At 43.5% G+C, this 132,868-nt stretch overlaps 2 protein-coding genes across 3 annotated transcripts; one reads left to right on the forward strand and one right to left on the reverse strand.

Moving 5' to 3' along the window:
• Nucleotides 1-14,287: 14,287 nt before the first annotated feature.
• Nucleotides 14,288-81,041, reverse strand: TUBGCP2 (tubulin gamma complex component 2). 2 transcript variants are annotated; one of them, XM_073596922.1, is made up of 18 exons: nt 80,745-81,041; nt 75,357-75,519; nt 71,850-71,978; nt 60,218-60,391; nt 58,284-58,443; nt 57,663-57,870; nt 56,086-56,285; nt 53,973-54,162; nt 52,621-52,766; nt 52,259-52,439; nt 51,646-51,826; nt 50,265-50,437; nt 49,983-50,111; nt 48,744-48,864; nt 35,658-35,801; nt 33,296-33,424; nt 32,816-32,979; nt 14,288-19,063 (listed from the first exon to the last, which is right to left on the reverse strand). In XM_073596922.1, the coding sequence occupies exons 2-18, from the start codon at nt 75,504-75,506 to the stop codon at nt 18,973-18,975; spliced, it is 2,670 nt and encodes an 889-aa protein (XP_073453023.1). In that variant the 5' UTR covers nt 75,507-75,519; nt 80,745-81,041; the 3' UTR covers nt 14,288-18,972. The 2 variants fall into 2 exon arrangements, with proteins under 2 accessions (XP_073453023.1, XP_073453022.1); XM_073596921.1 differs by having other exon boundaries at nt 75,357-75,516; nt 80,745-81,040.
• Nucleotides 81,042-81,490: 449 nt separating this feature from the next.
• Nucleotides 81,491-117,949, forward strand: ZNF511 (zinc finger protein 511). Its single transcript, XM_073596923.1, has 6 exons — nt 81,491-81,854; nt 83,846-83,919; nt 91,289-91,490; nt 97,263-97,387; nt 112,415-112,555; nt 117,624-117,949. Exons 1-6 carry the CDS (start codon nt 81,708-81,710, stop codon nt 117,691-117,693), a joined length of 759 nt encoding a protein of 252 aa, XP_073453024.1. The 5' UTR covers nt 81,491-81,707; the 3' UTR covers nt 117,694-117,949.
• The last annotated feature ends 14,919 nt before the right edge of the window (nt 117,950-132,868 follow it).

Here is a 132,868-nt window from a genome sequence, read left to right on the forward strand (position 1 = left end):
AACTTTATCCAACAATAAAGGTGTTTTCCTTTCTGTTTTAAATTCTGCTGTCTGCTGTCCCATGGTAGTGAGCCATATAAGTTTTGTTAGCCTTTTAAACGTATTGGCCATGGGAATATATTGTGCAGTGTGTTCGCATACAATCAATTGGAAGAATTCCCATTTCTGTTCTGAGTTCTCAGCAGCACCCCAATCTTATTTATTTCAACTTGAAAAAAAAGCTTTTTTAGATGGTTTTGGCTGTGACATCTAATTTTTTTTTTATCCAGCCATGATGATAGGCCTGATTTGTACAGTGGAAGTATTTGCAACAACAGATCTAAAAAATATGACAACCACGGCACTAGCTGGCTGGAGTTTGCATGTTCTCCATGTGTCTGCGTGGGCTTCCTCTTCCTTTCTCCCACAGTCCAAAGACATGCTGGTAGGTAAATTGGCCCTAGTATGTGTATGTATGAATGTGAGTTAAGGACCTTAGATTGTAAGCTCCTTGAGGGCAGTGACTGATGTGAATGTGTAACGTAATGTATATGTAAAAGGGCTGCGTAAATTGACGGTGCTATATAAGTACCTAAAATAAATAAATAATGAGATCAAAAGGCAGTTTCTGAAGTGCAGATAGAACCAGATTCAAATCTCATGGAGTCACAGGAGAACAAACACGAGGAGCTCTACAAAGGTCTTAATTAAAGAGTAAGAGGCCAATGGTCTCTGAAACAAGATAGAAAGGGCAGAAACCCTGCATTTGATAGAACTGAGAGCCAAATACTGGTGCAGACCTAGGCATTTTCCTACCCGCCACCCTTGTTTTTTTAATGTTTTTTTTGCCATTTATGTCCCATAGCCAAAAAAGAAAGTTAGAGCAAATCCATCCAAAGTGAGGGAATTGCTGGTTGCCCAACTAGTGATGTAGGGAAAGGCCTATTTTTTAATGTATACAGTGCCTTGAAAAAGTATTGACACCCCTTGAAATTTTCCGCATTTTTTTCATGTCACGTTATGCACTTGGGGGCTAAGAATACGCATATATCATACACAGTAGGGGGAGTACAACTGGGGGGATCTGTAATGGAGAAGGATCTGTGGGTTTTGGTAGATTATAAGCTTAATAATAGCATGCAATGCCAAGCTGCGGTTTACAAAGCGAGCAAAGTCCTTTCTTGTATTAAGAGAGGTATGAACTCCAGAGAGAGAGAGATATCATTTTTCCCCTGTACTAATCATTAGTGTAGCGCACTACTCCCTTGGGAGTTGCAAAGTTGTTCATTTTCCCACTGGCCATCCCAGACCCTCGGAGCTACCCTTACCTCTGACACTTCAGGTTCCATTTTGTGTAACAGCACAGACTCAATCCCCTTGACCCAGCTGTGGTGTGGTGTGCAGCTGACAACAAAGAATAACCCCCACAATGTATACAATAACAATGATATACCTTTGTTATTACCTGGGCATCCGATGCTCCTCCTGCTGAAAAAGGGACAGCACTCCACACCAATTGTACTTAACCAGGAACTTATTTGTACTTGTAATTGGTAGAAAATTGTAATTACAGTTTTTGCACTGTCACACAAACGTAAAGTAACAGTGAGGAAACAAAGGGATTCTTTATAACAAGTTGTACACAGAAAAAGGTAGTAACTGATCCCTGGAAGAGAGCCTCTGAGTTGGACAAAGGTCAGAGTGAAATCACCTTCACTCTGAGCACCTTTCCTCTCTGAGCCAGCTCTGATAACTATAACAGAATAAATGTTATGTTATAATGAACAACGCAATTCCTAGGGAGCTCCCCCTGCTTTGCAAAGCTGTTTCTCTGAAAGACAATAGAATGCAAGGCCCTGCAATAATAGAGGTAGTGCTTTTCTTTCATTGTCTTCTGTCTTCTGCTAGCTATGTGTAGGTTAAGCTGTAATCCAGTGGTTAACAAAACCCAGGTCAGAGCAAACTGAATGTAGAACTATTGCTGTGGTGCGGCAGCACTGCAACTGTCTCCAGTGCGAGTAACTTGGTATAACACAGTGTCAACATTGTAGTGAAGTGCAGGCTTGAGGCCTATATTAAATTCAGTCTTTATTTCTTTAAATCTCCTCCGTGGGACTACAGGTCCAAGCAGAACTGTGTTATAAATGCTGGTGTGTAAAAGTGCGTCAGTGAAACTTTGGGCAGCAGCCCTCTCACCCAATCAGGTCTGCAGAGTAGAACAGTTCTGCTCCGATGCACGCAGTCCTGTTTCTTTCCCGGCAAAAGCTGCTACGCCGCTCCACTCAGTGAGATGTTCCAAGGCCTTTAGGTGGTACTGACGGGCTTCTCTGGATCCTTCCCAGTTCTGCTTCACCGTCTGTCCAGCTCACTGAAGTGCAGCAGGATCGCTGATCGGGTCGCTCCGCAAAGGGTGTAGGCCGCGCTCCTCTGGATACCTCCACACAGATCCTCACAGGCAGGCCACGCGTCCAGAGAGCTAAGATGGCCGCGCAGGGGCCTTTTATAGCCTACCCAGCATGCAGTTCAGTGCATGAGTGTTGCTGGGTAAGAACACTCGGCATTTTGGGTAGGTCAATTCTTATGAGAAGTAAATAAACAATCACTTCCTGTACCATTCTTGAATAAAGAAAATAAAATGCAGTCCATTCTACAATTTGTCCACAAGATGGCGCCACATACTAACTTATAATACTGTTCAATGAATAACATGGCATTACATTAATAGGCAACAATTTGTGGGTGCTACATTAATAATACCTCATCTGGAATATGCAGTTCAGTTTTGAGCACCAGTTCTCAAAAAGAATAATCGGGGAACTGGAGAAAATGCAGAGAAGGGCAACCAAACTGATAAGAGGCATGGAGGAGCTCAGCTATGAGGAAAGGTAAGAGGAACTGAATTTATTCTCTCTTGAGAAGAGGAGATTAAGGGGGATATAAGTGTATCTGAAACCGCTGCGCTTAGGACAGAATATAAGGTATGCAACCCCCTAAAGAAGCTTCCTTAAGGAGACTCCGCAAAGTGTTTAAATTGTATAATGGGGTATGGCGCTCCCTTTAGGTTATAGGGTAGTAGAGTAGTAGGGGGGGATTTTATTGCGTGATTCCTTGTGACTAGTTATTTACTCCAACTGTACCCCTAATGGTGGTACAGAATACCATCAACCCTATAAAGTGCAAAAAACCTAATGTGCAGCAGTGCAATCTTCAATGAAGCAATTCATAACTCATACATGTGACCACATTAGAAAAAGTAAATAAATAAAGAAACTAAACATTTCCAATATTTATGAATCATACATGTGACCACCCTGAAAGCGGGGGGGGGGGGGGGGGTTATATGCTGAACCCCTAATTATATGATAGATCTTCACCAACAAGCCAGCATAAATATTAGTGACTTATTCACAAAAACCATACATACACTTTAAACCAAAATAAATTAATAAATAATATAACCAGTGATAATAGTCCTAAGTGTATTAGATCATTGATTTTCCCTTATATCACATGAACTTCCAAGTGCATTTTTACTCAGATTAGTGCAAGTGTGTGCAAAGCAATTAATAATAATAAATATTAAATAATTATAGTCCATATGGTAATCAAAATCTTCATCCAATGTTCAAAATAATTTCCAAAGGAACTGTGACTGAGGTGCTTTCAGATGATAATGGTGACTTATTGTGCTCCCCCTCACGGGTCCCCATTCACCGAATCCCGCAACCCCAAAAGGGGCAAACAGCATCGGATATCACGGCCACAAACTCCTCTCCACCGCGATCATCTGAAGTATCCAAATTGGTCTCCGCTCACCGTGTATTTAAGGTATATTCTCCATGGCTCCCTCCTTGCTGCAGTGCTTCTCTACCTGATTCCTTTCACATGTGTGGTTTGGTTGTGCTCACCTGCTGTAGCAAATTAAAACATGCTTTGCTGGGGTTTTTCGCCTTCCTCTGGATCAACTGTGGGTGGTGGATTGTGTATATGGGATTGTACGATTTATCTTTTTTCCTTTTTTTTATTGGTTGAACTAGATGGACTTGTGTCTTTTTTCAACCTGACTAGTTATGCAACTATGTTACAACCAAAAACGTAAATGTATTTGATTGGGATTTTATGTAATAGACCAACACAAAGTGGCACATAATTATGAAAATTGAGGAAAATTATAAATGGTTTTCAAATTTTTTTACAAAGAAATATCTAAAGAATGGGCGTGCTTTTGTATTCAGCCCCCTTTACTCTGATGCCCCTAACTAAAATCTAGTAGAACCAATTGCCTTCAGAAGTCACCTAATTAGTAAATAGTGTGTGTAATTTGCTCTCAGTATAAATACAGCTGTTCTGTGGAGCCCTCAGGGGTTTGTTAGAAAACCTTAGTGAACAAACAGCACCATGAAGGCCAAGGAACACACCAGACAGGTCAGGGATAAAGTTGTGGGAAAGTTTAAAGCAGGGTTAGGTTATAAAAAAATATCCCAAGCTTTGAACATCTCACAGAGCACTGTTCAATCCATCATCCAAAAATGGAAAGAGTATGGCACAACTGCAACCCTGCCAAGACATGGGCATCCACCTAAACTGAAAAGCAGAGCATTAATCAGAGAAGTAGCCAAGAGGCCCATGGTAACTCTGCAGGAGCTGCAGAGATCCACAGCTCAGGTGGGAGAATCTATCCACAGAACAACTATTTCACTCCACAAATCTGACCTTTATGGAAGAGTGACAAGAAGAAAGCCACTGTTGAAAGAAAGCCATAAGAGGTCCCGTTTACAGTTTGCGAGAAGCCATGTGGGGGACACAGCAAACATGTGGAAGAAGGTGCTCTGGTCAGATAAGACCAAAATTGACCTTTTTGGCCTAAAAGCAAAACGCTATGTGTGGTGGAAAACTAACACTACACATCACCCTGAACACACCATCCCCACTGTGAAACATGGTGGTGGCAGCATCATGATGGGGGGATGCTTTTCTTCAGCAAGGACAGGAAAATCTGTTAGAGTCTGCAAAAGACTTGAGACTGGGGCGAAGGTTCAGCTTCCAGCAGGACAACAACCCTAAACATACAGCCAGAGCTACAATGGAATGGTTTAGATCAAAGCAAATTCATCATGTGTTTGAAGGGCCCAGTAAAAGTCTAGACCTTAATAAAATTGAGTATCTGTTGCAAGACTTGAAAATTGCTGTTCACAGACGCTCTCCATCCAATCTGACAGAGCTTGAGCTATTTAGCAAAGAAGAATGGGCACACTCTCTAGATGTGCAAAGCTGGTACAGACATACCCAAAAAGACTTGCAGCTGTAACTGCAGCAAAAGGTGGTTCTACAAAGTATTGACTCGGGGGCTGAATACAAATGAACGCCACAATTTTCAGATATTTGTAAAAAATTTGAAATCAATTTCCTTTTTCTTCACAATTATGTGCCACTTTGTGTTGGTCGATCACATAAGATCCCAATAAAATACATTTACGTTTTTGGTTGCAACATGACAAAATGTGGAAAATTTCAAGGGGTATGAATACTTTTTCAGGGCACTGTATGTAACTCGCAAACCTATCCAACCTCACTGCAACTGTCTTCTGTCTCCCTCCACGGGACTGGACTGGAATGCAGGAGTGAGAGGGAGCCTCCAATTGGCTGCTGCCTGAGATATAACCCTGCCCACCCATGTCAAGCAGAGAGATAGGAGAGAGCCCACGCTATTAAGGAGAAGCAATAAGAATCCACGTATAGGTGAGGGGGGAAAACTGGCTGGCTGGAGTCTGTGAGTAGAACTCCAGAGTAGAGTATAGACAGGGGGCTGCATACCTCCCCAGACCACAGCCCAGGAAGAACGTGCTCACCAGGCTACTTTTAGATCTTCTCCCTGCATGCATTACTAGCCATGAACCTCCTAGTGCTTGCCAGAGGGGACCCAAATATTCATAACCCAAATTCGTTACTGCCTTCCATGACTGTTGCCCTAAGAGCCAGTGGCAGCAGCAGCCCTGAACCTAGAGTAGAGCCAAGTGAAAAGGCTATAGATTGGCCTGGGTATAACTACCAACAAGCAAACTGCAAACTAAATTTAATAGTTACCCCGCATGTGGTATGATATTCTCTGGAGAAAAAAAATCTGCTCTATACTGATGACTTCTTTTTGGTGTCGCATCTGGGAGGTTATTTTGTAATAGTGCGAACCTTTTGAAAGTGGTTATTCCCTCTCTGGGTGTACTATATAGTCTCCTATAACCTATGTTTTCTCTGTTTATTAATCCTCTAGATTTTCCTTTCTTCCAAAATATTATTATTAGATGTTACCCCCATTATTTTATGCTTATTGTTCAGTACCATATTCCAATCTCCATTATTCTCATCTCTCTCCATGAAGGATTCCTTAGAATCTGGAACTATTTTCACTTTATCCTCTTGCCATTTATAAATCTGTTGATTTTTTTAAATCCATTACATCCCTATATGGTACAGCCAGAGAGGGAGTGACTACTTTAATTAGGTTTGCACCACTGCAAAATATTAACCCCCCAGATATGACACCAAGGAAGGGTCATCAGAACAGAACAGATTTTTTCTCCAGGAAATATTAAGGGATATCACCCAGGAATTATGGATAGAGGGAATATGTACAAAACAGGGAGATAAGAGGAAAATGATGATCCACATGAGGTGGTTGGAGAGGCAGAGAATGGATGTAACACCCAGAAACAAAGTTTGGGGAGAAGGGTTGGGAAACAAGGAAACAGCGGAGGGAAGAAGAAAAACAGAGGGGTGCTAGGTCTAGGAACATTCAACCTCAGTCTGGAGAAATTGAGAATCTTGGACTTGGTTTTAAAGTTTGCACCTGATAAAAAATATAGAGGAATTCAAAGTTTTTATAGATGTACAGAAATTTGGGAAGAACTGAATAAAAAAAAAAAAAAAAATCTATATATTATGCATGAAAGGTGCGTTAAGAAATAACTCTATATTTAACTCCATATTACCAAGTAATGAGTTTCTTGAGTTATTCAAACAAATGGTAAAGAATGATATTAAAAATATGGAGTTAAAAAAAAAAAAATCATGAAAATCAAAAGAAATATGGGAAGCTATAAAGAAAACTGAGAATAGAAAAAAGGCCGTAATGTAAAAAATGTAGTAATTCGCCCAGCGAACAAAGGATTGGTTATATTGAAAAAGATGGATTATGCAGAGGAAATGAAGAGACTCTTGGGAATAAAAGGCACATGTAAGAAATTATTAAAGTATTAGGGGGAGCTGCTGCATAGAGAAGCTTTTAAACTTCATGCATAGAATGCATGAAGGTAAAAAACCTTGAGCCTTTGGAACCACTTTAAGTTAAGGGGTCATATACATTGCTCAAAAAAAATTAAAGAGGAAGTAAACTTCCTCTGCTAACATTTGCCTATAGGTAAGCCTATAGGTAGTGTAAATATCTCTTAAACATGTACCGTTTAGGAGATAATTACATTACATATATTTACATTACATGCAGCTAGTGACATCACTGGCACATGCGATCTGAAGGAACAGCCACGGGTGACGTCATCGCGGCTCCAGCCAATCACAGAGGCGTAACCTGCGAACCCGGAAGCAAGGCGGGTGTAAATGGAAGCTGCTGCAGTGCTGACTTTGCAGCCCTGGAACAACTATGTTTTAAATGTAAGTTTCACATAATGTGCTAGTATACAATGCATACTAGCACATTATGGCTTTATGCTGTTTATGACGTTATGCTGCCTGTAACATCATTCAGCATGATCGGTTTGGTGGTGGGTCAGTGATGGTCTGAGGAGGCTTATCCATGGAGGGACGCACAGACCTCTACAGGCTAGACAATGGCACTCTGACTGCCATTAGGTATCGGGATGAAATCCTTGGACCCATTGTAAGACCCTATGCTGGTGCAGTGGGTCCTGGGTTCCTCCTGGTGCACGCAAATGCCCGGCCTCATGTGGCAAGAGTATGCAGCCAGTTCCTGGAGGATGACAGAATTCATACCATTGAATAGCCCCCATGCTCGCCTGACCTAAAATCCAATAGAACACCTCTGGGACATTATGTTTCAGTCCATCTGACGCCACCGGTTTGCACCTCAGTCTGTTCAGGAGCTCAGTAATGCCCTGTTTCAGATCTGGGAGGAAATACCCCCAGGACATCATCCGCAGTCTCATTAGGAGCATGCCCCGACATTGTCAGGCATGCATACAAGCACTTGGGGGCCATACAAACTACTGCATACCATTTCGAGTTGCTGCAATGAAATTTCATGCAAAATGGACTAGCTTGCGGCATCATTTTTTCACTTAGATTTTCGGGGTGTCTTTGAATTCAGCCCTCTATAGGTTGATCATTTTCATTTCCATCAAACGATGTGGCATCCTTTCGTTTCTAACCCATTACCCAGTCCATATCAATATAGATATCCAGCATGATATTTTTCCCTGTTGAGATCAGATGTGTTTTCAAAATGTTCTTTTCATTTTATTTATCGGTGTATATCTGGTGAGTGAGAGCCACATTGGGGGAGCACAACTGTTCATCATTATTGGCAAAGGAATCAAACTTTGTTTTGGACTGCATTATATAAATCGGGACTTTTAGCACATATATTTATATGTTTGGAGGGCACTTTATGAGAAATTTGTACACAGTGGGTTGTAACAAAGAGAGGGAGGGGTTTTATAGTTTAGATATAATGTATTCATGGCTCGGTTTAAGTGAATGTACCCAATGGGAATTACACTGTGAATTAATGCACAGGGGCATATTTGTTATATTTTCTTTTAATGTGTGCGGGAGGTGTATCAAACAAGATTTTTTTTTTCACTTTCTAGTGTGGCATCACATTTATATTTATTCACTACATATCCAGGAGGATATATAGGTGTTCAGCAGCTGGCAGAATTGGGCAGCTATAGTGTGGGAGCATCAGTTTGAATATATCAAATATTATGTTTAATATACCCTTATTGATTGTTGTGCTCCCATCCTCATAAAGATGCATGGAGGAATTTAGGACCCCCTACAACAGCTTCAACAAGATTGATAGCAATTAAAAAGTCTCCTAACCATGTTTGAATACATGGTATAAGATACTTTATAGAGGGATCCATTATAAAGGAGGGCTTAAAATGTATTCGAACACAGTCTTTAAAAAGAGTGATGCACTGTTTTAATGCATGTATATTTAAATAAAAGTTTCTACTTTTACTGGATATTTCGGTGTAATACTGCGATACCTCAAAAGTCCATATATATTATATACATATATAGACACACACAGTATCTCTCAAAAGTGAGTACACCCCTCACATTTTTATAAATATTTTATTATATCTTTCATGTGACAGCACTGAAGAAATGACACTTTACTACAATGTAAAGTAGTGAGTGTACAGCTTGTATAGCAGTGTAAATTTGCTGTCCCCTCAAAATAACTCAACACACAGCCATTAATGTCTAAACCGCTGGCAACAAAAGCGAGTACACCCCTAGGTGAAAATGTCCAAATTGGGCCCAATCAGCCATTTTCCCTTCCCAGTGCCATGTGACTCGTTACAAGGCCTCAGGTGTGAATGAGGAGCAGGTGTGCTATAGTTTGGTGTTATCGCTCTCACTCTCTCATAATGGTCACTGGACGTTCAACATGGCACTTCATGGCAAAGAACTCTGAGGATCTGAAAAAAAAAAAAATAGGATTTTTTATAACAGCTTACCTGTAAAATCCTTTTCTTTCGATGGACATCACGGGACACAGAGCCACAGTAATAACTGATGGGTTCTGTAGGTACCTTTAGGTATTGGACACTGGTCACACCCTAAGCAGGAAGTTCAACCCCCTATATAATCCCTCCCCTTCCAGGGATACCTCAGTTTTGTAGCAAAGCAATATAAGTGTATTAGAAGAGGGGGGACCTCTGTGTCCCGTGATGTCCATCGAAAGAAAAGGATTTTACAGGTAAGCTGTTATAAAAAATCCTATTTTCTTTCTCGGACATCACGGGACACAGAGCCACAGTAATAACTGATGGGATGTCCCAAAGCAATGCCAACTGAGAGGGGGTGGGGGGGATCACAACCAAGTAGGGTGCAATCAGACCTGAGGACCCTGTACTGCTGTCTGCAGCACACTACGCCCAAAGGCAATATGCTCATGCCTTCTCAAATCCACCTGATAAAATCTGGTGAATGTATGGACTGAAGACCAGGTTGCAGCCTTGCAGATCTGAGCCATAGAGGCCTGGTGATGCACTGCCCAAGAAGCACTAATAACCCTTGTGGAATGTGCCTTGATCTGAAACGGAGGAATCTTCTGTTTTAAACCGTAAGCCTGAATAATCAATTGTCTAATCCATTCCACACGATTTCCCTTCTGCAGGTTTTCGGGTATGAGCCACCAATTGAGGCTCTGACACACCGCATGTGACAGGTGCATCGGAAAGTCTAATGCCTGAACCTTCTTGTTCCAGGCCGACAGAATACTGTGTTGCAGTAGTCTTGAATAGAACTGAGCATAGGGAACTGCTTCGAATGAAGACACCATCTTTCCCAGCAGCCTCATACAAAGGCGGACAGAAGGACCCTTCTTGGTCCTGACTGTCAGAATCAGCTCCCTTAAAGCAGTGATCTTTGCCTGAGGAAGAAATACCTTCTCCTGGCTTGTATCTATGATCAGACCCAAATACTCCAGTCTTCTTACTGGTTTTAGGAAAGATTTTTCTAGGTTGAGGATCCAACCTAGATGTTCCAGATACTTGGTCCGTGGTCCTCAAGTTCTCGTTCAAGGAAGCCACCGACCGGTTTATCAAGAGCAGGTCGTCTAGGAATGCTATGACAGTTATACCCTGAGCCCTTAATGTGGCCAGAGGAGGGGCCAAGACCTTTGTGAACACTCAAGGTGCAGTGGCTATCCCGAAAGGCAGAGCCACGAACTGGAAATGGCGCCCTCCTATCTCGAAGCGCAGAAACTTCTGATGAGCCGGAAAAATGGGCACATGTAGATATGCATCTCTGATGTCTATCGATGCCAAAAATTCTCCTCCCTGCAGGATGGAGACTACTGTCCGAATTTATTCCATGCGGAAGGACTGAATCCTTAGGAATCGATTCAGATCCCTTAAATCCAGAATGGGTCTGACATCCCCATTTGGTTTTTGGACCGTAAAAATGTTGAAATAGAAGCCCAATCCTTTATTCTTTGTGGGAACCGCCATAATGACCTCTTGCGACAAAAGTCGCTCTAACGCTAGAAGGAGCGACTGCTTCTTCTCTGGGTCTCTGGGAACACTTGATCTGAGGGAAATTCTTGGAATGCCAGCTTGTACCCTAAGGTTACCGTGGAGATTACCCATCTGTCCTGGAAGTCCTCCTGCCAGAGCTTTGAGAACTGTAGCAGTCTTCCCTCCCAATCGAGCGAGCGGGGGCGCCCCTTCGTGAAGAGGTCTTAGTGTCTTGTCTAGAAGACTTCTTCCCCCAGGACTTCTTTTGTTCCTGGGGTTGACTCTTGTTTCTTGCCCCAGATGGAGGAGGCCGTCGTGACTGCCTGGAGGCTGAAGCCCCTGGCGCTGGGGAAAGAGTCAGTTTGAAAGAGGGACGCTTACTCTTCTTCTTAACAGGTAAGAGAGTGCTTTTCCCACAAGAGATTCTCTTGATATAGTTATCCAAGTCTTCTCCAAACACCCTTGCACCACGAAAAGGAAACCCAGCCAAGAGCTTCTTACATGGTGCTTCGGCTGACCAATTTTTCAACCATAAGATTCTACGCATATGCACCAACCCAAGTGAAAGGCGAGAGGTTTGCATGATAGAATCTCTGATGGCGTCAAAAACATAACATAAGGCCGCTGGAAGGTTAGCAAAACCTCCGGGCCTGTTGTTCATGTAATACTTTGATGACCTGCTTAACATGGTCTCTTAAGTATTGACAGACTCCAATCGCTGCTACTGCAGGTTGGACCACTGATCCTGCTAAGGAAAAAACATCCTTTAATAAGGATTCCATCTTTTTATCCACAGGATCCCTGAGCATCTGAGCATTGTCTACAGGACAAGTCAGACTACTATTTATAGAGGAAATGGCCGCATCAATGGCCGGCATTCCCCACATCTTAATAAATTTTTCTTCCATAGGATAAAGTGTTGAAAACTTTTTCGGCGGAAGAAATCGCTTATCTGGGTGATCCCAACCACGGAGCTTTTCAAGCAAATTATGAACAGGAAAAGCATGTGCTGCTTGGGAAGGTTTCAGTGACCCCAAAGCAGAAGAGGATTCTTTAACAGCTTTAGGTACGGGCAACTTAAATGTGGAGCGGACCAATCCAGTAAGGATCTGCACTAAGACTTTCTCCTCTTGGGAAGTCGCAGAGGGTCCCTCTCCACCTGATTCCTCGGAAGAGGAATTATCTGTCCCATCCTGATCCTCTGAAAGGGATTCATCTCCTTTATCCCAGAGCTCCTCTGCTTGAGGGTCTTGGGAAACAGAGGAAGACCTAGTACATTTTCTTCCACTGAGTGAAGAGGTCCAGAGATTGTAATGATCATTACAAGTTATCCATCCAAACGTTTTATGAACATCTACTTGATTGTAAAGAGCCATCCACAAAGATGTTAACATATATTACCTTTATTTGAAAAAAATGCATCCAGAGGTTGTCTTTGGGAAATAGACGTATGAGTGCTGCCAGCATTGCTGCAGAGGTTGAAGGGGTGGGGGGTCAGTCTGTCAGTGCTCAGACCATACGCCGCACAATGCATCAAATTGGTCTGAATGGCTGTCGTCCCAGAAGGAAGCCTCTTCTAAAGATGATGCACAAGAAACACACAGTTTGCTGGAGACAAGCAGACTAAGAACATGGATTACTGGAAGCATATCCTGTGGTCTGATGAGACCAAGATAACATTTATTTGATTCAGATGGTGTCAAGCATGTGTGGCACAGCCAGGTGAGGAGTACAAAGACAAGTGCGTCTTGCCTATAGTCAAGCATGGTGGTGGGAGTTTCATGAGTGCTGCAGACACTGGGGAGCTACAGTTCATTGAGGGAACCATGAATGCCAACATGTACTGTGACATACTGAAACAGAGCATGATCCCCTCTCTTCAGAGACTGGGCCGCAGAGCAGTATTCCAAAATGATAACTTCCCCAAACACACCTCCAAGACGACCACTGCCTTGCTAAAAAAGCTGAGGGTAAAGGTGATGGACTGGTCAAGCATCTCCAGATCTAAACCCTATTGAGGATCCTCAAACAGAAGGTGGAGGAGCGCAAGGTCTCTAACATCCACCAGCTCCGTGATGTCATCACGGAGGAGTGGAAGAGGACTCCAGTGGCAAGCTGTGAAGCTCTGGTGAACTCCATGCTCAAGAGGGTTAAGGCAGTGCTGGAAAATAATGGTGGCCACGCAAAATATTGACACTTTGGGCCCAATTTGGACATTTGTACTTAGGGGTGTACTCACTTTTGTTGCAAGCGGTTTAGATATTAATGGCTGTGTTGGAGTTATTTTGAGGGGACAGCAAATTTACACTGTAATACAAACTGTAAAATCACTACTTTACATTGTAGTATCATTTTTTCAGTGTTGTCACATGAAAATATATAATAAAATATATACAAAAATGTGAGGGGGTGTAATCACTTCTGTGAGATACTATATATATATATTTACTGATCTCTTTATTTTGATTTTTTGTCCTGCCAATCACTGTCACGGAAACATAAGGATGAAAAAGGATGAAAAATCAAAACTAGGCTTCAAATAATATGTGAACCCTCACCTTGTAAAACAACCCATTCATTTTAAAGTAGAGATGAAAGACAAAACATTTGTTTATACATATACTGTAAAAACATTATAAACACCTGTTTTTCCCTTCATTACAGTATAAGTGATCACATACTCTGAGCTGCATAAGGAGCTCAGAGAGCTGGGGGAGAAGAAACAGCAGTACATTGATCTTCCCAGTGGAGTGCTGATGCACAACACTCCTGCACAGCCAAAGTATGATTACTGGAGGAGAGCACGCAGGGTTCTCAGCACAGCCAGAAAACAGATCACGCCTTGCTCTCCTGCCTCGTGTGGTCAGTTTTTAATAGGAAAGCAGAGGGATTGGCAGGAGCACCAGGTATTTCACACAAAGGTAGCATTGCCACGAGAACAGGATACTTTTTCATACAAATACATGGTACAGCAAGCACATATCAGGAATATGAAATGTTGGGTTTACTTATTTTTTAATTGTTTTTCATTGCCATGTTTGGATGTAGCTAAAATTATTTTCAACCAACTACTGACAGTAACATTAGTGAAAACGGCAGTTTATTTTATTTGATAGTTAATGTAAACACAGCTCAAACAGCAGTGCGACAATATAAAAATAGGTCAGATTCATTGCACATTACATGACTTATTTTAGTTAAGCTTTGCATAAAAGTATAAATTAGAAATATTGCCATCTCATACACAAACGGTGATAACCATAATAAATGTGTATAATGTAAAAGACACCAAACGGCAGGTAAAAAAAGATGGACAGGAATTATGTCTGTACTGCTTATAGCAAAGATATTGCCTGCTTGGGAAATGAAGCAATGTCCGAATCACTTTGCAGCAGTTTCTATGTCAGTGTCCAATAAAGTTTGAATCTTACTGTGGGCATACAGTGCAGGATTTCCACACTTATAGCAAAGATAGATTGTGCTTTCTGTCATTCGGAAAGGAATATGCTTCTAATGATTTTGAAGTGGATCATAGTGTATATATACATAGATCATCAGTATATTATTCGTTTTACCATTGACCCCAAATGGAGATCTAATGACCCCTGCCTCCTCTCAATTTATGTTGATTTCCATGATTTACAGTGCCTTGCAAAAGTATTCACCCCCTTGGCTATTTTGTTACATTACAGCCTATTTAGTTCAATGTTTTTTTTTTAAATCTGAATTATATGTGATGGATCAGAACACAAAATAGTCTAAGTTGGTGAAGTAAAATTAGAAAAATATATACATAAAAATATTTTTCAGTAATAAAAACAGATAATTGGCATGTGTGTATGTATTCACCCCCTTTGTTATGAAGCCCATAAAAAGCTCTGGTGCAACCAATTACCTTCAGAAGTCACATAATTAGTGAAATGATGTCCACCCAAAGAACACCATCCCCACAGAGAAACATGGTGGTGGCAGCATCATGCTGTGGGGATGTTTTTCAGCAGTCGGGACTGGGAAACTGGTCAGAGTTGAGGGAAAGATGGATGGTGCTAAATACAGGGATATTCTTGAGCAAAACCTGTACCACTATGTGTGTGATTTGAGGCTAGGACGGAGGTTCACCTTTCAGGTGGACAATGACCTCAACACACACTGCTAAAGCAACACTTGAGTGGTTTAAGGGGAAACATGTAAATGTGTTGGAATGGCCTAGTCAAAGCCCAGACCTAAATCCAATAGAAAATCTGTGGTCAGACTTAAAGATTGCTGTTAACAAGCGCAAACCATCCAACTTGAAGGAGCTGGGGCAGTTTTGCAAGGAGGAATGGGCAAAATTCCCAGTGGTAAGATGTGGCAAGCTCATAGAGACTTATCCAAAGCGACTTGGAGCTGTGATAGCCGCAAAAGGTGGCTCTAGAAAGTATTGACTTTAGGGGGGTGAATAGTTATGCACACCGACTTTTTCTGTTATTTTGTCCTATTTGTTGTTTGCTTCACAATTTAGAAAAAAAAGCATCTTAAAGTTGTGGGCATGTTCTGTAAATTAAATGATGCAAATCCTCAAACAATCCATTTAATTCCAGGTTGTGAGGCAACAAAACACAAAAAATCCAAGGGGGTGAATATTTTTGCAAGGCACTGTATATAAATTCCAGCATATCAAGATACTAAGGCCAAGTTGCTAAAAATATTGCTCTCTCTCATATTATGCACTGCAAAATCTTTAAAAAAAAAAAAATGCCTTTACAACCCTTTAGAGAGAATTACATAAAAGACTCTCAACCCCAGCTTCTCCTAGAGAATATATATTTCAGCTACAGTGCAGCTTGTTGGCTAAATGTGAAATTGCTCCTACTCCATCTACACTCAATAAGGCTTTCATTAGTGTTTTGTGGCCCAAAGATACAACAATGGCAATGACATATGGACAATCAAACAAGCTGCACTTTAACCCTTTCATGACTAAGCCTATTTTTGAAATTTGGTGTTTACAAGTTAAAATCCGTATTTTTTGCTAGAAAATTACTTAGAACCCCCAAACATTATATATATTTTTTTAGAAGAGAGTCTAGAGAATAAAATGGCGATTGTTGCAATATTTTTTATCACACGGTATTTGTGCAGCGGTGTTTTAAACGCAAATTTTTGGAAAAGTGACACTTTCATGAATTTTAAAAAATCCAAACAGTAAAGTTACCCCAATTTTTTTGTATAATGTGAAAGATGATGTTACGCCGAGTAAATAGATACCAAACATGTCACCCTTTATAATTGCACGCACTCGTGGAATGGCGACGAACTACGGTACCTATGAATTTCCATAGGCGATGCTTTAAAAATTTTTTACGGTTACCAGGTTTGAGCTACAGAGGAGGTCTAGGGCTAGAATTATTGCTCTCGCTCTGACGATCGCGGCGATACCTCACATGTGTGGTTTGAACACCGTTTACATATGCGGGCGCGACTTCCGTATGCGTTTTCTTCGCTGCGCGAGCTCGCGGGGACGGGGGCGCTTTAAAATTTTTTTTTATTTATTTATTTATTTTATTTATTTTTGTACTTTTATAAATTGTGTTTAAAATTTTTTTTTTTTTTTTTACTTTTATTGCTGTCACAAGCAATGTAAACATCCCTTGTGACAGTAATATGTGGTGACAGGTACTCTTTATGGAGGGATGGGGGGGTCTAAAAGATCCCCCATCCCTCCTTTACACTTCAAAGTATTCAGATCGCCGAAAACGGCGATTCTGAATACTGTGTACTTTTTTAAATTCGGCGCCATTGGCAGCCGAGTAAACGGGAAGTGACGTCATGACGTCGCTTCCGCGTTTACAATTAGGAGGCTGGAACGAAGCCGCTCACAGCTTCGTTCCAGCCCGCCCCCAGCCGCCGGAGATTCCCGAATGGACACCGGGCCTCCCGATCGCACGGGAGGCCCGGTAACAGCGGCGGGAGGGGGGGGATGTCCCCTCCCGCTCCTCCGGTATAACAACCGAGCGGCTTTTAGCCGCATCGGTTGTTATACTCGGGTAGCCGATCGCCCGCTGAAAACAACGGTACCGGGATGATGCCTGCAGCTGCGGGCATCATCCCGGTATAACCCCGGAAAGCCGAGGACGCATATGTGCGTTCGGTCGGCGGGAAGGGGTTTTAACAGAAATGTTTACAACACAATCACATAACCCACACTCCCAATCATGGATGAAAAAGTGTGGTGGAAGTAGCTTACTCCCATTGCTCCTTTTAACACTGCCCAAACTTGGATCTGTCCATTTTATGAAATAGAAAAAAAAATGGAAGGATGAGGAGGATCCAACAGTTCCTTAAAATTTGAATAAAGTGGACCTCTGCACATGTACATTCTTGATGATCCACAATATTCAGCAACAATATACATTATAAAAAAGAAACCTCTAATTTTTCTCATTACAAAGCAGTCCCTGAGGCTCCAGTCTAGTTAATTCCCAAGGCTGAGAAGATACCACCAGTCTGCAGCAGGCAGGGGGAAGCATTTCATCAGTCTTTTCAATCCCAGCAAACACACAGCAACATTACAATTTTGTAGAAAGTAAATAAAAGGCTTCAGTGGGTGGGGCCGATCTGTCAAATGTGTGTGAACACAGCCAAGAACTGCTCAGAGTACAAGGATTCATATGATTGTGTCCCAAAAAGTGAGAATCTCAGAGATCAGGAAGTACTGTAGATCCTCAATCTGGATAATGTTGATAACAAACATGGCACCTATCCTACTGGTCAGAAAACCTTATGAGGACATAGTAAGGGGAATCAATGTTATAACTGTGAGAGATAATAATAAATACCAGTAGGAGTTGTACATATATATATATATATATATATATATATATATATATATATATATACACACACACACACACACACATACACTTGCAAGTTATATGTATTTAAAATATATCCAATGCTAGGCCCAAGTACTCTTTGAAGTAGGTACCTCCTATAGTAGTAACTTTGCTGCTGTCTTTAAAGCTGAGCTCTGGGCACATTTTTTTCGCATGCAGTAGGGCTGTGCCTGCATTGCATGGGTTAACTGCTGTTTTTTTTCTAAGGGAGAGGTAAGCCGAGATATGCTTATCTAATACTCCAATCTTCCCAGCACAACACAAGTCTGGAACCCCTGCATTCCAGCGGTCTTGAATAATGCACTGTTCCTGATGTCATCATCCCCAAAGCAGGCTCCATAGATCAGGAACAGTCCACTGCTGGACCGTGGGGGAGTGCAGTTTTTCGGAGGATCGAAGGATGGAGAAAGCATAAGCTTTCTGCTCACCCCGAGAAAACCCAGCAGTTGACCCGTGCAGTGCAGGCACAGCCCCTGTATGGTAAAAAAATAATTTTGCCTGGAGCTCGTCTTTAAGGAATAATGATACATAAATGAGTTCTAACATGACGAAGCTGTGTCTTAGTAAAATAAAGGAACAGGATTCAAATTGGTTGTCAAACTGAGAAGTAATACTTGTAGAGATACCAATGGTGGCAAGATGTTCTGCAGTTTGGAAAAGACCCAGGCAGTTAAATTACATTTTTGATGATATAATCCTCAAAAGAACAGTCGATTGGACAAGAGGTTAGTTAGAAAACAATTATTTCATTTCAGCATTACCAAATAACTGTGACTGTACAGAAGTGAAAATCTATGAGTGATGGGTGTATGCAGGGAAGGAAGTTTCAGGATAGCTTCCAAAGGCTGGTCATGGTTTTGGGAAAGGCTGGGTCACTGTGTAGCCACAGACTGTCATATGGGTCCTGCCTGTGAAGGTGTTTTTTGGCTTCTCTCTGCAGATAGTCTCTTCAAACGTTCTGTATAGAAACCATTGAAATCCAACCTGTGAAACAAAGTGTTTATTAAAATATTGCTTATACCATATAGAATTCTCAGTAATGTATGTTCCTTTACCAACATGATATGGCAGAATTATAAAGATTTTGAGAAAAGATGTGAATGTGTAGGGTAAGTAGAAGGAACACAAATGTCACCACTTATTTTCCCAATTTTATAAGAAAATAAAAAGCATAAATTAGACTGTTCATACAGTGCCTTAAAAAAAGTATTTTATACCACTTGAAATGTTCCACATTTTGTCATGTTACAACCAAAAACGTAAATGTATTTTATTGGGATTTTATGTGTTAGACCAACACAAAGTGGCACATAATTGTGAAGTGGAAGGAAAATGATAATAGGATTTTTCTAACAGCTTACCTGTAAAATCCTTTTCTTGGAGTACATCATGGGAAACAGAGCCTTAAGTAATTACTTAATGGGTTATAAGACACCTTCAGGTGATGGACGCTGGTATACCCAATCCAGGATGTTCACTCCCTATATAACCCTTCCTCCTTCCAGGAGGACATCAGTTTTTGTAGCAAAGCAATATACTTAAATCCCAAAAAAGAGGGGAGGGACCTCTGTGTCCCATGATGTACTCCAAGAAAAGGATTTTACAGGTAAGCCGCTATAAAAATCCTATTTTCTATATCGTAATGAGACGTCCCATAGCAATGCTACTTGAGGGGAGGGAGACACAACCCGGAAGGTACCCCCAGACTTGAGGACCTATACTGCTGCCTGCAGCACACTGCACCCGAAGGCGATATCCTCATACCTCCTTACATCCACTTGATAAAATTTTGTGAATATATGCACTGAAGACCAAGTTGCAGCCTTACAGATCTAAACCATGGAGGCCTGATGACGCATTGCCTAAGAAGCACTAACTGCCCTGGTAGAGTGCGCCTTAACTTGAAAAGGGGGAATCTTATACCTTCAATTATAAGTTTTAATTATAACTTGCCGAATCCACTTAGTGAAAGTGGATATCGACGCTGCCTGTCCTTTCTTAGGACCCTCTGGCAGAATAAATAAGACATCAGTCTTACAAATCTGAGCAGTTGCCTTTAAATAGATCTTCACTGCTCTCACCACATCAAGACAATGTAGTGACTTTTCTTCCCTGGAACATGGTTTTGGAAAAAACGATGGCAGGACAATACCTTGGTTCAGGTGAAAACCTGAAACCACTTTTGGCAAAAGATCTGGATGAGGGCGTAACACCAATCTCTCCTCATGAAAAATCAAATATGGCTCTTTACAAGAAAGAGCAGCCAATTCCGAAACCCTCCTTGCTGAGGATATAGCAACCAAAAATACCAAATTCCTTGTCAGAAGGACTAAGGGAATATGTTGTATTGGTTCAAATGTCTGTTTTTTTTAACACAGACAAAACTAAGTTTAAGTCCCAAGGGTTCAAGGGAGGTTTGACGGGCGGAATAAGCCGCGTCACCACTTGTATAAAGCCCCGGACTAAAGAATGAGTAGCAAGTGGTCTTTGAAATAAGACTGATAAAGCTGAGACTTGGCCTTTAATAGTACTTAAGGCCAATTTCATTTCTACCCCTAATTGTAGAAAGGCAAGAATTCTGCCTATGATATATCTCCGAGGGTGCCAACCCTTGGATTCTCACCAGGAAACATAAGCCTTCCAGACTCTATAATATATAGTTCTGGAAGCTGGCTTCCTAGCATTAATCAGGGTAGAGATAACTGACCTGGAAAGCCCACGTTTCTTTAAAATGTGGGTTTCAATAGCCAAGCCGTTAAATTTAGAGACCGTAAGGAAGGATGGAATAATCCGTCCCTGAGATAGAAGATCTGGCCGTAGTGGGAGGGACCATGGGCCCTCCACTGCCATCTTTACGATTTCTGCTTACTATGACCTTCTAGGACATGCTGGTGCCACCAGAATTATCGGCTTTCTTTCCAGCTTGATCCTGCAAAGAAGTCGAGGCAGCAACTGAATAGGGGGGAATGCATAGATCAGTGAGAACTGATCCCATGGAGTCACTAACGCATCTGTTCCGCATGCAAATGGATCCCTTGTTCTGGCCACAAAGTTGACCAACTTTGTGTTGAACCTGGATGGTTCATGGATGGACCTAGAAGATCCACGTCCAGAGTCCCCCATCTTTGACAAACAACCCAAAATATGTCAGGGTGAAGAGACCATTCCCCTGGGAATAACTGCTGGTGACTCAAGAAGTCCGCCTGCCAATTCTCTACTCCCGGAATGAAGATTGCAGATAGGCATGGAACATTCCTTTCTGCCCAAGTTAGAATATGGTTCACCTCTTTCTGCGCTGAGAGACTTTTGGTGCCCCCTTGGTGATTGATATAGGCCACAGCCATTGCATTGAATCCAGACAGGACAATCGCGTAACCTGAAAGGTCCAGGCCTTTAGAGCCAGACGTACTGCCCGAATCTGTAGGATATGGATGGACAAGATTCTTTCGGTTCTTTACCACTGTCCTTGGACAGTTATCTTTTCTAGTACTGCTCCCTAGGCTGGCATTCGTCGTTACCACTTTCCAGATGACTGGTCTGAAGGATTTTCCTTTCAGCAGATTCTGGGTTAATAAACACCAAGTGAGGCTTTGGGCCACTCTTGGGGACAGCCACATTGGTAAGTCTAAAGCTTGAATTGATTTGTTTCAAGCAGACGGGATACTGTTTTGCAACAGTCTTGAATGGTACTGGGCATAGGGAACTGCTTCAAATGAAGCTACCATGGTTCCTAGCAGGCTCATGCAGAGGCGAATGGAGGAATTGCCATTTGACCTGACCCTCTGCACCAGCTCTCTTATGGAATTGATTTTTGCTTGAGACAAGAACACCCTTTCCTGGGCTGTGTCTATGATCAGACCCAAGTACTCCAGCCTTTTTAGCGGTATTAAGGAAGATTTCTCTAGGTTGAGAATCCAACTCAAACTTTTCAAATAGTTAGTTGTAGAGCGTACACTTTGCTCCAAACGAGTCACCGTTTGATCTATAAAAAAATAGATCGTCTAGGTACGCTACGATTGTTATGCCCTGTGCCCTTAACCTGGCTAGAGGTGGGGGCAGCACTTTGGTGAACACCCAAGGTGCTATGGCTAGCTCAATGGGCAGGGCTACAAATTGAAAATGCTGCTGTTCTAACTCGAACCGCAGAAACATTTGATGAGCAAGAAATATAGGGACATGCAGATATGCATCCCTGATGTCGATTGATGCCAGAAGTTCTCTTCCTAAAAGGATAGAAACTACCGACCTGATTGCCTCCATGCGAAAGGAGTGGATCTTCAGGAATTATTATTATTATTATACAGTATTTATATAGCGCCAACAGTTTACGTAGCGCTTTACAACTTAGGAATTGATTTAGCTTTTCTTAGATCTAGAATGGGTCTGACATCTCCATTTGGTTTTGGTACCATAAAAAGGTTTGAATAAAATCCCAGACCTTGCTCTCTTGTGGGTATCTGTATGATCATCCCTTGAGATATTAATCAGTCTAGTGCCTGAAACAGATTGTTTTTACTCTGGATCTTTGGGAACGCTCGACCTCAGGAAGCGAGATGGTGGAAAGTCCTGAAATTCCAGCTTGCACCCCAGAGTTACCGTGGAAATGACCCATCTGTCCTGAATTTCCTTTTTCAAGACTTTTGAAAATTGCAGAAGTCTTCCCCCCACCTTGGTGAGGGGGGTTGCCTCTTCATGATGAGGATTTAGGATTCTGTTTTGCAGATTTCCTACCCCAGGGCTTCTTTTGAGCCTGGGTTTGACGGCGATGGCCGTCACCACTGCCTAGAGGCGGAAGCCTCTGGCACAAGGGAAAGAGCCCGTTTAAATTAAGGGCGTTTATATTTTCTATTGACTGGTTAAAAAAGTACTTTTCCCAGCAGAAATTGTCTTGATATATTTATCCAAATCTTCTCCAAACAGTCGCTCACCATAAAAGGGGAACCCAGTTAGGAGGTTTTTACATGGTGTTTCAGCTGACCAATTTTTCTGCGCATATGTACAAGCATAAGCGTAAGGGGGGATGCCTGGTGAATAGAGTCTTTAATGGCATCTATGGCAAAACATAATGCCTTATGCAATTCAACCAAATCTCGAGCTTGTTGTGTAGGAAGCTCTCTAAGAGCCTGTTTAAATTGGTCCTTTAGGGATTGGTAGACGCCTATAGCGGCGACTGAGGGCTGAGTGATGGCAACTGCTATGGAAAAAAGCAGATCCTAGCAGGGATTCCAACTTCTTATCTGTTGGATCCTTAAACATCTGCTGTTCAAGTAAATGCATGTGCAGGAAACGCATGCAAAGATGAGAAGGTTTTAAAGAACCTAAGGAAGAAGCCAAGTTTTCATGAGACTCTATTGGAGGCAGCATGAAAGTGGAACGAACCATTTCTGTAAGAGTTTGTATCAGCAATTTTTCAGATTAACAAGCTGAAAAAGGTTAATCTACCGTTGTTTCGTCAGCAGAAGAATCATCGGTTTGTTTCTCTTCCTGATCGATTGAGGGTAAAACCTCATCGTGTGCCCACTGTTCCCCTTGCAAAGCAGGGGAGGGGGACCTAGTACACTTCCTATCCATTTGAATGGAGGATGCGATTAAAGCCGCTAATCTTTCTTCCAGATCCCGAAGGGAGGCGGAAAGGGCATCTTTAGTCACGTATACAGGTGCTGAGATGTGAGAGGCGGCTGCACCATCAATTTGCTCCAACGGCTCACCCTGGCTTGCTATAATTGGTAGTTCAGGCGAGGATGACAGCATGGAAATACAGCTGGAAATCCCAATGCCTGGGGCTGAAACATTTACTCTTTTGGCTTTTGTGGTGTCTTTTTTGGCAGGCATAGTCCCAAGTACAAAAAAACAGAGGCGCTATACACAAGGCACTAAAATCGCTGAAAATAGTCATGACTTTTTTAAAGCTGCTATACAGTTCAACCTAGTGCCCCCACCTGCCAAGGAAAAAGTAGATTTTAACAGGGATTCTAACTTTTTATCTGTTGGATCCTTAAGCATTTGTGCATTGTCTACAGGACAAGTTAGGCCTTTATTCACACTGGAAATCGCAGCGTCAACTGCTGGTACTTTTCATTTTTTGGAGAATTTTTCCTCCAGGGGATAGAGAATTGAAAATCTCTTAGGAGGGAGAAAATGTTTATCCGGGTGATCCCATTCAGCAAAAATAAGCTGTTCTAGTAATGCATGTGCAGGAAATGAATGCAAAGGCTGAGAAGGTTTTAACCACTTCCCGCCCAAGGGCATCATATGATGTCCTGGACTTTCAGTGGGAATATCTGAATGATGCCTGCAGCTACAGGCATCATTCAGATGTCCTTGTTTTCAGCCGGCGATTCTGTACACCATAAGAAAGATCATAGCTGCAATTCCGCCGCTTGATCGTTCCTACAGGCGACGGGAGGGGACATCCCCCCTCCCGCCGCCATCCGGTGCTTCTCCGGGCTCCCCCGTGCCATCGGGGAACCAGGGAAAGAATCGTCCAGCTCCGGATGATGACGATGGAGATTTCCGGTGGCCAGATGGTCACCAGTCATCTCTATGACCGTCAGAGGCCGGGCGCGACATTATGACTTCACGCCCGGGTTCCCAGGAGGAAACAAAGCCGCGATCGCAGCTGTCAGCATGAGATCGGTGAATTTTTTTTCTCATTCTCATGCTTTCCAGGCTGGAGGAGAGAGGTCTTATTGACTCCGCATCTCTCCATAAAGAGGACCTGTCATGAATGATTCCTATTACAAGGGATGTTTACATTCCTTGTAATAGTAATAAAAGTGATAAAAAAAAAATAAAGTAAAATAAAATAAAAACATTTTTAAAATGCCCCTGTCCCTGGTAGCTCACGCTCAGAAGCGAACAAACATGTTAGTCCCGCCCACATATGTAAACACCGTTCAAACTACACATGTGAGGTATCACCACGTGTGTTAGTGAGCGAGCAACAATTCTAGCTCTAGACCTCCTCTATAACTCTAAACATGTAACCTGTAAAAAGTTTTAAAGTGTCGCCTATGGAGATTTTTAAGTAGTGAAGTTTGGCGTCATTCCATGAGTGTGCGAAATTTTAAAGCGTGACATGTTAGGTATCTATTTAGTCGGCGTAACATCATCTTTCACATTATACAAAAAAATTGGGCTAACTTTACTGTTTTCTTGTTTGAAAAATTGTTGCGCAAATACCGTGCTAGATAAAAAGTTGCAATGACCGCCATTTTATTCCCTAGGGTGTCTGCTAAAAAAAATATATAATGTTTCGAGGTTCTGAGTAATTTTCTAGCAAAAAAATTATGATTTTTACATGTAGGAGAGGAGTGCCAGAATAGACCCGGTATTGAGGTGGTTAAGGAATCCAAGGAAGAAACCGAGCTTTCAGGAGACTCCATTAGAGGTAGCATGAAAGTAGAACGAACCATCTCCGTAAGAGATTGTATCAGCACTATCTCAGATTTGAGAGGCTGAAAAAGGCACATCTACCATTGTTTCCACCGCAGAGGAATCATCATTGGTTTGTTTTTCCTCCTGATCGCCTGAGGGTAACACCTCATCCTGTGCCCACTGTTCCCCCCCAAGTTCTGAAGTGGGGGAGGGGGATCTAGCACGCTTCCTATCCATTTGAATGGAGGATGCGATTAAAGCCGCTAATCTTCCTTCCAGACCCTGCAGGGTGGAGGAAAGGACATCTTCAGTCACGTATACAGGGGCTGAGATGTGAGAAGAATTTGCACCATCAATTTGTTCCAAAGGCAGACCCTGGCTTGCCATAACTGGTAATTCAGGCGAGGATGACAGCGTGGAAATGCGACTCGAGATCCTAGCGCCTGGGGCTGAAACCTTTAGTACCTTTTTGGTCTTTGTGGTGTCTTTTTCAGTAGGCACAGTCCTAAGTACAAAAACAGTGGCACTATACAATTGCACTTAATCGCTGAATATAGTCATGACATTAAAGCTGCTATAAAGTTCAGCCTAGTGCTGGGAAAAAAAGTGTCCTTCCTCTTTTTTCCCTAATAGAAGAATACATAGGTAGACTTTTCAGTTCCTAAGTTTCTTCCCTTACCTTATGCCCGCCGAGGATTTGCTGAATTAACAGACAATCCAACCTTCACCCATCACGCCGAGCTGCGTTTAACAAACCTTCAAGGACCGGGTCCCTAGATATCAGGGTTCCAACTCCCTTGGACCTGTAAAAGCACCCCACCAGGAAAGCTTTAGGTAATGTAGCAAGACCTAAGCCCTGGGTTCCTGGGGTCCAGCCCTGCAAAGAGAGGTGTTACAGGCAAAAACCTTGTGCTTCGGATACGAGGCCCCAGGTACCATCCACTTGGGCCTCATTGGCACTTTGGATGGATCTGGTCTATGGAGGCTATTTAAATCCAGCATGGATCCCTCCTGGAGCTCCTCAGAGCACATCTTTACTCGTGACCAACACCTTGGACACTGGCGAAAAAACGTAAGTAATTACTTAAGGCTCTGTGTCCCATGATGTACGATAAAGAAAAATGGTTTTCAAATTTTCTTTTACAAATAAAAATCTGAAAAGTGTGGCGTGCATTTGTATTCAGCCCCCTTTACTCTGATACCCCTAACTAAAATCTAGTGGAACCAACTGCCTTTAGAAGTCTCCTAATTAGTAAATGGAGTCCAATTGAGTGTAATTTAATCCCAGTATAATCCCAGTTCTGTGAAGCCCTCACATCATAAAGGCCAAGGAACACACCAGACAGGTCAGGGATAAAGTTGTGGAGAAGTTTAAAGCAAGGTTAGGTAAAAAAAAAAAATCCCAAGCTTTGAACATCTCACGGAGCACTGTTCAATCCACCATCCGAAAATGGAAAGCATATGGCACAACTGTAAACCTACCAAGACATGGCTGTTCACCTAAACTGACAGGTTGGGCAAGAGAGCATTAATCAGAGAAGCAGCCAAGAGGCCCATGGTAACTCTGGAGGATCTGCAGAGGTCCACAGCTCAGGTGGGAGAATCTGTCCACAAGACAACTATTAGTCCTACACTCCACAAATCTAGCCTTTATGGAAGAGTGGCAAGAAGAAAGCCATTGTTGTAGGAAAGCCATAAGAAGTCCCGTTTGCAGTTTGCGAGAAGCCATGCGGGGGACACAGCAAACATGTGGAAGAAGGTGCTCTAGTCAGATGAGACCAAAATTTAACTTTTTGGCCTAAAAGCAAAACGCTATGTGTGGGGGAAAACTAACACTGTATATCACCCTGAACACACCATCCCCACCGTAAAACATGGTGGTGGCAGCATCATGTTGTGGGGATTCTTTTCTTCAGCAGGGACAGGGAAACTGATCAGAGAGATGGGAAGATGGATAGAGCCAAATACAGGGCAATCTTAGAAGAAAACCTGTTAGAGTCTGCAAAAGGTTTTGACTTGGACTGGGGCGAAGGTTCACCTTCCAGCAGGATAATGACCCTAAACATACAGCCAGAGCTACAATGGAATGGTTTAGATCAAAGCATATTCATGTGTTAGAATACCCGGTCAAAGTCCAGACCTAAATCCAATTGAAAATCAGTGGCAAGACTTGAAAATTGCCATTCACGGACGCTCTCCATCCAATCTGACAGAACTTGAGCTATTTTGCAAGGAACAATGGGCAAAAATTTCACTCTCTAGATGTGAAAAGCTGGTAGAGACATAGCCAAAAAGACTTTAAGCTGTAATTGCAGCCAAAGGTGGTTCTACAAAGTATTGACTCAGAGGGGCTGAATACAAATGCACACCACACTTTTCAGATATTTATTTGAAAAAAAATTGAAAACCATTTATCGTTTTTCTTACACTTCGTGTTGGCCTATTACATAAGATCCCAATAAATTACATTTATGTTTTTGGTTGTAACATGACAAAATGTGGAAGATTTCAAGGGGTATAAATACTTTTTCAAGGCACAGTACAATATATCCTTAAGTCTCTTTATACCGATCTAATAAACAAGTCCCACAAAAACTTTTATGCCGAAGAACTCTACCTCTGTTTTGGCCAGGATGTGCAACTGATAAAACCCCCTGTCAATTTTTTTTATTGCTGCTTTTGTCCTTGATAGTTAAATTTGCTGTACTTTCTGGTCTTTGTAATCATTGCTTTTGGGACAAAAGGATGAGGTGAAAGTTCCAGAATTAGAAACAAGCAGAAAAAAATTCCTAACGAAGGTTCTATCACTTTCCTATTCTAATAAAATATTTGTCCATAAAAAAATGTTATCAAAGTTTTAGTAAAACAAAACAGCACAGAAATGAGCCAATGGGATAAACATTTGTAGATGATTAAGCTTGGTAGCCAACAAGGTTGAAACATTCGTCCATATACAAAGAACAAAAATAACATATAGTAAATCAAACATAAGTGACAAAGACCATAAAGTACGTATAATAAGTATAGTTAGGTCCATATATTTTTGGGCACAGGCACAATTTTAGATTTTTCAGGTATTTACCAAAACATAATCAAGCTATAGTTATAATTATATAATCCATTGGGCTATGGGCTGAATAATCCATTAAGATATGGGTTGAAAGTGCACACTCTCAGGTTTAATTTGAGGGTATGTACATTCAAATCGGAGGAAGGGTTTAGGAATTACAGTTCTTAAAAAAAGCCATCCCTCCTTTTTAAAGGAACGAAAAGTAATTGGACAATTGAATCAAAAGCTATTTCATGGCCAGGTGTCGGCTACTCCTTTGTTATTTCTTCATCAATTAAGCAGGTAAAAGGTCTGGAGTTGATACAAAGTTTGGAATCTATTGCTGTGAACCTACATCATTGCATTCAAAGGAGCTGTCCATGCAAGTGAAACAGGCCATTGTAAGGCTTCAAAAACTAAACAAATCCATCAGAGAGATAGCAGCAACATTAGGAGTGGCCAAATCAACAGTTTGCTACATTCTGAGGAAAGAAGAACGAACTAGTGAGCTCAGCAACATAAAAAGGCCTGCACGTCCACGGAAGAAAACAGTGGTGGATGATTGCAGGATCCTCTCTATGGCAAAGAAAAACCAATTAACAACATCCAGACAAGTGAAGAACACTCTCCAGGAGGTGGGCATATCATTGTCAAAGTCTACAATCAAGAGAAGACTTCACAAGAGCAAATATAGAGGGTTCAACCACAAGATGTAAACCATTCATAAGCCTGAAGAATAGAATAGCCAGATTAGACTTTGCCAAAAAACACCTAAAAAAGCCAGACCAGTTCTGGAAAAGCATTCTTTGGACGGATGAAACTAAGATTAATCTGTACCAGAATGACGGGAAGAAAAAAGGTGTGGAGAAGGCTTGGAACAGCTCATGATCCAAAGCACACAATGTCATCTGTAAAACATAGTGGAGGCAGTGTGATGGCATAGGCATGCATGGCTTCCAGTGGCACCGGGTTATTGGTGTTTATTTATGATGTGACAGAAGAAAGAAGCAACCGGATGAATTCCGCAGTGTTTAGAGATATACTGTCAGCCCAGATTCAGCCAAATGCAGCAAAGTTGATTGGACGGTGTTTCACAGTACAGATGGACAATGCTCCAAAACACACTGCAAAAGCAACCCAGCACTTTTTGAAGGAAAAGAAGTGGAATATTCTGCAATGGCCAAGTCAATCACCTGATCTCATCCCAATTGAGCATGCATTTCACTTGCTGAAGGAAAAACTAAAGGCAGAAAGACCCACAAATAAAGAACAACTGAAGACAGCTGCAGTTAGAGCCTAACAAAGCATCAGAAAGGAGGAAAACCAGTCTTTGCTAATGTTCATGGGGTTCCAGACGTCAGGCAGTCATTGCCAGTAAAGGATTCTCAACAAAATATTAAAAATTAACATTTTATTTATGATTATATTAATTTGTCCAATTACAGTTGAGCCCCTGAAAATGGGGGGACTGTGTATAAAAATGGTTGCATTTCCTAAAATTTGTACTTGATATTTATGTTCAACCCCTTAAATTAAAGCTGAAAGTCTGCACTTCAAATTCATTTGGACTGTTTTGTTTTAACTTTATTCTGGTGACACACAGAGCCAAAAGTATGAAAATTGTGCCTGTGTCCAAATATATATGTACCTCACAGTTTATCTAGTATCCCAAGGAACGGGGCCAGGACGGCAGGCATAAGGCCCCAGTCCAACTGTAGTAGTAAGATAGTGGAAATATCCCGAGTGGATATTGAAAAAAACACAAGAAAAAAATAAAGACTAGATGATTTAGTAAGGATATACCAAAGTGTTTTGAATCTCAAAATTGTCAGCGTCGAGCACTATTGTTTTTTACATGCACATAACATCATTTAGGGTGGCGACCCAAAGAGAAAGTGGAAGAGAAGCTGACCATTTCCAAAAAAGCGGTATAACTTGTCTAGCCAACAAAAGAAAAAAAAACTTAAAAGGCTTCTTTTCTGGGAAGCCAGGTAATATGGATAGTAAAGCTATTTCCAGGGAGGGTCGCATGGATTAGTCGTACATCTTATTATAGATGTCAATAATAGTCTGCCAAAAGGGACATATTTTGGAACACCCCCACCAGATGTGGATATATGTACCCCTCTAGCACATGCTAGAAGTAGAAGGGAAAGGCTTATGAAGTGTGACGGGGTCTCCATAGCAAGGTAATAAGATTTTGAAATTGTTTTCCTGAGCCTAGCAGGAAATGGAAGATTTATGTGTAAATAAGTAAGACGTTGCCAGTCTTTGGTGGAGATCTCATGTCCCAGGCCCGCAGACCAGGATTTAACAAAACCTTTTTTTAAATGTTTTTTTTTTATTATTACCATTTGAGAGATTTCTCTAGGAATCAAGAAAATTTCTGTTTCAATGACCACTGTATGGAGGACAGGAAGTTATAGAAGGTCCCATGAACGGGAACACAGACAGCAATAAAAACCCAACAGAAGGTCTACCTGCTTCCAACAATATCCAAAACAAAAAAGGTGTTGGCTGGGTAAATTGGCATAACATACAAATAATGCACAAGCCACTCCAATTTAAAACTCAACCCTGGGAATAACAAAAACTATCCATGCAGTGGGGCCCCACCGCACTGCATAGGTTAAATGCTCATCAATTCTAGGGGATGAGGAATAATGTCTTCCTCATCTTACCTTACTCTAGCAGGCTTTCTCCATCTGTGCAAACTGGCACACCAAAGCCTCTATAAGGCATTTTTAGCTGTGGTCACACAATCATTTTAAGTACAATGCAGAGCCAACAGAACTGTAAGTAAGGACAAGCTAGGGACCATTCACAAGTCACAGCAGAGAAGAGCACCATAGCGAGGAGTAAAGTAAATATTACACCTGATTTCTCATTCCCTAGAGTTAAAGGGGTTCCTTAATCTAGATAAAGCAAAATTAAAAAATTCACAAAATCCTACAAATCCTGTACATAGATACATGTGTAGGTATTCGTGTTCATAATGATTTTCCGTATTCCCGTACACTGTGCTGCCTAAGATACACGTCCAAGAGTTTTTTTTTAAACTATTAATACTTCCTGCTTACACCACCAACTGTGGAAGTGAATTCCATATCTTTACTGTAGCTGCTGACTTCATAAAAAGGACACTTGCTTACCTATCCAGGGATCCAGCACCATTCTCAACTGGGCTAGTTCTTCACTGGTCCTTGGGTCCCTCGCGCCGACATCTTTAGTGTGGAAAGCTGGCTGTGACAGCTTGCGGCTTCACAGTCGGCTTCCTACTGCGCATGTGTGAGCCATGCTACACATGGTGAATGGTCCTGCAGCCTTCTGGGACCTTTGATGTGTCTCAGAAAGCTGCGGATGAAGAGAAGGGAGGCCAAACTTCCACTCAGATCGCCTAGAACTGAGCAGAAGTGGGAGTGGGTACCTGTCAAAATTATGTACCCAAAGACCCCCCCCCCCCCCCAAAAAAAAAAAAAGCCAAATGTGGTAGAGCAGGGGGGTGGAGGACTTAAAGCAGAACTTACCCTTTTGGTTGAAGCTCCACTTTAAGAAACATTTAACCCAAGGAGTGTAGAAATTGGGCATAAATGTTATTAAAGCAAAAGCGGTGCTGATGGGGGCCACAGGAGAACTTGCTATAATGTTCCAGAATTGCAAAAAAAACACACAACATTGTCTTTGTTCACTTTAAAAATAACTTTCCATTTCAATTTACAGCCAACAATTATTTTGCAGACAGGATTTTGGCAGCCTTCCTCCAGTAATTAACTCATTGCCTCTACCAGCATTCTGCATAGGGATAGGTCAAATTATAGGCAGCCTGTTTTAAACAAAAGGCATTCCCACAAAAGTCCTCTGGTTTACTGCACTGGTAGTTTCATTTTTGGCAAAGTACCTAAAAAAATATCAATATCTCTCCCTCAATATCTACAGAAAATTATTTGATTAAAGTCTGCAATTACATTTGCTAAAAAGCCTGTCAATGGTTTTACAATGCCTGATCTGGGGGACTTTTCCCCCCAAAAATATAACTCTTAAGCGGGCCATACATGGATCAAAATTTCAATCCATGTATGGGCTAGCTGGTTGTACACAAGTCGATCTATCTAATAATTAGTGCCATCAGAACACAATAGTGTTGCAGGAGGGATTCCCCCATCAACACTGCCTGTGTTGATAGAGGTATCTAGCAATTTACTCTCCTTCCACCTGCGGTGGAAGGAAAGAAAATTATATAATCTATAGCCTGCCTTACATCAATAGCAAAAGCATTTTGTGAAACATTTCAACTGTGATAATTCTCTCACCTGTATATAATGTTGATCATGCTGTGCTCGCAGTCATTGGTACTGTACATGCTTAGTTTATCAAGGAGGTCCATGAGATGTGTGGAAAAGTTGCTGTCGAAATTGTTGATGGTGGATTCAAAACCAGTTGAAGAATGAAAAGCATCAACATGCTCTGCCAGAAACTGAAAAAGAAAGAAACCCCCTTTGTTCCTACTGCAGCACTGTCTGGGGTTTACCAACTCAGATATGTAATCAAGACTTTCCAAATGGACATGCAGGGACTGAAAAATGCATTGTGGGTATGAGAAAGGGGAACAATGCTATCTAATCTCCTTTAAATAATTGTGGGGGCTTTAAACAGTAGTTGTATACCACCAACAGGCATGTACTGACAGCTTATGCGGTCATCTACTGTACTTGCCACTGGGGGGAACTTGTGTTATTATTTTTGTTTAGCTATAGGATTGTGTCTAAACGTGCAGAAATTGCTGGCTTCACCTTAGATGTTAGTTTCTTCTTCACGGCTTCTTCTGTTTTCTCATTCTGTGTGGGTGGTCCCATCATGGTTCCACGTTCCAGTGTCAGACGCTCCATCTCTGTCTGCACCTGCATGCTCTGTGTAAATCGCTAAAAAAAAAAAATATATATATTTTTATATATATATATATATATATATATATATATATATATATATATATATATATATTCCCAATGAACAGTTGCTGTATTTGATAAAAGGATAACAAATATAATATAAGAATTGCACATACGTAGTATGAGGTGTGACAGTTTAAATTACTAGAATGCCCGCGGAGCAGCACTATGGTGGTGAGTCACACAGCCATTTACACTATTAACTCATACTCGCCTGGGTCGAAGACCAGTTGTCTCAGTCTTTACAGAGTAGCAGAAGAAAAAAAAAAACATGTGTGCACATTGCGCTGTTGGTGAAAAATGAGTGAAAGGAATGTGGAGCAGTGGATTAACAACAAATTTTGCCTGAAAATTGAGTTAAACTTTAGCTCTGTTACAACAGGTTTATGATGAACTTTCCATGAATAAATCACGTTTTTGATTGAGAGGGGATATGATTTCAATGTACAAATACCATACTGGTGACCTCACAATAGGGATAAAACTTTTCAGCGCAAGGGAATTTAAAAAGACATGCGGCCATTCACAAAAATTAGAATAGCAGCGGTTTAACCTTAAACTGCGTAGAGGGTTCTTTACTGTAAAAGCGGTAAAGATGTGGAATTCTTTTCCACATGCAGTGGTTTCAGCAGGGAGCATCAATAATTAAAAAAACTATTAGATGGGCACCTAAACGACCACAACATACAGGGATACAATGTACTATTTATTAACATAAAAACACACACAGGTTGGACTTGATGGACTTGTGTCTTTTTTCAACCTCACCAACTAGGTAACTATGTTTTCTCCAAAGTCTTGCTGGCTGTAAAATTAACAAAAGAGCCACACAGTCTCTCGTGTATCTCGGGGTCCAGTTCGACGCGGCCCGAAGCACTATCGCGGTCTCTTACATAAAGAGGCAGGGGGTGCGCACAGTCTGAGCCTTCTGCAAGAAATAGAGCCAATTATGTCATGGGCCCAGAGGAATCTTTCAATCGCTACCTGGATTGTGCAAGCCATCCATCAGGCACATAGGGCTAAGAGCTTGGTTCTCCCAGAGGTGATGACTGCGCATTTGACAAGAATGGTGTCAACGTCCTGAGTGGCTTCTCACCATGTGACTCTCAAAGTAATATGCAGGACAGCCTCTTGATCATCCATTCACACATTTAAGCCTCACATTTAAGCCTCACTATTGTGTTGAGCCTGCATCTTTATCTTCTGTTTTTTTTGGCCTGAAAATGTTTCAATTAAAACGTTCTTTTGTTTGTTCTTTTGCTCAGCACTCCCGCCCATGTTGTTTGTGTGGCTAGTTAGTTCCCAAAAGTATGTTGCCATAGAGTCTGTCAGGAAAATGGGAAATTTCCTATCAAATACTTACTTAATTTTCCTTTCCTGATGGACTCATGGCAGCAGGAGTTCCCTCGCAGTGTCACGAGTAGGTTGGTAATGGAACGCAGCATCTGGCTCAGCCTAAAGTTTATGGGAGTGGGGTCCTATGTGGTAGAAGTGAGGGCGGAGCTACCCAAACACATGCTGCCATGGAGTCCTTCAGGAAAGGAAAATTATGGTATTTGATATTTGATAGGCAATTTTCAGTTTTTCCAGGATGTCTTGAATGTCATTCAGATGGCAGAAGAAAATTAAAGCACTCCAGCAGTATCATGCATACACCAAGAACTGCCTGTATTTCAAATACATTCACAAGCATTCAATGCAGCTCCAATCTTCTATGCACATTTTAACGGGCAGTATCAAAGGTTGGCATCTTCCACTTTTATATTGGCCATTGAAACTGTTGACAGCCCAGCAGAAAAGCTTTGGAAAGGAGAGAGGGGCAGTCTGGCCTTCAACACTACCAGAACTGTTGCTGACCTGCCATATGAAGGTATATACTTCCTAACTGTATACAGAAAAACGGTGACATTTTTGTGAAAAAAAACCCCAAAGTGTTACATTTGTTTCGTATTCTTCTTCTACACGTTTCCTTTCCTTTTGTTTACAATCTAAAATCTTTAACATTACTAAGTCCTCTGGGCAGCTTCTCATTTCCCATACACCCTATTATACATGTTATGCTATAAAATTGTATGTACTTGCCAATAAAATATGAATTCTCCTTATTGTCTAACCTTAGTTTTAACATAGAGATGATAGGATTTTGTACAGTACAACAATAGAAATACCAAGGCCAATAATGAGCAAATGAATGTCTGGAATGTACCTGCATGCAGTTCGTAAACATGACGCACACAGACATAAGTTTTGAGAAGATTTTGAGTAATTCTGGGTTGGTAAGCATGCAGTCCTTCAGACAGTTATCAAGGAAGCTTGTGTGGTGGCTTAGGACATCATCTATATTAGAGGCCTGTTGGTTAGAAAAAAAATATATATAAGCAAAATACCTTTAAAGTGGTTCTAAAGGCAGAAGGTTTTTTTTTATTTTACCTGAATGCATTCTCTGCATTCAGGTAAAAAACCTTCTGCATCATGCAGCCCCCCACCGCACCCCTTATACTTACCTGAGCCCGATCTTGATCTATCAATGTACACGAGAGCAGCAGCTCTCTTTGCTCTTTCCTTCCTCATTGGCTCAGAGATAGCAGTGGGAGTCACTGGCCCGTGCTGCTGTCAATCACAGCCGGTGGTGGGGGGTGTGGCTGGCTCAGGAGTTAGCATGCAGGAGTGTCCCCATAGCAAGCAGAGTGCCCGCAGAAGAGGAGGATTGGGGCTGCTTTGTGCAAAACCATTGCAAAGAGCAGGCAAGTGTGACATGTTTGTTTTAATGTTAAAAAAAGCATTTATAATCACTTTCGAAAAAGTCTATACACCTTTGTGAAATGAATGTGCCTATTATTGTTTTAAAGCGCACGTATCTTTTAACATGGAGACAGAAAGTATGTATATACATTGTGCATTTTTTTATTTTACATTTAATTATTACAGGTGCTTAATGCGTACTGCGATAATAAAAATGAAAAGGCGCTAAATCCATATACAATAAAGATAGCGAACATATAAAATATAAAAATTATAATACGTAATAATAAAACTTCAAGCACATAAAAAAACCATCACTTATGAGTGATAAACATATACAAGATTCCTTATCTAATTGTTATTATATCTACAGTTTGCGGATCACACCGATATTCCGTAACCCATTGATATGACTGTATCTTGTATTTGATGTTAACGGAGCAAAATAAAGGAAATCTCTTATAATGCTACATTCTATATGTAATTGAGCAATTTAAAGCGGGGGTCCACCTATCTATCGTTTTTTTTTTTTTTTTCAGTTCATTCACAAACTTTTCTTCTCAGCATTACATACTCACATATTGTGTGTAATATGTCTGCCTGTGTCAGATTTCGTCGGAAAGAATAACTTATATTGAATTAATTAAAAACAGAACAGAAAATTTGGGACTTTAAATGAGGTTAGATAGGGGGCGTTCAACTCCCCTCCTCCATCCCGGTTCAATATATATACCAAAGAAAAAGGAGCAAAGGGCGGGACTTTAAATGAGGACACATGGGGGCAGGTACAAAAGTCAAGTATAAAACAGGTTTTATTATATTCAAAATTGTCATATATTCACATGATTTCAAATGTACATAGCTACTATTCTTACTCTATGTTTCATCAAAGTATACATTCCAACAAGGACTTATGATTACATTGCATGAACAGTTTAATAGCTAAAATCTTGAGTAGAGGATATATGACACATTAAAGTGTCAAATAGACAGGTTACAAAAAAGAAAACAATGAGTGGAAATGGAACGTTCATATATAATTGTTGGTGAGGTACGCCTATAGGTAGATGAAAGCTCTACGCGTTTCGGGGCTTAATCGCCACTCTTCAGGAGCAAAAACCAAGGGTAACCTGGGGGTATGGAAAACAGTCGTATTTAAAAGGGAGAAAAATGCTTTGGGAGAAAATAGTGGATAAATGTGGAGTGTATTCCCCACATAGTACACCTAACCCATCAAACTTACATGCATATACTTGCGCACAGGTAACGGGCCCCGCAAGTCAGGTCAGCCAATGATGTCACGCTCCGGAGCTGAGGGGGCCCCCTGGGGCAGCACACCACCAACCCAAGCACCACCCCAGATGGGTCACAGAGAGAAAGCCTGGTGATGATTGGTGAGATGAAGAAAAATATAGAATAGACGGGGCAGTGATCCCCAGAGAAATGGAGAGCCTGTGAAAAATAAGTGACATATATATTAAACTGATAGGCGACGTGTAAAATAAATGATAAGTGGAAACGAAGTGAAGGGAAGGGGAAAAGTGAAGGCAAAGGGAAAAGGAAAGGTGGAAACAAACAGAGAAGGGAGAGGCTGAGGTAGAAAGTGAGGGAGGAAAGAAGTACTGGGGGTGGCAAAGAGAGACCTTACCTGCGGCAAAGTGAGTGGGGATGAATTGCCAAGGTGCATGAAAGTGCCAGGGAGGAGGTGACCAGGAGAAAACCAGAGTGGGGGACCCGAGCCCGGGGGAGGTCCAGGAGGGACGCGCCGCCACAAAGGGGCCCCCAACGCCATGCTCCAACGGAAAATGGGGGCGAGGAAGGCGCGATGGCGGAGACGGCCAGACACACCAAGCCACTCCACCAGCAGCGTCCCAACGAGCCCCTCCGACCGCTGGAGATGGAAAGCTAACCGGCCGGCCTTAAACACGCCACGAGGACGCCAGGCCGCCAGCACTAGCGGCATGACGTCGACGCGCAGTGGGGGAAACCCCCCCCGCGTCACATCGAGGGGGCGGGGAAACCCCCAGTGCGCATCGCAGCTCCGGAACGTGAAACAAGGCACAACCAAACCAGACGACGGCCCGACTAAGTGACATATATAATAGGATTTTTTAAAACAGCTTACCTGTAAAATCCTTTTCTTTCGAAGGACATCACGGGACACAGAGCCACAGTAATTACTGATGGGTTATATAGGTATCACTGGTGATTGGACACTGGCACACCCTATCAGGAAGTTCAACCCCCTATATAATCCCTCCCCCTTGCAGGGATACCTCAGTTTTGTAGCCATGCAATATAGTGTATTAGAAGAGGGGCGGGACCTCTGTGTCCCGTGATGTCCTTCGAAAGAAAAGGATTTTACAGGTAAGCTGTTTTAAAAAATCCTATTTTCTCTTTCTCGAACATCACGGGACACAGAGCCACAGTAATTACTGATGGGATGTCCCAGAGCAATGCTACCTGAGGGGAGGGAACCACGACCAAGTAGGGTGCAATCAGACCTGAGGACCCTGTACCGCTGCCTGCAGCACACTACGCCCAAAGGCGATATCCTCATGCCTTCTCACATCCACCTGATAGAATCTGGTGAATGTATGAACTGAAGACCAGGTTGCGGCCTTGCAGATTTGAGCCATAGAGGCCCGGTGATGCACTGCCCAAGAAGCACCAATAGCCCTTGTGGAATGTGCCCTGATCTGAAACGGAGGAATCTTCTGTTTCAAACCGTAAGCTTGAATGATCAACTGTCGAATCCATTTAGAAATGGTAGCTTTTGACACTGCCTGTCCTCTATTGGGACCCTCTGGCAGCACAAACAAAACATCCGTCTTGCGGATCTGAGTAGTTGCCCCTAGATAGGCCTTAACTGCTCTTACTACATCCAACGAATGTAGAGATCTCTCTTCCGGAGAACAGGGATCTGGAAAAAAGGAAGGTAGAACAATGTCTTGGTTTAAATGAAAATCAGAAACCACCTTCGGTAAAAAACTAGGATGAGGGCGTAGTACCACTCTATCCTTGTGTATAATCAAATAAGGCTCCTTACAGGAAAGAGCTGCTAATTCTGATACTCTTCTAGCAGAAGAGATGGCCACCAGAAAAATTAATTTCCTTGTCAACAAGACCAAAGGAATCTGACTTTTTGGTTCAAAAGGCCGTTTCTGTAACACAGCCAGGACCAAATTCAAGTCCCAGGGGTTTAGGGGCGCTTTAACCGGAGGATTAAGACGCATCACCCCCTGCATAAAGTTTCGGACCAAAGAATGCAAAGCAAGTGGCCGCTGAAATAATACTGATAAAGCAGAGACCTGGCCCTTGATGGTACTCAAGGCCAGCTTCATCTCTAATCCCATCTGTAGAAAATCAAGGATTCTACCTATGACATATTTCCTGGGATGCTAACCTCTGGATTCACACCAGGTTATATAAGCCTTCCAGACTCTATGATAAATCATCCTGGAAGCTGGCTTCCTTGCATTAATCAAGGTAGATATGACAGGACCTGAGAGCCCACGACTCTTCAGAACGTGGGTCTCAATAGCCAAACCGTCAAATTTAGCGTTTGTAAGGCAGGATGGAACACTGGACCTTGAGATAACAGGTCTGGGCGTTCCGGTAGTGTCCCCGGGGAACCTACCGTCATCCTTACTATTTCTGCATACCAAGTCCTTCTGGGCCAAGCGGGGGCCACCAGAAGTACCGACTTCCTTTCCTGCCTGATCCTGCGAAGGAGTCGTGGTAGTAGCAGAATAGGCGGGAATGCGTAAATCAGTGAGAACCGATGCCACGGAATCACCAACGCATCCGTCCCGCATGCAAGAGGATCTTTTGTCCTTGCCACAAATCTGTCTATCTTTTTGTTGAATCGGGATGCAAAGAGATCTACATCTGGAACCCCCCATCTTTGGCATATGGCCCAAAAGACGTCGGGATGCAGAGGCCATTCCCCTGGAAGTAACTGCTGGCGACTTAGATAGTCCGCCTGCCAATTTTCTATTCCCGGGATGAAAACTGCCGATATGCATGGCACATGCATCTCTGCCCAGACTAAGATCTGGTTCACCTCTTTTTGAGCAGCTCGGCTCCGGGTGCCTCCCTGATGATTGACATAAGCCACTGCTGTGGCATTGTCGGACTGGATCCTGACCGGACAACCCTGTAGCCTGATAGTCCAGGCTTTTAGAGCTAGATGTATCACCCGGATCTCCAGAATGTTGATGGGTAAGGTCCTCTCTGTCTTGGACCATACCCCTTGGACCGCAGCCTGTTCCAGAACTGCTCCCCAACCTGACAGACTGGCATCTGTTATTACCACCGTCCAGGTAACCGGTAGAAAGGATTTCCCCTTCTGCAGGTTTTCGGGTATGAGCCACCAATTGAGGCTCTGACGCACCGCATGCGACAGGTGCATCGGAAAGTCTAATGCCTGAACCTTCTTGTTCCAGGTCGACAGAATACTGTGTTGCAGCATTCTTGAGTGAAACTGAGCATAGGGAACTGCTTCGAATGAAGACACCATCTTCCCTAGTAGCCTCATACAAAGGTGGACTGTGGGACTCTTCTTGGTCCTTACTGTCAGAATCAGCTCTCTCAAAGCAGTGATCTTTGCCTGGGGTAGAAATATTTTCTCCTGGCTTGTATCTATAATCAGACCTAAATACTCCAGTCTTCTTACTGGTTTTAGGAAAGACTTTTCTAAGTTGAGGATCCAACCCAGGTGTTCTAGATACCTGACCGTGGTCCTCAAGTTTCCATTCAAAGAGGCTACCGACCGGTCTATCAAGAGCAGGTCGTCTAGGTATGCTATGACAGCTATACCCTGAGCCCTTAATCTGGCCAGAGGAGGAGCCAAGATCTTTGTGAACACTCGAGGTGCAGTGGCTATCCCAAAAGGCAGAGCCATAAACTGGAAATGGCACCCTCCTACCTCGAAGCGCAGAAACTTCTGATGAGCAGGAAAAATGGGCACATGCAGATATGCATCTCTGATGTCTATTGATGCCAGAAATTCTCCTCCCTGCAGGATGGGAACTACTGTTCGAATTGATTCCATGCGGAAGGATTGAATCCTTAGGAATCGGTTCAGATCCCTTAAGTCCAAAATGGGCCTGACATCCCCATTTGGCTTTTGGACCGTAAAAAGCTTGGAATAGAAGCCCAATCCCTGGTCCTTTGCGGGAGCTATCATAATGACCTCCTGCGACAAAAGTCGCTCTAACGCTAGAAGGAGCGACTGCTTCTTCTCTGGGTCTCTGGGAACATTTGATCTGAGGAACTGAGGAGAAGGGAATTCCTGAAACTCCAGCTTGTACCCTAAGGTTACCGTGGAGACTACCCATCTGTCCTGGAAGTCCTCGTGCCAGAGCTCTGAGAACTGTCGCAGTCTTCCCCCCACTCGAGTGAGCGGGGGCGCCCCCTCATGCAGAGGTCTTAGTGTTTTGCCTAGTAGGCTTCTTTCCCCAGGACTTCTTTTGTCCCTGGGGTTGACTCTTGTCTCTGGACCCCGATGGAGGCGGCCGTCGAGACTGCCTGGAGGCTGAAGCCCCCGGCGCTGGGGAAAGAGTCCGTTTGAAAGAGGGACGCTTACTCTTCTTCTTGACAGGTAAGAGAGTGCTTTTCCCACAAGAGATTCTCTTGATATAGTTATCCAAGTCCTCTCCAAACAACCTTGCACCGCGAAATGGAAACCCAGCCAGTAGCTTCTTACATGGTGCTTCGGCTGACCAATTTTTCAACCATAGGATTCTACGTATATGCACCAACCCCAGTGAAAGACGGGAGGTTTGCACGATAGAATCTCTAATGGCGTCAACCACAAAGCATAAGGCCGCTGGAAGGTTCGCAAACCCCTGGGCCTGCTGTTCAGGTAATACTTTGATGACCTGCTTAACATGGTCTCTTAAGTATTGACAGACTCCAATCGCTGCTACTGCAGGTTGGGCCACTGATCCTGCTAAGGAGAAAACATCCTTCAATAGGGATTCCATCCTTTTATCTACAGGATCCCTGAGCATCTGAGCATTGTCTACAGGACAAGTCAGGCTATTATTTACGGAGGAAATGGCGGCATCAATAGCCGGTATTCCCCACATTTTAATAAACTTTTCTTCCATCGGATAAAGTGTTAAAAACTTTCTCGGCAGAAAAAAACGTTTGTCTGGGTGATCCCACTCAGAATAAATAAGCTTTTCAAGTAAAGTATGAACAGGAAAAGCATGTGCTGCTTGGAAAGGTTTCAGTGACCCCAAAGCAGAGGAGGATTCTTTAGCAGTTTCAGGTATGGGCAACTTAAATGTGGAGCGGACCAATCCAGTGAGGATCTGCACTAAGACTTTCTCCTTTTGGGAAGTCGCAGAGGGTCCCTCTCCACCTGAATCCTCCGAAGAGGAATCATCCATCCCATCCCGATCCTCTGAAAGGGATTCATCTCCTTTATCCCAGAGCTCCTCTGTCTGAGGGTCTTGGGGAACAGAGGAAAGCCTAGTGCGTTTTCTTCCACTGAGTGAAGACGTAATCACGGCCATTAATCTTTCCTCTAGACCATTAATGGTTGAGGAAAAAACCTCTTGTGTAATATATACAGGGGCTGAAGTGCCAGAAGCAGGGGTAGCCCCTGACCCCGATGGCTCTCCCTGGCTAGCCGTCCCTGGCCCATCTTTAGGGGGGGGAGGATGCTGCTGACAGGGGGCCCTCAGAACCTGAACGAGATACCCTAGTGTCTCTGGTTCCTGGGGTGCTTGAACCTCTTCTACCCATAGTGCAAAGCAACAAGGTGTGAGGTATACAAATGAACACTGCCCGCTGAGCGATGTAGTCTGGCTAAAAGCCTTGCTACCCAATGCTCAGTCTGGTGTTACTTCAGTAAATGCTGCCTAGGAGAATGCCTGTGTCCCACCTTACATGCGACCGTCAGCTCTGTGTCTCTCAGAAGGCTGAGTGCACCTGTACAGAGTGCCTTTAATAGCCTGCAGCTGGCCTGAGTGGGAGTCTAAACACTCTGTGCTGACATCCCGCCCCCTCCTCTACCGCCCCCCCCCCCCCCCCCCGAGTTTTGAAAAAAACGAGCGCTTCCCGCACTGCCGACTCTCCTGTCATGCTTCTGGAGAAAAGGCTGGGGATGGGGGGGGGGGGGGGAAGGAGGGAGACTGGTAACAAGATCTGCCTGAACGGCTATCTTCAGAGATGGTGGCCATTAGGCCGCAGAGCCTGGGTGGTATAACCACTTTCTAGACCCCTGTGGCCCCTCTCTAGCCTGGGGGGAACATTCAAACATGAGAAATCCCCCTTTCCACCTTACCTGCTTGCAGCCTGCTTTGAGATGCTGGGACATAATCAGCACTGAACACCTGAGACAGTCAGTCAGCATGTGTAGGTTTGTGCTCTTGGCAGCCCCCGGTGGTCACAATAGGCATAGCATGCATTTACCTTAAAGGAGAAAAGCCACTAGAACTCAAAAATTCTGTGGAATCTCCTCTTACCTTATCCAGCCGCAGGGTGCTGTTTACACAGACCCAATCTTCACCTCTCACGGTGGGCTCCGTTTGAAAAAACCGTCAGAGACTGGGGCCCCCATCAGTAGGGGGATCCAACAGTTCTGGGACCGTAAAGCACCTCGCCAGAAATTAGGAAGTTTAAAGCCATTTTCTGATCTGCGGGGTCCAGCTCTCTAAAAAGAGAAGCATTACGGGTAAAACCTCGGACACGAGGCCCGGGTACCATTCAATTCGGCCATGAAAAGACACTTTGAATGGATCCGGTTCGCCTGGCTTGCCCCAGTATAGGATCTTAGGATATTCCCTTTGGAGCTCAGCACAGGACATCTTTACACGTCCATCACCTAAGACACTGGCGTAAAAACTGAGGTATCCCTGCAAGGGGGAGGGATTATATAGGGGGTTGAACTTCCTGATAGGGTGTGCCAGTGTCCAATCACCAGTGATACCTATATAACCCATCAGTAATTACTGTGGCTCTGTGTCCCGTGATGTTCGAGAAAGAAAGAAATGATAAGTGGAAACGAAGTGAAGGGAAGGGGAAAAGTGAAGGCAAAGGGAAAAGGAAAGGTGGAAACAAACAGAGAAGGGAGAGGCTGAGGTAGAAAGTGAGGGAGGAAAGAAGTACTGGGGGTGGCAAAGAGAGACCTTACCTGCGGCAAAGTGAGTGGGGATGAATTGCCAAGGTGCATGAAAGTGCCAGGGAGGAGGTGACCAGGAGAAAACCAGAGTGGGGGACCCGAGCCCGGGGGAGGTCCAGGAGGGACGCGCCGCCACAAAGGGGCCCCCAACGTCATGCTCCAACGGAAAATGGGGGCGAAGAAGGCGCGATGGCAGAGACGGCCAGACACATCAAGCCACTCCACCAGCAGCGTCCCAACGAGCATGCATAGCTTGACCAAAGACAATGGGAAGATGCGGCATCGAATTATTAATTAGGGGATAAATTTGCAAAGGATCAACTGGATAAATGGGGGGCTGAGGGGAAAAAAATCAAAATAAAAATAAAATTAAAAAAAAAAAAAAAAAAAACATGATAATTATTGTTAGTGCCAACCGTGTGCCTCCATCCCTAATTGATTATGAATTAATTAAAAACAGAACAGAAAATTTGGGACTTTAAATGAGGTTAGATAGGGGGCGTTCAACTCCCCTCCTCCATCCCGGTTCAATATATATACCAAAGAAAAAGGAGCAAAGGGCGGGACTTTAAATGAGGACACACGGGGGCAGGTACAAAAGTCAAGTATAAAACAGGTTTTATTATATTCAAAATTGTCATATATTCACATGATTTCAAATGTACATAGCTACTATTCTTACTCTATGTTTCATCAAAGTATACATTCCAACAAGGACTTATGATTACATTGCATTAACAGTTTAATAGCTAAAATCTTGAGTAGAGGATATATGACACATTAAAGTGTCAAATAGACAGGTTACAAAAAAGAAAACAATGAGTGGAAATGGAACGTTCATATATAATTGTTGGTGAGGTACGCCTATAGGTAGATGAAAGCTCTACGCGTTTCGGGGCTTAATCGCCACTCTTCAGGAGCAAAAACCAAGGGTAACCTGGGGATATGGAAAACAGTCGTATTTAAAGGGAGAAAAATGCTTTGGGAGAAAATAGTGGATAAATGTGGAGTGTATTCCCCACATAGTACACCTAACCCATCAAACTTACATGCATATACTTGCGCACAGGTAACGGGCCCCGCAAGTCAGGTCAGCCAATGATGTCACGCTCCTTTGCCTTCACTTTTCCCCTTCCCTTCACTTCGTTTCCACTTATCATTTATTTTACACGTCGCCTATCAGTTTAATATATATGTCACTTATTTTTCACAGGCTCTCCATTTCTCTGGGGATCACTGCCCCGTCTATTCTATATTTTTCTTCATCTCACCAATCATCACCAGGCTTTCTCTCTGTGACCCATCTGGGGTGGTGCTTGGGTTGGTGGTGTGCTGCCCCAGGGGGCCCCCTCAGCTCCGGAGCGTGACATCATTGGCTGACCTGACTTGCGGGGCCCGTTACCTGTGCGCAAGTATATGCATGTAAGTTTGATGGGTTAGGTGTACTATGTGGGGAATACACTCCACATTTATCCACTATTTTCTCCCAAAGCATTTTTCTCCCTTTAAATACGACTGTTTTCCATATCCCCAGGTTACCCTTGGTTTTTGCTCCTGAAGAGTGGCGATTAAGCCCCGAAACGCGTAGAGCTTTCATCTACCTATAGGCGTACCTCACCAACAATTATATATGAACGTTCCATTTCCACTCATTGTTTTCTTTTTTGTAACCTGTCTATTTGACACTTTAATGTGTCATATATCCTCTACTCAAGATTTTAGCTATTAAACTGTTCATGCAATGTAATCATAAGTCCTTGTTGGAATGTATACTTTGATGAAACATAGAGTAAGAATAGTAGCTATGTACATTTGAAATCATGTGAATATATGACAATTTTGAATATAATAAAACCTGTTTTATACTTGACTTTTGTACCTGCCCCCGTGTGTCCTCATTTAAAGTCCCGCCCTTTGCTCCTTTTTCTTTGGTAAATAACTTATATTATTCACTGCAGGCAGTTTCCATCTTCATTGTGGGCATTTGAAGCCCACAAGCATTTATTTCCTGGATGTGGTGAATGCTGTGCTCCCAGCATTCACCGCTCATTTCTGCACATGCTCAGTGGCATCCTGGGAAGCCTGAGACTAGCTCCCAGGAGTCTGGGAGAGGCTAGAAACACGCCTACTCCCACAGGAGGAGAACCAGGAAGTGCAAAGAAGAATAGAAAAATAAAAGGTAATTACGGCGATTTAAATTTTTTTAAACGGCATGTCAGCATCTAGGCAAGGAAGAGAATACATACAGATATTGTTCAAAATTTGGGTGGAACCCCGCTTTAACAATAAATTATTACTCCACCTAGTGGTCATTTTAGAGTTCCAGTCAGAGTCAAAACTGACAGCACTTTGCACCCTCGCTTACTTACACAAACTTTAAAGGGTAACTCCACTTTCGTGGGGAAAAAAAATTGCAAATAAAGAAAAAATAATATAATGCATATATAATTGTGACACTCATCATATTGTAATTGAATGTTATTAAAAATGACCTTTCCTTTTCAATCTGCAGCTCTGTAATTTTCTGAGAATGCACTGCAATCATATGGCTTCATGGAGCTGTTCTGTACACAGAATGTGTACTGACCACTCCCCAGAAAAATCATTTCCTGCTTGTGTGATTGGCTCCCCAATTTTCCCAGAAATCTGCACTAAGATACAAGTCAGATTTCAGGCATCCCCTGCAACAAAAATGTCATTTTTGGAGAGATATTTTCAATAGGAACCTGTCTAAAAGGATGAAGGCCCAGCAGATTTCCTCATTAGAGCCCTGCAGCTGCACACCCAACAGTTAATTATGAAACCACTCCCATTAGACTCACTCAGAACAGAGGCACAGACAAACACACATGGATTTCTTTAGAATAACAAAAGGTAGGAATCTGCAACAAAGTTTGATATAATCCTTGCAATGTACATAGATCACCCAAATGTGAATGTTTTTTTTTCTCAACAAAAGTGGAGTTACACTTTAAGCACTTGCTTTATACAATTTTCAGTATGTTTTCAGCAAATTGCAAGCAGTGCTAATTCAGTCATTAACAAATTGGATTACTTAATTTTTTATAGATTTTAGAAGCAAACATAAGAAGAATTAAGAAAAAATCTTTCCAGTTTTATAAGTGATCATATTTGCAAATTTTAGTCTGCCATTTATCACAACAACAAGATTATGTATTTGGGACAACGCATGGTAAACATGCTGCATTAACAAAAAATAAAAAATAAAACAAAACAAAACAAAAAAAATGTTTACAAGATCAGTATAAAAAGTGCAAAGCACATGAGATTTTTAACTTGCACTGCACCATGCTGCAAAGTGCAATGTCTCCCCAAACGCGTCAGTTTTCTACTACAGTGACTTGACATCCCCAATGCTGGAATTGTGGATAATGGAATGTAAGTACAAAGAAACACACATATATATATATATATATATATATATATATATATATATATATATATATATTTTATTGTATTTTATTAATGCACTGCAGCAATGCTACATGACTCTTTATTCCAACTCATAGGGCATAAGGCAAATTTTCTTCTTGGGATAAGACTACATTGGGAAACCCCTGTATACAAAAACAGCGGTTCATAAGAGCTAGTGCCACCTGCAGCAGATCAATTTGTATATACAATACAGACTAACAAACATAAATGCCTATTTCTGCCAGGGAGTATTTAAATTGCAGCTTATAGAGACTTATCCAGACAAAGCTCAGCCACTTCTAGGTAGTTTCTAAGCATGCTGCTAGCCCCTACGCCTTACGCATTACTACCGTTTGCTCATCTCTATAATGCGCTCCATGACTGGCCAGTAGGAATGTGCAGTAGGCAGGAAGAATTGGGTAAGTTGCAGCACTATGAGAAAATGCTTAAGCTTTGCCTGTCAACCTGGTGTTTAGCTGTAAAATGACAGTATTGGAGACTGCTGCAGGCATGTGAAGACAACTCCAGCAACTATGAGAGACAGAGTGGGATCTTGGTTGTCAAACACTGACACTAGGTCTTGACAGCTACAAGCCTGTGTGTGTGCACAGCTGGGAATGACTTTAGGACATAAGGTAGGTCCTAAGTCCTTACAGAGTTAAATATATAATCAATACTCCCAAGCGAATGGGTGCTTTAAGGGCTTTAGAAAATGTTTAACGTATACCTTTCTCTTTAGACCTGGTTCACACAGATGCGATTTCAGTTGCAACTTAGGTTTCACTGAATTGCATGACAATGAAAACGTTGCTTCCAATGGTGCCTGTTCACATAACTGAGGCACAGCTATAATGCGATTTGCCCTTATATGCAAACCACATCCAAAACGCAACCAAAGTCGCATCAAAGTCGTACTACTTATTCGCACTGCAAATTGTGTCAAAATCACATTGTGGTGTAATCCTTACTGTTACTTACGGATTTGAGGTTTTTCTCAAGAATATGCCAAGTTGGCTCCATCACTTCAAACATCATATAATACTGGATATTCTGTACAAAATTTAACATCCTCTGGCGGAGTGTAAATGCCCCTGCAAACCTGGTAATAAAAAAAGATATAAAAAAGGAAACCTTAGTTTTTAAAATACTAAGAAAGGACTTGCCATTAAGTGATCTTTTCTTTGTCTGCATTTGTTAATAAAAGGAAAAGTGAGACAGAGACTGTGACCTGCACTTAATGGACTGTTTCTATAATCATATGAGGGGTCACAAGAGACACACACTGAGGAAAGACTGATTAAAGAAAAACATGTTCTTTTTTATGCTGTAAATGATCTTGCCAATAACACCAGTCAGTAAAAAGCAGATTTATACATAATGGAAATGAATCTGATCCATTGGATGATGAGGATCAATAACTTCTCCTTCAGTAATATCGTTCCTTCTCTTTATGAATATGTCAGTTGGTTTTTATATCAGTCTGATAAAGGAGTGGTTAAGACAGCTCTATACAAAATAGTACACCATTAATTTCTGCTAAATAAGTTATTTTATATTTGGATGCTTAAATTTGCACATGTGATGATTTTAGGGTACAGTGTCTTCTTTTTTCGAACTGTTACCCAACAGCACAAACCAACTGTCTGAAAGCAGAACTAACTGTGAAAGAAAATTTGCTAGCAGGTAGCTTTTTGGTAGAAGAGACTTTGGACTCAATTCACATTATCAATAACTTTTTCATTAGTCATGATAAAGTAAAACATAATTTTTCAGGTCAAATACTGTTTTTCGTTTGTTGCTATTGTCCGATTTTAATTTTTATTCAATACACAGACAAAAAAAAAAAAAAAAAAAAAAAAAACACAGGGGTACACATGGATTAAACTGAAAGTTGAAATTGTTGAAGAATACCCACCCATGCTAAAGATTTAAACCACAATGGTTTAAATCTTTAGCATTACATGTAACACAGTGCACAGAATAAGTTATAGTCACTGCTTTTAGATCTCCAACCTCAACTTACTATGTATTTATTTGAGACGGGTAGCATACAATTTTCACCTAAAACCAGTTCAGTGAACATTCAGCCATCTGGGAAATCATTTACTTTGCAAATATAATCTCTTCTTCTTTAGTAAATAAACCCCATGGTATTTTTTCTATGTAAATTTCCAACAGTATTTCTACTTTAACACTAATCTACAGTTATAGTCTTACCATTTAGCAGAATGCAGGGAAAACTGCTTAGCTGTCTTGTTGCTGATCCAAACATTGCACAACAGCCTCTCCACGTGTTTGCAGTAGAATAAATGGCGAAAAAGCATCTGGTAACGTGTCAGAGCCTTTCTGAAGATGAAAGAAATAAAAAGATACAAAACAGAGAATAAACTTTACAAGCATTTAATTTTGTTTCCATCATAGAAAAATGCAAGCGGGATATATAGAATGACGACATATTTTACTGCATTTTCTGGTTTGTGTAGTAAAGTTGTATCTTACCTGTTTATTATTAATGAAAGAGGCCACTTGACAATGTAATCAAAGGAAAAGGCCTCCAGCCCACTAAGTGCCAGCTCAGTGGGATCAGCATTAATCAAGGCTTTCTCTTGCCGGGTTTCAATTGCAAGGACACGAAGAAGCTGGGTGATCAGATCATGGGGCATCAGCTCAATCTAAAAACAGAAAGAAGCACATGCCATTCTTCACTTCTATTACAATTAAGTAGGAAGGATAAGTTATGTTACCAATACCCAAGAGGTTTTGAACAAGTATGTTAAAAGGTAAGACTTGTGCTTTGTCACTGGGCACGCCCTGGATAGACACACTTGGTTGTGTATTCTTGGTGAGGTGCTGATCTCTTCTCAGAGGTAAACACTTAAGTCTGCTGTAAATGAATAGAATTTCAGCTGGTTCAGCAGGGACTGGACGAATTTGGATGCATCTATGGCAGGCCGATTGATCTCTCAAACGACTTTTGTAGAACCAGCCTGTTTTTTTGCTTGATCAATGCTGATGGGTGTATTCTGACGGTATGGAGCTCTGCCCGCTGTCAAAATGCAATAGCTCCATTGGGAGGGATTCCTCCATCCACCTTGAATGTGTGGATGGGGGAATAGATCTATTTTTTTCATTCAATCAGAAAATTAATAATGTATGGCCTGCCTTAGCCTTGCAAAATTCTCCAAGCTATGCGAGTCATACATTGTTACATTGCTACACAACATCAGATAATTTGATTAATGGAACAATTTAATTTTGTGCATGTGTACCTATAGTCAACTTTAAAGTGTACTTGTTCTTTGTTCATTCAAGCAAAGCAACATGTTCACTTAAACACTACTCTGCACTCAACCACTTATATTCACTTTCTTTTCACCATTCTATTGCAGCTTTCACTCACTGGAGAAAGAAGAGGCCAGCACGAGTGTGAGAAAAGTACAGTATGGGTTCCCTAAAGCCCAATTCCAGTTAACATGTTTTTTGGATAGTGAGTGTAGGGGAGGGGTATTAGATTCTCTGTCAGGTTCCCTTCATCACTTGTGCTGGTGACGGTGGACACACAAAAAACACTTTTTTAGTAGAGTGGAGCACTGTTATAGCAAAGTTTATAACCTGAATGTATTTATTTGTTTGCCTTCCTGTGCGATCAGTCCCCAGCACTTGTTTCTTGTTGTGGTGTAAAAAGGAAATGTAGCTATCTCTAATGAGGTCATAAAGAGCAAAAACAGAACTTCCAATACTTTGCTACAAAAGAAAATGTGGGATGGAGTTGGGCTTTAAATATTTTAAAGTCATGTAGTGTGATAATAGCCCAAACTTCTGCCTTACTATTAACTGCCAGAACCTGATATGAAGCACTAAATGTGTTCTCTCTTGGTACCTTTAGGTCATCTTTGAAAGGGTCAGTGTTGGCAGTACTCATTCGTAAAGCCAGCTCCAATAGAGCCTCCAACCTGGTTGGTATTATATCTTCCACAGTTTTCCTTAACTCCTCCTCGGTCAGGTCCATGAAGTGCACAAAGAAGTCTCCTTGGTCCATGAGGAAGTAATGTTTAATGGACCTGAAAGGAAAAGAATGTAATGAATTAGAAATATATTATGGTATGGTCAGCTTCTCTGACTGAACTTCAACTGAACTGTCAACTATATTGCAACATGATTTTATATAGAAATTAGTCCAAAAAACATCTTGTAACTATCTCCTCTTTGTATAGGTTAAACTTTATTTTCACCATGTTAACATCATCATATTGAGATTAGTTATAGTCAGATTGCTAGTGATTCTTCATCCTTCTTGTTTGTGTTTATTAAATGGAGGAATATGGGTTTTTTTTTCTTAAAGAAACGAACCACAAATAGGTAGAAATTACTGGCAGAGGTAAAAACAGCTCAAAAGGTCCAGCATACCAATATAAAGTGCTAATAAAATACAAGATAAAGATGGAAATCTAAAAACTGATTTGAGTATGAATATTCTTCATATATTGTCCTACCGGAGATGTGCCACCAGCTCCTTCTCTTCCATTAAGAAGTCCAGCAGCACTTTGCTAGCATAGCTATAGGCCTTTTCAATCTGCTCCACATAGGCACGTTCTTTCAACGTGTACACAATCTCCTTGGCATCTGGGCACGTGACATCATGGCCACACTCTCTCACCACATTTAGGTATTTTCCTGGATGATAAAATCCGCAGAGAAAATATTACAATCTAAGAGTTGATTCAGAAAGCAATTTCTTAAGTGTGGGCAGAAAATGAAATCCAACAAATCACTGGCGGTGACAGGCAACAGTTTCACAATAAAGAATCAACAACATGCTTAGATTTAGCCACATTCCTGTATTTGTTCTTCTTACCCGTACTAAGAATCTTGTCTGCCACCTTCTGCAGGAAGGACGGGATCTGTTGTTGTACAATAGTATAGCGCTGATCCCAGTACTTGTCATTATAATCCTCCTGAATTTTCTCTTTCTGCAGCTCATGCTCCTCTACCATAAACTCACTGTGTCAAACACAAAGATTAGCAAAATATTGTGAATACAATATGACTGATTGCAGACATTTCTGGTTTTGTCTACAAACATTCATGAATATTAAAGAGTTAGTAAAGTCCAAAAAAAAAAAATTTGGGTCCCCAGGCTGTTCAAGTCATAATGTGCTAGTATGCACTGCAACAAACTTACCTTAAAACAAAGTCCTCCAGCGGCGTGCTGTCACTGCTTTCATCTTCACCCCATTTTCCGTCCAGGTTCGTGGGCTCCGACCGTTTTCATGGCCAGGCCACAATGACCTCACACCTTTGGTTGCAGCACAGCGCTCTCAATGGACGGCATACCCCAGCATGCCCTCCATTCAGAGCGCAGTACGCATGAGCTGGTGACGTCACCAGTATCTACAAATGTGAATATCTTATAAATGGTACAAATTTAGGAGATATTCACCATATCTACAGGTAAGCTTTATTATAGGCTTACCTGTAGGTACAAATCATAAAATGGACTTTACTACTGCTTTAAAACAGAAAGAAAAAAAAGAAAGGCCCTTTAGCCCTGCCAGATTATCTATAAGCAGAGCCCATCTCTTCAGTTGGCTGGAGGGAGATAGGTGACTAATACATTTTCAAGTGTATCTCTTGCCACTCAAAGCTAAAACACACTTCCTATACAGCATAACTAGTGTTTGGACAAGCTAAATTTGGATCACAATAGACACTGGGGAATTTTTACAAAGCAGTGAATCTGACACTGACCGAACATTCACTGCAGATAAATCTTCCTGGTTCATGTGAATGTTTGGTAAAAGTCACATTCCGTGTTTAATAAATATGCCCCACTGTGCTAATTGAGGATTGCTTATTAACAATCTTAACTTTGACCATATGAACAGTTTATGCCTACTTCTGCTAAGCCCTGCATGTTCTTACCCCAGTCTGCCATTGAACAGCTTCCTTAAATAAGTGACACTAATTCAGACACTTTGCTTATCATGGAGTAATAACTTTTATCACACCACCTATCTCAGTCTGTTAAATCTTCCTTCTTTGGCAGCTTGACGATCATAGCACAATAAAATGTTAGGTGGTTGATAAAAGTCACACAATTGCTTTGGGAATCACATATGCTAAAGAGTAAAATATGACCATGATCAAATTCTACACTATTATTTACAGTCTCATAAAAAATGTAAAAAATGTAAACATTTCTCTTACCTGTAAGGGTCATTGATAATTCCTCTATAAATCCACCTCTCCAAGATTTCAAAGTATGGAGTGCTGGCTGCCTTAGTCAAATACAGACATAGCTCCTGGGCCTGGCTATCGCCTGTATAACCAAAGGTTCTATCATGCAGCAAACTGAGTGTGGCACCACCTAGACACTCTCCTTTATCCAATGAAGTGGCTGGCAGAAAAAAGAAAACACATTCAAACAATAAAGGTGATATAAACTAACAGGGAGTTTATTAAGCAAGTAAACAACTGGTGCACTTTTTATTCAGCAAAGGATGTGCAGCAAGTTGAGCAGGTGACCCCAGCATCCAAAACAGTTATTTCTATGGTAGAGGAGCTACAGCCCACTACCACAGTTTTCAATAAAAACATCCTTGGTATTGTTAAGCAGCGCTTTAACCACTTAGGGTATTCTTTTACATTTAAACTCATTCCTTACTTGTCAAATATACAGCAAAGTCTGGTGGCAGCCACTTCAACAATGAACACCTGAAGCCACCGCTTGTTCCCTTTCTGGATTTTGTGCAGCTTGCTACCCAGCATGCACATCCAGGTCCCGCGCTTGCGCTGTAAGTGCACTGCACGGTGCACACTGTTGCTGATATGTTGCCATAGCAATGGCAGCTTTGGCAGAAGTTCCTGCCCTGTTATGGCAACTTAACAACAGGGAACTCCTCCTATAACCACATCATATCACAAGCTGAGGATGCCCAAAGACTCATGAAATTGGTGACGATGATCTACTAGGAGTCTACAGGGCCAAGAATGTGACATCAATCGCCTAGGTGGCTGCAAGCAGAGGTGGCGGTAAAATTGACAAAAAAAAGCGACTAATAAAAACAACATGCATGCAAATAAGGACTGGTCAGAGGCATGTTTTCTATTGAAGCAAGACTCATTTTGAGAAGCAGGGGGCGGTGGTTGAAAACCAACATGCAATCTCATAATACATTTGTCTCATAGTCAATGAGATTTTATTGCTGTACATCAAAACTGAAATACACCCCCCCCCCCCACAAGACTATTGTACTTTTATTAAAAATGAAAACTATACTCTAACTAACCTTTTTTTATATCATTTTCACTTTTTATTATTATTTAACTAGTTCAGCCACATTGGTTTATGATAAAATGTAAAGGGTTTATTGGTTATTTATTTTCGTTCAGATAGCACTCTAGGCTGACCATATAAATTCAAATCTATTGCAACATCCTGCACATGTCCATTTTCAATATGAAAATATTTCTCTTCCTAAACAGCTATTTGAGGAAAGGGCAGAAATCTGTGGCAGTTTTCAATATGGAAAACTGCCATATTCCCACTGTTAATTAGGTGCACACCAGTGCTAGTTTCTATTTCACTCTTAAATAGGAACTGATGCAGGTAGCTCAGAAAGACCTGAGACAGGTCTACCTGCTTAGTTAATGTGGTGCACGCAAGTTATGACAGTTGGTTCACTTATGAAGCTTGGTTAATTTCCTGGTATGAAACTTTTATTGGCCTATGGAAATAAAACACCCAAAGAATGGTGCAAAGAAAATCTTCTGCATCAGATGCAGATTTTTTTCCTGCATGTCTTATTCCCAACAGGTATGACTTTGTCATATGGAATGTGAGCTGTCAGTAGACAGATCACATCCCTCTCTGCCTGTGCAGTGATTACATTATACAAGCAGAGCCTGAGCATTTGTTAACCTCCTCCTCCTCCCTCGTGCTCTGAACTGAGCAGGAGGTGTGGAGGGGCAGACAGATCAGAGTATGCAGCTCCAGCTCTCCGTTCTTTGTGCTGCATTTGTCACAGCAGAACAGAGAATTTGAGCATTTTTGTTAATTAGGAGCAGGATCTGCTCCATTTTTATGTATGCTCGCTCAACTCTTTGCCAATTAAACCCAAAATGTACATAATGCCCATAAGCAAAGATAAAGTTAAAACAAGGAAGAGCTTTATTATGTCCAAATGGCATTTTCCGATGTGAACCCAACATATACTTTAAGGTGCTTACAAATACTTTAAGGTGCTTACAAGGACAAGGCAAGCTCTTATTTGTTTATGTAATGAGAGCTACAGAGGTTCTTACGATTGTAAGAACTTACCAAGAGACGCCAATACCTCCATTGTCCTGAGAGTAGGCTGGATATAAAACCACAGTTTTTGCAAGGAGAGCAGGCCCTGGCGTTGCAAGTGCTCCAGCTGAGTAATAAGTATCATGTATTCCTTCACTAGCGTCCGCATTGCAGCACTTAGAGCGTGGTTAACCTGACCATATTCAAAAGAAGTTTTTTCTTCAATAAATCTGTGGGAAGTAGCAGAGATGTGGACTGTAATAGCGGTGCAATAGCTACTAGCACATGCAGAGTCGACAAAAAAAAATTATAAATGTAGAATTCAGACATCAATAAGCCCAGCACAAGGCCTCATTCGCATAGATGCTGGGGTCCATGCACCATAAGTTAACCATTTGTTTATGCGGCTGGAGCTGCCAGGTGCTGTGTGCAGGCAGCCTATGTAAGTCTATGGGGAGGCAGAAGCTGTACAGACACAATCACTCGTCCTAATGTGACAGGCACGCGGGTGCCAGTGGGTGGCTCTGAACTCAGACAGTGTGCATACAACAGCTGCATCCCCATAGACTTATATGGTCGGCCTGCACACAGCACCTGACAGCTCCAGCTGCATAAACAAGTGGACAATTCACAGTGTATGGGCCTCAGCGCCCACATCAATGAGGCCCAATAGTGATCAGGAGCCTTTCTGAACATGTTTCTCTTTTCAATCTAATCATGTAATTATATGTCCATTATAACAAAGAAAGCCTAAAATATTAGGCACCAGTTGTCCTTTGTGTTGGCACATTAAATATTTGGCTCCAATGATTCATTCACCACAGAATAATTTATTAGCCAATTTCAGTGAATTACATTCATTAAGTGCAAGTTACACTTATCCTCTTCCGCCACCCTCCTATACCATTATTAAGAGTTTTTTTGTTTAGTTTTTTTTGGGAGTGGGTATGTACTCCTGACAGGTGTTTACCCTCCTCCTTCCCTGTCCGCAACCCCCTGGGACACGTCAAAGGGCCCAGAAGGCTGCAGCAGGACCAGTCTGAAATCGCAGAATGCCTCGTGCATACGCAGTGTGTAGCTGGCTGTGAAACAGATGGCTTTCCATAGTCAAGATGGTGCCAGAGACTCGAAGACCGGTGCCCGGGTGATGACAGCACTGGATACCTGGGCTGATGGGTGTCTGTTTATCAAAAGTAAGCAGCTACAGTATTTGTAGCTGCTGACCTTTAATATTTTTTACAAATGTAAAAAAAAATATTTTCTATACAGCAACATAATGTTTGAAGCTGAGCTCCAGGAAAACATTTAAATACACAGATAAAATACATATGGCAGCTCGTCTAGCAAAGGAGGGGACTGATCTTTCAGTTTCCCTTTCACTTACAGATCACCTCTTCGCTGCCACACTGGACAGTGAAATAAAAAGCAAGCACAGTCTCCACAGGAAAATTCAATATGGATATTTTTAACCTGATTTTAGAAGTATTACCATACCTTAATGTACTACTAGGCATGCAACTAACCTTTTCATTTTATCAATTCTAAGCAAAAAGCCTACATAATCCCAACTATTTTTTGCATTGGCTTGTATGAGAATGATTTCGTACCTGGTAACAGTGGAATAGCTGGCAGCTACTGGCAGAATTCTGTTCACCAATTCCCTTACAGACATGTCCAGGTTTGGATCTACTAAAAAAGAGCGTGTCTGACGTCCCACCAGTGGTTGTGCAGTAATATATCGCCCATCAACTCCAATCAGGATGTAAAGCAGGTCTTCTACGATAACTGCCTCTTGAGTGGGGAGGGGAAGTGTCCCTGTGCATTGAAAGATATTTTTTTTAGAGATATTGCTGAAGCCAAAGAGAACGGTAACTATTCTTTAACAAAACAAGCAAGCAGTGAGTTTGTGGGCTACGTCTGCAAGAGAGAAGACGATTTCTCAATTTCCACACTTCAGAAATAATCACAATCACTGGCAACAGGTTGTGAACCCAGAATAGAACACATTACACAAAATAATGTTTGGTGGACGAAGACATATTATACTCTACCTCTTTCACCTTCTATCAAGAGTTTCCATATTGGTTAGCAGGGTATTCCATATTGGTTTCAATAGAACTTCACGAGTAATGTCTGCTGAACTGCATTCTCCAAGTATGAGATGGAAGATATAGAAAAAAACTCTCAAGAGCAGCAAAAGTGCAATTATGAAACACATACAAACATACCTATTGGCACCGTGACATCTGTACTTATATTGGAGAGAGAAGGAAAGTCTCCTATCAGTGCTGGCCTCTCGTAAACCCAAGATGGGAACACAGGGATTGGCTGTCCCACATTCTTCTTGTTCAGCTTGTCTCTAAGATGTTTCCGTAGAACTTCCACTGGCTGATGAACAGACAAAAGGAGCAAAGACAAAAAGTTAAACACCACCATTTAAATTGGACAACATTTGTGGCATTGAACATTACTACAAAATATGAAATAGAGGTCGACCGATATGGGTTTTTCTCTGGGCGATGCTGATATTTAGAAATCGCGGTGGCCGATGGCCGATATGTGATGCCGATTTTTTTGGGCCGATATATTAGGCCGATTTTTTTTTTTTTCCCCCTTCATCTCATAAAATCTAACAGTTAGACCCCTTTCACACTGGGACGTTTTTTTTTAGGCGCTTTTGGGCTAAAAATAGAGCCTGTAAAGTGCCTGTAAAACGGCTCCCCTGCAGTCTCAGTGTGATATCCCGAGTGCTTGCACACTGAGGCGATGCGCTGGCAGGATGTTAAAAGAAAGTCCTGCAAGCGGCATCTTTGGAGCGGTGTATACCTCTCCTCCACCACTCCTGCCCATTGAAATGAATGCGCACCGCTGCCAAAGCGCCTGCAAAGCGTTTCGGCAGCAGCACTTCAGGAGTGCATTTAACCCCTTCCTCGGCCGCTAGCTGGGTTATAAGCGCCCCACTAGCAGCCGAATAGCGCCGCTAAAATGACGGTAAAGCGCAGCTAAAGCTAACAGCGTTTTACCGTCAACGCCTGCCCGCTCCAGTGTGTAAATAGCCTTAAGTAATAAGTGATACAGAAATTTTTTTACATTTAAACATTTATTGAACAAAACAAACCTCCAATCAGTTCACTTGTATGTATAATTTAGATAAAAAAAAAAAATAACTATATCTTAAATATTAAATACACAAAAACAGGTAATCAAAACTTTTGGACGAAAAAAAATGGGCTAACTTTACTGCTTATTTTTTTTTTTTTTTTTTTAATTAGTGTATTTTTTTAAAAAAAAATTGCGTTTGAAAGACCGCTGCGCAAATACCGTGTGACATAAAATATTGCAACAACCGCTATTTTATTCCCTAGGGTCTCTGCTTAAAAAAATATATATAATGTTTGGGGGTTCTAAGTGATTTTCTAGCAGAAAATACAGGATTTTTACTTGTAAGCAACAAATGTCAAAAAAGATTTAGGGCTCTTTCACACGGGGTGGATCAGTGATGATCCGCCCCGTGAACACCCGCTGGCTCAGCGGGGATCGCTCCGCCGATCCCCGCTGAGCAGAAAGATGACAGGTCCATCGCTGCACGCTGTGCAGCTACGGACCTGTCAGAGCGCCGCTCTCCCCTATGGGGGATCGGATGATGACGGACCGTAGTGTCCGTCGTCACCCGATCCGATCCGAAAACGGATGGAAAAGTAGGTTTTTCCTCCGTTACACTTTTCGGATCGGAGCGGCGTCGGATGTCAGCGGACATGTCACCGCTGACATCCGACGCTCCATAGGGATACATGTATGTCCGTTTTTCATCCGAAAACGGAAGGATGAAAAACGGACATACGGATCCCCCGTGTGAAAGAGCCCTAAGTCTTTAAATGGTTAAACTGAGAAATTCTAGACACGGAGTTCAGTCTATTGATAAAAGAACCCGAAGAGATACAAATGTATCTTCTTATCAGACTTGGCAGGCTGCCCAGAGGGGGAGAGAAGATAACTTCAGACAACTTGCAATTGACTTCTATTACAGAAGTCATTTGCAAGTCCCGCTGAAGTTATAATCGGCTTTTTTTATCAGCACAATCGGCCGATGCCGATTAAGTAAAAGAAGCCAAATATCGGCCGATATATCGGTCGACCTCTAATATGAAACACAATATTTCACCTGTGGGCCACTTGTGGTTGAAGCAGTTACATTCCCCAGTTGCCTCCGTAGTTCCTCCAACTCCTGCATGGAGATCTTGGATGTGCTGGGGGGGATAGGAACAGTGCTAGAACCTGCACTACTGGTTGTCAGCTCAGCTCTGTCTTTAGCATTCTGTTGCAGATACTGAAGTGTCTTTAAAAAAAACAATAATGAAGACAAGTGTTACTTTCTTGGAAATTAATAATGCACAAAGGCAGAATTTCTGCCACAGATACGTCACGCATCTGAGGCATCATGAAGCCTCTATTGGAATCCAGATATTATAAGAGGAGTTAACATTATTTTAACATACAACTTAAAAGGCTGAACAGTTTGTAAGCATCAATTACCACAAAGTAGTGCAGCAAATTACAAATATGGGGGTAGGTCTAGTGCTGTACTTAGTAGTGTGTCAAAAACCAGTACAGAACATCTCATTAGCAGCATAGGGCAAATGGGAAGGTTGAACCACCACCATTTAAAATAGACCACATATTGTGGCAAGTTTTGACATACAACAGAACATGTAAAAGTATCCACTCCAAATATTGTTCACACCAAACCATAACTCCAAAAAAGTGGTGAACAAATCCAGAGAAAAGTTAGTCATTCATAAATGAGACTCACGACACATAACTTTTTTTTGAAAGTCATCTCAATGAAATGTCCCACTCAGTGCAACCCTGGAGACAGTTCTTTTTTTAAGTGGTCTACCTTATGTTGGCAAGACATACCATGGGGAAAATGTATTATCTGATCCCCTGCAGATTTTATAAGTTGCTCACTTACAAAGAAATGAAAATGTCTATAACTTTTATCATAGGTGTATTTTACAGAATATCAACCAAAAAGCCAGAAAAAACTCATGATACAAATGTTATAAATTGAGTGGCAGTTCAGTAAGTAAAATAAGTATTTGATGCCCAAGCAAAACATGACTTAGTACTTGGTGGGGAAACCCTTGTTGGCAAGCACAGAGGTAAGACGTTTCTTGTAGTTGGTTACCAGGTTTGCACACATCTCAGGAGGGATTTTGGTCCACTATTCTTTACAGAGCTTCTCTAAATCCTTAAGGTTTCTTGGCTGTTTGGCAATTCGAAGTTTCGGCCCCCTCCATAGATTTTCTATAAGATTAGGGTCTGGAGACTGGCTAGACCACTCCATGACCTTAACCACTTCAATACAGGGCACTTACACACCTTCCTGCCCAGACGAATTTTCAGCTTTCAGCGCTCTCACATTTTGAATGACAATTGCGCGATCATGCGACGCTGTACCCAAACAAAAATGTTAATTCCCCCCCACAAATAGAGCTTTCTTTTGGTAGTATTTGATCACCGCTGGGGTTATTTTTGCACTAGAAATAAAAAACGAAAGAAAATTGTGAACAAAAAAAAAAAAAGTTTCTTTATAGTACATCATGGGACACAGAGCCTTAAGTAATTACTTAATGGGATAGGCCACCTTCAGGTGATGGACAATGGTTATACCCAATCCAGGAAGTGCACTCCCTATATAACCCCTCCTCCTTCAAGGAGCACACCAGTTTTTTCGCCAGTGTCTAAGGTGTTGGTCACGAATGAAGATGTGCTCTGAGGAGGTCCAGGAGGGATCCATGCTGGATTTAAATAGCCTCCATAGACCATATCCATTCAAAGTGCCACTGAGGCCTAAAAGGATGGTACCTGGGGCCTTGTATCCGAAGCACGAGGTTTTTGCCTGTAACGCCTCTCTTTGTAGGGCTGGACCCCAGGAATCCAGTGCTTTGGTCTTGCTACATTACCTAGCTTTCCTGGTGGGGCGATTTACAAGTCCAAGGGTGTTGGAACCCCGATATCTAGGGACCCGGTCCTTGAAAGTTTGCTAAACGCAGCCCGCTGTGATGGGTGAAGGTTGGATTGTCTGTTAATTCAGCAAATCCTGCGACGGGGATAAGGTAAGGGAAGAAACTTAGGTATTAAAAACACCTATGTATTCTTCCATTAGGGAAAAAATTTAGTCATGCCTTAATTCTCCACTAGAGGGAGTCTATGCACATACCTTACCCTGTTGTCTTCACTGTAAAGCTCAGTCTGTGTGTGGTCGCAGCAGCATGTGCAGGGAGATTTTTATCAAGGCAAAAGAAATCTGCAAAATGTTTTTTCTCCCCCTGAACCTCCCCTCGTATTGGGTCTGTGGACCTAAAAACGCCGCACACAAGCGCGGGAACATTTTAAAAATGAAAAAGGGGAAGAGAAATTCTCCAAAAAATGGAAAGCACCAGCAGTTGACGCTGCGATTTCCAGTGTGAATAAAGGCCTAACTTGTCCTGTAGACAATGCACAAATACTTAAGGATCCAACAGATAAAAAGTTGGAATCCCTGTTAAAATCTACTTTTTCCTTGGCAGGTGCCATTACTCAGCCTGCAGTTGCTGCAATAGGCGTCTGTCAATCACTAAAGGACCAACTTAAACAGGCCCTTAGAGAGACTACTGCACAACAAGCTCGGGAATTGGCTGAACTACCAAAAGCATTATGCTTTGCCATAGATTCTATCCACCAGGCGTCCTGCCTTACGCTTATGCTTGTGCATAAGCCTAGAATCCTGTGGTTAAAAAATTGGTCAGCTGAAGCACCATGTAAAAACCTCCTAACTGGGTTCCCTTTTCATGGGGAGCGACTATTTGGAGAAGACTTGGACAAATATATCCAAACAAATTCTAGTGGGAAAAGTACTCTTTTGCCAGTCAAAAGAAAGTATAAAACGCCCTTCATTTAAACAGGCTCTTTCCCCTGTGCCAGGGGCTTCCGCCTCCAGGCAGTGGCGACGGCCTCCGCCGTCAGACTCTAGAGACTCAAAAGAAGTCCTGGGGTCGGAAACCTGCAAAGCAGAATACTAAAGCCTCATCATGAAGAGGCAACCCCCCCTCACCAAGGTAGGGGGAAGACTTCTGCAGTTTTCAGAAGTCTGGAAAGAGGAAATTCAGGACAGATGGGTCATCTCCACTGTAACGCTGGGGTACAGGCTAGAATTTCGGGAATTTTCACCGTCTCGCTTCCTGAGGTCAAGTGTTCCCAAAGATCCAGAGAAAAGACAATCTCTGTTTCAGGCACTAGACCGATTAATATCTCAAGGGGTGATCATAGATCCCCACAAAAAAAGCAAGGTCTGGGGTTTTATTCAAATCTTTTTATGGTACCAAAACCAAATGGAGATGTCAGACCCATTCTAGATCTAAAAAATCTAAATCAGTTCCTGAAGATCCGCTCCTTTCACATGGAGACAATCAGGTCAGTAGGTTCTATCCTTCTAGGAGAACTTCTGGCATCGATCAACATCAGGGATGCATACCTGCATATCCCTATATTTCCCGCTCATAGCAAAAGTTTCTGCGGTTCAAGTTAGAACAGCCGCATTTTCAGTTTGTAGCCCTGCCCTTCGGGCTAGCCACAGCACCCCGGGTGTTCACAAAAGTGCTGGCTCCACCTCTAGCCAGGTTAAGGGCACAGGGCATAACAGTCGTAGCGTGCCTAGACGATCTATTACTAATAGATCAGTCGGTGGCTCGTTTGGAGCAAAGCGTACACACTACAACCAATTATCTGGAAAGTTTGGGTTGGATTTTCAACCTAAAGAATTCTTCCTTAATACCGCTAAAAAGGCTGGAGTACCTGGGTCTGATCATAGACACAGCCCAGGAAAAGGTATTCTTGCATCAGGCAAAAATCAACTCCATAAGGAGAGCTGGTGTGGATGGTCAGGTCAAAAGGCGATCCCCTCCATTCGCCTTTGCATTAAGGTTGCTAGGAACCATGGTGGCTTCATTCGAAGCAGTTCCCTATGCCCAGTTTCATTCAAGAATGTTGCAAAACAGTATCCTGTCTGCTTGGAACAAAACAATTCAAGCTTTAGACTTGCCAATGCGGCTGTCCCCAAGAGTGTCCCAAAGCCTCACTTGGTGGTTACTAACCCAGAATCTGTTGAAAGGAAAATCCTTCAGACCAGTCATCTGGAAAGTGGTAACGACGGATGCCAGCCTTTCAGGCTGGGGAGCAGTACTAGAAAAGACAACTGTCCAGGGACAGTGGTCAAGAATCGAAAGAACCTTGCCCATCAATATCCTAGAGATCCCGGCAGTGCATCTGGCTCTAAAGACCTAGACTTTCAGGTTACGTGATTGTCCTGTCAGGATCCAATCCGACAATGCCACAGCTGTGGCCCATATCAATCACCAAGGGGGCACCAAGAGTTTCTCAGCGCAGAGAGAGGTGAACCATATTCTAACTTGGGCAGAAAGGAATGTTCTGTGCCTATCGGCAGTCTTCATTCCGGGAGTAGAGAATTGGCAGATGGACTACTTGAGTCACCAGCAGTTATTCCCAGGGGAATGGTCTCTTCACCCCAACATATTTCGGGCTGTTTGCCAAAGATGGGGGACTCCGGACGTAGATCTTCTAGCGTCCAGGTTCAACATGAAGTTAGTCAACTTTGTGGCCAGAACAAGGGATCCATTCGCATGCAGAACGGATGCGTTGGTGACACCGTGGGATCAGTTCTCACTGATCTATGCATTCCCCTCTATTCAGTTGCTGTCTCGACTTCTTTGCAGGATCAAGCTGGAAAGAAAGCCGGTAATTCTGGTGGCACCAGCATGGCCCAGAAGGTCATGGTATGCAGAAATCGTAAAGATGGCAGTGGAGGGTCCACTACGGCCAGATCTGCTCTCTCAGGGACTGATATTCCATCCATCCTTAGTGTCTCTAATTTTAATGGCTTGACTATTGAAACCCACATTCTGAAGAAACGTGGGCTCTCCGGGTCAGTTATCTCTACCCTGATTAATGCAAGGAAGCCAGCTTCCAGAACTATATATTATAGGGTCTGGAGGGCTTATGTTTCCTGGTGTGAATCCAAGGGTTGGCACCCTCGGAGATATACCATAGGCAGAATTCTTGCCTTTTTACAATTAGGGGTAGAAATGAAATTGGCCTTGAGTACTATTAAAGGCCAAGTCTCAGCTTTATCGTACTTATTTCAAAGACCACTTGCTACACATTCTTTAGTCCGGGGTTTTTATGCAAGGGGTAACGCGGCTTAATCCGCCCGTCAAACCTTCCTTGAACCCTTGGGACTTGAACTTAGTTTTGTCTGTGTTTCAAAAACAGCCATTTGAACCAATACAACACATTCCCTTAGTCCTTCTGACAAGGAATTTGGTATTTTTGGTTGCTATATCCTCAGCAAGGAGGGTTTCGGAATTGGCTGCTCTTTCTTGTAAAGAGCCATATTTGATTTTTCATGAGGACAGAGTGGTGTTGCGCCCTCGTCCAGGTTTTTTTTACCAAAAGTGGTCTCAGGTTTCGACCTGAACCAAGATATTGTCCACCCATGATTTTTTCCAAAACCATGTTCCAGGGAAGAAAAGGTCACTACATTGTCTTGATGTGGTGAGAGCAGTGAAGATCTATTTAAAGGCAACTGCTCAGATTTGTAAGACTGATGTCTTATTTATTCTGCCAGAGGGTCCTAAGAAAGGACAGGCAGCTTCGAAATCCACTGTCGCTAAGTGGATTCGGCAAGTGATAATTCAAACTTATGATTTCAGGGGTAAGATTCCCGCTTTTCAAGTTAAGGCGCACTCTACCAGGGCAGTTAGTGCTTCTTGGGCAGTGCGTCATCAGGCCTCCATGGCTCAGATCTGTAAAGCCGCAACTTGGGTCTTCAGTGCATATATTCACAAAATTTTATCAGCTGGATGTAAGGAGGTATGAGGATATCGCCTTTGGGCGCAGTGTGCTGCAGGCAGCAGTATAGGTCCTCAAGTCTGGGGGTACCCTCAGGGTTGTGTCTCCCTCCCCTCAAGTAGCATTTCTATGGGGCGTCCCATTAAGTAATTACTTAACCCTTTCATGACTAAGCCTATTTTTGAAATTTGGTGTTTACAAGTTAAAATCCATATTTTTTGCTAGAAAATTACTTAGAACCCCCAAACATTATATATATTTTTTTAGCAGAGAATCTAGAGAATAAAATGGAGGTTGTTGCAATATTTTATATCACACGGTATTTGTGCAGCGGTGTTTTAAAACGCAAATTTTTGGAAAAGGGACACTTCTATGAATTTTAAAAAATCCAAACAGTAAAGTTACCCCAATTTTTTTGTATAATGTGAAAGATGATGTTACGCCGAGTAAATAGATACCAAACATGTCACGCTTTATAATTGCACGCACTCGTGGAATGGCGACAAACTATGGTAGCTATGAATTTCCATAGGCGACGCTTTACAGAGGAGGTCTAGTACTAGAATTATTGCTCTCACTCTGACGATCGCGGCGATACCTCACATGTGTGATTTGAACACCATTTACATATGCGAGACTTCCATATGCGTTTTCTTCGCTGCGCGAGCTCGCGGGGACGGGGGCGCTTTAAAAAATTTTTTTTATTTATTTTATTCATTTTTAGACTTATAAATTGTGTTTTAAAAAAAAAATTTTTTTTTAACTTTTATTGCTGTCAAAAGGAATGTAAACATCCCTTGTGACAGTAATAGGTGGTGACAGGTACTCTTTATGGAGGGATCGGGGGTCTAAAAGACCCCCGATCCCTCCTCTGCACTTCAAAGTATTCAGATCAGAAAACGGCGATTCTGAATACTGTGTATTTTTTTAAATTCGGCGCCATTGGCAGCCGAGTAAACGGGAAGTGACGTCATGACGTTGCTTCAGCGTTTACATTGAGAAGGCTGGAACGAAGCCGCCCACAGCTTCGTTCCAGCCCGCCCACAGCCGCCGGAGGCAGCCGATTGGACACCGGGCCTCCCGATCGCACGGGAGGCCTGGTAAGAGCGGCGGGAGGGGGCGGGATCTTTTAGCCGCATCGGTTGTTATATACGGGTAGCCGATCGCCCGCTCGAAACAATGGTACAGGGATGATGCCTGCAGCTGCGGGCATCATCCCGGTATAACCCCCGAAAGCCGAGTACGCACATATGCGTACGGTCGGCGGGAAGGGGTTAAGGCTCTGTGTCCCATGATGTACGATAAAGAAAATAGGATTTTTATAAGAGCTTACCTGTAAAATCCTTTTCTTGGAGTACATCATGGGACACAGAGGTCCCTTCCCTCTTTTTTGGGATTTAAGTATATTGCTTTGCTACAAAAACTGATGTGCTCCTGGAAGGAAAAGGGGAGGAGGGGTTATATAGGGAGTGAACTTCCTGAATTGGGTATAACCAGTGTCCATCACCTGAAGGTGGCCTATAACCCATTAAGTAATTACTTAAGGTTCTGTGTCCCATGATGTACTCCAAGCTGTAAGCTGTTATAAAAATCCTATTTTTCTCCTTTACTGATGGGCACCGATGAGGCTGCACTGACGAGCACCGATGAGGCAGTACTGTTTGGCACTGATGAGGTGGCACTTATATGCAGCATAGATGAAGCTACACATCTTGGTTTTGTGAAACGCGTTGACCTCACTCCGTCCGGAAGTCACGCCCGCTGTCATCCCCCGTTGGGGCTAGCCGGCTCACTCATCGAGGGAGCGTTCCGACCTGCTGTTCGGAACAACCGTGTAGGAGGAAATAGGTGCACCTAGATGGCTGGCCATCCACCCACTTGAGGAGTGCCCTCTAGAGTGCGGAGATCCCGCAGGAAGTGTCCGGTACCATGTGCAGTGGCAAGTGGTGCAGATCACAGCACAGGTGACATTACACTTCAGCAGTATCTGTGGACTCCCATACAGGACCCGGAAGTGGTAACGTACTTGACCACTTTTATTGCATGTCTCTGCTCATCATACAATATGCCAGCCACTGTCCCATTTACCGTACTAGTACTTACCTGGTCATATCCAGAGTACCATCTCGCTCATTGAAGCATCTTGTTATACACATCCTTGGACTTTTTGCTACTCCAGCTCCACCTCAATATATCCATGGCCACATATTCCCCATCTACATGTTGATTGGTGTCTGACATCAGGGCTCACACCAGCGCCCCACTCCACGGCTTCCAACTCTCTCTTCTGCCCTACCCCATTCTCTTTTCCCACTCATTCTTCACCTCGCCTCTTCCCCCCTTCTTCCCCTCCCCCCCATCAACCCTGGTTTGAGCCACCCCCCCGGGGGGATTGATGTCTGCTTTGCAACCTCACTCAGCATAGCTGAACACTCCTCATTGTAGTAGGTTGCGCAGACATCAATTTCCTAGACGTCCGGACGTTTTGTTTGTTTGTTAGTTTTTGATTATATGTTTTATGTCCCCCCTGTCTGTGCAGTTGTGTTGATCGGTTCCATGTTACCGATCAATTTTTATCAGGGCTATGTAACTATCGGTTTATGCTCTCTTATCTACATGTATTATATTTTTGTACCACAATAAACACTTGTTTGAATACATATACATTTAGTCAGATTGCCTTTCCTTTGAGCCCCACTTTCTCTTGGTCCCCCTTCTGTTTGGGACAATTGTTGTTTACCACTGATAAGCAGCACTGATAGGTGGAACCGATATACAGCACTGATGGCCACTGATAGGTGGCACTGATCAGAGGTGCTGGCAAGCATCACTGATGGCACAGAGTGCCATCTCTAATGGGCAATGATTGCCATCCCTGGTGGGCTTTAGTGGGCTTACCTGGTGGTCATGGGTGGGCATCCTGGGGGGGCTGAACTGATAATTAATAATCTGTCAGTGCGAGTAGAGGAAAAGCCGACGTCTTTTCCTGTGTACACTGTGATCAGCTGTGATTAGACACAGCTGATCACGTGGTAAAGAGCCTCCGCCAGAGGTTCCCATCCAAGATTTTACAATACATGGCCCTGTCCAATGGCCCCTCAATGCAGCAAAGTCGGCCTGTACCTTTAGCAGAGAAACAGCCCTAAAGCATAATGTTTCCACCTCCATGCTTGACTGTAGGGATGGTGTTCTTAGGGTCATAATCAGAATTTTTCTTCCTCCAAACAAGGCGAGTTGAGTTAAAGTGATTGTAAAGTTCCGTTTAAAAAATAAATAACAAACATGTTAAACTTACCTGCTCTGTGCAGTTAGTTTTGCATAGAGCGCCCCGGATCCTCCTCTTCTCGTGGGTCCCTCTTTGCTGCTCCTGGCCCCTCCCTCCTATTGAGTGCCCCCTCAGCCAGCAGCTTCCTATGGGGGCACTGGAGCAGAGTCACAGCTCCCTGTGTTCATTCAGACATGGAGCCCCGACACGGCCACGCCCCCTCTCTTCCCTGATTGGCTGACTGAATTTGATTGACAGCTGCGGGAGCCAAAGGCAACGCTGCTGTGTTTCAGCCAATCAGGAGGAGTGTTTCCAGACGGCTTAGACATTCGTGGACATCGCTGGAGAAAGAGGGCCTCAGGTAAATAATAGAATGCATTAAGATAAAAAAAAGCCTTCTGCCTTTACAACTCCTTTAATGCCAAAGAGCTCAATTTTGGTCTCATTTGACCACAGCACTTTTTCCCAATCCTTCTCTGAATCATTTAGATGTTCATTGCCAAACTTTAGACAGCCCTGTACATGTGCCTTCTTGAGGAAGGGGACCTTGCGGGCACTGCAGGATTTCAATCCATGGTGGCGTATTGTGTTACCAATAGTTTGTTTGGTAACTGTGGTCCCAACTGCCTTAGTAGATCATTCACAAGCTCCTCCTGTGCAGTTCTGGGCTGATCCCTCACTTTTCTCATGATCATCCTTACCCAATGAGGCGAACTCTTGCATGGAGCTTCAGAGCGAGGGCGATTGATGGTTATTTTGTTTTTTTTCCCATTTGAGAATAATCGCGCCAACAGTTGTCTCCTTCTCACTGGTGGTCTTGTAGCCCATTCCAGCCTTGTGCAGGTCTACAATCTTGTCCCTGATGTCCATTGACAACTCTTTGATCTTGCCCATTATGGTGAGGTTTGAAAGGAAGAAAGATTCTGTGGACAGGTGCCTTTTATACACATAACAAGTTGTCATTAGGAGCACCTTCTTAAATTGACAGGACTAATCTGTGTACCACATGAGCACATACTGCAGCCAGTCTGTGGGAGCCAGAATTATTGTTAGTTGGTAGGGGATCAAATACTTATTTTACTCACTGAACTGCAACCCAATTTATAACATTTGTATCATGTATTTGTTTTTCTGGATTTTTGGTTGATATTCTGTCTCCATCATTAAAATACACCTATGATAACAATTATAGCCCCTTAATTTCTTTGTAAGTGGGCAAACTTACAAAATCTGCATCGGATCAAATAATTATACTCCCCACTGTAAACCCTATGGGGTTGATTTACCAAAACTGGAGAGTACAAAATCTGGTGCAGCTCTGCATAGAAACCAATTGGCTTCCTGGGGTTTTTGTCAAACAAGCTGAAGTTAGAAGCTGATTAGCTACCATTCACAGCTGCACCAGAATGTGCACTCTCCAGTTTTACTAAACCAACTCTACTATTTGAAGTTGTGTCTGTTTTGTCTGTTACTTTATACACTGTGACTTTTGGCTTTTTTCTTGTTCTGCTGGAACTCTCGTCTAAATAAAGAATGTTTGAAAATAAAATTATTTGCACCATCTTTTCTCTGTGGTTGATATTATTGTGCAAATGTCCTCCTCTTCTCGTGTTTTGAAGTAGAAGCTAGACACCACTAAAGATTCACGGGAACTACGCACACATGGAAAGCAGAATGGTGTAAACAGCATTAAAATAATGAAAAAATGGTAGTGAACCGCGCACCCTATTAACCAATGCAACATAAACAATAAAGTACAAAGAGTGCAATAACATGAATGACCACTAAAGGTCCCCAGTGAATTGGTTATGCAAATATATAATACAATTACATGAATAAACTATAAAGTGCTAATACACAAAAGTGCATAAGGCTACTTTCACACTGAGGCGTTTTGCAGGAGCTAAAGGGCCAACAATACGCCTGTAAAACGCCCCCCTGCAGCCCCAGCGTGAAATCTCGAGTGCTTTCACACTGGAGCGGTGCACTTGCAGGACGTTAGAAAAAGTCCTGCAAGCAGCATCTTTCGGGCAGTGCGGGAGCAGTGTATACACCGCTCCTCCACCGCCCCTGCCATTGAAATCAATAGCCACCATTGCCGAAGCACCTGAAAAGCAATTTGCGGGTGCTTTTACCCCTTTATTCGGCTGGTAGCGGGGGGGTAAAAGTGCCCCGCTAGCGGACGAAAAGCGCTGCTAAAATTAGCTGCTCTTTACCGCTAATGCCCACCCCCCCCGCGTGAAAGTAGCCTAAGAATTGCTACCTAATGTTTCCAGTGGGTGACAAATATAAAGTGCAGTGTCCAAAAAACTTAATAAAGATGTTGTTAAAGTGAAAAGTCAAAACTTTCATCCAGTGGTTTCCAGTGGTGCATATGATCTCATAGATCCAACAATCAAGTCACTCAAAGTCTTCTCCTCCAACACCAGCACACACCCTACTCACCAGATTTACATGACCCCCATTACAGGAGTCATATACAGCAGATGGGTACAAGGTTACTCCCGATGCTCGTCTCATAGCTCAGCGGTGAAGCCTCCAACATCAAATCGAGTCAACAGTCACCAGACATCAATAAGGGAATGTAAAGAAGGAACAATAAAATAATGTCTTGGCTTACCTCCTTGTCTTCTGTGAGCTTGGAAAGTAGGTACACCAACGGGTCCAGATTACGGGCATTCTTGGACTTTAACTCTTCATATTTCTTAAGGAAGTCTTCTGGTGTTCTTGAAAACTCAGCTATTTTCACCTAAATATTATATGTTGTATTAATCCAAAATATAAAGAAGGATTTCAAAATGTTCTTACAAAAAAAAAGTTGAGTACTCCATGTAGTACTTTTTTATTTGCATTAATACATTTTCATAACCTTAAAGTGAATGTAAAGTCTTGTGTTTTTTTAGTTAAAAATAATAAACATGTTATACTTACCTGTTCTGTGCAGTGGTTTTGCACAGAGCAGCCCAGATCCTCCTCTCAGGACCCTCTTTGGTGCTCCTGGCCCCTCCCTCCTGTTGCGTCCCCCCACAGCAAGCAGCTTGCTATGGGGGCACCCGAGCCGAGCCATTGCTCCCTGTGTCCAATCAGATACTGAGCCGTGGTCTGGACCCACCCCTTTCTCACCTAATTGACTAACTGACTTTGATTGACAGCAGCAGGAGCCAATTGCGGGCGGAGTCCTGGGCAGCCAAGACACTCCTGCAACATCGCTGGATCCAGAGGGACCTCAGGTAAGTATTAGAGGGCTGAGGGGGTCTGCTGCACACAGAAGGCTTTTTATTTTCATACAGTGGTTCTCAACTCCTGTCCTCAGGACCCACTAACAGATTTTAAAGTGGTTGTAAACCCTCCTCCATAAATTTAGCCCATAGCAATCCTCACTACAAACTGTTAAAATCACGATATTTCACCTTACTGGCTCCGTTTGCTTGTAATCTGTATTGTTGTTTCTGCTGACGTCACCGGCGCATGCGTATCTTTAACGCGATTAATGGCACGCTCTCTGTGCAGTCACTCCATAATGATGTGTGCCGTATCCTTCATATCCGCTCGTGGCACCATGCTGAGATCCCACGATATTAGTCACAGTAAACATTTCCTGATACACCCCCTGTGACCTTACATGTCACAGGGGGTGTAAACATTGGGACATCACGGCATCCTATCAAAACAACGGCACACTGCAGTGGGACATGTTGTCACAGTGATCCCAAAACGAAAGTGAGGCTTGGCTAAGAACCCCAGTGAGCATGTGCGAGATTATATATCAGAATAGCAGGAAGGGCGGATGTAAATTGCTAGACGGACTCGGAAGACAGCAGTTAAAATGGAGATGCCTTTTCCCAGGAAGAAGAATTTTTAAAACCACTGCAAAATGGTAAGAGACACAAGATTGGGGGTTATTATTAATGTGGAATGTGTTAGAATACATTGCTATACTATCTTATTTAAAAAAACGGCTTCATAAGGAGAGAGTTTACTTCCTCTTTAAGTATTACCTTGGGGAGATGCAGACTAGAATACAGCAGCAAATGATATCACCTGTGATGTATTTCAGTTATCTTGCAAACCTGGCCTGTTAGTGGGTCCTGAGGACAGGAGTTGAGAACCACTGTTTTAATAAATAGAATGCAAGTTAAAAAATTCCCAGGTGGATCATAAAAAAGGGTGAAAAAGTTAGGATTTTAGCGCCTTGTCACACCACAAAAAAAACGTCTTTCAGATCTATTCCAGATGCATTTCTGCATGCATGTTTTTCTATACGTTTTTCATGCATTTCCAGATGCTTTTTTTTTTTCACTGTACTGGGGTCTGGTGCATTTTTGATGCTTTTTACCACTTTCCAGTACAGTTCTGTGCAGGAAAAAAGCATGTTGTACTTTTTTTTTCTGGAACTGAATCGCACTGCACTTGTGTGAACTATGCCATTGCAACCCATATAACCTACTTTTAATAAGTTTTTGATGCAGATGTAAAGCACTGCATGTGTTGGGATTGGGCTCTCAAACTACAATACTAAAGCATTTGTGCTTTTCTCAAGGGTCATATGATTACATTTGGTCAATTATTTACCCAATGAGTTTGGATTCCATATGATGCCCTAAAGTCCAGCATATTATCTATGGTATGGCATCCCCTACTTTTTTCTGTATTGTGACTCTTGCTATTAAAGTAAGAAACAATATAATCATTATCGATCTCCACACAGTAGGGTCCTAAAAGAGTTAATACCAAGCTTAATACTTTAAGGCACCCATTTTAAAAAGACTCTGTCAGGGGGAAAAATAGTTGAAGGCAAAAATTGCAATCAGGTATAGATGGCACCTACAGCATCCTCCAACACCCCCATCATGGCCAAATGTCAGGCCTCTTGACAGGCAAAGGTTGGAGGCCAAAAAATCCTGGGGGAAGGCGATATAAATTATTTAACCCTTTTGCAAGCTGGGACTTTTTCTTTTTTTTGCACACATGTTTAACCACTTCAAATGACCCCTTCCTGCCCAGGCCCACAGCTTTCATAGCTGTCAAACTTTGAATGACAATTGCGCGGTCATGCAATGCTGTACCCAAACAAAATTTTTATAATTTTTTTTTGAGACAGATAGCGCTTTCTTTTGGTGGTATTTAATCACCACTGAGTTTTATATTTTTTGCTGAACAGATTAAAAAAGTTTTGAAAAAAAAAAAGTTTTTCTTATGCCACGTACACTTTTCGACAACAAAGGTCCAACGGTCTTTCCGACGGACTTTCTAAGGAACGGACTTGCCTACACATGATCACATCAAAGTCCGATGGATTTGTACGTGATGACGTACGACCGGACTAAAATAAGGAAGTTCATAGCCAGTAGCCAATAGCTGCCCTAGTGTTGGTTTTTGTCCGTCGGACTAGCATACGAAACGGATTTTTCGACCGTTCTCAAGTCCGTCGGAAAGATTTGAAGCATGTTCCAAATCTAAAGTCCGTTAGATTTTCAACCGAAAAAAGTCAGCTGAAGGTCCGATGAAGCCCACACACGGTCAAATTGTCCGCCGGACTCGGTCCATCGGACCAGTCCAGTCGAAAAGTCCACTCGTGTGTACACGCCATTAGTTTCACTGATGTGCACTGATATGCAGCCTTTATGGGCACCGATAGATGGCACTGACGGGCATCGCTGATGGGGCTGCACTGATAATCAATGCACTGATTATCAATACAGACCACCCCCGTCAGGTGAGCCACTCCTCTACTCACGCACTGTCAGCATGAGTTGAGGAATGCTGATAACTGGAACTTCCTATTTACACTGATTGGACACAGCTGATCACGTGGTAAAGAGCCTATATCATAGGCTCTTTACCGTGATCGAAGATGCGGTGTGTCTGGGCGACACACTGCACCACCGATCGCCGCACATAAGCGGCTTGTTCTGAAGGACGCCATATGACTTCCAGTCAGAAACAATGGAACCCCCACCCCGGCCGTCATTCTGCTATAGGCCGGGTGGGAAGGTGTTAAAAATGTTTTGCCTTTAGCTATGTTTTAACGTGACTATTTTTTTCGTTTTTTGAAGAACTCTCTATATTTTTGGGAGGTGGTTTCCCCATGTTAAATCAATATGGCATGAACCCAGTATATGATTACCTTGGCACTGTGGGCAGACACGCTTGTGGTGACATATGGGGTGCGATTCTTCTGCAGAAGGTCAATGTAAAGCTCCGCTCCCTCAGTTCCATGGACACGGAGCAGGCTGATTAGCTCATTCACATCGTGATGTATTCGGAATTCACTCATTGTGAAACATCTGCTGGTTTAGCAATGAAAGCACATACTTTAGAACAGACAAGAATTATCATGATTCATCCACACAATATAGGAATAAAATACTCTGCTGTATTTTCATTAATTCTAAAATGATTAATTGTTTATTTTCCTGCTTTCCTATTTTTAGGTAAAGCTGAACTCAACTCCAGTTTATTGCACCTCTGTATTTATTGATGGTTCCCCAAATATATATTTAAATGCAAGCTATGTACAGTAAGTGCCTGAATCTGACCTGGTATCAGCTTCCTACAATTTTTATTTAGAAGTTTGCCTGGAATTCAGATTTTAAATTAAAAAAAAAGTGTAATAAGAATAATTCTGGAAAGGATCAGAGATATTCATCATAGAGACCTTCAGCTTCAGTCCAAAGTTGCTCATACTCTATACCAGGGATATGCAATTAGCGGACCTCCAGTTGTTGCAGAACTACAAGTCCCATGAGGCATAGCAAGACTCTTACAGCCAAAAGCATGACACCCAGAGGCAGAGGCATGATTGGTAGTTTTGCTGGAGTCCACTAATTGCATATCCTTGCTCTATACAATCTTATTGTACATATCTTCTTTAGATCTACCATCAATAATGTAGTGCAAGGGCCTGCCTGGATACTAATTGAATGGATTGTTTAGGTATGTCCTTCTATTACATAGTTTTGGTAAATCTAAAGAAGATTGTATAGTGTATGGCCGACCTTAGAAGGCAATGAATATAGCTCTGGAATTATACTGAACTGAACTGCTGTTGTGTAATTTTCTATTTTTAAGTAAGGAGTCTGAGCGTCCTACATAAGTCCAAAATACCCGCTAGTCCTTATGGTCAGATAACCAGCCCAGGCTCGGTAGAAGCACGCATAAAAATAAATAGAAAAAAAAGGGTGATTTCTTATGGTTAAGGAGAAAATGTACGACAAGTCAAACATCAAAACATCTGCAATGGCAACAGCATTTTGAAACTCCTTTTGTCATAACTGTCAATTCACACCAAGATAAGCCGACTTATTTTGAAAAAAGTAACAGTTATTTTTGGCATCCCATGAGATTTAACCCCTTCTGGCCAGCCCAACAAATATATTTGTTTATCTGGACTGTAAGGATTGGCAAAAACACGTGATTAAAATATGTATTTTATTATTCCATGAGAAGCAAAAGTAGAAGCACAAGAAGCAAACATGTTTTGGGGTCAAACAATCCCCCTTCATCAGGGCTAGAAAAAGACACCAAATTATTGTTTGCAGCCCTAATAAAGGGGGATTATTTGAACCCCGAAATTCTTGTGCTTCTCGTGGTTATCATTTGGCATTTGTGAATGAATAAAACATATATTTGGACTCCCCTTATGTGTGTTTGGCACTCATTCCACATAGATATACACATAGATGACTCCAGCCTGGACACCACCTTGATTGAGAAGACCTCTGTGGTGGACACCAAGGCTGTTTTAGGCTCTACTAGGGACTTTCAATTACCTACAAGATAACCTGTGTGTAGCACATCACACCATCACACCTCCCCTCAGCTGGACTTCACATCTAAACTCACAGGACACTTTCTTAGGTACACCTTGCTAGTACCAGGTTGGGCCCCTTTTGCCTTCAGAACTGCCTTAATTCTTCATGGTATCATTTCAACAAGGTGTTGGAAACATTCCTCAGATATTTTGGTCCATATTGACATGACACATCCACATTCATAATGCCAATCTCCTGTTCCTCCACATCCCATAGGGGCTCTATTGGATGAGATCTGGTGACTGTGGAGGACATTGGAGTACAGTGAACTCATTGTTATGTTCAAGAAACCAGTTTCAGATAATCTGAGCTTTGTGACGTGGTGCATTATCCTGCTGGAAGTAGCCATCAGAAGATGAGTACACTGTGGTCATAAAGGGATAGACATGGTCAGCATGACGTGGCATTTAAACAATGCTCAATTGGCACTAAAGGACCCAAAGTGTGCCAACAAAATATCCCCCACATACATCACCACCAGTCTGTACTGTTGATACAAGGCAGGATGGATCCATGCTTCTATATTGTTTACGCCAAATTCTGACCATATCATCTGAATGTCGCAGCTGAAATGAAGATTTGTCAGACCAGGCAACATATTTTCCAATCTTCTATTGTCCAAATTTGGTGAGCTTGTGCGAATTGTTGCCTTAGTTTCCTTTCCTTAGCTGACAGGAGTGGCACCCAGCGTGGTCTTCTGCTGCTGTAGCCCATCTGCTTCAAGGTGCGATGTGTTGTGCGTTCAGAGATGGTATTCTGCATACCTTGGTGGATATTTAAGTTACTGTTGCCTCTCTATCATCTCAAACCAGTCTGCCTAGTCTCCTCTGACATCAACAAGGCACTTCCATCCACACAACTGCTGTTCACTGAATATTATCTCTTTTTTTGGACCATTCCCAATCCCTAGAAATGGTTGTGTGTGAAAATCCCAGTAGAACATCAGTTTTTAAAAAACTCAGACCAGCCGTCTGGTACCAACAACCATGCCACGCTAAAAGTCACTTAAATCCCCTTTCTTCCCCATTCTGATGATCGGTTTGAACTTCAGCAAGTCGTCTTCACCATTTCTAGATGCCTAAATGCACTGAGTTGCTGCCATGTGATTGGCCAATTGGCAATTTGTGTTACCAAGCAATTCAATAAGTGTACCAAATAAAGAGGCCAGTGAGTGCGTGTGGAAATGTGGTGGTTGGCTTCAGTGAAGTGCTACCACATGTGTCTGTAAAGCCAGCTTTGCTGTTTTTTTGCTAGAGGTGTGCTCAATCACATGCCCCCAGAACTGGGACTGAGCTGTCATCGGAAGTTTCCCCATACCATTCACAATCAGTTGCTGAAAGAACATTCTCTTGATCACTTGATCAATGTGACCGCCACGAGGGAGGCACAGCAGTGATGTGGGACCCGTCCTACAGCCTCCTGGGACATGTGATATGTCCCAGGAAGCTGCAGCCCATGTGGATGTCATTCTTGCATAGGTGATCATTGAGGAAGTGCGAGTGGGTACCTGTCAAAAAACGATACCAGCTCCACAACAAAGAAATAACACTTCAAATGTATTAGAGGCAGGAGAAGGATGAGCGGTACTCTCACTTATAAGTAAAGGTCCACTTTAAAGCCCAACTCCGGGCACTGCTTGTTTTGTCTAGGGGTGAAGAGAAAACTTAAACTTACCCAACCCTTCATTCCACTGGAAAACAACACTCCCCCACAGTCCAGTGATGGACTGTTCCTGGTCTATGGAGCCTGCTCTGGGAGTGATCACATCAGGAATAGTCCACAATTCAAGACTTCTGGGGGGAGGGGGGGAGGGGGGGTGCCAGAGCGGTCTTGTGCTGAGAGGATCACAGGATTAGTAGATCTCCTCTCTCCTCTCCCCTAGACAAAATGAAGCAAGCAGTTACCCATGCAGTGTGGACACAGCCCCACCACTGCATGGGATAGGGAGAGGAGCTTTACATTTCCACCAGCAGGGAGAAGCTAAAAATGACAGTCACATGGCTGTAAATAAACACATTTCTCCTCGAGCCCCTTTCACACAGCTGTTTTCAGGCACATCTGAAGGGAAGCTCACGTTAGTCTATGGGCAGGGGGATTCTAGGTCGGGAAAAAAAAACAAAAAACGGAAAAGGTTTGAAAAGGTTTGCGTCCTTTTCAGTTTTTTGGACACTAATGTGATGGATCAGATGTAAACGGGTATACGTCCATTTCCATCCGCTTGCCTATAGACCTAATATGGGTTTGTTAACCACTTGCTTACTGGGCACTTAAACCCCCCTCCTGTCCAGACCAATTTTCAGCTTTCAGCGCTGATGCACTTTGAATGACAATTGCGCGGTCATGCCACACAGTACACAAATGAAATAATTATCATTTTTTCCCACAAATAGAGCTTTCTTTTGGTGGTATTTGATCACCTCTGCGGTTTTTAATTTTTGTTAAAAACAATTTAAAAAGACTGAATTAATTTTTTTTTTTTTAATATATATTTTGATATAAAATTTTGCAAACAGGTCATTTTTCTCCTTCATTGATGTACGCTGATGAGGCGGCACTGGTGGGCACTGATAGGTGGCAGTGATGGGCACTGATCAGTTACACTGATAGGCAGCACTGCTAGTGGCACTGATTGGCACCTCTGGTGGGCACTGATAGGTGGCACTGGCAGGAGGTACTGGTGGGCACAGATGAGGCATAATTGCCTCTTCCTCTTCAGGACCGATGTCCCTTGCAGATGAGCCAGTGATCGGCTTTTTTTCCTCCTCATGCTGTCAACGTGAGGAGAACAAAAAAACGATTACCGAGCTTTTGTTTACATCATGTGATCAGCTGTCATTGGCTGACAGCTGATCACATGGTAAGGGGTCGGGACCGGCCCCTTACTCGGATCTGTGATCACCCAAGTCTCAGTGACTCGGTGACCACAGCGCGCTCCCTACAGTGGGGCGTGTGCACAGAGGAGGCCGTCATATGACGGAAATTCAGGTCCGCGCTGTGGCCGTCATTTGGCTATAGCACGGACGCCAAGTGTTTAAAGTGGAACTAAACTGTTTCTGAGCACCACAAACTGAAAAACATTATTTTATTCATTTTTTTTATTATTCAAAGCAAACTCCCCCATTCATATCCCCATGCTTTACTTTGTTGATAAATCACTTTGAAAAAACAGAAAATGCTTTTCTGGCTGTGGCCATCTTCCTGGAATCCATCTGCCCTTAGCTCAGGCATCCAGGTGGTTGTTCTTAGCTGAGAAAGCTCCTCCTCTCCTGGGATGAAACCACCAATCACGGCGACCACATGATTGCTGATTCTTCCCCCGGGGCGTTCAGAACTTTATAAAGAGGATGCCGGAGCGGGGCAGAAGGGATAAAAGAACTGACATGAGCTCCGCTCTGATTCTGCGGGGATCTCTTCATAGATTAACTGATCGGCCATCCGAAGGGATCGAACGCTTTGTGAAGTGACCCCACAATATCCCCCATGTGTCATTAGAAGGACAGGAGCTTCTCTGATGAGTGATTGATGAGCATTCAATGATCTGCAGAGCACTCATTGTAATGTCAGGACTATGGCTGAATACTTCCATTACCCCTGAACTGTCCCACAATCACCAGCACTCACTATACATGGTCTGAGGGATGGTATGAGCCTGTCACCACTGAGATGTCAATGGGAGGATGGAGGGAGCAAGCCCGCCTCACCTGTCATTGGAGAGGAATGGCTGGGCGCGCTGTCATCGGCTTCCCCTGGCCGGAGGGGCTGTACACCGGATGCGTTCAGGAACAAATTACCGGACACCGAATCATAGGATACCGGGTGGAGTCTCCATGACAACAAGCAGCGGGTGTCGAGCGCGGGGCTCCGCAGGGAGTCGTGAAACGCAGCGAATGCCGGAAGTCGGAACTTTGGGCGAGGCATGGAGCGCACTATCCCGTTGTTTCGTCAGATTCGGCGACCTGTCAGAATGTGTAACGGAAGTGACGTTCCGTCGCCGCCATCTTGCTACACCTTGCACTTCTCCACAGTAAGGATTCAGGGAGAAGGGGAAAGCGGACATGTTGTTACACCCACCGGAGTTTTGCATTTTACACTTATTTTTAACAGTACAGTGAGTTTATATAGTGAAATACAGTAGTTAGAACTCCGTCTGACTGGTTAGATGTTGAATTTTAAAAGCAGCGGCAAGCCTGCTGATCTCATAGGTTTGGTAATCTGACAGAAGTTCGCTGCTTTTAGAATTAAACATCTAAACATTCAGACGGAGTTCTAAGTACTATGTTTCACTATATAAGCTTACTTTACTGTTAAAAATAAATGTAAAATGCAAAACTCCGGTGGGTGTAACTAGATGTCCGCTTTCCCCTTCTCAGTGTATCCTTACTGTCGAGGAGTGCGGGGTGTAGCAAGATGGCGGCGACCAAACGTCACTTCCGTTACACATTCTGACAGGTCGCTTAATTTGATGAAACACCGCCCCTAGTGGAGGGTCGCGCCGTGACTAGAGGAGCATCCGGTGTGTTACAGAAAAGCGCCGAGATGTAATCTCCAGAAACATGGCGGCCTCCATCGTACGATCCCCAATGGAATAGCTGGCTCTATAGAGTGGAAGCGAGAACAGACAGACGTATGTCCGATGGAAGGATTGTAGGAGAAATCGGTGACACATGATTCCACCCGAACTGCTGGCCGTCCTGTCTGGCCCGGCTGTGCTCAGCCTGCCCGAGCCGCTGCCGGTGCAGAAGAGTCCCGGGAGGGCGGGCACCTTCACCCCCCGTACAGTGCACTTCCCCCGGGACCACCGATTCTTCGAGGTGTGAGCACCACTCTATGATCACACAGGAGCCGATCTGTACAGGGGAGGTCTGGGCGGACAATCAATACATCAGAAATACCCATTATTATTATTCTGTTAATATTATATAAGGAAAAAAAAAAACTCCCAGTGGATCCTGCCATAAATCCAGTGCACTCTTGTCTGCCATAAGGCTGACAATGCTGTACAGCGGGGGTCAGCAGCCTGTATATTGCAGACAGGTGATTGGTAGATCTCGGTCTGGGCTCGCTGACCCTCCATTCCACAGCATCAAGCAAAGTGCAATGTAGAGGGACTATTTGTAAAGTTAGAGCTGTAGTAGGGAGCAAGAGGAGCATCATCCAATGCCGCTTCTGTTCCATGCGGAGTAATACCAACTGCACTCCACCTCTTATCCCGGGTACCGTCTCCAGAGTGGTGCCAGCGGCAGGAAAGAGATCTTCAGGTCAATGTGAAGCAATACACTGGGCATAATAGTATAGGTCTGCTTTCACACCGATGTGCTGAGGTTTGCCCACACCACGGGTGTAGTGTACCTGCAGCTTTCCTACAGGTTTGCTGAGCTTAGCCATAGACTTCTATTACATTCTGTGGGTTTGATGCACTTTCTGAATGCAGGCGTTTTGGTGTGCTTTCAGATAATGCACCACATCAGCAGGATATAATAGAAGTCTATGGCAAAGCATAGCTAATCCAAGAAAGTTGCATATGCGCTGCACCTGCGGAGTGTGAAAGCCGCCTTATATCGGGCTCAGAACAGTAAGGGATCATTTATATTTTGCAGTTTGGGGGGCAGTAAAATCCGATAGTTAAGATGTATTTTTATCACCCCTGCCCCAACTGCACCCCCTTTAGCTGCAGTGGCCAGGGGGGTATATATGTCGCAGTAAGAGTTATACGCCCTGTCATGGTTGGTGGGTGTAGCACCTGCCAAGCATGACCCATTCAAGTGAATGAGGCCTCTCTGCAAGTGAGTACAGCAAACAAGAGGTTAAAGCGTGCAGCATTGTGTTGCTTCCTCACCACTTGCTTTAAGCCCTTGGATCCCGCAGAAGCTTGCAGTTGCAGGGCACTTGCAGAGTGGTCCCATTTACTTGAATGGGTTGCGATTGGCAGGCGGTAGCACCCACCAAAAGCAATAGGGGGCTTAATGCCTGCTGTGGCATGTGCACTCCTTTGGCTGCTGCCTCAGCAGCTAAAGGGGTTAGTGATTGGGGCAGTAAAACCATGACTCCCTGACTCAACCTCAGGGTTTTACCACCCCACAACTTTATGTGTGAATGAGCTGCTGTCGAATGCAACTAAGGGCTCATTCACAAGTGCAGCAGGCACTGTTGCTCCTCTGAAAAGCGATCCGAGTGTGTTTTAGGAGGCGATATGTTGCCTCCTCACCACTAGATTTAAAACCCATGATTTCCATGCAATGCAGGGGATTGTGACACGGTAGTCCGGCAATTAGAGGTTTAAATCAGATGTGAGGAGGTGACGCTGAGTGACATCATGCCCGGTGATCTTTGACCTCTCCCATGTTGTTCAAGTAGATCACCTCTTTTTATGGTTGCCTCACCCCCCTGCTGTACAGAAATCACACTCAGTGTTGTCAGCCCTGCCTGAGTGCCCATTGCTGAACTACAGAACCCCCCCCCCCCCCCTTCTCAACATGCATCTAAACCTTTATTTCAACAGTCCTTGTCCTTCACAAACTTCATCTTCTGTAATCCTAACATACTTCCTGTCCTTGGGTGACAATGCTGCATCTCTATAGATACAGCATGGCGAGTAAGCATTGCCACGATAGGAACTGTGTTATTGGAAGGATCATCAGGTGAAAATAAAGGAATACAAACTTGAAACAAGAAAATGAATGCAGCCACCACATCTATGCTGCAATATATTTACATTTTTATTCCTGTGTTTAGATCTGATTTGAAGTTCATCTCTGAAAGTTCCTAGAAATGTAATGAATTGAATTCTCCCTTTACTTTATAGGATGGGGATGTTTATCGCCACTTATACCTGGAAGATGTATTGACGGGAATTGGAGAAGTAGAGAAAAAGGCCAAGTATGTAGAAAGTTCTTTTATTCAGAGAGTATTCCATATGTTTTGTATATGTCTGTCTTATCGTTATTTTGTATGTTTTTATTCATTGCTCAGTAGAGATGGGAAGCCGTAGATCTGGCATTGGGTGGTTAGGTCATTGAAGGGTGTATTGTCTACAGAGGTATATGTAGTGCCCACCCTTTCTGCCCTTTCTGAGGGGGGGTGGTACCATTAATTCTTAATGGTACCCCTACAGAGCGCATTTTGGGAACCGCAGAGCACTATTGGGTTTCTGTGTGGCTGCAATTTTGGAAAAGGAGCAGGAACCTATTCCCTGCGTTTTCTGTAGGCACAGTAGCCCACGCATTAGTGTGAGCCTAGCCTAAGACAGGAAGGGTATTACTGGCTGGATCATCAGGTGGAAAAAGCTTAAAAAGGCAAATGAATGCAGCTACCACATCTAATGATAAGCTGCAATATATTACATTTTCTTTTAAAGTTTAATACTGCTGTATTTTCTTTTTCCTTTTCTTTCAAAGTTATTCCAATAAAATAAATACAAAAGTTCATTTTCTTTAAAGGAAGCCTATACCGAAAGACATATGGAAGCTGCTATTGCTGACCTACTTATAAAAATACTGTACTGGTTGCTTAGCTGTCCTTTAGCTTCTTCACTACTTTGAGTTCATTATCCAGATTGAACACGCAGATTAGAAAGCAAGGGTGAGGTCAGAGCTCCATACTTCTTCATGGTGATTAATACAAAATGATGATGCCTTTGGATCAGTACGGCAAGCAGACAACTTGAACAACTTGAGTTTTTACATGAAATGGTTAGCCACGCCAAGTGTATGTCTGCCTTATTTATATTAAAGTGGCTGTAAACCTCAGACATGAAATATTAACATAGCATATCTCTCTATGTGTACTTGTCTCAATTAAAAGCACCAAGGGGTTTATTTACTAAAGCTAGATAGTGCAAAATTAGTCACAATTCTGCATAGAAACCAATCCGCTTCTATAAAAGCTTATTTGAACAAGCTGAGGTTAGAAGCTGATTGGTTTTCTATACAGAAATGTGACTAATTTTGCACTCTCTAGTTTTAGTAAATAAACCCCTAAGTGTCATTTCTGTCTGCTGCTTCATTTCTTTGCTATCAGCATGAATCACTTCTGACAAGTTTTCTTGACACCAAGAGAAAAATGGTGACAAGGGGAGGGAGCTCCAGCAGATTGACAGCCTCAGCTCTGTTCCTGTGTGCTGTGTGAAGGGGGTGTGTCTCTTCCCTCCAATCAGTTCTCAGAGCTCTCCTCACTGAAGGTGAACTTTGCAGAGTATAACTTAGCGGACCTTCAGTCTAGGGATCGAGCGATTATCGGTGGCCGATATTCACTTTTTTGCAAGTATCAGTCACAAACGTACCTGATATTACTTCAAGGGGTTTTACTAGGTTGATGCATGCAGCTGTACCCGTACTTTGGAGCGGACGGTCGGCTTTATTGTAATAACAACACAAAATAGAAAGTATTCAAAAACGCCGGTCTTGACGTTTTTAATACTTTTTAAATGCAGAGGAGGGGTTTAGGGTCTTATAGACCCCTGATCCCTCCATAAAGAGTACCTGCCACTGCCTATTACTGTCACAAGGGATGTTTACATTTCTTATGACAGCAATAACAGTGATTAAAAAAAATGTACAGAATATCAGCAGAAAATATCAGCTATCGGCCTGAGAGGTGGCCGAAATATCGGTATCGTATCAGCACTGAAAAAATTATATTGGTCGATCCCTAATTCAGTCTATTAAATCTTCTGCCCTTGTTGTTTAACTTTGGATAGTAAAATATTTTTTCTCTTTCGTTCATTAACAGAGACAGCGCTTCCTTGTTCAGAACCATAGGGTTATACCGCCCCCTACAGGAGTAGGACACTAGGCAGAAAAAAGACTTGGCTACGCCTATGGGCAGTCTGAGGTGCTATACACCCCCCTCTCTGCTATAGGCCTTCAGTTTTTTTTCTGCCTAGTCAGGAATAAGGACCTAGTTCCCTGCTGGGATCTCTAGTCCTGGCAATTTTTATTTTTTGTTTGTTGCTTTTTCTTTTTTCCTGGATTTTTTTATTTTTTTTTCCAGTGAGACCCACAATCAACTGCCGGTCTGTGCGACGGGCTGGACACTTGATCCAGTGATCTCCCTAGTCTGGCCAGTGAGCGTGTGCAGACCGCAGCTACGTGCTAGGTCGGGTGCGATACAGCCCCACTGGACGGGGCCTGGCCCTGTGAGTTAAACGTCTTGCAAGGTTGCTTACAACCGGGTTTCGGTCCGAGTTACAGCATCCCTCATGGCCGACAGACAAACTTCAGTGGTGAGGAGGTTCTGTCTGGAGCGGTACCCGTCCGGTTCCTGGTATGGTGAGTACATATCCCCCCTCTCCCCTTGGTGGGTTTGTGGCGGAAGCGGGCCCCTCCCTGGGTTGGCCTTGCGAGTTCCCCTCTGTCCCCTGCACCCTCTCTCCTTGGGGTGGATGGTCGCTGGAGGTACCCTGGTAGCCCCCCCCCCATATGGGGTAGTGTGGTGCTGTGGTTGATCCTGGGGGATAGTGTAGAGTACTGGTTGGCAGGGGGTGCTCATTGCCAGGTACTGTGCTTACCGGGGGGGAGAGGCACTGGGCGCCCCCGGGGGTCTGATGCCCGCATCCCCCTCTTCTTCGGATAGCTTTCTTGGTGGGCTACAGGGATTCCTCCTAAGTCCTTGGTAGCCTCGTGAGCGCAGGTCGACTGCCCTTTTGCCATAGCCATTGTCTTTTCCCCTAGTGCCTGCTGCCTTTCTATGGCCGGCAGCCATGTTTATGTAGTCCGGAGGCCATGATATGTTGGATACTGTGCTCAGGCAGCGGCGGCCATTGCTGTCTAGCCTAGGATGGTGTTTTTAGCAGGCGGGAGCTCCTCCTTTTACCCCGGTAGTGACTCATGGGTTATCTTCTCCCTCGGACGCCACTTGTGTGCGGGACTACATCTGAGTCAGCAAGAGCTACGCTGATGGGGTGGTGAATCTGGTGGGGTCCCTTATTTTCTCTGCTGCAGGCTGTGGGGTGTCCTAGTGATCCAGTGCCACTACCAGCGCGGGGGGTGTCCCATAGCAGTGGTCACTCTTGGTGTGTGGGGCCCCTTCTTCCCCCTATGGAGTCTCAGAAGCATGTTTCCCCACCTGACCCCCTCTCAGAGGCTGCAGGTCCCTCTGGGTCCCAGCCATCCGTTGACACACTGACGGCAGTCCTGGAGTCCTTTGTGTCCTGGGTGAAGGTGGCTCTTGGGCGGAAGACTAGCAAGAAGCGTCCCCCACCTTCCCCTGCTTCATCCTCTCGTCAGATCCTGAATCTGATTTAGCTGCCGTGGACAGGGCCCACCCTGCGAGGTCTGCAGCCGTGCTCCTGGATTTTTTGGACAGCGAGGATGATTCCTCTGCTTCAGTGGCTGCGCACGAGAAGGCGCTGGTGGAGGCACTGATTGCATCTGTGCGGGAAACTTTAAAAATGGAGGATCCGGTGGAGATGCCGGTCTCGCTCGGCAAGTGTTTCCTTCTCCCTCCTATTTTGACAAGTTTGTCTATAAAGAATGGGAACGTCCACAATGTCCCTTTGCGGTCCCAAAGCGATTTGCTGTGCGTTATCCCTTTAAGGAGAATCTTCTCAAGAAGTGGGCGACTCCACCCGTGGTGGATCCCCTGGTTTCCTCGATTGAACAAACCTACCATGATTCCGGTTGAAGACTCTCCAGCTTTTAAAGATCCATCTGACAGGAAGACAGAATCTCTGAGCCGCACTATGTTCACTATTGCAGGTTCACATCAAGGATGACTACCTGCACATTCCGATTTGTGCACGACACAAGCGATTACTCCACTTTGCTGTGGGAGAGGAGCATTATCAGTTTGTGGCCTTTTGGTCTCTCCGCTCCTCAGGTCTTCACAAAAGTGTTGGCCCTGGTTCTGGCATTTGCTGCGCCGGCGGGGAATTGCTGTTCTGGGTGACCTTCTTCTGCGAGCAGTTTCCCCTGCTACCCTGAGGGGCGACGTGGAGATCGCTATTCACATTCTGGCAGATTTTGGGTGGCTGATAAACTACCAGAAGTCTGCGCTGATTCCAGCTCAGAAATTGGATTATCTGCGTCTGACTCAGAGTGTTCCTTCTGCTGGACAAACTCCAGAAGTTACAGGTGGTGACTCGCTTACTGCTGTCCAGCAGGTGGGTCTCCCTGCGGACTTGCATGCATGTGCTGGGCCTGATGGTATCTACTTTTGAGTCGGTCCAGTTTGCTCAGTTCCGTACAAGACCCCTGCAAAAAGAGATCCTGTTTAAAATGAGACAAATGTCCAGGATCTCTGGACGATCAGATTCGGCTGAGCCATGAAACCAAGGGGTCCCTGATCTGGTGGCTTCGTTCTTCAGCAGGGAAAATACTTTCTCCCTCTGTACTGGACAGTGGTCACCACCGATGCCAGTCTGTCCGGGTGGGGAGGAGTCCTGGGCCTGAGTTCTGCTCATGGTCGCTGGAGGAATCCAGGCTACCTATCAACATCTTGGAACTCCGGGCGATCAGACTCCTATCTGGATCATTGGACGGATCGGCTTCAGGGACTCCCGGTACAGATCCAGTTGGACAGTGCCATGGCGGTGGCTTATGTCAACCACCAGGGAGGAACAAGGAGTGTGTTAGCGGGCCTGGAAGTAGCCTGTATTCTCCGGTGTGCAGAGCGTTCCATCCCGGCCATCTCCACTGTCCACGTTCCAGGGGTGGACAACTGGCAGGCGGATTACCTCAGTCGACAGGTGTTGGACCAAGGGGAGTGGTCCCTTCATCAGGACATGTTTCAACAGATATGCCTGCGCTGGGGCACTCCAGAGGTAGATCTGTTGGCATCCCGGATCAACAGAAAGGTGCAGCGGTTTGTGGCCAGATCTCGGGATCCTCTGGCAGACGCCATGGATGCTCTGGTGGCCCAGTGGGGCCAGTATCGTCTGATCTATGCCTTTCCTTCTCTCAAGCTTCTACCGTGGCTGTTACACAGGATCAAGGCTGAAGAAATTCCGGTCATTCTAGTGGCCCCGGACTGGCCTCGTCAGTTCTGGTCGCAGAAGCCCCCTGGCGGCTGCCTCTCAGAGAGGATCTGCTATCCCAAGGGCCAATCTTCCACCCTGCTTTACCGTTGCTGGCTTTAACGGCCTGGCTGTTGAAAGCCAGGTGCTGAAAAATAGAAGCTTACCTACGTCGGTGATTCAGACCCTACTCAAAGCTAAGAAGTCTACTTCCAGGAAGCTATATCATCAGACGTGGAAAATTTCATGGTGCGAGTCAGTAGGTGTTCACCCATATTCCTTTTTGGTGGCTTTGATCTTTCTTCAAGGGGGCGTTGAAAAGAATTTGGCCTTGAGTACTATCAAGGGCCAGGTGTCGGCTTTGGCGGTTTTCTTTCAACGTCCACTGGCTTCGCATTCCCTGGTGCGTACCTTCATTCAGGGGGTTCGACGTGACTCCACCAGTGCGATCCCCTTTGCCACCGTGGGAACTGAATCTGGTGCTTTCGGTTCTACAGAAGCCTCCTTTTGAGAATATTTGAGAAATTCCCCTGCTCGCAGGGTGTTGGAATTGGTGGCGTTATCATGTCATACGCCCTACCTGGTGATTCACAAAGACAAGATGGTTCTTCGTCCTTCGTTGTTTCCAAAGGTTGTTTCTGATTTCCATTTGAATGAGGACATTGTGTTGCCTTCCCTGTGTCCCAGGCCGCAACATCCAAAGGAATTTGCCTTCCGCGCGCTGGATGTGGTCCGGGCGATCAGGGTGTATTTGGCTGCCACTGAGTCCTTTCAAAGGTCAAACTCCCTGTTCGTGATCATGGACGGGCCAAAAAAGGTGCTGTCTGCTTCCTCTGCGACCATTTCTAGATGGATCAGACAGACGGTAACTCAGGCCTATTCTATCAGGGGTCAGGTTCCTCCCTTCCCGCTGAAGGCGCACTCTACTCGGGAGCTGAGTGCCTCCTGGGCCTTCCGTCATCAGGTGTCGGTGACGCAAGTTTTGCAAGGCGGCCACCTGGTCGTCGGCGCACACTTTCACAAAACTTTACAAAGTGGATGTGCTGGCATCTGCGGATGCCTCATTTGGTCACAAGGTTCTACAAGCTGCGGTCTAGGGGATCTGTCACTCTTGAGGGGGTTTCTTGCTGTTCAGGTTTGTCTCCAGTTGTTCTTGTTGAGCTCCAGTTATCTGGTTGGCCTGTTATTTGTTGGCTGCCCCACCCCTCATGTTTGGCACTGCTTTGGGACGTCCCTATGGTTCTGAATAAGGAAGCGCTGTGTCTCTCAATGAACGAAAGGGAAAATGGGATTTTTGACTTGCCGTAAAATCTATTTCTCTGAGTTCATTGACAGACACAGCACCCACCCCTCTATGGAGTTTTAATGCTTCTGATACTGCTTGTTACAAAACTGAAGGCCTGTAGCAGAGAGGGGGGTGTATACCACCTAGGACTGCCCAAAGGCCTAGCCAAGTCTTTTTTCTGCCTAGTATCCTACTCCTGTAGGGGGCGGTATAACCCTATGGTTCTGAATAAGGAAGCGTTGTCTGTCAATGAACTCAGAGAAATGGATTTTACGGCAAGTCAAAAATTCATTTTTTTTCTGCCAGTAAACACCTTATACAGCACACTTCCTGTTTCTTGTCTGGTAAAAAGCCTTGGCTTATGACTACATGCCTCTCTCTCTCTCTCTAGCGAGAGAGAGAGATTGCCAGGAAAGGAGGGGGGATAAGTCGAAAGAGGACCAATGAGAGCTGCAGCGCTGGAGGCGTGCCTCTGTGTAAATCCAGAACAGACAGCAGCTTCGACTGCCCACAGTTAAAATCGCTGCAGCCAGACTCGGTGGTGGGAGATTTCTGCAGCATTTTTGGCAAGTACAGAATCACAGTGTATATATATAAAATTATATGCAAAGTGGTTGAAGGAAAGCTTCAGAATGGCAAAGATGTTTTTATTACAAATTATGTGAGCAGACTGCAGTTCCTCTTTAAAAAAACAAAACCAAAGCAGACAAAACATCTAAAAATTTGGTAAGCTGCAATATAATAAATATTTTGCTGTTGGGTTTGTTACCACTAATCTAAAATTTACATAGCAGTATTGGCCATTGGTTTGTTCTCCTCCTCATAGGATTATTCATAGATGCCCTTGGCCAATGTTTTAGTTTTTTGAATAGATGCAGTTGTTCTCCTTTATTAATAAAACTTCAATAAATTATACCCAGACAGAACTTGTGATTTAGGTTTCTGATAAGCCTTACAAATACGATGTACTGTATGTCCTAAACTGACCTTCGTGTTTTTCTTCATTTCAGGGTGTCGGAGTTTCAGTGTCAGACGGCAGGTTGCTCTCAGGTCTTTGACACTCTAGAATCATATGAGCATCATTACAACTCCTTGCATCGAAATGTCTGCGCCACCTGTAAACGCTCCTTCCCATCGTCTCGACTTTTGGACATTCACATCTTGGAGTGGCACGATTCCTTGTTTGAGATTATGGCAGAGAAAAGCAATATGGCATGTAGTACCACATTACTCTTCTTATTGAACTGGTGGTGAGATGTTAGCAAGAATGCTATAGTCACTTTTATAAGGTCTAATAAGGTAGAATATTTTGAAGGGAGATCTATAGTGTAGCCTGTATATTCATATATTTTGTGAAACCCAACAGGAACCCTTGAACTTGTGGTGCGCTATTATGCAAATCTTTACTAGCAACTGTGCTCAAGAGCTTGGGGCCCCCCCTCCTATGACCCATCATGATCCCATTAAAAATAACAACTAAAATCTACAGGCATCAGCATCTGCCGGTAAAATGTAAATCCATGAGTTCGTTTTGGTGTCATCAATTAGGTGCTGCATTTATGGGTACAGGAACAGCAATAAAAGTAACAAACGCCAAACGACTGGCTTATAACTATGAACAATAATCGCTTAGTGACCGCCCACCGTAGATTTACTGCGGCAGGGTGGCTGCTCTGTGCTCCAGGTCTGCGGCACGCGCGCCGCTGGCAACCCACTCCCGCTGTGATTGGGCACAGCGGGAGCCAATCAGCGGGTCCCGTGGATGTGATGTCTGCCGGGACCCGCTGATCGTTCAGGAGAAAGGCAGACCGCCTATCTGCTTATGTAAACAAGGCAAACCGCTGTTTGGTGAGAGGGGCATGTGCTGATCTTGTGTTCCTGCTAAGCAGGAACACAGATCTTTACATTCCCCCAGTCAAAGCACCTCCCCCACAGTTAGCAATCACTCCCAAAGGAACTCATTTAACTCTTTGGTCAACCCTGATGTTAACCTCTTCTGTGCCAGTGTCATTAGTACAGTGACCGTACATTTTTTTTTTTAGCACTGATCACTGTAATAGTGGTCACTGGTCCCCAAAAAGCGTCACCGCAATATCTCAGTCCCACTATAAGTCGCTGATCGCTGCCATTACTAGTAACAAATAAAAATATACCATAGTTTGTAGACGCTGTAACTTTTGCGCAAACCAATATACATGTATTGGGATTTTTTCTTTACCAAAAGTATGTACCAGAATACCAGCCTAAATTGATAAGGAAATTTAGATTTTTTTTTTACATTTTTTTTTTTTTTTTTTATTGGGAATGTTTTAGAGCAGAATGTAAAAAATATATATATATTTTTTTTTAAATTGTCGGTCTTTTTTGTATATAGCGCAAAAAATAAGAACCATAGAGGTGATAAAATAACACCAAAAGAAAGCTCTATTTTGTGAGGAAAAAAAAGACAGCTTCACACGGTGGCGCAATTGTCAGTTAATGTAACGCAGTGCTGTTTCACAAAAAATGGCCTGGTCATGAAGGGGGGTAAACCTTCCCGAGCTGAAGTGGTTAAACATTTTACACCAGATTTTTCAGTTCCAATATACAATAACAGCTTAAAAACTTCACCCTAAAACAGAAGTTTCAGTTTATGTCCTCCTCCCCCTACTCTAACTTTTTTTTTTGGGGGGGGGGGGGTACCTAGTTTTGGTAGGTACCTGGTCAGATTGCCTAGGCCAGTGGTCTTCAAACCGCAGCCCTTTGCTGTCATTTATCCAGCCCTTGGGCCATTGTTGGTAACAGTGGGGCATGGTTCCTGCCTATGACAACAGGGCACCATTCCTCCCACCGACACGAAAGGTGGGACACTATTCCCCCCCCCCCCCCAATACCAAAGAGGGGACACCCTTTACTTGCACTGACACCAAGACACCTCCCCCCCCAAGTTTGGGGGACAATAAACTGGTCCTTTGTTTAGTTTAGAGACTCCTGGCCTCGGCAATTCCACAGGAAGTTTGGCACCCTGCCTGCAGCCTTCTAGGACACGTCCCAGAAGCCTGCTGAAGCATTCACTCAGCGCAGTGCTGCCTGTGCATGCACAGTTAAGCTGATTTATAAAGCCACAAGGAGTCGCACTTGGTTTCCCTCACTAAATATGCCAGCATCGGGGACCCAAAGACCAGCGAAGAACCACCCCGGGTGGAGATGGCGCTGGATCCTTTTATTAACATTCAGCAGCGACAGTATTTGTAGCTGCTAAGTTTTATTTATTTTTTTCCAAAAAGGCTGAAGATCCTCTTTAACCCCTGGCCCATGAAGTACACCTGTGACTAGGCAAAGAAAATTCAAGTATTTACATATTCTTAAAAAGGAAGTTAGAGATCATTGCGGACTTGTTTTTTAAAGCTTATTTATGGATTATTAAGAAGATGTAAACATTTGCATGTCCATAGCCTGGCCACAGATATACTTTAAGGGTAAAGTTTTTCAGATTGTTACAAATGCCTATTGCTAGTGAGTTCTCTTAAAAGTAAACCTTAAAGCGGAGTTCCACCCAAAAATGGAACTTCCGCTTTAAGGGAGGTGACCCCCTGACATGCCACATTTGGCATGTCATTTTTTTGGTGGGGGAGCCGGGACCCTCTTTTTAGAGGGTCCCAGCTCCCACTTCCTCCTGTCGCACCGCGGCACTGGAAGGGAGATCACCTCTCCCTCTCGGCAATCATCTGGGACACGTCAGGTCCCAGATGATTGTCCGGCCAGTCTTGGCTCGTGCATGCGCAGTGAGTGCCTGGCTGTAAAGCCACAGCCAGGCACCCAGTTACAATGCCGGCGCCGCAAAGAGGAGGGGGAGACGAGCGGGGCTTCGTACGCCCGCATCACTGGACTGTGGGACCGGTAAGTGTCCGATATTTGTAGCTGCTGACTTTTATTTTATTTTTATTTTTTTTTTAAGCTAATATAAAAACAAATCCTAATTCGGAAACCTAATATCTAACGTTAACCCACATTTAACACTAACCTAACATTAAAATATTACTAAATGCTCCTTGTTAAACTCAATTCTCAATCCAGCATACAATATTATACCCATGACAAGACCAACAAATTCACATACCTTTCTTTTTCTTTTTTTTTTTTTTCTTTTAAATTTCATCTCCACAAGACCCTGGCTCCTTTTGGCTTAATTTCCTGTCTGTGTGTGCAAGCAATGCACGTATATTGCAGTCACGTGCATGGCTCCGCTAAAAGCACAAAGCCCAGCACCTGTCAAATCAACTGTGCATGTATTGCCTTTCATTTACTTCAAGCTGAGAACCAGCATCAAACATGAGTCAGAAATCATGACTCGAACAGTTCTCTTCCTGTTCCAGCTGTCACTGAATTCAGATAGGAGATGCTGTGTGGGCAGAGAATTTAAATATGGGCATTTTCTGTGTCTTATTATGTGCCGGTGCTGGTTGCATCAGCCAGTATTACTGTAGTTCATGTCATGAGCAAGCAGAGGAAGGTGTTTGTTTCCACATACATTGGAACCATGTAGAGGGAACATAGTTGCCCTCAACAGGAAAGTTGCAGCTGTGGAGATTTTGAGTTTATTTTTATTGATGTACTGTCCAACACTAATATTAGAAGGGGCACAGATCGCTACCAACTGAGGTCTAAAATATAATTCAGTTTCTTGAGTTTAGTGCCACCTTATATTAGCTAAAAAGATTATTCTAACAATCACAACAATAATGGCGTTATCACACCTAACTTATCCCAAGTAATCCAAAGTGCACTGCCTCCAAATGTCCTGTATCCAAATACTTGCACCAAAATCTGCCCATCCCAGTATATTATGCTTTATATCCCTGTATATGTGTACATCAAAGTTTAAAGCAGCATTTTCTTTTCTGGGTTATTAATTGTCAGCTGGACAAATCTAATGTTCAAAAGGAAGACAATTTAAATTTGATCACCAGCTTTAGTTTCAATATAAATGGTTTGGACCAAGCTGGCCCAGAACAAACTATTTCCCTCACAAACATGTGCAGCCACTGGGTGTTCTGTATAATCTGTATGCAGCTGAGGCTACATACAGTACACAGTATATAGCACTGTGTTCCGGGTGTGAGACAAGACCTTCCTGTCTTACACCTGGAACAAAATCGCTTTAGTCTGAGTGGCGTTCAGCCATTCATTGGCAGCTTTGCATTCTAGCAATTAATACAAAGCTTCCTCTGACTGGCTGTGTCAGATATTGTGACGACATCAGCCCGCCTCTCTGACACAGCCAATCAAAGGAAGCTTTGAATTTATTGATTGAATGCAAAGCTGCTTGTGAATAACTGAGCGCTGCTCACACCAAAATAAATTTTTGCTCTGTGTGTGAGACAGGAAGGTCTCATCTTGCACCCAGAACACAGTGCTGTAAACTATATTTAGCCTTAGCTTTCATACAGCTTATTCAGCACGCCCAGCGACCGCACATGTTAAAGGGGTTGTAAACCCTTGAGATTTTTCACCTTAATTAATTCTATGCATTAAGATGAAAAACCTCACCCCCCATCCCCCCCAGGCCCCCACTTTTTCTTACCTGAACCCAATCGTTCCAGCGACGGGCGAGCACAGCAGCTCCAGCCGCTGTCTCAGGTCCGCATTGGATAGATTGATAGCAGCAGGAGCAATTGGCTCCTACTGCTGTCAATCAAATCCCATGACACGGGAGCCCTGGGGGGCAGGGCCGAGACCTGATGTCTGTGGACGCAGCAGCAGGACTCGGGAGTGTACCCGCATGAGTGCCCCCATTGAAAGCGGCTCTCCGAGGGGGTACTCTAGAAAAGGAGGAGCCAGGAGAGCCGCTGAGGGACCCCAGAAGAGGAGGATCGGGGCCACTCTGCAAAAACCCTTACACAGAGGACGTAAGTATGATATGTTTGTTATTTAAAAAACAAAAACAAAAAAAACGAACCTTTACAAACCCCTTTATGTGAGAGAAATTGTTTGTTTAGGCCCAAACTAAGTGTTTCAACTAAAGCTGAAGATCAGCTGTAAAAACTGCAAAAAGCTGTTCCAAAAAAAGGCAAAGGATTATTCACTGTCATTATTGCTTGTGGTCTCCCTGCAGCTTATCTGCAGCCGTTTCCATAGAGACAAGACTTTGCATCCTCGTGTCAGAGATGCCACCTCTCTAATGACGGGTGGTCCCATGGTAAAAATCAAAGAGAAGCAGAAGAGATGCAGATCCCCAGAATGGATGAAGCAGAAAAATTAATGTACTGCAGGCTCCTTTTGTACAGCTTTCTCTCCAGCAAGGAGAACAGTAAGCAGCACTGTAGTAAATCGCCAAAAAGCTATAGGCATAGAATTGCACTGCTATTTTAAAGAGAAGCTCACATCAAAAGGTAGATTTTTTTAGGCTACTTAGACACATTTAACATTATAACGCAGCAAACATTTTGAGTTTAGGTCCATTGTTTGCTGTTTTCTTCCATTTGCATGCCAAGTGGTGGTTGTAGGTCTGGTGGCTGATACAGACTAAAGCATTCGATATTTAGAGGCATACATACACTGAGCGCATATTGATCTCTTTTCCAAAAGAGATCAACTCGATCTGGTAAGTGACTGAACAATCCATGGTGGAGGTCCCTGGGAGAAACGCCTGCTGTGTGTTGTTTTTGCACATGTGCGATTGAGATGCATGGACTTGGCACTTTGTATTAAACACTTTATTAAAATGCACTTATGAATTTGCATACAATTTATTTTAGTTTTGCTTGATTGATGTTGAAACGTACTGACATTTGTTTTTACACTTTCCACTAACCCTTTTCGTTTGCATCCATATACTAAGGAAGAGTATGTTCTATCAAGTTAGCTATTTGCCCCATTTAATTAATGTCATGTGCTTACCTATTAGTTAATAGTTGCAGTTTTGCAATTTTATGAGGCATAATTAATCATGCTTATCTTGTAGTAAATAATTGTGATATTTTTTTTTTTTTTTTGTGTGTCTAGTTCCAGTGTTTGGTTGAAGGATGTGTGGAGAAATTTAAAACCTCTGGGGAGCGTAAAGACCATTTAGTCAGGACACACCTGTATCCTTCTGACTTCCGATTTGACAAGCCTAAGAAAGCTATGAAGTGAGTTTGCATTTAGCATTGATGTTTAAATAGAATAATTGCTCATTAACAAGAATCGGTTCAAAAACCTTTATAGGTAATAAACGTGTTTTAAGGACAAATCTCTAAATCTTCCAGAACAGCAATTGTGCTGTGGTAGGTATTGCTTGGCATTGTCAGTCTGGGGGGCTGGGGTAGTGTTAAAGGTATTAGCAGATTTAGATACACTAACAAGTTGATGCATGCGTCATCATGCAGGAAGATATTAGGATTTTTTTGAGGTCATGGATGATGAGCCTTTTTCCTTCTCGATCAGCTGATCATCAAATTGGTTTCCAAGAAAGGAGAGACAGCAGGTAATAAATGCCTCATCACATCCTGTTTTCCAAGGTGGAAACAGATTTTTGGGTACAAAGTTTTCAGCTTAGCATGCTGATTCAGGGGCAAACTGGGCCAGAGGGCAGGGGGGTAACTGCCCCCAGGGCCGCTCTGATGCCCTGTAAAAAAGGTGCACCTCTTCTGACGCAGACATGCCTAAAGGCTTCCTGGTGAAGAGGAAGGTGTATGCCTAGAGAAAACAGAGACCAGCTCCATGCTCCACCGGTGGCTTTCCTCCCCCAGCCAGCCCCAACCCAGGCCACCCCCTACCTCCCTGCCTGCCAGTTCCAGAACCTGAAGTCCTTACAACAGGCGCTGTCCAGCCAAACCCACCTGGTGAGCAGAGAGTACCTGGAGCGGAGCTTCGGCCTGGGATGGGGTCGGGAGGAGGCAAGGAAGAGCGAGAGCAGGAAGGGGGGCCTAGTCGCTGCATCATGAGTTTCTGGGTTGTACTTGCCTCCTGGGCCAAATGTTGCCAATCAGCCCCTGCTCTTATTTGTTAGTTGTCTTAGACAACCACCACCCCTCTCTCATTAATGTCGGTTTAAAAAAATAGGATTTTTTTAAAACAGCTTACCTGTAAAATCCTTTTCTTTTGAAGGACATCACGGGACACAGAGCCACAGTAATTACTGATGGGTTATATAGGTATCACTGGTGATTGGACACTGGCACACCCTATCAGGAAGTTCAACCCCCTATATAATCCCTCCCCCTTGCAGGGATACCTCAGTTTTTGTAGCCAGGCAATATAGTGTATTAGAAGAGAGGCGGGACCTCTGTGTCCCGTGATGTCCTTCGAAAGAAAAGGATTTTACAGGTAAGCTGTTTTAAAAAATCCTATTTTCTTTCTCGAACATCACGGGACACAGAGCCACAGTAATTACTGATGGGATGTCCCAGAGCAATGCTACCTGAGGGGGGGGAACCACGACCAAGTAGGGTGCAATCAGACCTGAGGACCCTGTACCGCTGCCTGCAGCACGCTACGCCCAAAGGCGATATCCTCATGCCTTCTCACATCCACCTGATAGAATCTGGTGAATGTATGAACTGAAGACCAGGTTGCGGCCTTGCAGATTTGAGCCATAGAGGCCCGGTGATGCACTGCCCAAGAAGCACCAATAGCCCTTGTGGAATGTGCCCTGATCTGAAACGGAGGAATCTTCTGTTTCAAACCATAAGCTTGAATGATCAACTGTCGAATCCATTTAGAAATGGTAGCTTTTGACGTTGCCTGTCCTCTATTGGAACCCTCTGGCAGCACAAACAAAACATCCGTCTTGCGGATCTGAGCAGTTGCCCCTAGATAGGCCTTAACTGCTTTTACTACATCCAACGAATGTAGAGATCTCTCTTCCGGAGAACAGGGATCTGGAAAAAAGGAAGGTAGAACAATGTCTTGGTTTAAATGAAAATCAGAAACCACCTTCGGTAACAAACTAGGATGAGGGCGTAGTACCACTCTATCCCTGTGTATAATCAAATAAGGCTCCTTACAAGAAAGAGCTGTTAATTCTGATACTCTTCTAGCAGAAGAGATGGCCACCAGAAAAATTAATTTCCTTGTCAACAAGACCAAAGGAATCTGACTTATTGGTTCAAAAGGCTGTTTCTGTAACACAGCCAGGACCAAGTTCAAGTCCCAGGGGTTTAGGGGCGCTTTAACCGGGGGGTTAAGACGCATCACCCCCTGCATAAAGTTTCGGACCAAAGAATGCGAAGCAAGTGGCCGCTGAAATAATACTGATAAAGCAGAGACCTGGCCCTTGATGGTACTTAAGGCCAGCTTCATCTCTAATCCCATCTGTAGAAAATCAAGGATTCTACCTATGACATATTTCCTGGGATGCCAACCTCTGGATTCACACCAGGTTATATAAGCTTTCCAGACTCTATGATAAATCATCCTGGAAGCTGGCTTCCTTGCATTAATCAAGGTAGATATGACAGGACCTGAGAGCCCACGACTCTTCAGAACGTGGGTCTCAATAGCCAAACCGTCAATTTTAGCGTTTGTAAGGCAGGATGGAACGCTGGACCCTGAGATAACAGGTCTGGGCGTACCGGTAGGGTCCACGGGGAACCTACCATCATCCTTACTATTTCTGCATACCAAGTCCTTCTGGGCCAAGCGGGGGCCACCAGAAGTACCGACTTCCTTTCCTGCCTGATCCTGCGAAGGAGTCGTGGTAATAGCAGAATAGGCAGGAATGCGTAAATCAGTGAGAACCGATGCCATGGAATCACCAACGCATCCATCCCGCATGTCTTTTGTCCTTGCACAAATCTGTCTATCTTTTTGTTGAATCGGGATGCAAAGAGATCTACATCTGGAACCCCCCATCTTTGGCATATGGCCCAAAGGACGTCGGGATGCAGAGACCATTCCCCTGGAAGTAACTGCTGGCGACTTAGATAGTCCGCCTGCCAATTCTCTATTCCCGGGAAGAAAACTGCCGATATGCATGGCACATGCATCTCTGCCCAGACTAAGATCTGGTTCACCTCCTTTTGAGCAGCTCGGCTCCGGGTGCCTCCCTGATGATTGACATAAGCCACTGCTGTGGCATTGTCGGACTGGATCCTGACCGGACAACCCTGTAGCCTGATAGTCCAGGCTTTTAGAGCTAGATGTATCGCCCGGATCTCCAGAATGTTGATGGGTAAGGTCCTCTCTGTTTTGGACCATACCCCTTGGACCGCAGCCTGTTCCAGAACTGCTCCCCAACCTGACAGACTGGCATCTGTTATTACCACCGTCCAGGTAACCGGCAGAAAGGATTTCCCCTTCTGCAGGTCTTCGAGTATGAGCCACCAATTGAGGCTCTGACGCACCGCATGCGACAGGTGCATCGGAAAGTCTAATGCCTGAACTTTCTTGTTCCAGGTCGACAGAATACTGTGTTGCAGCATTCTTGAGTGAAACTGAGCATAGGGAACTGCTTCGAAAGAAGACACCATCTTCCCTAGTAGCCTCATACAAAGGCGGACTGAGGGACCCTTCTTGGTCCTTACTGCCAGAATCAGCTCTCTCAAAGCAGCGATCTTTGCCTGGGGTAGAAATATTTTCTCCTGGCTTGTATCTATAATCAGACCTAAATACTCCAGTCTTCTTACTGGTTTTAGGAAAGACTTTTCTAAGTTGAGGATCCAACCCAGGTGTTCTAGATACCTGACTGTGGTCCTCAAGTCTCCATTCAAAGAGGCTACCGACCTGTCTATCAAGAGCAGGTCGTCTAGGTATGCTATAACAGCTATACCCTGAGCCCTTAATCTGGCCAGAGGAGGAGCCAAGATCTTTGTGAACACTCGAGATGCAGTGGCTATCCCGAAAGGCAGAGCCACAAACTGGAAATGGCGCCCTCCTACCTCGAAGCGCAGAAACTTCTGATGAGCAGGAAAAATGGGCACATGCAGATATGCATCTCTGATGTCTATTGATGCCAGAAATTCTCCTCCCTGCAGGGTGGGAACTACTGTTCGAATTGATTCCATGCGGAAGGATTGAATCCTTAGGAATCGGTTCAGATCCCTTAAGTCCAGAATGGGCCTGACATCCCCATTTGGCTTTTGGACCGTAAAAAGGTTGGAATAGAAGCCCAATCCCTGGTCCTTTGCGGGAGCTATCATAATGACCTCCTGCGACAAAAGTCGCTCTAACGCTAGAAGGAGCGACTGCTTCTTCTCTGGGTCTCTGGGGACACTTGATCTGAGGAACCGAGGAGAGGGGAATTCCTGAAACTCCAGCTTGTACCCTAAGGTTACCGTGGAGATTACCCATCTGTCCTGGAAATCCTCCTGCCAGAGCTCTGAGAACAGTCGCAGTCTTCCCCCCACTCGAGTGAGCGAGGGCACCCCCTCATGCAGAGGTCTTAGTGTTTTGCCTAGTAGGCTTCTTTCCCCAGGACTTCTTTTGTCCCTGGGGTTGACTCTTGTCTCTGGACCCCGATGGAGGCGGCCGTCGAGACTGCCTGGAGGCTGAAGCCCCCGGCGCTGGGGAAAGAGTCCGTTTGAAAGAGGGACGCTTACTCTTCTTCTTGACAGGTAAGAGAGTGCTTTTCCCACAAGAGATTCTCTTGATATAGTTATCCAAGTCCTCTCCAAACAACCTTGCACCACGAAATGGAAACCCAGCCAGTAGCTTCTTACACGGTGCTTCGGCTGACCAATTTTTCAACCATAGGATTCTACGTATATGCACCAACCCCAGTGAAAGACGGGAGGTTTGCACAATAGAATCTCTAATGGCATCAACCACAAAGCATAAGGCCGCTGGAAGGTTAGCAAACCCCTGGGCCTGCTGTTCAGGTAATACTTTGATGACCTGCTTAACATGGTCTCTTAAGTATTGACAGACTCCAATCGCTGCTACTGCAGGTTGGGCCACTGATCCTGCTAAGGAGAAAACATCCTTTAATAGGGATTCCATCCTTTTATCTACAGGATCCCTGAGCATCTGAGCATTGTCTACAGGACAAGTCAGGCTATTCTTTACGGAGGAAATGGAGGCATCAATAGCCAGAATTCCCCACATTTTAATAAACCTTTCTTCCATCGGATAAAGTGTTGAAAACCTTCTCGGCGGAAAAAAACGTTTGTCTGGGTGATCCCACTCAGAATAAATGAGCTTTTCAAGTAAAGTATGAACAGGAAAAGCATGTGCTGCTTGGAAAGGTTTCAGTGACCCCAAAGCAGAAGAGGATTCTTTAGCAGTTTCAGGTATGGGCAACTTAAATGTGGAGCGGACCAATCCAGTGAGGATCTGCACTAAGACTTTCTCCTCTTGGGAAGTCGCAGAGGGTCCCTCTCCACCTGATTCCTCCGAAGAGGGATCATCCGTCCCATCCCGATCCTCTGAAAGGGATTCATCTCCTTTATCCCAGAGCTGCTCTTCCTGAGGGTCTTGGGGAACAGAGGAAAGCCTAGTGCGTTTTCTTCCACTGAGTGAAGACGTAATCACAGCCATTAATCTTTCCTCTAGACCATTAATGGTTGAGGAAAAAACCTCTTGTGTAATATATACAGGGGCTGAAGTGCCAGAAGCAGGTGTAGCCCCTGACCCCGATGGCTCTCCCTGGCTAGCCGTCCCTGGCCCATCTTTAGGGGGGGAGGATGCTCTCGACAGGGGCCCTCAGAACCTGAACGAGATCCCCTAGTGTCTATGGTTCTTGGGGTGCTTGAACCTCTTCTACCCATAGTGCAAAGCAACAAGGTGTGAGGTATACAAATGAACACTGCCTGCTGAGCGATGTAGTCTGGCTAAAAGCCTTGCTACCCAATGCTCAGTCTGGTGTTACTTCAGTAAATGCTGCCTAGGAGAATGCCTGTGTCCCACCTTACATGCGACTGTCAGCTCTGTGTCTCTCAGAAGGCTGAGTGCACCTGTACAGAGTGCCTTTAATAGCCTGCAGCTGGCCTGAGTGGGAGTCTAAGCACCCCCTCGAGTTTTGAAAAAAAACGAGCGTTTCCCGCGCTGGCCGACTCTCCTGTCATGCTTCTGGAGGAAGGCTGGGAGCGGGGGGGGGAAGGGGAGAGGCTGGTAGCAAGATCTGCCTGAACGGCTATATTCAGAGATGGTGGCCATTAGGCCACAGAGCCCGGGTGGTATAACCACTTTCTAGACCCCTGTGGCCCCTCTCTAGCCTGGGGGGGGGGACATTCAACCATGAGAAATCCCCCCTTCCATCTTACCTTGCAGCCGGCCTGAGATGCTGGGATACATGTGCAGCGAAAACAAACACTGAGACAGACAGTCAGCATGTGAAAGTTTGTGCTCTTGGCAGCCCCCGGTGGTCACAATAGGCATAGCATGCATTTATCTTAAAGGAGAAAAGCCACTAGAACTCAAAAATTCTGTGGAATCTCCTCTTGCCTTATCCAGCCGCAGGGTGATGTTTACACAGACCCAATCTTCACCTCTCACGGTGGGCTCCGTTTGAAAAAACCGTCAGAGACTGGGGCCCCCTATGAATAGGGGGATCCAACAGTTCTGGGACCGTAAAGCACCTCGCCAGAAATTAGGAAGTTTAAAGCCATTTTCTGATCTGCAGGGTCCAGCTCTCTAAAAAGAGAAGCATTACGGGTAAAACCTCGTTTCTTCGGACACGAGGCCCGGGTACCATCCAATTCGGCCTAAAAAGGACACTTTGAATGGATCCGGTTCGCCTGGCTTGCCCCAGTATAGGATATCAGAATATTCCCTTTGGAGCTCAGCACAGGACATCTTTACACGTCCATCACCTAAGACACTGGCGTAAAAACTGAGGTATCCCTGCAAGGGGGAGGGATTATATAGGGGGTTGAACTTCCTGATTAGGGTGTGCCAGTGTCCAATCACCAGTGATACCTATATAACCCATCAGTAATTACTGTGGCTCTGTGTCCCGTGATGTTCGAGAAAGAAAATCATCTAACAAAAGATAGGAAAACCATCTAGTGCAGGGGTCTCAAACTGGCGGCCCTCCAGTTGTTGCGAAACTACAAGTCCCATGAGGCATTGCAAGGCTGACACTCACAAGCATGACTCCCTCAGGCAGACGCATGATGGGACTTGTAGTTGCGCAACAGCTGGGGGGCCGCCAGTTTGAGACCCCTGATCTAGTGAGAATTTTTTGCCCTAAATGTCTAAACTCCGAGTCTAAACCAGTCACATGGTACGGTATGTTTGAGCAGTCTTCCTTCTTAATATATGGCCTGATCAGTTTTGTATGTGTCCACAGGGAGATATAGTAAATCAAACCAAGATTCGGTGAAATAACTTGAAAACATTGCCTTAGATATCAGTTACTTATTATTAAGGCTATAGCTGTAACAAGTTCGAGGTTGGGCCCTTTAGATGTCAGCTTCTAAAAACATCTGACCTCCTTACCATTTATAAACAACTATTTGGTTTGCCTGCAAAGATCCGCCCTTTGACAGGACAAAGGCATCTTTTATGTGTCTATTTGTATATCCCTATCCACTTGTTGCATTTGCAACAAGGACTTGACTCTGCCTTCCAGGAGGCTTATAAATACTAAGATGTTCTTTTTAAAGTACCTCCGATATTTGCAAAAGTCATATTTTGCGTATAGGCATTGTTATGATTGCAAGGAATTGTTATAACTCCTTACTTAGATGACCTACCTTTCTGGAAACGGCAGATGCTTGCCTTCAGTCTGCAGTATCTTGCAGCACAGTGGATTATTAATCTGGACAAGTCTATTTAGCTCCCATTACATTTGCAATATTAATGAGCCATACGTTTAACACTGTTTTTTAAATAATCTTCCTAAGTTCAGGATTGGTGCTGCCTAATATTAAGCGCCTGCAGGCATTTGTTTAATCAACAAGTAGTCCACACAATAAGGACTGATTGGTTCCCCTCATTTTTTTTTTTTTTCTTATTTATTTTACCTTTTATTTTTACACTGTTCTTTTAAAAAAAAAATTGTGTCACTTTTATTCCTGTTACAAGGAATGTAAACATCCCTTGTAATAGAAAAAAAGCATGACAGGTCCTCTTAAATATGAGCTCTGGGGGCAAAAAGACCTCATATCTCATATTTACACTAAAATGCAAAAAAAAAAAATGGCCATTTAAGAGCTATTTGATGTTGCTTCCGCCCTGCAATGGTATGGAGACGGGTGGCTGCCATCTTCCCCTCACTCGTCTCCATACCACAGAGGAGAAAGGATCTGATCGCCTCTGCCGCTGCCAACGGCTCCAGTAAGCGGCGGAGCTCACCGGAGCGCGGTGGAGGGGCCCTCTCCCGCCGCCGATTTAAAAGTGATCTTGCGGCGCAGAGACCACTCTTATCAGAAAGCGGACCACCGGCTGAAGAAGAAGATATCGGGGTTATGGCAGCTAGCTGCTGCCATAACGATGTTCCTCTTCAAAGTTAGGACGTACATCGGCGTGCGGCGGTTCGTAAGTGGTTAATGGTTTTTACTGTGGTGTGGTGAATGTTGCCTTTCTGTGGAAATTCTATTAATAAATATTTTCTATTTTCCCCCTTCGTCTTTCAGGACAGACACCATGAGAGATAGTCTCCTCCTCTTCCTCTAGGAAACACTGCGCCAGCCCATAAATTCTTACTTCCCCCTGCCAGACCTCAGTATTAGTGTTTCCTCCGGTGGGGAGACACTGTGCAAGGAACCTGGCCACTCAGTCAGGGTGACTATGGCTGTTTTTATTTTTTTTGGAGCCTATAATGGAAGCAGGGGCTTCATAGGGGCTTGAGGGGGGACTTGCCCCTCGTTCTGTTGCCACCACTTCCTAGCCGAGCGCGGCTTCAGGCTGTGGGGGCTCCCTATCGCGGCCACAGGGCTGGGCGTTCGCCTTTCCTGTGTACTATACAGACCGCTCTCTTTTTTTCTTTTTGGAGCTAGGCGGGCCGGACGACGGGCGACGTCATTTCCGGTGGAAGGGCGAATGCTTGTCTTTGACCCGCGGCTTCCGGTTCCGGGTCGCGGCGCTGATAGGGAAGCCAGGCACAGGCTGGAGACGAGTCTGGGACGCGCACAGGCAGCGTAGGACTTGGTAGTAGCAACCACCTGCAAAGTCATGTCAGAAGCAGATGCTCAGCCAACGGACACTACCTCCAGCCTTCCTAAGGTAAGAGTGCCCTGGGGAAGAGTACTCTTTATCTAGGATTGTCCCTCCATGTATAGTTCCTGTCATGGGGGGGTAGACACCCTGGGTGGTCAGGGGGAGGGAGGCTCAGATCCCCACATATTAAGGAGGGTCTAGTGCACTCCCAGGGTTGTATCCTTGTTTTTTAAAAAAAAAAAAAAGTGACAAAATGTTTTTTTCTTTCATGTATTTCAGAAAGCTACAGAGAAGTCTAGGTCTACACATAGCTCTAAGAAGAGGTGTGCCTCTTGCAAAGACACATTAGGGGAAGCATGGACAAAGGTCTTGTGTAGGGAGTACATAGACTCCCTTGTTAAGGAGAGGGACTCTGAACAGGAGTCAGGACTTGCAGCCTCGGTTAAGGAGCTTTCGTCCACCTTTTCTTCATTTAAAGCCTTATTTGAAAGGTTTCAGCCTCCCATTAGTCCAGCTCCCCAGGATACAACCCCGCCTCAGGCTCAGGGCTCTGCTCCTGCCCAACCTGCAACTTCAGTTAGGGCAGAGGAAGCTCCAGGGCCTTCCGGAGTGGAACAAAGACAACCAGACAGTTCCTCCTCCGATTCCCAGGATGGTTCTGAGGGGGAGGACCAGGACGGGGAGTCCAGGAAATCCTCCAGATATAAATTATCCCTGGAAGAGGTAGAGGACCTCTTAGGGGCTATTTATACAACCCTCGGTATTCAGGAGGACAGGAAACCCCTGACCCTTCATGACCAAATGTACAAAGGCTTGGGGGAACAAAGGAGGAACGTTTTTCCAGTATATGAGGTACTGGTTGAAACTATTAAAAGGAGTGGCAGGATCCCGAAAGGAAACCCTTTTTTTCTAGATCCTTAAAGAGGAGATTTCCGTTCTCGGATGATCCTACATCTATCTGGAATAAAAATCCCAAGTTAGATGCCGCCTTCTCCCAGGTTTCCAGACACACAGACCTGGCATTTGAGGACATGGGGGCCCTGGTGGATGTCATGGATAAGAGAATAGACTCTCTCCTCAAAAAGACTTGGGATTCAACAATTGGTAACTTAAAACCTGAGTTGGCTGTCACAGTAGTGGCTCGCAATCTGGAGCACTGGCTCTCTAAGATTCAAGAGCATATTGAAGCTGCAACGGCAAAAGAAACCATTCTGTCTTCTTTCCCTACGATTCTGCGAGGTATCGCCTACATAGCTGATGCCTCGGCAGAGTCAGTACGTATGTCGGCCAGATCAGCGGCTCTGGCCAATTCGGCCAGGAGAGCCCTCTGGCTAAAAACTTGGCCGGGCGATAGCGCCTCTAAAGTCAAATTGTGCGGCATAGCGTTAACGGGAGACCTTCTCTTTGGCCCAGGGTTAGAGACCGTCTTGGACCGCACAGCAGACAGGAAGAAATCCTTCCTGGTTAAGCGGAAAACCCCTGCACATACAAAGAAGGGGTTTCGTCCGCAAAAGCGTAAAGAAGCTCCAAAGCCGGAAGGGCAAAAGAAATTTTGGGGTCAGAAAGGCAAGGGCAGGGGAGGGGCGATTTTTCGCCCTCCTGAACAGCCCCGTAAAAGTCAATGACTATCCAAACAGGGTGGGGGGAAGACTGGGGGCCTTCCTCCCACAGTGGGAGGCAATATCCCCCAATCGCTTTATCCTAGGGATTATAAGAAGGGGGTACCATATCGAATTCACAAATCCTCCTCCACGGAGATTTCTTGTCACGCACCTACCCAGGTGTACGGCAAAAGCCGAGGCTCTGTTGGAAGCATTAAGAGATCTGGTAGATCAAAATGTGGTTCTCAGAGTTCCAAAGGCCGAGGAGGGAGAGGGTTTCTATTCACACATTTTCGTAGTGAAGAAACCCACAGGGAAATTCAGACTGATTCTGAATCTAAAGCCCCTGAACAGGTCAGTGACATACAGGAGATTCCGTATGGAAACAATTTTCACAGTCAGAGCCCTGTTGCCCCGCAACTGCTTTATGGTATCTCTGGACCTAAAGGACGCGTATCTACACGTTCCTATAACAGAAGCCTCGCAGAGGTTTCTTCGGCTAGCGGTAGATGTAGGTGGAACAACGGTACATCTACAGTTTCAGGCGCTGCCTTTCGGGCTATCCTCCTTGCCCCGCATTTTCACCAAGGTCTTGGCGGAGGTGATGGCTTTTCTTCGGCTCCAGGGTATATCAGTGATAGCATACCTGAACGACCTGCTCCTATTTGCAGCATGTCCACTGCAGTTAGTAAGAGATCTAGAACTAACAAAGAGGGTTCTTACAGGTCTAGGGTGGCTAATGAACTTGGAGAAATCCAGTTTGATTCCTTCTCAGCGCATCACGTACTTAGGCTATCTGTTGGACTCAACGCTACTGAGAGTGTTTCTTCCAGCAGAAAAAGTACAAAAACTGGACAGGGCAGTGGCTGTTCTCCAGTGCAGCAGTCAGGTCTCCATAAGAATTCTGATGTCGGTCCTAGGACTATTAACCGCTACCCTCCCAGCAGTGCAATGGGCAGGTCTGCACTTTCGTCCCTTACAGTCCTTTGTCCTAAGGGTGTGGGATCACAGTCAGAAAGATCTGGACACCTTGGTACAGGTTCCACCCCAAGTAAAGAGATCCCTCTGATGGTGGAGGAGGGTCTCAAACTTGTCGCAGGGTCGTCTGTGGTTCATCCCAGTTTCTCAGGTGGTAACCACAGACGCAAGCGGCAAGGGTTGGGGGGCGCATCTGGGTTCCCTTTTAGCACAGGGCACCTGGGAGGGCGACGAACTAAGAAGGTCGTCCAATTGGAAGGAGCTGAGGGCAATCGGGCTAGCACTCAGGTTCTTCAAAGAGGAGCTACAGGGCCACCATGTGCAGGTGCGGTCGGACAACTCGTCCGCCGTGGCCTATGTAAACAAACAGGGCGGCACAAGAAGCGGAGTCCTGTCGGCCTTAGCATCAGGCATTCTGAACTGGGCCGAGACTCACACTCTCTCACTCTCAGCAGTCTTCCTGAGAGGAGAAAAGAATGTGATAGCAGATTTTCTCAGCCGAACCAAACTGAGAGAGGGCGATTGGATCCTCAACCAGGAGGTTTTCAATCTCATTTCAGAGAAATGGGGTCCTCCAGAAGTAGATCTGTTCGCGTCGAGAAGCAACGCGAAAGCCCCTTGTTTTTTCTCCCTAAACAGAGGGGAGGGAGCGCGAGGGGTCGACGCATTGATCCAGAACTGGCATTTCAGAATCTGCTATGCCTTCCCGCCCCCAGCGTTATTACCGGCAGTTCTCAGGAAGTTCCAGATGGAAAACACGTCCCTGATTCTAGTAGCACCACATTGGCCAAAGAGGGCTTGGTTCTCAGTACTCAAGCAGCTAGCGGTCGAACCTCCCTTATTCCTGCCACCTCGAGAGGATCTCCTCTCACAGGGCCCAGTCCTCTGTCCACAGGTTCACCAATGGCAGTTAGCGGCCTGGCTACTGAGGAGGGTATGCTAAGAGCTAGAGGTTTTTCTGAGAAATTAATCTCCACCCTCCTCAACAGCAGGAAAAAGGAAACACGCCAGATTTATAAAAAGGTCTGGGTACGTTTCAATGAATGGTGTGCAGAAGGCTCCTTTGCGGTACACAGTCCAACAACGGTGTTGGAATTCCTTCAGTGCGGGGCAGATAGGGGTTTATCCATAAGTACCCTTAAAGGTCAGGTGTCAGCACTCAGTGCTTATTTAGAAAAGCATCTGGCCACCAACCCTTGGGTGGTCAGATTCTTTAAGGCTCTGTCTAGACAAAGACCGGTTCAGGGCCCTCCCTTTCCCAAGTGGGACCTATCTTTAGTGTTACAGGGCCTGACGGGAACCCCCTTTGAACCTTTAGAGGAATGTCTACTAAAGGATCTTACGTTAAAAACAGTTTTTTTGGTAGCAGTGACTACTGCCAGGAGAGTCAGTGAGATTGAGGCCTTATCAGTTAGACCTCCTTTTTGCGTTATTTTTTCAGATCGGATCATCTTCAAGACTGATCCAGCATTTTTACCTAAGGTGGCTTCTGGTTTCCACAGAAGTCAGGAGGTAGTTCTACCCTCATTTTGTCCCAACCCCTCGGGGGGAAGGGAATTAAAATTTCATTCTTTGGACGTAAGGAGATGTATCCTTAAGTACCTAGAGCTGACCAAGAGGTTTAGAAAGTCAGACTCTTTATTTGTTTTGTTTTCTGGGGCCAGAAAAGGATGCAAAGCGTCTCGACGCACTATTGCCAGATGGCTCAGAGTAACCATTGGCCAGGCCTATACATTAGCAGGGAAAGAAATCCCAATGGGTATAAGGGCACACTCTACCAGAGCTATGGCAGCTTCTCAGGCAGAAAAGGCTGGAGCAACGCCAGAGCAAATATGCAGGGCTGCAACATGGTCCAGCTATTCCACTTTCGTAAAGCACTACAGAGTGCACCTGGTGTCGGCTAGTGAGCAAGCCTTTGGGCGAAAGGTATTGCAAGCTGTAGTCCCACCCTAACTGGTAAGTGCTCGTTCATCCTCTCATGGTGGCTGTCCTGAAAGACGAAGGGGGAAAATTAGAGTTACGTACCGGTAACGTCTTTTCCAGTAGTCTTTCAGGACAGCCCTAGTTACCCACCCGAGATTTTTGGGTGTCTTATAAAAGACCAGAATGCAGCATGATAATGATATGGGATAGTATGTTATTAATGTGTTCTTGTGTCTCCCCAGCTGACCGGAGGTAATCTTGGAATATACTGAGGTCTGGCAGGGGGAAGTAAGAATTTATGGGCTGGCGCAGTGTTTCCTAGAGGAAGAGGAGGAGACTATCTCTCATGGTGTCTGTCCTGAAAGACTACTGGAAAAGACGTTACTGGTACGTAACTCTAATTTTTGTGACTATTACACTGCTGTGTGTTTTCCTTTTTGGAGTTACTCTCTCTTGGTATATTTCTATATCCAAGTCCTCCCCTCCTTCTAACGTGGTTTGCTTCTTTGATTCCCATCACATTTGTAGTAAAAATGAGCCATGCATTTAACACCGTTCTTGAAATACTCTTAACTGAGGAAATAGTTCACATTTAGCAGTGTATGTTTTGCTTCAGGAGGCAGTGCCATACCGAATAATACCGATAACAGTGGAAAACCTATATCACTGGAATTGTAAACAAAACAGAATGACACCACCTTTTCTTCTCTCTGTGGATGATATTCCGTTCAGTGATGGATATTTCTGAAAAACATTTTCAAAGGACAGTCTTTTGTGATTGGAACTTGTTATGTAATCACCATGGATGCCAGTTTCACAGCTGGTACCAGGGACTTTGATTGCCAAAGAAATCGGCTATATATATTGACATTCTGCATGTTATCACTTGCCTTTTAAATTTACAGATGTTTCTTTGACAATTGGACAATGGCAATCATCAGGTAGCATTCAAGATCTTGTTTGCACTAGAAAATAATGCATTCCTTCTTGGTCTGCCTCCCCAATCTAGGCATTAAGAGTGTGAGCTCTATAACTGAGATGGCTATAACTTACAGTCTCAGGATAGTTGGCCGACAGTGACTTGATCCAAAAGACACTGCAGATTGTAGAAAAGTTCAATCAAAACTTGTGCAGAACAGATGAATATCGGATAGGTCAAAACTTCATAATATGTCTAGCTCCATCAGAACACGTGAATGAAATCTAAATCATAAAGAAAGGGGATGTGACTACATATACAGAGCAGCCCCTAGGTATGGAGTGAGGTAGGGAAAAAATTAATTAAAGGCAAACAAACAGATAATGCACACATAACATGATTCCTAATTATATGCACTGTAGCAATAACCAATTGGGAGGAGGGTTTCCTTAGCCAGTAGACCCTGGACCCCAATGGAATGATCCACATATTCACTCTTTTGCATTTAACAGACCACTGGGCATTACCATAATTGATCCACCACCATCTTCACTCTGCGTGAAATTCGATTCAGAGATTTTCAGGTGGCTCCCTAGTGACCACTGTTAAGTCTACTTTAAAAAAAAGTAACCATCTCCATAACCCTATGTAATCTTAACTCTCCATGTAACCATATCCAGAATGTATTTAAAACATGTCCATGTTTTTTTGTGCAGCAAAAAAAAGCAAGAGGACCGCACAGGCCAAGAACTTTCTATGGACATTACACCTGATGAAAGGGTAGTGTCGGAGTCCATGGAGATCAGTGAAATGCCTGCTGATGACTGCACTACTTCACATACCTATTACAGGTCCAGGTATAGTATCCTGTCACTTGGGCCAGAATGTCCATGGGCTACCTTAACACAATGCACTCTGGGGAATACATAGAACACTGCATATTAACATTTATGCTGTAATACACAGCACCTACAGTGCCTTGAAAAAGTATTCATACCCCTTTAAATTTTCCACATTTTGTCATGTTACAACCAAAAACGTATATTTGTTTTATTGGGATTGTATGTGATAGACCAACACAAAGTGGCACAATTTTGAAGTGGCAGGAGAATGATAAATGATTTTAATTTTTTTTTTTACAAATATCTGAAAAATGTGGTGTGCATTTGTATTCAGCCCCCTGAGTCAATACTTTGTAGAACCACCTTTTAGCTGCAAGTCTTTTTGGGGTAAGTCTCTACCAGCTTTGCACATCTAGAGACTGACATTTTTGCCCGTTCTTCTTTGCAAAATAGCTCAAGCTCTGTCAGATTGGATGGAGAGCGTCTGAACAGTCATTTTCAAGTCTTGCCACGGATTCTTAATTGGATTTAGGTCTGGACTTTGACTGGGCCATTCTAACACATGAATATGCTTTGATCTAAACTATTCCATTGTAGCTCTGGCTGTATGTTTAGGGTCGTCGTCCTGCTGGAAGGTGAACCTCCGCCCCAGTCTCAAGTCTTTTGCAGACTCTAACAATAGGATTTTTATAACAGCTTTCCTGTAAAATCATTTTCTTTTGAAGTACATCACAGGACACAGAGCCATAGTAATTACTATGTGGGTTATAGTCCATCTTCAGGTGCTGGACACTGGCACACCCTAAACAGGAAGTTGCCTCCCTATATAACCCTTCCCACTACTGGGAGTAGCTCAATTTTGTAGCAAAGCAATACAAGTGTATACTATAAAAAAGAGGGGCGGGACCACTGTGTCCCGTGATGTACTTCAAAAGAAAAGGATTTTACAGGTAAGCTGTTATAAAAATCCTATTTCTTTAATCGTACATCACGGGACACAGAGCCATAGTAATTACTATGTGGGATGTCCCAGAGCAATGCCAACTGTGGGGAGGGAGACACAACCAAAGTAGGCCACCATGAGATCAGAGGATTTATACTGCTGCCTGCAGTACATTGCGCCCAAAGGCGACATCCTCATGTCTTTTTACATCCACCAGATAGAATCTGGTAAATGTATGGATTGAAGACTAAGTTGCAGCCTTGTAGAATTGAGCCATAGAGGTTTGGTGATGCACTGCCCACGAAGCACTAACAGCCCTAGAGGAGTGCGCTTTGATTTGAGAGGGTAGAACTACCTCTTTAAACCATAAGCTTGAACGATTACTTGTTGAATCCATTTAGAAATAGTAGATTTCGATGCTGCCTGTCCTCTTTTAGGACCTTCAGGCAACACGAACCAAACATCCGTTTTCCGAATCTGAGCAGTCGCCTTTAAGTAGACTTTGACTGCTCTCGCCACATCAAGAGAATGTAGTGATTTTTTTTCCATAGAACAGGGTTTTGGAAAAATGAAGGTAGACCAATATCCTGGTTTAGATAAAAACCTGATAATACCTTTGGTAAAAAGTTAAGATGAGGACGCAATACTACCTCATCCTTGTGAACAATAAAAATATGGCTCTTTACAAGAAAGAGCAGCCAACTCTGATACCCTTCTTGCAGCAGATATGGTTGCCAGAAAAAATAGTTTCCTTGTCAAAAAAGGACCAAGGAAATATGTCGTATTGGCCCAAAAAAAGGCTGTTTTGTAATGCCAACAAAACTAAATTCAAGTCCCAAGGGTTCAGGGGTTACCTAACCGGAGTTTAAGCCATGTTACCCCCTGAATAAAGTTACGAACCAAAGAATGCGAAGCAAGTGGTCATTGAAATAATACCGATAAGGCCAAGACCTTTCCTTAGAAAGCACTCAAGGCCAGCCTCATTTCTCACCCCATCTGCAGAAAGTCAAGGATTCTACCTTTGACCTATTTCCTGGAGTGCAACTCCTGGTTTCACACCAGGAGACATATGTTTCCCAGACTCCATAATATATAATTATGGAGGCCGGCTCCCTTGCATTAACCAAGGTAGAAACTACTGAACCTGACCGCCCATGCTTCTTCAGAGAGTGGGTCTTAATAGCCAGACCGTTAAATTTAGCGTTTGTAAAGTAGGATGGAACACCGGACCTTGCGAGAGAAGGTCTGGCCATGATGGTAGGGTTCATGGGTCCCCTACTGCCATCTTTACGATCTCTGCATACCAAGATTTCCTGGGCCCCGCTGGGGGCACACAAGAATCAACGACTTCCCTTCCTGCTTGATCCTGTGAAGAAGTCGTGGACGCAGGCAGAATATGAAGGAATGAATAAATCAGTGAGAACTGATTCCACGGGAATAGCAAGGCATCTGTTTTCCATGCTAGCGGATCCTTTTGTTCTTGACACAAAGTTGTCGATTTCTTTGTTGAACCTAGACACAAACAAATCTATGTCTGGGATCCCCCATTTTTGACATATTGACAGGAAGATATTGGGGTTAAGGAACCATTCTCCCGGGAACAACTGCTGGCGACTCAAGTAGTCCGCCTGCCAATTTTCTATTCCTGGAATGAAAACTGCCGATAGGCAAAGTACATTGTTTTCTGCCCAAGATAGGATATGATTCATCTTTCTCTGGGCTGCACAACTTCTTGTGCCCCCTTGGTGATTAATATAGGCCATTGCTGTGGCATTGTCGGATTGAATCCTGGCAGGACAATACCGTAAACTGAACGTTCAGGCCCTCAGGACCAAGAGCTCTGCCTAAATTTCTAAAATGTTAATGGGTAGGCCATTTCTGATCTGGGCCACTTGTCTTGGACAGTTGCCTCTTCCAGGACTGTTCCCCAACCTCCAGGTAACTGAAGGAAGGATTTTCCCCTTAATAGATTTTTGGATATTAACCATAAACTGAGGCTCCGGCGCACCCAGCCTAAAGCACCTGGTATTTCCAGGTGGCCTCTCATCCGGGTACTAACCAGGCCTGATCCTACTTGGCGCCTGATCTCGTCTGATCTTGGAGGCTATCAGGGTGATGTGGCCATAGGCTTTGGAGTCAGACACATTGGGAATGTAGCACTTGAACCCTTTGTTCCAAGCCGATAGGATACTGTTTTGCAGCACTCTTGAATGGAACTGAGCATAAGGAACGGCCTCGAATGAAGCCACCATCTTTCTCAACAACCTCATGCAAAGTTGAATAGAAGAAATTCATCTTGCTTCGACCACCTAAATCAGTTCCTTTATGGCGCTGATCTTTGCCTGGGGTAAGAATACCCTTTTCTGGGTGTACCTATGATCGGACCCAAGTATCTTTAGCCTTCTTCATGGTTTTAAAGAAGATTTCTCCTAGGTTGAGAATCTGACCTAGATATTCCAGGTAGTCGAATGTGGTGACCATACTTTGGTCTAAGCGGGTTACCGACTGGTCTATCAGGAACAGATCGACTAGGTAAACCATAATCGTTATACCTTGGGCCCTTAATCTGGCTAGAAGAGGGGCCAGAACCTTTGTAAACACTCAAGGTGAAGTAGCTGGACCGGAAGGCAGAGCTACACACTGAAAATGAAGATTTTCCAGCTTGAAAAGTAGATATTAATAGTGAGCGAGGAAATAGGCATATGGAGGTATGCATCTTTGATGTCGATTGACACCAGAAGTTCTCCTTCTTGTAGGATGGAGATAACTGATTCGGATTGACTCCATACGATAAAAGAGTGGTTATATTCAGGAATTGAATTTAGATTTTTGAGATCCAGAATGTCCATTCCTTTTCTGGCACCGTGAAAAAAAAAAAGAGGTTTGAATCAAACCCCAACCTCTATTCTGTTCTTACATGGCGACCCCCATGATCACTTTTTTTTCTTTCTCTCTGGATCCTTAGAAACGTTTGATCTGAGAAAACGAGGATACGGGAAATCCAGTTTGTACCCTGGAGCTATTGAGGAAGTCCCCCATTCGTCTCGACACTTTTCCTGCCAGATCCTTGAAACCGCAGAAGAATTCCCCCTATTCGATCGAACCTGACCGTGACTGCCTGGAGGCTGATGCCTCTGGCACAGAAGAAGAAGCTTTAAAACGAAAATACATTTACTCCTTTTCTTAAATGGCAAAAGGGGTGCTTTCCACTAGAATTTCTTTGGATGTATTATCAGAAACATTCCCAAATAGCTGTTTCACCGCAAAAAAGACTAGTCAGGAGCTTCTTACAAGGCGCTTAGCGAAGGGCGCAAGGCCTGAATTGTGGAGGGCATGACTAATAGTTCTCCTGTGGAGAGATTCTCCCACCTGAGCTGTGGATCTCTGCAGCTCCTCCAGAGATACCATGGGGCTCTTGGCTGCTTCTCTGATTAATGCTCTCCTTGCCCAGCCTGTTAGTTTATGTGTACGGCCAGGTCTTGGTAGGTTTGCAGTTGTGGCATACTCTTTCCATTTTCGGATGATGGATTGAACAGTGCTCCGTGAGATGTTCAAAGCTTGGGGTATTTTTTTTATAACCCTACTTTAAACTTCTCCACAACCTTATCCCTGAATTGTCTGGTGTCTTCCTTTGCCTTTGTGATGCTGTTTGTTCACCAAGGTTCTCTAACAAACCTCTAGGTGACTTCTGAAGGCAATGAGTTCCACTAGATTTTAGTTAGAGGTATCAGGGTAAAAGGAGCTGGATACAAATGCACATCACACTTTTCAGACATTTATTTGTAAAAAAAATTGAAAATCATTTTCCTTCTACTTCACAATTATGTGCCACTTTGTATTGGTCTATAACATAAAATCCCAATAAAATACATTTACTTTTTGGTTGTAACATGACAAAATTTGGAAAACTTCAAGGCACTGTAAACAGTTGGCTGTGTAGGGGCCCTCAAAAGTATTAGCATGGTTAATGAAAACTACAAGTAAATCTGGCTAAAGCAAATACGACAAGTGGAACAACCAAACAGACCTCAGGTTATCACCTAACTAAAGGTGTCAAAAATCCATATAACTACATTTTTAAATATAAATTCTTCCGCATTGAAAACATTTCCATAATCTGCTTCCTTTTTTATTTTTAAGGGTTCCTTCCACAATCTGCTTTGGACATGGATCTGTGAGAGGATTCAGACATACAAAGAAAAAGAAGTGAAAGTCTCAAGTTAAAGACAAAAAAATTTAATGGAAACTAAATTGTATAACGAAAAATATAACATTCTATTCTCTGTCCAGACGCGCCTTCAAAGAATGTCTTTTGGACTACGTAATTTCTAATGGTGTTTTTTATGTCTACACTCTGTAAGGAACAATGAGCAAAGAAAAGAGCAGGAAACAGCATGAAAAATATGTTTTAAAAGATGTTCAGTTTTTACAATTTGAAAAATAAAATCTTTTCGTATTTAATTCAATATTTTATTCAGTGTTTTGTGTAGTTTGATTTAAGATTACCAGCAGATGGGGGTGTTGAGCTACTCTCCAAATATAGGGAGTTGGGCTTGGTTGGAGAGTTGGTTGGTTGAACTAGATGGATTATTATTATACAGGATTTATATAGCGCCAACAGTTTACGCCGCGCTTTACAACATGAGGGCAGACAGTACACACAATACAAATCAATACAGGAGGGATCAGAGGGCCCTGCTCGTTAGAGCTTACAATCCAGAAGGATGTGTTTTATTTATTTATTTTTTTTTTTCATTCAACCTGGCTATGTAACAACATGCTGCAATGCACACGTTTTTCTGGGTTGAGGCGTGCTGCGTTAGGCAGCTTGTCGAGAGTGAATAGGCTGCAGTGCACCTCAACACAAATGATGGTGCATGCTGCATATTTTAGCTCCACACAAGATACCGTGAGTTGTGTTGTGTTGAACCACACGGGTGCTGTGGAGTTGCATTAGGTTGTCATTGACTGTGTGAATGGACACTAACTGGATGACATTAAGAGCTAAATTTACAGGACAATGCACATATTAATGCGCTGTATGTGTGTATTGCCTTTTGCTCTTTAAAGCAACCCCAATGCATGTATACAGTGGGGAGAAAAATACTTGCCTTTGCTATAGCATGCCACAATACACAGATGCAAATGCTCTGTGAATTGATTAGGGTTTAGGAAGCTCATTCAAAATGAATGCATGTGCATCATAAATATGATGATGTGAAATGGCTGTAAATTTGGGCTGTTGGTGTGGGTGCAAATATATTCTATGTGACATGTTGAAGTGTAACCCAACAGGATATAGTGAGGTGGGCCAAAAGAAACCAACAAAAACCCCATCTGCACCAGGACGAAGCACAGAATCTTCTTTTGTGGACACTGGATGCGCAATACATGGCCAAAAAACGCAGGGGCGCCCCCCCCCAATCCATGTGCCTGGCCCCCCTAATCTCCATGCAGGGCGCCAGATGCATGGATTTCAATGGGTTTTTTAAGCACATGATTAGAGCCTGAGGCCACCTGAGCCTGAGGCACTGTGCCCTGAGCCCACCCAGTTGTGTGACATTAACAAATTAATATCCGCTGATGTCTTCCTGCTTCTCCTCCCAGCCAATCAGGCAGCAGGCCTGGGACCCGATTGGCCATGGAGTCTTAGGACTCCTGGTCAATCGGGTCTCAGGACATGCTTCCTGTTCGGCCGGGAGGGGAAGCAACAGCCCATCAGCAACAGCCTCTTCTTGGAACCCTACCTCGGATTCAGCTCGCCATTGGTCTCCTCCCTGCACCTGTACCGCAGCATAAGGTAAGGTCATGGAGTAGTGCGAGTGCCATATAGAGGACATGCATAGCATGTCCAGGCCTTCTGCGTCCTCCCCTCCCTACTGCCAGCAATTCTGGGCTCTGAAAATAAAACAAGGACTTGTGTGAACCTATAGCAGCTGCAGCTGTCAAAAAAAAGGCTATCTGACTCAGTGTTTATCAACACAGTTCAGACAAAGTGGCATACAAAGTAACTTTGTTACATTTGTATCTACTCTGTTTCATGTGATCTGCCACCGCTGTCATTGTAAATTAATGACACCCCAAAATGGGTCACAAAACGCAGTGTGATTGAAGGAATCGGATCGTGTGCAAAACAAAAGATGCCTGCACCTTTTTCGTGCGGTGCGAATTGAGCCAAACAAAATGAATGGGCTCGAATCACACTGCAAAGAATCACATGTGATTTAAATAGAAATCCTATCCGAATCACATGCAGTTTCCCTGGAGAATGTGCGCATGCGCCATTCTGGGGAAAAGACTGAGTCGACAACAATGGGACGTCTTTGCGGTCTTCCTGTCTACTGTCAGCGATCGAGGGGTTGCTTTGCTCACATTTCATGTCTGAGGTTTACAACCACTGTAAAACCTTTATCCTAAAAGGAAAACAATTGTTTGTTGTAGCTGCTTATACAGTGTTTGCTAGAGTTCAGCTTTATTCTTTTAATCAAGTCCATTCGATGTGAATACGGGAATCCTCTCCGCGGAGTCATTGTATTCTGACAGTGGGGATATCTCCCTGCCATCAGAATATACAGATCCACAGTGCAGTCTATAGTCTGCAGCACTGATTGAGCAAAAAAAAATACCAACAGGCTGGTTGAACAGAAGTCGATCGGTATACTTCTATGGATCGAAATTCGGCTGGTCCCTGCTGTACCAGTCAAATTTCAATCCATGTATGACCAGCTTTACAGTACTCTCCCTCTAGATTGACAATGCTGCTGTCCAAAGGTGTCTCTGTTGCTCTTCCATCCAGAGTGGAGACACCTTAAGACAGGAAATATGTTACTGGACAGATCACAAAGTGAAAATAAAGGAAAAAAAGTCTAAATAAATATAAAGCAGCCACCACAGTAAGGATTTGTAAGCTACAATATATTATATTTTTGGGGGGTTTTGGATATGCGCTTTAACCACTTACTGCATATATGGCTCTGCTGAAAAGCAAGTGGCTGCAAAGTCAGATTGACAAATAACTGGCATCCCCTGTGTTGTACTGATGCACACAGAATCTGGTGAATCAGCTGACTAGGTAATATGCACAGCTGCACCAGATTCTGTGTGCATCAGTTTTAGTAAATTTCATAATCTTTGCTGGAAGAGTGACAACGCAGGAGAGGAATTGGGAGAAAGGAACAAAGTGTTGTCATCTTATAACAAGAAATATATGCCGTTTTCCCTGACATGGTTTAACGCACAAATACGTGGATATCCGATGACCGCCCCCCTCCTCCGAACTTATCGTACATCCCTTGAGACTTTATTGACGTCACATCAAGTAAGGCACCGGTGACCGCTCTTGGAACAGGGACTAACCGCATCCCTTTTGGATACCTATCACAAGGTAATCACGATCTGAGAGGTATAAGCCTCTTCAGGTCTGTGAATTCCGGTAAGCCTCATTCCTAAGGGTGATGGTGCTGCCAGCTTTTCTTTTTTGAGCACTTTATTTCTCATCACTTGGATACACCAAACAGAACTTTGCTATCTGTATGGACTGTCCCTTTTTGGATTCCTTTATGTCCTGAATTGACATTGCCCATGTCAGATTTACTTTATCATGTTTTACACTTTCTTGTCCCATATTTATTTATGATATTTAACACTTCACTGTTTAAGTGAGTTCTTGATACAGTCCTCACTTATATACATATAAGTTTAGCGCAGCATCTTTCTTATTTATATCTTTGCTGTTTGTCTCTTGGTGGTGTTTGCTGCTTTATTTATATATTTTTAATCACAGCGCAGTATATACCCATATTCTTTTCCGTTTTTCTAACATTATAATCTTTTTTACACAGCTCCGCTGTGCGGTCACGCTCCTTCCACAATCTAAAGAGAGCAGCGGGAGGGGCTGAGATTCCCCACTGACATCGGCCAGATAGCAGAGGGAGTTCACGTGACCACACAGTGGAGCTTGGCAAGAAGGTATTTAGGATTACAATTTTAGAAAAACTGACACATAGCAATTTGTCTTCATACAACAGAGGGGATGCCAGTTATTTGTGAATCTTACTTTACAGCCACAGGGAATAGTGGCAGGAGGGGAGGGGCAGAACGAGATCAGCTCACACACCGAGAAATGGCAGGGAGGGAGGGGGGGGGGAGACTCTGAGCACACAGCGGGATGATGGAGGAATGTAAACTGACAACGGTATCATGGATCAGCAACCATGATTACCATGGTCAGTACACCTAGTGGGACACAGGAACAGGCAGGATCAACCAGGTATTTTACAACATAGAATGGGGCAAATGACACTGCAGAGCGCTGTGGTATTTATCATGGTTTAAAAGAACCAAAGCTTATTTTATTTTTTTACTTTTTAGGGTTTAAATTGCTTTAGGTAGAACCCAGGCAGTCTCATAATCTTACCTTTATGCCCAATATATACTGCATATATTAACCAAATTTAGATTTTCATCTAACCTGTTTGCTTGAATGACGGCTGTAATGCCTGCTGAATACATCAGGAGCAAAAATGTTTACTGCAGGCATGAAGCAAAGCATGGAGACAGAGGCACGTGAACACCTCCATCAGCTTAAGGGGGCAGCTGGGTGAAACTAAAAATGTGACTCAACTGTGCATTTTTATCCCATCCCCAATCGCAATTCTAAATGAGCCCTGATACTTACAACTGCAAGCATCCTCTGTGTGCACAGTTTAGCAGTAGGACAATTCAGTAATTGGCTTTAAATACTTTTTTTTGCTGATTTTGACAATGTTGTGGAGATCTTACCACACTTCCTGTACCTGTGACAGCATGAAAAGAAATGCAGACAGTGGTTGTCCCTGGGACAAACAGACGCAGGCAGTAATAACCTGACACAGGGTTTAACCCTGCACCTTTTTTTGAAAAAAAAGTCTGCGATTTCTCATAATTTCCAGTCTTAAAAGGAAACAAATTTCAGCAATGGTGGCACAGGCCACTATAATAAAAATCTGACAGAGGTTCTATCCTATTGCCAGTATACCCAAAACAAATCTGAAATTATATTATGTACCTTCTAATAGTGGGAAAAATATTTTGACCAACAACAGTGTTCTTTGGAAACAGCACTACATCACTGAACTCTGAAGTCTGTAACTTATTCCTGTTTTTCATAATTTACATGTGGGCCTATATGAAATTGTACCACTTGAAAAAAAAAAAAGCTAAAGAAAAAAGTTAGTAATCCAAAACTAAAATTTTAGTCCTGTAGAAAATGATGCTACCTACACTATGAAATCTTGGAAATTTAGACCAGCCATTCTCAACCAGTGTTCCTCCAGAGTTTTCAAGGGGTTCCTGGAGCAGCGGCTTATTGACTTCCCATTTGATGTTGTCTGCATATCCCGGGGCCCACACCACTTGACAGAGCCAGCTGTATGACACTAATGATCTTTTTGGCTGTCTGTAAGGGGGGCATTCTTCCCACTGGCAACCAATATAAGGTGCATTTCCCACTCCCCAGCAAATTGCTTTTAGCAGGGGTTCTTTGGGACTTGAAAATAATTTTAAAGTGGTTGTAAACCCTTACATACTGTATACCCAGTGAAGTGACTGGCCTCAGGTGCTGCACAGAAATGAAACAAATCCTCCTACATAATTCGTAACATGTTTATTTATTTTGCATGTAATTTTTCACACTGATAAGCAGCACTGGTGGTCACTGATATGCTGCACTGTTGTGGCTGCACAGATAATCAGGTCACTGAACATCCATGCCCTGATTATCAGTGTATGTGCCCCCTGTCACAGGATAGCAAGTTATTGGCTTTCCTTTCCTCGCACAGTGACAGGACTGAGGAAAGGAAATGACAATAACCAACATTTGTTTACATGTGGTGAGCTGTGATTGGACACAGCTGATCACATGGCAAAGGGCCACTGTGATTGTTTTTTTTACCTCGATCTGTGATAAGCTGTGTCCGATGGGCACAGCAATCGCAGAACGCACTCCGATGTGCACCCCAAGAGCATGCAGGGGGCGGGGTTCTAGAAGGATAATAGGTCAATAGACAACCTCCCAAAACTAGACGACCGAGCTGTAGCCGTCTTTCTGCTATATAGGTTGGCAGGTGGTTAAGGGTTTCTCTAGGCTAAAAAGTACACATACAGGAAAAATTTTCAGTGCCCCTATATTGTGATTGCATTCTAAACCCATAGATGCATCGCATAGTAGCACATTATGAAATACCTCAGAACGAAGTCCCTGCAGGGGCGCATGGTCACCGCTGAGGGGGCTGACATGTTCCCCTGGTGTTTCTTCTGGGTTCACGGGCTCAAGTGCTGTGAGTGGCGTATGTATTTTTTGCTTTTACTTACAATTACTCTTTTTCCACGTCCTGATTGAATGAGGAACTGTTGATGTCCAAAGGGAGAACTAAACAATACTGTTTTAGAGCCACAAAGCAAGAAATCATTTTTATTATATATCCTAATATGTACAACAGAAATATTGACAGTACAATGATTCATACACATGATGGTAATTACATTCTGACTACACTACTGTGTAGTTTTGATTTGACTACATTCAATTGAACCTTTTTGGTAATATAAAGGCTGTAACTGTCACCCTTTCTAAAATGGTAATGAGAAAACCTGGTGATGTGTAAAAAAAAAAAAAAAGTAACATTTGTTTGTGTGTTTTCATAATATGTATACATCTAAATAAACATATAAATGTGTTACCCCAATATAAGTGCATTGTCTATATCATGGGTTACACTGCATATTTTACAAAAATTCACAGGCCAGTTTTCTAAATAAATGAATAATAAATTATATCAGTTTTACTTTTTTTGGAGTATTACTTGGATCTTTTTTTTTTTTTTTTTAAATCGGCATGATATGATTCAGAACAAAAGAGAATTTAAGTAAAACAAAGCAACGTCCCCCCCCCCAAATACAGCGGGGTCCCCATCAGAGCCCCTCTTACATCAGCTTCTTTCCTAGGAGTCCCCCCGCTATATGTCATAGCCTCCCTATGCCAGAGACTTCATCAGCGTCCCCATCACATCAGATTCCCCATCAGTGGTCCACCCTTACATGTGACTGTAATCAGCATAGCAGGAGGACGGGAGCCAAGAGGCGGACCAGTTATGGACAGAGGAGTTTCTGTCTTCCTGTTGGGATGAGCATGTCATTGGTTGCTAGGATGCTGGTGGTCCTAGCATTAATTGACTTAGAGAAAGGCAGCGCAGCAGGGGGAACTTGACCCTAACAGCGGTCCACATACAGTCCTGTAGTAGGCCAGTTTTGCCCACAGGCTATAATTTTAAGACCATCTATCTACTGTCTATGTTCCAAAGTGGTCCTGCCCTATGATAACAGTAGTGGTGCCACTAACTGCAAACCTGTACGACCGAAGAAATAAGTGTACCAGCAGCAACAGCCCCAACAACTGACAGTGGGGATCAACTCCAGATGTACCCTTAACAATGGAAAGTTTTGCTTACAGAATGTACTGATAAAGTAATTCCTTTAGCAATGTTGTTAAACCTTGCATTGTCCTAAGCAAGCTTGATGCAAAGAAGATACGCAGCAAAGACAGCAGTCATGGCTTCAATTTTTCTGGTACCGCGAGGAAAATTACCAAATCAATGTTGGATATGGTTACTAGTACCACAACAAACTGCTTTTGCAGGTCAAAGTTGTCATCCTGTTTTTGTTAATTTTTTGAAGAGTCTTTAATGCCAAAGCAACAAAACTGTAGAAAGATTGAAGAGTTTCAAATATATAATAATTAATCAAGATGTAACAGAAGTCCAGACCAGGTATCGGAAATTAAATGATAGAGTAGTGCATTGCTGAAAATACAGTTGCAATAAAAAGTATGTGAACCCTTTTGGAATGATATGGATTTCTGCACAAATTGGTCATACAATGTGATCTGATCTTCATCTAACACAACAATAGACAATCACAGTCTGTTTAAACTAATAACACACAAAGAATTAAATGTTACCATGTTTTTTATTGAACACACCATGTAAACATTCACAGTTCAGGTGGAAAACCCATAGACTAATGAGATCTCCAAGAGCTAATTGGAGTGAGGTGTCAGCCAACTGGAGTCCAATCAATGAAATGAGATTGGAGGTGTTTGTTACAGCTGCCCTGCTCTATAAAAAACACACACTAATTCTGGGTTTGCTTTTCGCAAGAAGCATTGCCTGATGTGAATGATGCCTCGCACAAAAGAGCTCTCAGAAGACCTACGATTAAGAATTGTTGACTTGAATAAAGCTGGAAAGGGTTATAAAAGTATCTCCAAAAGCCTTGCTGTTCATCAGTCCACAGTAAGACAAATTGTCTATAAATGGAGAAAGTTCAGCACTGCTGCTACTCTCCCTAAGAGTGGGCGTCCTGTAAAGATGACTGCAAGAGCACAGCGCAGACTGCTCAATGAGGTGAAGAAGAATCCTAGCGTGTCAGCTAAAGACTTACAAAAGTCTCTGGCATATGCTAACAACCCTGTTAGCGAATCTACGATACATAAGACACTAAACAAGAATGGATTTCATGGGAGGATACCACAGAGGAAGCCACTGCTGTCCAAAAAAAAAACATTGCTGCACGTTTACAGTTTGTACAAGAGCACTTGGATGTTCCACAGCAGTACTGGCAAAATATTCTGTGGACAGATGAAACCAGAGTTGGGTTGTTTGGAAGAAACACACAACACTATGTGTGGAGAAAAAGAGGCACAGCACACCAACATCAAAACCTCATCCCAACTGTGAAGTATGGTGGTGGGGGCATCATGGTTTGGGGCTGCTTTGCTGCGTCAGGGCCTGGACGGATTGCTATCATCGAAGGAAATATGAATTCCCAAGTTTATCAAGACATTTTGCAGGAGAACTTAAGGCCATCTGTCCACCAGCTGAAGCTCAACAGAAGATGGGTGTTGCAACAGGACAATGAACCAAAGCATAGAAGTAAATCAACAACAGAATGGCTTAAACAGAAGAAAATACGCCTTCTGGAGTGGCCCAGTCAGAGTCCTGACCTCAACTCAATTGAGATGCTGTGGCATGACCTCAAGAAAGCGATTCACACCAGACATCCCAAGAATATTGCTGAACTGAAACCGTTCTGTAAAGAGGAATGGTCAAGAATTACTCCTGACCGTTGTGCACGTCTGATCTACAACTACAGGAAACGTTTGGTTGAAGTTATTGCTGCCAAAGGAGGTTCAACCAGTTAATAAATCTAAGGGTTCACATACTTTTTCCACCTGCACTGTGAATGTTTACATGGTGTGTTCAATAAAAACATGGTAACATTTAATTCTTTGTGTGTTATTAGTTTAAGCAGACTGTGATTGTCTATTGTTGTGACTTAGATGAAGATCAGATCACATTTTATGACCAATTTGTGCAGAAATCCATATCATTCCAAAAGGGTTCACATACTTTTTATTGCAACTGTATGTTCACGGCTCAGTAAAATTTTTATGACTTCATAAGGTAAGAAGACACACATAGGCGTCCAGGGAAAGGTGGATTGGCCATAAGCATCACTATTATCTTTACAAAATAGACACTAGTTATGGAATAAGGTGAACCGGAATATTTGCACCAGAGCTGTCTGGCCAATGTGGACAATCACACATTTCAGGAATCTGGACAACCATGACTGGACAAATCTGTGAATCAGAAACATCGGACGGGGTCACAGTTTCACGATTTGTCCAAGATTCATTATAATTATTTCTTCAAAGCACAAAACAACTAGGATAATCCAAATTATTGCCATCAATATAAAGCTTTTTTCTATTTTTTTTTTTTTAATATATACACTCTATAATCGGGTATTTAAAGGGCCTAATGCTTTGTGAGGTTGCTGCAAAGCACATCTTATTACTGTGCTCACACACAGTCATGACTTTCTTAGTGTCAATGTTAACACATATAGATCATCACAGTAGCCAGTTAATGCGTAACCAGTTTTGCTGAAAGAAAAAAAAAACTCTATGTAAACTATATACATTGCTAGAATAATAGCAAACTTTTTTGCAGGCTTTTACCTTTCTTTGCTGTTTGTTTTCCTGTGTTTCTTTTCAACCGATTTCTAAATGGGAGGGTCAGCCTTCTTTATAACCCCCTGGGGCAAACTCCGTGTTTCAGTTAGAAAAGCTGGAGCATCTGCATCTCTTTAAGTGAGGATGGACGGAAGAGAGTGCGCCACAAATATTAAATCTCCTATTGCAGAGAATGTGTGAAATGTGACCTTTATCAGACTTCCGAAGTACAAAAGCAGGATATTTTGGGACTATTCTGTACACTAATAAACATCATGTTTCTAGGTTACAATTAGCAACATTTACGTTTTTTTTACATATTTAGAAAATTACAGCCAGTGCCTTCTCTGTCACTGTAGTAATGTGTTGGGTGCCTATCAAAATGAATAGCATCACAGTTCATGTGTGAGAGTGCATCACAATAACCCACGCTAAAATTGTACATTTTTCCCCCCATAATACATCAGTGTGAATAAACCCCTAAAGGACATTTGCACCTTCGTTTTAAAAATCAGTATTGTCATAAGCCTAGCATACTTCAGCAGTATCAGAAAATCAAAGTAATAACCCCTGTAAAGTTTATTTTTGACATATTTGTCCCATTGGGGAATTTTACCCTCACCTCCTGTCCCATTGCCAAAACAGGAACTTACATAGTTACATAGTAGGTGGGGTTGAAAAAAAGTCCATCAAGTCCAACCTATTTGTGTGATTATATGTCAGTATTACCTTGTATATCCCTTTATGTTGCAGTCGTTCAGGTGCTTATCTAATAGTTTTTTGAAACTATCGATGATCACCGCCTGTGGAAGGGAATTACACATCCTTGCCGCTCTTACAGTAAAGAACCCTCTATGTAGTTTTAGGTCTTTTCTTCTAATTTTAATGAGTGGCTAGTGAGAGGCAATCCTTGCACTTTAAGTGAATTTCTTGGAGACCCCCGGACACCAGAACTAGTGTCCCCATTGGAAGATTTCCCCTCTAGTACTTTTCTGGAGACAACCCAAAATGTAGGAATTTCTTTTACTTTCACATTCAATGATAATGGTAAACATGTTAAACGGGGCTGTCTGTGCCCCCCCCCCCATTGTCAACCCTCCCTCCTCTCCCCTGCAGTAGCCACTCATTGACACAGGGGTATCACATGGCTGTGCCAAAACCCAGATTAAAAATTGGTAAATATACACAGATCTTTTTTATATAGATTAGGCAGGATAGGTAGAAGGAAGGGAAGGAATTTTTTTTTAAGAATAGTTATACTTTTTTTTCCACTCTGTTGCAAAAATCAACTATCGCTTACATCATCACTAACTGACCATCCAGGCTCCTCCTCTGGAAGAACAAGTACATGGGAATTGATATTCTGTGCACTTCAAGTCTTTTGGTTCATTCTGCCTACCTTTAACCACTAAGCCACCGCCCACCGTTATATGACGGCTGGACGAGGCTTCTGTTGTTCTGGGCGGACGTCATATGACGTCCTCGCCCTCCCGAGCCACTAGGGGGGGCGCGCACGCGCCGCCGGCGGCGTGCGCCCGCCGCGTCGCTCGGGACCCGGTGCGCGTGCCCGGCGGCCGCGATGTCCGCCGGGCACCCGCGATTGCCGGGTAACAGAGCAGGACCGTGGATCTGTGCATGTAAACACAGATCCACGTCCTGTCAGAGAGGAGAGGAGACCGATGGCCAGAGGTGGGGGACTCGAGTCACATGACTTTACTCAAGTCAGACTCGAGTCACCTGTTTGAGGACTTGCGACTTGCTTGACAAAATTAAATAAATGACTCGACTTGACTTTGACTTGTCACTAATGACTTGCGACTTGACTTTGACTTGGGCTATTTGACTTGCAATGACTTGCAATGACTTGGCACCACCAGTTCTTTGTCTTGGCCTAGGCAAAAGCCGCCCCCCCCCCCCCCACCCCACAAAAGAAAGCTCCCCTCGAGTCCCGGCTTCAGGGTAGATCAGTATTTTGACTTAATTTGTGACGACCAAAATAAATGACTTGACTTGCTTGACTTCTAGCAGGGACTCGACTTGACTTGCTTGCTTTTCGCCACAGTAACTTGGGACTTGCTTATGACTTGAAGGTTAAGACTTGAGACTTGCTTGTGACTTGCACATGTGTGACTTACTCCCATCACTGCCGATGGCGTGTACCTTGTACATAGGGACACCGATCGGTCACCTCCCCCAGTCAATCCCCTCCCCCCACAGTTAGAATCACCTCTTTAGGTCATACATTAACCCCTCGATCGCCCCCTAGTGTTAACCCCTTCCCTGCCAGTCACATTTACACAGTAATCAATGCAATTTTATAGCATTGATCGCTGTATAAATGTGAATGGTCCCAAAAATGTGTCAAAAGTGTCCGATGTGTCCGCCGCAATATCGCAGTCACAATAAAAATCGCAGATCGCCGCCATTACTAGTAAAAAATAAATAAATAATAAAAATGCTATAAATCTATCCCCTATTTTGTAGACGCTATAACTTCTGCGCAAACCAATCAATATACGCTTATCGCAATTTTTTTTTACCAAAAATATGTAGAAGAATACATAATGGCCTAAACTGAGGAAAAAATTTGTTAAAAAAAAAAAAATTGGATATTTATTATAGCAAAAAGTAAAAAATATTGTGTTTTTTCAAAATTGTCCCTCTTCTTTTGTTTATAGCGCAAAAAGTAAAAACCGCAGAGGTGATCAAATACCACCAAAAGAAAGCTCTATTTGTGGGGAAAAAATGATAAAAATGTCATTAGGGTGCAGTGTAACATGACCGCGCAATTGTCATTCAAAGTGCGACAGCGCTGAAAACTGAAAAATGGCTTGGGCAGGAAGGGGGTGAAAGTGCCCTGTATTGAGGTGGTTAAGCTGATAAGTGGACATGCTGAGTATATTTAGCAGTATTCTATCTCAGTGATGATGTACACCCACTAGCCATTACTATATGACCACTGACAGATTATGTGAATAACACTGATTGTCTTGTTATACTGGCATCTGAAAGTCGGTGGGATGTATTAGGCAGCAAGACAACATTTTGACCCTGAAGATGATTTGTTGAAAGCAGAAAAATGGGCATTGCAATTTGTTGTGTGTGGGACTGCGTAGTCACAGTCCAGTCAGGGTGCCCATGCCCACCCATGTTCACAGCCAAAAGCACCTAAAATGGGCATGTGAGCATCAGAACTAGACCATGGAGCAATGGAAGAAGGTGGCGTGGTCTAATAAATCACATTGTCTTTTCAATCATGTGGATGACTGGGTGCCCAAGCTTACTTGGGAAAAATATAGCACCAGGATGCAGTATGGGAAGAAGGCAAGCTGGTGAAGGCAGGGTGATGCTTTGGGCAATGTTTTGCTGGGAAACCTTGGGTCCTGCCATTCATGTGGATGTTACTTTGACACATACCCCATACTAAACATTGTTGCTGACCAGGTACACCCCTTCACCCCTGATGACAGTGGCCTCTTTAAGCAGGATAATGTGCAAAAATGGTTCAGAAACGGCTTGAGGAACACACCAATAAATTGAGGTTTTTGCCTTGGCCTCCAAATTCTCCAGATCTCAAACCAATCAAGCATCTGTGGGATGTGCTGGAAAAAACAAGTCTGATCCACTTCGCAACTTACAGAGACTACAAGGATATGCTATTGACAGCTTGGTACCAGATACCACAGCAATGGTGTCCATGATTCAATGGCCAGGGCGGTTTTGGTGGCAAAAGGGGAACCTACCCAATATATGTGGGTGGTCATAAAGTTATGGCTGATCTGTGTAAGTGGTAACCAGTTTGATTGATTTTAACAATAAGGTTAAGCTAGGCAAACCATTGCAAAATCCTATTTTTTGCGATAAAATGTATAGACTTTATATTGCTTATTTAATAAGTATGCTAGGTTTATAACAGTATTGATTTTTCTACAACAAAGGTGCAGTTGCCCTTTAAACATGACATGACAAGAACTTGTATCTTATGAGGAACAATTCAAAGTCTGTAGGACTACAGACCAATAACCACTGGCATGAAGAAAGAAGATATACCATACAAGGGCTGACTTAATACATTGATGATCCAATTCCATTTCTGCAGTGCGTTAACACATGTTAGCATACATTGGATTAGGGCAATGCATTCAAAATAAATGTGATGCCAACATACCCTTGTGTGCTTCACATGTGATCCTCTATTTTTAATGCACTATCATGTATTGTGGCACTCTACAACACAGAGCTCCAAGCCTTAATGCATTAGGGTGTCATTCAAAATGAATGACACCTCACCACAGTGCTGAAATGTGAAGAGTGTGTTGGGGATATTTAGTTTCAAAGTGAAAATAGATAGATTTTTGTAGCCACTTCATAAATCTAAATCATACTGTATCTTAACACATAAGATAGTGTTAAAGTCTTAACACGTTCATTATGATAGATGTGAATAAAGATTGCAGGTTGCTCACCAACTATTTTTTTACTTCAGTCCTACACATGCACATGCACTGACAGTGTGTGAACAACCAATGACCAATGTTCCTTTTGCAATTATCCAGATCATATGTACTGTCCAATAATCATTCAAACATGTTGAGACATTGGGGTTGATTTACTAATGGCAAATTGACTCTTCACTTTATAGGGCATATTGTCCCAGAGCTTAGTAAATGGGAATGGGGTATGCTGACTTCCATCATCCAATTGTGTGCAAACAAAAATGCTGTATTTTATACTCTCCGCTTGCATGTGGTTGATGTAATCTTTGCAATGTGAAACTTCACCGTGTTCACTAAGCTCTGTGGAAAATGACGTTGCGAAGTGCAACTTCCCTTGTAGAGTGAACAAAGTATTTGCCTTTATCAAACTAACTCGATTGAGACAAAAATGGCTTTCAGTGAGGTAGATAATAGGGTTCCCTGCTATGTCAAATATTCAAATACGTTAACATCAATCATTAAATAGGGCTTGATTTTATAAGTATCCACCTGATAAAAGATAACCAGTAGTCTACTGACATTGACAAGGACCCTTGCAAGTGGGTAGAAACAGTCTCAATAATATTCTTTTAAGTTACAGAACTTCTGCTCCCAGACACATTTTAAGCCTAGCTCCTATGTGGTTATAAATTTGCATAAAGGAGCTATTAAATGCATTGGGGATGCAGACATATTTTCAAATACATATAAGTTGTACAGTACAACACACATTTCAAGCCGATGACACTTTGATTAAAGCTGAACTACAAAAATGACTACTAAAGGACACAAATTAATACATCTCTGTATTCATTAGTAAACCTTATGAGCCCCATTCACAATCTGCATTGTGTTAA

This window comes from Aquarana catesbeiana, linkage group LG08, assembly GCF_042186555.1.
Source record: "Aquarana catesbeiana isolate 2022-GZ linkage group LG08, ASM4218655v1, whole genome shotgun sequence".
Taxonomy (NCBI): Eukaryota; Metazoa; Chordata; class Amphibia; order Anura; family Ranidae; genus Aquarana; species Aquarana catesbeiana.

Excerpts from the sequence above, each read along its gene's own strand:
- TUBGCP2 (XM_073596922.1), bottom strand. The coding sequence starts at position 75,506 with ATGAGTGAATTCCGAATACATCACGATGTGAATGAGCTAATCAGCCTG. Across the intron at positions 58,444-60,217 it reads CAACCACAAGTGGCCCACAG|CCAGTGGAAGTTCTACGGAA; the intron begins GTGAAATATTGT and ends TCTGTTCATCAG. Across the intron at positions 50,438-51,645 it reads CTTTCAAAGATGACCTAAAG|ATTGAGCTGATGCCCCATGA; the intron begins GTACCAAGAGAG and ends TTCTGTTTTTAG.
- ZNF511 (XM_073596923.1), top strand. The coding sequence starts at position 81,708 with ATGATTCCACCCGAACTGCTGGCCGTCCTGTCTGGCCCGGCTGTGCTC. Across the intron at positions 91,491-97,262 it reads TGGCAGAGAAAAGCAATATG|TTCCAGTGTTTGGTTGAAGG; the intron begins GCATGTAGTACC and ends TTGTGTGTCTAG. Across the intron at positions 112,556-117,623 it reads CATACCTATTACAGGTCCAG|GGTTCCTTCCACAATCTGCT; the intron begins GTATAGTATCCT and ends TTTATTTTTAAG.